The sequence below is a fragment of the Zingiber officinale genome, chromosome 1A, assembly GCF_018446385.1.
Source record: "Zingiber officinale cultivar Zhangliang chromosome 1A, Zo_v1.1, whole genome shotgun sequence".
Classification (NCBI taxonomy): Eukaryota; Viridiplantae; Streptophyta; class Magnoliopsida; order Zingiberales; family Zingiberaceae; genus Zingiber; species Zingiber officinale.
This window is the reverse complement of record NC_055987.1, coordinates 42,365,440-42,509,618: the sequence shown is the minus strand read 5'-3', so window position 1 is coordinate 42,509,618 and position 144,179 is coordinate 42,365,440. Positions and strand designations below refer to the sequence as shown.

Genomic DNA, 144,179 nt, shown 5'->3' with positions numbered 1-144,179 from the left:
TATCATCAACAACAACATTATCAGGATAAACTACAACATCATGATATAAAAAACTAGAAGAGCCCGGTAGAGTAGCAGAATTAAGGTCAGGATTATCACAAACTCTATAATCCATCTCCGCAAAAATTGATGTGGTATGTTAATCTGATAGCAACTATAACTGTGTTGATGGATGTGTCCTTTCCTAGAATTGTGTTTCTTGATATTGCCAGAATTGTTGCAACTACTCCTCAAGATTCTGCTCAGGTTGATAGTACAGAAAATAAGACTGATAATATTACGGCCCACTTAGAAATCCCTTGTTGTGTGTTCCTATACCGGAATCTTGACAATGAATTATACCTGTATTACTGATAGAGCTGATAATACTAAGAATCAGGCTGATGATACTAGATCCTGGTTAGAAATACATTAACAAAGGAATAAATATCTTTAGCAATCATCGGTCTAGTCTCAAACTGCTGATAATTTATAATCATAATCTCAATAAGTTCTCTAGTCTGAACAGATGTCTTGTTTGTTGGTGCAATCTTAGGTCAAGGTTGACCTGGTTGACCTGACTCGAGTTGACCTGACTCGAGTTGTGTTTTGATGTTTGACGATGTTTGACGAGAAGAGAATTGTATTCTTGATGTTTGACAAGAATAGGTGTTTGGGAGATTGTAGGTGCAACCTTAGGTCAAAGTTGACCTGGTTGACCGTGATTCGGGAAAAGTCCAAGCAGGGAGCTTGGCACGCGAAAAGTCCAAATACGGAGACTTGGCACGGGGAAAAGTCCAAGCAGGTAGCTTGGCACGCGGAAAGTCCAAGCAGGGAGCTTGGCACGAGGGAAAGTCCTAACTGGGATGTTAGGCAGTGTGGAAAGTCCTGGTGAGTGAAGCCAGGCAGTGGGAAAGTCCTAACTGGGATGTTAGGCAGTGTGGAAAGTCCTGGTGAGTGAAGCCAGGCAGTGGGAAAGTCCTAACTGGGATGTTAGGCAGTTGGAAAGTCCTGGTGAGTGAAGCCAGGCAGTGAAAAAGTCCTAACTGGGATGTTAGGCAGTGTGGAAATCCTGGTGAGTGAAGCCAGGTGAAAGTCCGGGTGAGTGAAGCCAGGCAAGGGAAAATCCTGATGGATCAGGGATGATCGGACATCTGGTGTTGAGGAAAGTCCAAGTAGGTCAAAGGGATTGACCGGACACTTGGCGGAGAATTCTAGCAGGTCAAGGGAGTGACCAGATGCTAGGAATGAAGTACCAACAAGTCAAGATTGACCGGATGTTGGTTTGGACTTGGTTTGGGCGAAACCATGAACTAGATCGATCCGTGATCGATCCAAAGGATACTGAATATTCTCGATCGGCCCGTGACCGATCAAGAATACATCAGAGCTCATCAGGATAACCGATCGGCCCGTGACCGATCGTGAGTCGATCGAAGCGAACAGAGCGAGGCGCAGAGGGCTGATCGGTCCGGGACCGATCAGATAAAGCCCGATCGGTCCCTGCATCGATCAGAGTCCCGATCGGCCGTGGACCGATCAGAGGTTCGATCGGTCCATGGACCGATCAGGACGGAAGTTTTCCCGATCGGTCCGCACCGATCAGATACTCGATCGGTCCACGCATCGATCAGGTTCTAGCTGCCAGACGCAACGGCTAGTTTCTTCACTGTTTCTTCTTCACAGGTATAAGGAGACGATTTCGGAGTATATACTCTCTCTTTTTTTTTTTCCTTCTTAGAACTTCTGTTCTTGAGCTCGATGAGCTTTGTTGAGCTCACTTCCGAAGCCCCGCGTGAGCTTCTTTCTACTGAGCTGCTTGTTGGCATTCGTCCGTGAAGTTGTTGCTTCCAGGACTTCAGTCGACGACAAGAAGGCAAGCTTGTATTGTTACATTCATTGTATTTACTTCTTGTATTCCTTGTATTCTATCTTGCTGCTGCGAGTTATTGTGGCGAGGTTTCTCCACCCACAAGGAGTATCTATTAGCCGGTTTTCCGGGGGCTCATCCACCGACGGATTGACTGGACTCGTCCACCTTACGGACACGCCGAGGAGTAGGAGCCCTAATCTCCGAACCTCGTTACATCCTTGTGTTAAGGTTTGGTTTTCTTCTCTTTCGTTTCTTTGTATTTTCCGCTGTGCTAACTCGATTTGTAGAAAGAAAGTGAATTTGGGGTCGGCTATTCACATCCCCCCTCTCTAGCCGAGTACGAAAGATCCCTACATTGTTAACTATAGCTCCTCCACTAGCTACATCAACCATACTCCTGTCTATGGGAAGTAATCCCTTATAGAAGTACTGAATTGATAGTTGATCACTAATCTAGTGTTGAGGGCAATTAGCAACAAGTCATTTAAATCTCTTTCAATATTCTTGTAATAGTTCTCCTGTGAATTGTTGAACTCCATAAATATACCTCCGAATAAATGTGGTGCTAAAAGCAAGGAAGAACCTAACCAAATATAATTTCTTCATCTCGAACCAGCTGGTGATAGAATTAGGTGGACGACAGTACAACCAATCTTTTACTGAACCCGCCGGTGAGAATAGAAATACTCGAAGGCTAACATCATCTTTTGATTATATAATGTGATTTCAATGTAGATCATACCATATGAAATTCTTATAAATGTCTATTGGAATCTTCACCAGAGAGTCCATGAAACTTCGGTAATAAATGAATAATTTGCCATAACTCGAAGTTTGCATCCAAATCAAAATAACGGATGCAGAATGACTCATCTAACAAGTCTGGTGCCCAAAGCTCTCCAAGAGTCTTTTTAGTATTGTCCTCTATGATGCTTATCAAATATGAGGTCATGATCACACTAAAACACTGGAACTGCTAATGACAAACAGAAATTTCCTAGTCTCACCTGAAACACTTATGTAAATAAAATCAAAAGACACAAAAAAATATACATGATAAAATACATGCATACATGAGATGAAATAATTAAGTCCTAACAATATCTTAAAATTTTGTGACCATCAAATAAATAGAAATAAGAGAGAATAAAATTTTAAAAAAAATGAAATGAAAACTATTAAAAAATTGAAAAGGTGGTCTAAATGATAAAACTTGGCCAAAATAAATCTTTATTCATTGTATAGCTGTGAGTATTACTCCTCTCACCCCTTTCCTTTAACCTGCAAAGTTCAAGAGCAAAAGGAGAAACTAACAATTACATCAAAAGAAAAATAAAATAACAAAGCAGAAAAATAAGAATAAGATAAAGATAAAACTAATCTACCGTCTAAAAATAAATGAACACCACTAAGCTCCCCGGTAACGTCGCGAAAATTTGATGAGATCTTAAGATTATCACAAGTGTAGCTCCCAAATTAATAATTTGTTTTCAACTATCTAACCAACAACGATGAACTTATAGCACAGTGCCACTCTACGCTACATGCATCACCTTCTATAGAATAAACATGCATAAATGAAACTAAAATTCTATCTAACTATCGAAGACAAACTTGCACGACATTGTCACCCTATGACATAAGAACATCTATCAAAGCATAACATAAAAATATAACAAATAGCACAAATATGTATAAGGGAAAAATAATAGTAAAACAAATGCAGTTGAACTAAACAAACTTAACAGCGATTGATCCTGTCCGAACCAGGGGTCAACGAACGCTGGGGATGCGGCGCTCCCTGCTAGATCCTCGAATGCTCCGGCGAACCTGCAACAAAACCGAGCCGGGAGGGGTGTCCCGGCGACGGCCCTCCGACGCTCAAGTCAGGCGAGGAATAACAAAGAGGTGGCTTAGAAACAGAAGACTCGTGTACCTCCGGTTGAAGAAGTGGAGGCCTTATATAGACTTCTAAGGAGGCTGATGTACATATACCGAGGCACACACACGTGTCCTCAACCCATACCCAGCATGGGCTTGTCAGAGGAGCTTGCCTGACTCCTTACTGCTACAGTACGAGCACGTCTTTGATGGGACAGTGAGCACGTCCTTGATGGGACAGTGAGCCCATGTCCTAAGATCCTGCATATCATCTGCTGTCAGAAGATGTTTCTATCCTTGCCTTTTCTTACTCCCCGTCGATCGTCCGACCGGCCAGCTTCGGCCCTACCGATCGGGTGTTCTCGATCCGCGGGAGCTTCTCGGTCATGTGCTCTGGACTGCTCGCAGCTGATGTTTTATTCCTTCGCCGAGCAGGCCCTCCGCCGCCTTTCCTACTGCTCATCATGAGGCTTAACCCGACTTCAAGGGTGTATTGCTTCCGCTCGGAAGCTTCAGCTGGTCGTCGCCCTCCTTATCCGCTCGGCCAAGGCCTTTGGCCCTCCTCGCGGCGTTGACTCTGCTAAATGGGGTCCCCCATTCTTACTGCCGGATCACTTGTCTCCTCTTCAAGTCTAGTCGAAGGAGGCAGTGAGTCCGACTGACTAGACTATGTGTCCGAACGGGCGGTCGTCGCCTTACCGCCACTTATGATATACCTAGAGCCGTTCGGCCCTCATAACTCATCATCCGCTCGGCTCTTCGTTCTGGATGTCTTGGCGTCTAGCGTGGATGTTTGCTTGTCTAAATCTTCTCTAAAATCGTGCAAATCCTTTCCATTAAGTCGAAGCATACGCGGTATGGGCGCATTAATCGCGCCTGGTGACAGAGCTCCACGTGGCTCTTCTTGTGTGGCGGTGATGATCCGTACGATGGGACGCGATTACTTTGAAATGGACGGTTAGATGATGACCTCGTCTCTCGTGACCTGCATCCGACGGACGAGGTCGACCAGCCTCGTTCGCATAAAGCCTTCGTCTCCGCCCTTACGCCGCATTTCTCTGTTTCATCGCTCATCCTTCGTCGAAGGTGCCCGCAGCTGCTTCATTCCGGTTGTCCTAGCTCTCGCCTCTCGGTGGTTTTCGGCTTTCTGGTGATCTTCTCCGTTCACCTTTCCTCAGTAAGCTTCTCCCTTCCTTTCGTTCGGCCTTTCCCTTTCGCGTGGAACTCCTTTCGTTCTCTTGCTTGCGAACTCTTATCTGTCCTCCGTTTCCGAGTTTCCTTCGGCTTCCTTCTTTCTTTTTCTTGATACTTCAGTCATGGCAAGCACTTCCGTACCCACTGTGGATGTTCATGGCCCTTGGTACATGACCATGGAGAGTCGGTTTGATGAAGAGGGCGCTCGTCGTCTTGTTCGGACGTATGGGATCCCTGATGACCATGAAATAGTTATAGCCGACCCGGCCGACCGGCCCCATAACCCGCCGATCGGTACCATTTGTTTTTTTCTGGACCAATTCCAGGGCGGCCTTAGATTTCCTACCCATCCCTTTATTTTGGAGGTTTGTAATTATTTCCGCATCCCGCTCGGCCAACTTGTGCCGAACTCTTTTAGGTTGCTGAGCGGGGTGGTTGTCCTCTTTAAGCTGCACAGTATCCCACTTGACCCCAAAATATTTCACTTCTTCTTCTACCCCAAACAATCCGAGTTGGGCACTTTTATTTTCCAAAGTAGAATAGGCTTCAAATTTTTTGATAATATGCCGACCTCCAATAAGCACTGGAAGGAGTTTTTCTTCTATATGCGACTTCCCGAGCGGCCAGCATTCAGAACCAAATGGCAGACCGCTGTGCCGACCCAGCCGGAGCTCGGCAAATTCAGAAGCAATCCGGCCTACCTTCATGCGGCGAACTGGTTGTCCGGTCAGCGGTACAAAATCGACCAGTTGCTTCTCAAAGGGGTGTTGTATATTTTCGGATTATCTCCCGTTCGGGCCAATCTCCCCTACCGCATGAGTATTTTTACTCTCTTCGCCTTTTTTGTCTAACTGATTTTAATTTCTTCCATTACAGCTGAAGTCATGTGGCGCTCCAAGGCCACCGATCATCTGAAGTTGAAGGCCGTGGAAATTGAGGCGGCGACTAAAAAAGAACTCGCCGAGCGGGGTCTTATCCCCAGCCGCCCGGCAGCTACAGGAGAGGGGGGTACGCAACGGAGGTTGAGGCGGATCCTGTTTCCTCTACTCCAGCAGAGCTGGGAGTCCCCCAGACCGGGGATTCACCACTGGAAGTTCGGCGGAAACGTCGAAGAGACCCCAGCCTTCCGCCGACCCAAGAGGGCGAACCACAGGCGCCGATCGACCTCGCTTCGCTAGATCGCACGCCGTCGAGGATCGGGACCCCAGTGGCCTCGCCCACTGCACAGCCCTCTGGCTCTCCCCCACGGACTCGCCGTCGCTTACGACGGTTGGGCGAAACTTCAACCATTGGAGAGTCCTCGGGCCAGGCGACTGCGGCTGAGGAAGTGCCGGCCGGCCACCCAACCATCAAGACTACCCTTCGATTCCCATCGGAGGAATATTTATTGTCTGCCGATCGGCCATCAAGCCCTGTTCATGAAATAACCTTGACGGGTCCGATCGCCAAACTCTTCGAGGACGCCCAGATTCAAGTGGCCCTCATGACGCCCAAGCAGCTCGGCGATAACAACATGCAGCAGGCCACTCAGGTAAATTCATTTTTCTTTCTGTGCCATGCTACTGTCCGGTTCCTCATTTTATTATTTCCCTTACAGCGCTGGGCTGAGCAAATCGCCACTAGCCATCGGCTAGCCGAGCTGGAGGATCTCTTGGAGAAACTCCAAGTGTCGGGGGGTCCATCGGCCGAGCGGGAGAAACAAACCCTCGAGGCTGAACAGAAGAAGTCCGCCGACCTGTCTACAGAGGTGGCTCGGCTAGAGGGCTGTCAAGAAGCGCAAGCGCGCTACTGCCCGGAAGAAGCGAGCGATAGCTGATCTGGACAAGATGAAAGTAGATGTCCGTGCGCTAGATCAGCGATCCAAGGATCTGGAGGCCCAGCTGAACGCCGAGCGGGAAGACCGTTCGGCAGAACGCACAAAGGCTGAAATGGACTTGAAGGCAGTCCAAGATTCCTTAACCGCTTCCCGGGCGGTACTCAAAAAATATAAGGAGGGAGAGCCGAGCCGCCTAGTAGCAGCGCGCCAAGACTACCTCCGCTCAGAACGGTTCGGCGCAAAATTCGGCGGCAACGTCTCATCAACTTTCGCTGAGGCGGTCAAGGTCACCATGGCGTACTTGAAGAAGGGTGGCCACCTTCCTGCGGGAATGCACATTCCAGCCTCCGACCTGGCGGCCATGATTGACGATATCCCGGACGCCTTTTTCAATTTTGAGGACCCGGAGTGAGGCGAATTCTTCCAAGTACTTCCTGTATTTCATCCGCTCGGCGGATGTAAAATTTTTGTACGTGCCGTTCGGCCTAATTGTATTCCTTTGCTTCTATTTTTGTCTGTCCTTCATTGCCCTCTTCTGTCTGTTTGGTGCTCATTTGTAGAGTCAGTTAAGCTATACGTGTCTCCCACTAGACAACCGATCAGGTTAATCAATTGACTCGTTTTCCTCGAAATCGTTTAGCGCTTGGCTATGCTGTTTGAATGCGAAGTATTGGCAAATTGATGGCCGATCGGACTTAATCAATTTAGTACTTGCGAACGCTCGCTATTTGGCGTCCTTAGTTTCGTCCAGTAAGCTCACAGCCGCGGGTTTGACTCTCGATCTTTAACGTCGGATCTCGACGGTGCGGTTATTTATAGCCGGTCGGCGCGGCTCTTGATTTTTAACGACAGGGCTCGTCGGTCTTCCGCTCGGACGTTTATAGGCGCGGCCCTCGATCTTTAACGCCGGTGCTCACGGCACGGTTATTTATAGCCGGTCGGCGCTCTCGATTTTAACGGGGCTCGTTGGTCCGCCGGACGGCGCGGCCCTCGATCTTTAACGCCGGTGCTCGACGCGATTATTTATAGCCGGTCAGCGGCTCTCGATCTTAACGACGGGCTCGCCGGTCTTCCGCCGGACGCTTATAGACGCCGCTCGCTCTCGATCTTTAACGCCGGTGCTCGACGGCTGTTATTTATAGCCTACGGCCTCGATTTTAACGACAGGCTCGCCGATCTTCCGCCGAACGCTTATAGACGCCGCTCTCGCCTCGATCTTTAACGCCGGTGCTCGACGGCGTTATTTATAGCGGTCGGCTCTTGATTTTAACGACGGGCTCGCCGGTCTCCGCCGGACGCTTATAGACGCCCGCCTCGCCTCGATCTTTAACGCTGGTGCTCGACGGCGCGGTTATTTATAGCCGGCGCGCCTCGATCTTTAACGGGGCTCGCCGATCTTCGCCGGACGCTTATAGACGCCTCGCCTCGATCTTTAACGCCGGTGCTCGACGGCGCTGTTATTTATAGCCGGCGCGGCTCGATCATTAAAGACGGGCTCGCGGTCTTCCGCCGAACGCTTATAGACGCCGCCTGCCTCGATCTTTAACGCCGGTGCTCGACGCGGTTATTTATAGCCGGCTCTTGATTTTAACGACGGGCTCGCGGTCTTCCGCCGGACGCTTATAGACGCCTGCTCTCTCGATCTTTAACGCCGGTGCTCGACGGTTTTGCCGGTCGGGCGGCTCTCGATCTTTAACGACGGGCTCGTCGGTCTTCCGCTCGACGATAGGCGCGGCCCTCGATCTTTAACGCCGGTGCTCGACGGCGCGGTTATTTATAGCCTGGCGGCTCTTGATTTTAACGACGGGTTCGCGGTCTTCCGCCGGACGCTTATAGACGCCGCCTCCTCGATCTTTAACGCCTGCTCGACGGCGCGGTTATTTATAGCCGGTCGGCGCGGCTCTACGGTTTAACGTCTGGGCTAGACGGCCTTTAAGGCTAACTCCTTACCAGGTCGAGCGACCTTGGCCTTCATAACTTATCTAGCGCTTGAACAGTCTTTGCGCCCGGCCGAATGGCACGGGTCATTTGCTTGCGAATCCAATCGGCTGGGAGGCCTTCACTATTCGGGCGCTTGGCTCGGATAATCCATATGCCCCTTTCACCCAGCTTGGAGAACGTACTCCTGGCCAAACGGCTCAGGGTCTGCTTCGTCGAGCATTTTGGCTCGGATAATTTACCTCCGTCCGGAAGGTACTGGGTCTTCGATCCTCGAGCGCTTGGCTCGACCCATTTACCTCCGGCCGAGCGGCTTGGGGCCTTCGTTTGGAAAATTACGATGAATTCTACGCCCGAAATAAACTATATCTGAAAAACTAACCTGCCGATCAGCATAAGATCTAACGCAATTTCTCAACTCCCGAATACCCGTGGAGTGAGGTGGATACAATGTACTTCGTCGAAATTTATCAAGGCCAGGAGGATGGAGAAACTTCCCGGTCGGTCCTCCATGGCCGCTCGGCCTACCAGAGGTGGAGGCGGCCTGCTGCTTTATCCTTTTACTTGAGCCTTCTGCTCCCATTGCTCCACGAGCCTTCGTCATCGAGCGCCTGGCTCGGATACTATACCTCCAGCCGAACGGCTCGAGGCCTTCTTCATCGAGCCAAGAGCGCTTGGCTCGTATCTTATACACCATGAAGATAGGCCGCTCGGCCAATAATTCCAATTGCGCACATTATAACATTTTGTCTTCTACATTTCAAATATACAACCAAACGGAAAATATACAGTACATATTCTATTGGTGCACCTCTCGCCCTGCCCCGGACAGGCTGGAGATAATTTGTGCTTCATGGTGGATCCAAATGCCAATCCCTCTTCATCCGCTCGGCGGCTCGTCCACCCAACTTCCTCGTATGCGGTCGATTCATCGCCTGACATCAAACTCCCTCTCTTGAGGTTCCAGAAGGAGGGGCTTGCTATAAGTCGAATTCGGGAGATGAAGTATCTGCTTTTGAGGGAAATGGAACTATGGCAGTCGGTGCTTCCGCTCGGGAGAAGCGTCCGCTCGGAGGGTTTTGCCTTTTCTGTTATCCCGTATTGGTATTTCATCTGACGAAGGTCCCCGATTGCGATTCACTGCTACAGCATCAGGAGGCATCCGGAATAGGGCCTGACGGAATAGGACGGTTGCCGGTGGTGTTCCCGCTCGACCACCAGACGCTGACGTTGCTTGCTTCTCCGGCCGCTCGGCTGTGGCTTTCTGTTTTTGCTCCACAAGCTTGGCGGCCCTTATCTCGATCAGAGCGTCGAGTTCCTCCGTCGAAAGCGTCACCGTGTGTTGTCGTCCAGCCTCGTCCATTGTTCCTGTTCGGATACAGGCGCGTTCCTACAGACGGCGCCAAATTGATCCTGTCCGAACCAGGGGTCAACGAACGCTGGGGATGCGGCGCTCCTTGCTAGATCCTCGAATGCTCCGGCGAACCTCCGGTTGAAGAAGTGGAGGCCTTATATAGACTTCTAAGGAGGCTGATGTACATATACCGAGGCACACACACGTGTCCTCAACCCATACCAGGGTGTCCTGGCGACGGCCCTCCGACGCTCAAGTCAGGCGAAGGAATAGATGAAAGTGGTTGCCGGATGAAGACTCGCGTACCTCCGGTTGAAGAAGTGGAGGCCTTATATAGACTTCTAAGGAGGCTGATGTACATATACCGAGGCACACACACGTGTCCTCAACCCATACCCAGTATGGGCTTGTCAGAGGAGCTTGCCTGACTCCTTACTGCTACAGTACGAGCACGTCTTTGATGGGACAGTGAGCACGTCCTTGATGGGACAGTGAGCCCATGTCCTAAGATCCTGCATATCATCTGCTGTCAGAAGATGTTTCTATCCTTGCCTTTTCTTACTCCCCGTCGATCGTCCGACCGGTCGGCAGTTTCCTCGCGTCCGGCCGATCGGGTGTTCTGATCCGCGCGGGAGCTTCCTGGTCATGTGCTCTCTGGACTGTTCGCAGCGTTGATGTTTTATTCCTTCTGCCGAGCAGGCCCTCTGCTCGGCCTTTCCTACTGTTCATCATGAGCGTCGGAACCCCGACTTCGGCGGGGTGTATTGCTTCCGCTCGGAAGCTTCAGCTGGTCGTCGCCCTCCTTATCCGCTCGGCCAAGGCCTTTGGCCCTCCTCGCGGCATTGACTCTGCTAAATGGGGTCCCCCATTCTTACTGCCGGATCAGCGATTAAACAAAATATAACTATGCATAATTAGTAAATCTACACCACATTGTCACCCTATGTTACAAGTTTAGCAATCATGCATAAATAAAACCAAACAAAGTTAACAAAACCTAACAAAGTGCAAGACTAAACAATCTAACATGGATAAGAACATAACACATAAATCAAACAAGAAAAGAAACTAAATTAACCAAACCTCTCTCCCACGATCAGCTCCAAGTTGACTACCCTCCGCTATCACATAAAGGACTCGAATTTGGAACCACCAACCGTGGTGGACACCAACACACACAATTGACCTCTGATAGACTGCTCCCAACAACACGAACCCCACTAAATAGAACAACTTAGATGAACAGTAAAAACCAATACAGAATTATAACATCAAGGGCACCAACTCATGATTCTAGCACAATGAAAACAACAAACTTGTTCAATCTCTACCGGAATTGATGAACAGAGGTTGAGCTTGCTGCTGGAATTGAGCACACACTGAATTCGTTGGATATACTTCTGTTTTGCAACCGCGTACACAAGAGTTGAAGTTGAACAGTGAGGTGGATGTAGCTTCTGTCGAAGATGGATTAAAGTAAAGCAATTGTTTGGGGCATTTCAACGAACACTTGGTGAGCATGGATTAAATTAAGCAAAGTGTGAGCAATTTAAACATGGGAGTTCAATTTGGTACAAGCATTCAATCCACAATCAATAATATAAAGTAAGAAACAACCCAACACATCAAAGACTTAAACCCAAGCTTGCAGACGAATCTTATTCCTTGATCTGAATGGATGACGATGGCTACAGATAGAGCTTCGGAAGCGGACTGATCGAAGCACGAATGAAGTGGACCTCTTCTCTTCTAACCCGAAGAGAAGAGGGATGTCGGAAGCTGAAGAAGGATTGCTGGGGACGATGATGAAGGCTTCCTCTCTTATAACCCAAAGGGGAGAAGGGATTCGGCTCCTCCTCTTCTAACGTAAAGAGTGTAGTCCAAGTAGACCAACTAAAGGTGGGTAAATAGCCCTGGAAAAAAAAGTTATAAAAATCTCTTGCTTAGACTTAATTAGCAAGGACACAATATTAATTAAGTATAATTAATTAACATTAAAAACAATAATATAAAATAAGTAAGATGACAAAAAGATTTACTTGGTTACAACCGGGATGGTTATTAATTTATGACAATGAAAAAACTCCACTAGAAAAGACTCCTTCGTTAAAAGTAGAGTAACCTATTACAGACTTTGAAAAGCTCAGGAATGGATAAGAAAGTAGTACATTGATTGTTATTTAATTCCTACCTTTAGGGTTTTTTTATATCCTCCTGAGAAAAAGTTACCGCTGGTTCACGTCGGTTGGAGGCACCTCTAAAGGGATCCAAGGTGTCTCTAAGAGGATAGAGATTATCTTCTTCTCAACATTAATCTAATGGCTACTGTTCATTGGAGGTGCCTCTATGGAAGCTTTAGGGTGCCTTTAAGAAAGGTGTGAGGATGCCTCCAACCTTCATCAAGGCACTTCCATCAAGAGGCACGAGGGCGCCTCCAACCTCCATCAGGGCACCTCTATCAAGAGGTGTGAGGGCGCCTCCAACTATCTTAGAGGTGCTTTCAACCATTTTGGAGTTGCCTTCAGCCGTCCAGTTAACCTCAATGGTTAACTTTTCCCGCGCTTCTTTGGGTGATGCTCCAACCGTTCAAAATTGAGCTCACTCGAACCTAACTCCGATGTTCTCCTTGAGCAAGCTTCCTCCCCGTCTTCTCGTCCCTTGAACGCTTCGCACATATTTTTCTCGTCCACTGGTGTACTCTTCCACAACTTTTCGTCCCTCAGATGCACCGAGCCAGTCAACTCGTTTCCCCTGCCATCCTTCTCACTCGCCGCATCTTTCGCTCGACTTTTTGTGTTCCTAAGTTCCTTCACACTTAGACACAAGACATCAAAAGGCACAAGACTTAACTTGACTCAGTTGATCACTTCAAAACCAACCTGGGATACGTATAATCTCCCCCTTTTTAACGTGCATCAATCCAAGTTAAGATTAGAGTTAAACAAACAAGTAAAAATCAATTATAACTTAAATATGACAATTAAACATATTTATTTTAATTGCAAATAAATATGGCAATTTAAAATAGAACCTTCTCCTAAACTTAATATCTAATTATTCTCCTTCTTTCATCATATAAAAAATTTGAAAAAAAATAGAAAATAGTAGTAGAAAAATACAAGAAAATTTTAAGGGTCTGGTTGTAAAATATCTAAACTCTTGTATTTTATCAAAATATTTTATCATAGAAAATAATTTTTAAGAAATATTGCTTATTTTTTATAAAAATAATTTTAAAAGTTTTTTTGATTAAAATTATTTTTAAAACTATTTTTGATAAAAATTATTTTTAAAATTATTTTTGATAAAAATTATTTTAAAATTTATTTTTCAGTTTTGAAAAATTATAAAAATTTTATCAACATTTTATAAAACTGTTTGGATCAGAATAAAAAATTTCAAAAAAATATTATTTTTTTTCATTGCCAGAATAAATATTTTAGAACTCAGATATGTATTTTTGAAACTTAATAATTAAGAATAGTTGTTGGCTTTGAAAAATCTTACTAATTTTTTTGAGCATATAAAATATAATTTTTATTTAATTTTTCAAAATAAATTTATGAGAATTTTTAATTATAAAAATATGATTTTTTGTAAAAAAATCATAATAATTAATATTATTTTATAATAATTAATATTATTTTATAATAATAGAAAACATAATGTCTTATCACATAAAAATTACAATTTTCAAATATTAATTTTAGAAATAATTTTAATTTTAAAAATATGATTTTGGTTAAAAAAAATTCATAAAAAATAATGTAGCTTTAAAAAAAATTTAAATTTTTTCTATTAATAAATAATATTTTTATTTTTAATAAAAAAATAGATAGAAAATATGAATAGAAGATCTACGAATTTCATTTTTCTAAAAGTGTTAATAAATTAAAATAATTTAAATTTCTAGCATACACAATAAATTAATTTAATAATCTAGTACAGATTTTGATATCCAAACTAAGTTCTTATCTACTTAATTTATCAAGTATTTTTTAGGAATATTATTTCTAGTAAATTTTGCAATTTAGCCTTTATAGTTTCCTAAATATCAATTAAATCCTTTATAATCTCTGAAATTTGAGGTTTGAAAAATACTAGAGCTTGAGCATACAAAATTCTTTACTTTCAATGTTTCCATTTCTTCTTTTAATTTTGTATTTTTAATTTTAATTTTGTTAAAATTTTCTAACAGACATGCATAGTCTTTTTTTATTTTAAATATTTATTCCTATTTTTGCAAAGAGATCTAGATAGCATTTTAATATCATTGTATAATTGCTCAGGAGATAAGAGATGTATCTCACTTACCATGTCGGACTCATAGTTCGACGCTCCCCATTCATCGTTACTCACAATACTCATGTCAGATAAGCTTTCTTTGTCTTTATCTTCTTAATGACTTATCGTAAGTGCAAGTTCGACATAGGTCTAGATCTCGGACTCTGACGACAACTCATCTCATGTGACTTTTAGATTCTTGTGCTTCGTCCATCTTGGCCCTATATTTTTTTCTTTCTCCCTTTTCTTCAGCTTCGGGTAGTTATTCTTGATGTATCCTTCTTCTTGACAGTTGTAGCAACAAACCTTCCTTTTGCTTCATAGTAGCTTTGTTGCCTACTTCTTATCAAAATTATTAGTTTTAAAAAAACTTACTAAACTTTCTTACCATGTAGGCTTCTTCATTTTCGTCCAACGATAATTCTGACTCCGGCTCGATCTTCTTGGCTTTGAGTGTCAGGTTCTGAGTTGACTTTTCTTCTTTATTTTTTAAACCGTCACATCTTGACTCATGTAATTCAAAAGTGGAAAATAGATTTTCTAAAGTACTTACCTCGAGGTCTTTGAATATGTAAAATGAGTCCACTATAGATATCTACTCGGAAGTTTTTAGAAAATCATTTAACGCATACCTTTCAAATCTCGATTTATTATCATTTCTTCAAGATTTGTGAGTCTGGTGACCAATTCCTTGATCTTGCATGTAGATGAGCTACTGTCTCTTCCTTTTCCATCCGGAGGTTGCTAAGTTGGTTCCGCACCATGTCCCATCTTACGAGTTTAGCCTTCGAGGCCCCTTCATGCAACTCTTGGAACTTTTCCCAAAGTTCTTTAGTTGAGTTGTAATTTTTGATCTGATTGACCTCTTGGGGTGGAAGAATGCTCAGTAGATGGAACTCTACTTTGTCGTTCGCTGTGATGTCATCCTACTCTTTTTTGCTCCAAAGATGTTCTTCTTTTTCCTCTCTGTGCTGATATCTGGAAGCTATAAAATCATATTTGATAGTAAGAAGAATTTCAAAGCCAATCTTGAAGAATACCTCCATACAGCGCTTTCAAAGTACGAACTCCCCCTTGAACTTTGACGGTGAATGCTTGATCCGATCATCGTCTTTTTTACTTTAGTCGGCAGCTAGTCCTTCTAGAGCTATTTGACTTTGATACCAATTGTAGGTCCAGGTAGGCCGGTTAGAGGGGGTGAATAGTCTTGAAAAGAAAGTTAGAAAAATCTCTTGCTTTGAACTTGGCAAGGACACAATATTAATTAAGCATAATTCATTAATTAATATTAAAAACAATAACATAAAATAAGTAAAAGGATAAAAGGATTTATTTAGTTACAATCGGATGGTTATTAATTCAAAACAATAAAAAAAAATCCAATAGAAAAGACTCATTTGTTGAAGGCAAAGTAGCCTCTTACAAACTTTGGAAAGCTCAGGAATGAATAAGAAAGTAGTACATTGATTGTTATTTAATTCTTAACTTCAGGGGATTTTTTATAGCCTCATGAGAAAAAGTTATCATTGGTTCACGTCGATTGGAGGCACCTCCAAAGGGATCCAGGGCGCCTCTAAGAGGATAGAGATTATCCTCTTCTCAATGGTAGCCTAACAACTACTATTGATTGGAGGCGTCTCTATGGAAGCTCCAGGACACCTCCAAGAGAGACACGAGGGTGCCTTCAGCCTTCATCAGGGCACCTTCATCAAGAGGCACGAGGGCCCCTCCAACCTCCGTCAAGGCGCCTCCATCAAAAGGCACGAGGGTACCTCCAACCAGCTTGGAGCTGCCTTCAGCCGTCCAATTAACCTCTAAATGGTTAACTCCTCGCGCTTCTTTGGGTGATGCTTCGGTTGTCCAAAATTGAGCTCACCTAAAACTAGCTTAGTGCTACTTTCACTCACAGCACACTCCTAATCGATCGGCTGATCAATTGGGCTCTGGTTCAATCGATCACTTGATCGATTGACCAACCCTAACTTGCCTAACTCAAGTCTAAGGTTCCCAAACCCAACATCCAGTCAACTTTAACCTGTTGGGACTCCTCATTACCTAACATCCGTTTAACCTTGACCTGCTGAGACTTCTTCACTAAGTGTCCGATCAATCCCTTAATCCACTTGGACTTTTCTCCTTGTGCTAAGTATCCAGTCGATCCTTTGACCTACTTAGACTTCCAATCACTAGATGTTCGGTCATCCTTGACCCACCTGGATTTCCATTGCTTGGCTTCACTCACCAAGATATTCTTACTGCCTAGCTTCACTCACTAGGGCTTTCACCTGTCTTTACTCACCAAGATTTCCATCTTCCTAGCTTCACTCACTAGGTCTTTCACTTGGCTTCACTCACCGGGATTTTCTCACTGCCTGGCTTCACTCACCAGGACTTTCCTTCTGCCTGGCTTTACTCACCAAGGTTTTTACCTAGCTTCACTCACTAGGATTTTCCTTCTGCCTAGCTTCACTCACCAGGACTTTTAACACCAAGTGTCAAGTCAACAATGATCCACTTGGATTTTCCTCTTCTACCAATCTTCCCGTTAGACTTATCCTTGCCTAACCTCCAATTAGAACTTTCCTAATCAAGTATCCGGTCAACCTTGACCTACTTGACTCTTCTTCTTGTCAATCTGGTCAACCTTGATCAATCTCTCAAACAGACAATTGCTCCTGCAATCTCCAAACATTGTCAAAATAATTTTAATATATTGTCAAATATCGAAACTCACATATTAAAACTCAAGTTTGAGCCAATTCAAGATTAGTCAACCTGGTCAACCTTGACCTAGGGGAATTGCACCAACAGTCCACCTGTGTACTCTTCCATAATTTTTCATTAGTCAATTGCACCGAGCCCTTTGACTCATTTCCTTTGCAATTATTCTCTCTCATCGCATCTTTCTCTCGACTTCTTGTATTTCTAAGTTTCTGTACACTTAAACACAAGACATCCAAGGACATAAGACCTAATTTAACTCAGTTAATCACCTCAAAACCAACCTAAGGTACTTACAAAGAGGAGGTGGTCTGATGGTGAGGGAGGGTTTGACGGAGGTGTAGATAGTGGCTAGATGAATGAAGAGGAAGGAAGAAGCTCTACTCCTCTTCTAACTCGAAGAGGAGATGAGGAGCTTCGGTGGTGTTGGCGATGGGTGGAAGAAGGAGAAGATGAAGGAGATGACTGTTGTGATAAGGAGATGAAGGGGCTTCTCCTCTTCTAACCCGAAGAGGAGAAGATGATGATAGATATGGAGTCCAGCTAGCGGTGGTGACAGTGGAGATGGTGCCCTCAACAGATGGTGGAGGAGGAAGGAGGTCGGACATTGGGTGCTTAGCATTGGGAGTGTGTCTGAGTGAGAAGAGGATGAGAGGATGGTCAGCCTAATGGGAGGAGATGGAGGAGTGAACTTCAGCCGACGATGATGGAGAGGATGGTCGGAGCTCTTGAGGATGAAGAGGGAGAAGGGGCGGTGTTAGGTCTTCAGATGGCATAGGGCAGCATCCCGTGCGTGAGGAAGAGGTGAGGGGAATGGAAGAGTTTCTTAACGGTTTAAGATTTTGGGTTTATGAGAGGAGTGAGAGGTTTATATCTGGATCCATATAAAATTGGGTTTAGGATTGGGCTCCTCTTTTCCTTGTATTCAAATTGAATTGGAGCTCCACTTCTTAAATGAACTCTTAGATGCCTTGATCTCGATCAACGATCTAAATTCTCCAAATTTGATCTCTTCCTTTTCCCCTTCAAATCAAGCCGAACTTGACTCGACTCAGATTCATGGCTCTTTAAATTTTCTACAAATCAAATTTAAAATATAAGAAATTATATCATAATTGTAGAAAAATTATAATAATTAAGTCTAAAATAAATTCCTGCTCACAAAACATAATATAAACACGAAATTAAGAATACGAAAAGGTAAAAATGCTATGTATAGAAGTCAAAATAATGCATCAAAATACTCAATATCAGTTAGATAGCAAGAGGTCCACCTCAAGTTATATTTTCATGCTAGGAGGGGCTATACAATGGAAAAATGTTAAATAGACGTTAATAGTCACTTCCACTATCAACGTAGACTTTATAACCTTGTTATGAAGTTTCCAACCACATGATATAGATATAGAATCTTATCACAAAATTACATATTATTAGCAGTATTGATAGACAATTGAGAATCAACTGTGATAATAAAGTCACAGAACTATATTCAAAGAATAATCGTAACTCGTCGAAGTTTAAACACATCGATAACAAGTTTCTAGTGGTCAAAGAAAAAGTTCAGAATGGTCAGATGTGAATAGAGTACATTAATACAAACTTTATGATTACAAATCCACTCACAAAGGGTTTGCAACCCAACGTATTTCATGTTCATATTGCACATATGTATGTGCTTCTATTGTGTGAAGTACCTATTTAGTGGGAGTCTATATTTATATTTATCATTTTGTCATTCTATATAATAAACACTTTTGTTATTATATATATATATATATATATATTCATTTTTCATGTACCGTTTCTTGTTTTGTTGCAATAGTAAGGATTTTAATTATCACTCTGAAATAAAGATATCATAATTTGTTAATATACTTTAGCATTTAGTATAGTAAATATGATATGAACTCTAGTTTGAGTCATAAATAATAGGTTATGATTTACACATACAATTTAGTATAAGGTAATTTGTAAACATGACTTGGACCCTTTGGGTCATTAAGAGGATCAATTGAGAATGTACATGTGCATATTACTTTTCATGCAATTTTCATGTTACATATCTACCTCCGATCTATATCATTAATGAAGTTGGTATTATAATTACTGTAAGACTTGCTACAGTTGTAGTAGATATGACTCCTTTAATCCTTGCTGATAAAATTAATGGATCGGATTATTTAAGAGAATATTTTTATCCATAAAGATTGACATTATTACATGTACTAAGGAATATATTGTGTATTATATTATCTTCACATATAGTTCAAATGAGAGATTGTTGAATATTTTATATATATCTAATAACTCATTAGCAGGCTTAAATTTATAACCCACTATTTTGTCACTTACGTTCAAACCTATTAAAGTGATCTAATTAATGTATTATTAGGTTTACTTTTGGATGTGAATATTATATGTGTAGACTCATTTATCTTAAATTCATCATCTGTTATCATTAATGGGTTGATAATAAATAGTGCGTATCAAACTATATATAGGATGTAATCCTAACAGATTAGGGATCGATCGAGAGTTTGTTCCATGCTTCCCATTCGATGAGGATATATGGAGTCGAAGTCCTAACTACTATGGAAGATCGTGCTACAACTTTGACTTTTTTGGGGATAGCATAAAGAAAATATCTCTAAACTTAGGTATGATTTAATTCTAATATAAAGTTTTCCGCGTCTTGTTGTATAATTTATCTAGTTTTTTAATATTTATATCGACAGAATGATCCTGCTAGAAGGTTTGTTCTATTGCACCATACACTCACTAATATCTCAATCATATATGACACTTTTATATTTGTCAAATGCACCTCTATTTTAAAATACCCCTTGGTCCCTACATATACTTGTCTAACTCACCCGAGCAATGAGAGCACATTTAAAATCTTAAAAAATAGACCTTGTTTTTATTTGATTTTGAAACTACTATTTTTCTTCTTGTAAAAAAAAAGTTAAAATGTTTTTAAAAATTCAAAGCAAGATAAATAGGGTGTGAATTAAAATTAAATGATATGGTTACATTGGTATTGAATCTAATAATCCTAGATTCATCAATAAATTTTAATCAAAATTCACTGTACCTACCTACATGATCTAAATCGAGATATTTTAAATATGGTCAAACTCACAAAAGTCTTACATCGTTGAATGAATATGATAAGTTTAACTCTATTAGTGACATTTTGATAACATTATATAAAATTGGATTTTTTTTTTTCTTTAAATGACAACAAACTAAATAGAGTGTGAAACTCAGAATTGGAAGGCATGCTTATTAGAGAACTTCTATGAATGCATTGTTCTTAGTTTGAAATAATCATGTCCTCCAATTTTGATTTCACACTCTTTAGTTTGCTATGATATATATATATATACACGGAAAGAATCCGATGATCGAATAAGTATTTTGATAATGACAAAGAATTCAAAGTTAAGGTTATGTTGTGATCTAACACTTTGAATGAGCTTACAGAAAAGTCTTAAGTATACTTAGGCAAAAGTCCTAACCAAGATTAGGCAGGTGGAAAACCCTAGGAGGTGGTAACCCTAGGTCATAGGGGGTGGTAACCCTATGCGGAAAGTCTTGGTTGGTCGAGAGCTTCAGGCAAAAGTCCTAGGGGGTGGTAACCCTAGGTGGAAAGTCCTGGTTTCGCGAACCAGGTGGAAGACTGGACGGGTTGGGGAGCAGGCGTCCAGCAGAAAGTCCGGAAGCATCGAGCACTGAGCAAAAGTTCAGTCGATCTGGAGGATCGCACTGGCAACAGGTAACTCTCCTGAGAGGAATAGGTGAGGACGCGTTCCCCGCAGAGGGAACAGTAGGCGTCGGGTCGACCTAGGGTTTCCGGTGGGAAATCCGAAGTCAGACCCGGACAGTCCAGAGACTGTCAAACACCTTCCTTATCATATTTATGTGTGTTGACCTTGTCTTGCAGGGTATATGTGTCTTTTGTGGACTAACACATTGTCAGGGACAAAAGAAAAGCATACTTGACCTTGGATGAACAGTGTCCGAGGCGCCTCCTTGGAGCTTAGAGGCGCCTCGGGTGCAAGCCGAAGCCAGCTGTGCAGAGTAGCTGGAGGCGCCTTCATGGGGACTGAAGGCACCTTGGACCGCAGCTTGGAGGTGCCTTGGAGTGGCGTTGAAGGCGCCTTCAGGTGGATATCGAGCAGCGGTCAAAGCCTAATCGACAGCGGTTGAGTCGGGATAAAATCTTGGGTTGGAGGCGCCTTGGAGCTTAATGAAGGCTCCTTGAACACCCTTTATAAGGATGTATCGAGCAGTAGTCAAGATTAACGAATTCTGAGCAACCCTTCTGTGACAAGCTACTAACGAGACGATCCCAAAGTGCTGCAATAATCTTCCGACAACCCGGAGCTTCGTTTATCATTTCTCTGTTGTCGGTATTAATTTAATTACTATTTTTCTCTATACTTAGATTGTAATAATTCTTGCGATTATAGGTGTTACCCAACGTAAACGCTCAACGAGCGTGGACCTTAAAGTAGGAGTCGACACAGGCTCCGAACCAAGTAAACGACCTGTGTTCTTCTGTGTTTGTTTTTTCCGCTGCGTTTTTACTCGACACGTTTTAAATTATAACGAAATAGCCACGAGCTCTATTCACCCCCCCCCCCTCTAGCGCTTCTCGATCCAACAATTGGTATCAGAGCGGAGTAGCGTTGATCTGGTGCAACCACTAATCACGCATTTCTTTCGTGGTATTTCTATTTTTCGGAGTCAATTGGAACTAGCATAATTGCTATTTTCTAATCAAGTTTTCTTTGTTCGAATCGATTTTTGCTCAAAGTTGGTGCAACACCACTCGAGCTCGTTATTTTAACTTTTCTTCGTTCGAATCAGTTTTCGCAAGCCCACACCCTGCGAAAACTGGGAACCAACTCTAATCAAGAAGGTGGAAGCCAATGCCAGAACCACCTGCACCCTCCAGTGTGGCCTGACCAAGGAGGAGCTCAACAGAGTTGGACCGTTCTCCAGCGCAAAAGAGCTATGGGAGAAGCTGATCGAACTCCACGAGGACACCTCCAACACCAAGGTAAGCAAAAGAGATATGTTATTCAATAAATTATATAATCTAAAAATGCAGGAAGGAGAGACAGCAAGTCAACTCTACGCACGGATTCAAGACATTCTCAACTCCCTCCACGCGATCGGGCAAAAGGTCGAGAATAGAGACATAATAAGGTACGCTCTCAACGCGTTTCCGAGGAGTACATTATGGGCATCAATGGTAGATGCTTACAAAGTCTCCAAGGACTTATCTTCCATTAGACTAGACGAGTTGTTTTTTGAATTCGAACTACATGAGCAGACTAATGCACAGCCAACCGAGAAGGGCATTGCTTTGATTGCGGGTACAAGAAGAACACGTGAACCAAGAACACGGCGAAAAACCGAACCAGAGTCGGAAGAAGAACCCAACTCAGACGATGAAGACGACAAACTAACATCAGAACTTGTGAACCTTGTGAAGAAACTGTACAACAAAAAGAAGGGCTTCAACAAGAGAGACCTAAAGAAGGCAGTACAATCCAAGGAGAGTCAACCAAGCTCAAAAGTCAAGTTCGAGGTAATTTGCTACGGGTGCAATCAGAAGGGGCACATTAAGGCCAACTACCCAAATCAAAAGGAAGCAAAGAAGCAGAAAAAGAAGAAGGTGCTGAAAGCAACTTTTGAGAAATCTTCAAAAGAAGATTTCGACAACGAGCTCAACCAGACGAGCCTTCTCGCACTGATGGCCCGGGATCGAATCAACGTGTCCGAGAGCGAATCAGAAGCTGAATCGGAAAGAAGCCACGGATCCATATCCGTTTCCTAAGGTTTTGACCCCACTGTAAGTATTCCTCGATTAAATAATTTAGTTAATTATTTATTATACAAATTAGCAAAATCAAACATTCGGGTCAAATCACTTCTAAAGGAGATAATGATCCTTAAAGAAGTGACTAACTCCAAAACCTTGTCTGACCCAGTTCAGACTGAAAATTCAACTCAAGTCCAAAAGCTTGAGAAAGAAAATTCTAGTCTGAAAACTCAGGTCAAGGATTTGGAGAAGACCTTGGAACGGTTTTCTTTGGGGTCCAAGAACCTTAACCTAATTCTTGGGACACAAAGAGTCGTTTACAATAGAACTGGACTAGGTTTCAAAACCAAGAAGAAATATCGATCCTATCTATCCTTAGTCAATAGACCAAATAATAAACTAGTCCAAGCATGGGTACCCAAGTCCAACTTGGTCAATCAAGTTGGGTTTGGTAAGTATTGGGTCCCCAAGGATCAAGTACATTACCTTGATAAACCTTATCGAGGCTATAATCCAAGGGGAGAAAAAAGAAAAACTATTTTAATTAATAAATAAGTAAATAAAAATTATCTTAACAAATAAATAATTAAATATTATCTTAACAAATAAATTTAAAGGAATATAATTCAAAATTAAAACTTTAAAAACAAGTTAAAAGAAAATTAATAATGGAGGCTCCAGAATAGCTGGCACCTCCAAAAAGGAATCTATCCGACAGGGTAACCAAATGCAACCTACCCGGCAGGGTAATTAGGGTAGAATAAAAAAGGGCTAAGTTTAACTTGACCCACGGTACTGGTGAAGTATTGGATGATAGTACGTTAGGGAAGCTTAGTCTATGCATGTCTAGGAAGATATGGCTTCGACCTGGTGCATTTGGCTAAGTGGAACTGACCGAAGTTACCTTTTATGGATCCTAACTAGTTAGACCAAGGTTTTGTACTAAATTCAATGGATGAGACTATTTGAAAAACTTCGAAAGCATGGTTACTTTAATGATGTCCAAGTGACTCACCATAGCCTAGAAATTTATCCAAAGAATGTCTATTTGTTGAGGCCAAAGCTAAATCTGAATCTAACACAAAGTTAAACTAAACCCTATAATAAAATTAATTCATCTCACAAAATTATAGGATCCCCTGATTGAAAAATCTAGATCGGGTGAGATGACTAAGGACAAAACTTAAATAATAATTAAAATTAAATAAATTTAAATAAAAATTGAATTAAATTAAATAATAATTTAAATTAAATTAAATTAAAAAATAAAATAAAATTAAAATTAAAATTAAAATTAAATTAAATTAAAATTAGATAAAAATAAAAATTAAATTAAATTAAATTAAATCAAAATTTAAATTAATATTTTTCAAAATTTAATTAACTTGACAAAAAAAAGGGAGGCCTATCTGAGGTGCCTCCCACACAAGGGAGGCGCCCCCGACAGCGGTGGGAAAACTCCCGCCACCTCTGTTTAAGGCGCCTCGGATCATCTCCAAGGCGCCTCGAAGAGCCTATTTAAGGCGCCTTCCCACGCATACAAGGCGCCTTAAACCCGAAGTCTTTGCCACGAACAGAAAGCCTTCTGTTCGTCTTCTGTCGAATTTTCCACAAGTTTCCTGTGTCGATTTTGCCTCTAATCCATCAGCCAAGGCACCTTCAAACCTTTTACACCTAGCAATGCCTCCTAGGTATACTCTAAACTATTCTTACCCATCTCTTACATGATTTTAGTGCTAGTTTTGCTATTTTTTCTGTATATTGTCAAAAATAGGAAATGTCGCAATGTTGATCCTACTCCGGCTAGAACCCCATCCACGGATCTCAGATTCCCCTCAGAACAATATAGGATTAACTTTGCTAGATACACATTTGAACCCATTAAACCTTGGTACCTAAGAAGGTCATTTTTTGATCAGTTTTATCACCCATCAATCCAGATGATAGAGTACTACCAACTGGGTAGACTGGTTTACTACAGTAATGCAGTAAATCATGATTTATGTGCATATTTCTATCACAACCTTGAGATGGTTGATGATAGTACCTATTCTACAAGAGTTGGTGGGACGGACATCCAGTTGACCCCATCACTCATCCGCACTAGTTTAGAGCTTAGGGCATCTACATATCCCTTTCTATGCTACCCTAGTAGGGATCTGCCATTTGGCAATCCCTACTCCCATATTACATTAGATACCATCTACATGTACTTTTTCGGGGAGGAGAGACCACTTGGCTTGACTGAGTTTAAGTCAATCTCTCTTAGGGTTCAGGACTATGTTATGTATAGAGTCCTGACAGCTTATATCTTTCCAATCTCATCTCGGGGCGTCCCGAAGATGCGACCCTGGTATTCATTCCTCTTGTATGCCTTGAGTCACCGTTTAGACATAGACATAGCGTTACATATGTTCCAGAACATTATTTATGCATCTAGTATAGTCACATCCCATGTAGTCCATATACCCTACTGCCATGTTTTGACCTACATCTTTTCGACCCTTAGGATAGACACAACCAGAGGGGCAGTTATCCCTCTTACCCTATATGACGAGTTTGGGCAACACAATCTTCGGTTAGCCTGTATAGAGGTCACCGCTGAGGGGATTCTAGCCTGGAGAGGTCGGCCACAGCCAGCTGCCGCTCCGATTGAGGCCGAGGCGGACGATGAGTTTCAGGCCTTCTTCGCTCCAGCCGAGGGAGAGGGCGTGTTAGAGTTCACAGCCGAAGACTTTCATGGACAGCCCTCCAGTTCGGCAGGGCCCTCGACCTCAACTCGACCATCCACCTCCTTATCTGTCGAGGACCGACTCACACGTCTCGAGGCTTACTCCGCTCAGACACGACGGCTTATGCTGGATGAGTTCCGCATGCTTCGCACAGACATAGCTTCCGGCTTTGCCTCTCTTCGTCAGGGACAGCCTGCTCCCGAACAGCCTCTTGCACCACCTCCAGCTGATGATCCTACCTATTGGCACTGTCTTCTCATGCGTTGTACTTATTGACACAGACACTTTTCATCTGCTACTATTATCTAGTTAAACTTTTGCCGATTAGAGTTTAGTTACACAACCTAACTTTCTACTTACTAGTTTTTTTTGTTTGTTCTGCACATTTAGTTAAACTCTTGCTTAGTTTCCTTTATAAAACTTCTAGGAAAAATGATTTCAAAAATCTCAATTTTATTAGACTTTCAAATTCTGGACTTAGCGTAGGATCTTCCCCTTAGATATCATGTTCTCCTAGTTTCAGCCAGAGCATCTCACAAACACACTAGGTATAACTTGTTTGTGTTTGAAAGAAACTTAGAATGGCGTGAGATGCATAGGGTATAGCCTGGACTCCATAATGCTTATTTCTGTGCATCATAGTGAGTCTGGGCATTAAAAACCAACATTACAGTAATCAAGTTAAGTTATCCAACCCTAATCAAATCTAGCTGGATTACTAACTTAACTTGACTAACCAAGTGAAAACTGTTGCCCTCTAGGTATTCAGCCAGTAGCTAAAGGTTAGACAGTTGGTTAAGGATATTAAATTTTCAAGTTGACTCATGCTTTCACCTTAGGGCTCTGATACTTCACTAAAGGAAATTGATTAATTTGAAAATCCATTTAACTTAACTCATGCTTGGACATTAGGTTCTTAAATTATTCCTCCTCCTTTGCCTTTAATTTAAACTTCCTTGTTCGTCTAAATATTTTATGACTTCTATAGCCATCTTCAAAATTAACTAAGTCAAATCAAAAGATTTTTTTATCTAATATTCCTTCCAACTTAACTAACTATTTTCTAAAATGTTCTGTTCAAGCATTTTACAAAAAGTCTGAGTTTATTTTTTTAAAAAGCTTTTAAAAAATTATTCGAAAAGCTTTTCGAAATTAATATTTTTTAAAGGGCTTCAAAAATTTTAAAACCAACTAGCTATGTCATTTTTTTTGCAACACTTAAACTTACTATTTTCAAAACTTGCCTATCGAAAATTGTTTGTTTTAATTTTTCAAAATTTAACCTCAATTTTCATAAATTTTGCTAAGTAAAAGGAGTTGTTCAAAACTAAAGAAATGTCAATTTAGCTATCTTCGGTTCAAAGAAAAATCTTTTGAGCTAAATTACTAAACTTTTCTTAAAACCAACTTCGTGTTTAAAATATTTCTTCTGCTTTAATTTGCTTACTTCAAAAACAAGTTTTTACTTAGCAAATTTCACTTTCAAGTTGTTTTAAAATGTTGCTTTTAAAAACTTAGTCCTTTCATCTTGTCTTTTCCCTACAAAAGTTTTTTGATATATGGCAAAAGGGGAAAGTAGGACAAATTCAAATTAAGGACAAATTCAAATTAAGGATAAGAAGAGGTAGAGCTCTTATTAAGGGGGAGCCTTAGACATTTAGCTTGCTTACGTTCTTACTTGAACTTTTTACTTAAAAAGTTTTCTTATGTTTGTTGATACATTCGTTTACTTATGCCTGTTTAACTTAACTTTGAATTTAAGTTGTCATAATCAAAAAGGGGGAGATTGTTGGTGTGGGAAGCATCCGACGATCGAACTAGTGTTTTGATAATGACAAAGGATTCAAAGTTAAGGTTATTTTGTGATCTAACAGTTTGAATGAGCTTGTAGGAAAGTTTTAAGTATACTTAGGCAAAAGTCCTAACCAAGGTTAGGCGGGTGGAAAACCATAGGGGGTAGTAACCCTAGGTTATAGGGAGTGGTAACCCTATGTGGAAAGTCTTGGTGGGTCGAGGGCTTCAGGCAAAAGTCCTAGGGGGTGGTAACCCTAGGTGGAAAGTCCTGGTGTCGCGAACAAAGTGGAAGACTGGACGGGTCGGGGAGCCGGCGTCCAACAGAAAGTCCGGAAGCATCGAGCACTGAGCAAAAGTCCAGTCGATCTGGAGGATCGCACTGGCAACAGGTAACTCTCCTGAGAGGAGTAGGTGAGGACGCGTTCCCCGCAGAAGGAACAGTAGGCGTCGGGTCGACCTAGGGTTTCCGGTGGGAAATCTGAAGTCAGACCCGGACAGTCCAAAGACTGTCAAACACCTTCCTTATCATATTTATGTGTGCTAACCTTGTCTTGCAGGGTATATGTGTCTTTTGTGGACTAACACATTATGCAGGGACAAAAGAAAAGCATACTTGACCTCGGATGAACAGTGTCCAAGGCGCCTCCATGGAGCTTAGAGGCGCCTCGGGTGCAAGCCGAAGCTAGCTGTGCAGAATAGCTGGAGGCGCCTTCATGGGGACTGAAGGCGCCTTGGACCGCAGCTTGGAGGCACCTTGGAGTGGCGTTGAAGGCGCCTTCAGGTGGATAACGAGCAACGGTCAAAGCATGATCGACAGCGGCTGAGTCAGGATAAAATCTTGGGTTGGAGGCTCCTTGGAGCTTAATGAAGGTGCCTTGAACACCCTTTATAAGGATGTCTCGAGCAGCAGTCAAGATTAACGAATTCTGAGCAACCCTTCTATGACAAGCTGCTAATGAGACGATCCCAAATGCTGCAACAACCTTCCGACAACCCGGAGCTTCGTTTATCATTTCTCTGTTGTCGGTATTAGTTTAATTACTATTTTTCTCTGTACTTAGATTGTAATAATTCTTGCGATTATAGGTGTTGTCCAACGTAAACACAAAACGAGCGTGGGCCTTGGAGTAGGAGTCGACACAGACTCTGAACCATGTAAACGACCTGTGTTCTTCTGTGTTTGTTTTTTCCACTGCGTTTTTACTCGACACATTTTAAATCGTAACGAATATATATATATATATATATATATATATATATATATATATATACAGAAAAACTACGCTACGGACCAAAACTTACGGACTGCTGCGAATCGCCTTCGTGGCAGTCCACATCACACCTTTTTTTTTATTTACTTCTCGCCACGAATGACCAAAACTCTCCTCCTCCTTCCCTTGCCCTAGCGATCCTCGCGATTCTCCTCCTCCTCCTTCCTTGTGCCCTAGAAAGATCCCCGCGATTCTCCTCCTCCTCCTTCCTTGTGCCCTAGCGATCCCCGCAATCCTCCTCCTCCCTCCCTCCCAGTGCCCTAGCTCTCTTCGCCATAGCAGTGCACTCATGATTCTCCTCGCTGTGCACTCCCTCACTGGTGGTCCTCCTGACGTCACCCAGACTAACGGTGACAAGATAACAGAGGCGCCTTTGTTATCTGACGATCCTCCCTTACTACAGCTGTCCTCACTCATTCGACTCCTCGCTGCAAAGACCCCCTCGCCGAGCAATCTCTCATAGGCGCGGCGAAGAGTGGAACCCCCTGCAGAAGTTCTTCAATCTGAAGCCCTATCCCTCACCTCACTCGCAATTCTCCTCGCTGTAGCCATCCTCACTCGCGAAACTCATCACCCCCTCGTCGAAACAAGCTCTCACAGGCACGAGAAGGAGTGGAACCCTTGCAGAATCTCTCCGATCTAAAGCCCTAACTCGTGATCCTCCTCTCCACAGCCGTCTTCACTAGCTTGCTGGACTCCTCTCTGTGTCAAGCTAGGTTTTCCACAGTCGTCCTCGTCCCTTCATTGCCGATAAAATCTTATTTTTATAAATTGATTTAGCATCTGTGTTATACCGACAGAATAAAGTCCGGATATTTGTTTCTGATTAATCAAGAAATGTATTTTTCCTCCTTCTATTTGGACCTGTGTAGTGATGAACAAGATAGATCTCAGTACAAAATTTCTTTTGTTGTTGATTGATAGATTTCTTTAGATATCAAAGGATGCTAAAATTCCCTCTCTCATTTCTTGATAAATTGCAAGATTTTGTTGAATGCCTATTAATTGTTCCCATGATTTGAATTCAGACCTCTTTTTTTCGCATTATCTACACTAATCCTAATTGTTTGCTCAAAAGCCAACTAAAACGACTGTTGGAGCTAATTTTGTGTAATTATTACTCAGTTTTAAAAATTAACTTACAATCAAATTTGTTTCTGTTTCTGTTTCTGTCACAAATTTCATCATATTGTTTACAATAGTGTTTACGATCAAATTTATTTTTGTTCTTTTTTTTTTTTTGCAAATTTCATCATATTATTTACAATAGTATTTACAATCAGATTTATTTCTATTTTTGTTGCAATTTTCATCATATTGTTACAATAGTTTTATTATTACAATATTGTTTCTGTTTTACATTATCTACAATAAGTTGTATGTTTTATTTATTTATCTAATTACCTATTGTCAATTATAATGTGAGGGTGTCTAGAAATGGAAGAAAATAGAGTTGATCATCAAGAATATATTCCCCAAGTTATAGATGATCGAAAGCCAAAAATTGGAATGGAATTCTCATCACTAAATGAGACATATTCATTCTATAACCAATATACACGAGAAGCTGGGTTTAGTTCAAGGATGCACATGAGCAAGAAAAATAAGATGACAAATGAAGTAACGTGAAAACAAATTGTATACTTTAAAAAAAGGTATATAAATCTAATGCGATGGAATAAACATACAAAAGTTGATTAACTGACAAAAGAAAGAGCACGTGGCACAGTTAGAACGGGTTGTAAATCAAATATTACATTTGTCAAGAAACAAACTGGACCTAATTGAGTTGTTAGTAACTTTATAGAAACTCATAATTATCCACTCTCGACTCCATCAAAAATGCATTTGCTATGCTTACATCGTAATGTTTCGGCAGCAAAGAAAACATTGACAAAATAGTTTTCACAGCCCAATGTACCAACTTGTCAACAAATGTGAATATTGGAGATAGAGTATGGAAGGTCTGAGAGGGTAGGCTATATAGAAAAAGATATTAGAAATATAAGATACCGTAAAATTAAATAATTAATATTATTGGACGAAAAATCTTATTAGATTTTTCGAGAATTTTTAGAAATTTTTCAGAATTTAAATGGAGTCCGTATGACCTATTTTGAAGGGATAGATTCGGGTATAGTGGAGACCTGTTTGGAATACCCAAATTAAGTTGGGAGTTGATTAAGAGTGGACTTAGGCTTTGATTAAGCTAACCTAACATTAAGCCACCATAACCTATCCATTTAACACCGAAATCCCCGATTCTTCTCCTTCGATTCCTTTCGTCCCGATCCTCACCTCTCCACCGGCGATCCTCTTCCTCTCTCGGTGTCGCCGGCGCAAAGCAACCACCAGAGCTTTGAGGAGGAAGTGAGTTGCTGATCCTTCCTTCTTCCTCTCCCTCTCGATTTCTCTCTCACGGACGATCCGATGCACCCGACGCCGACAGAGAGCGTTCTCCACCTGCGAGCTTGGTTTCCACGTGTCACCGGAGGAAAGTCGCCGGATCTTGAAGGTACTAAAGATGTCCAAGCCATCTCTGGAGGTGTGATCGTTTCCTCGGTTGGTTCTTTCCCCCGTCTAGGAGATCCGATTTAGGGTTCAATGAGGGGCATGGATCCGCGTCGTCTCAAGCCAATTGAACTTCTCATTCATTCTCTTCAATTCGTTTGCTGGAGAGTGATCGGTTGCTCTTCATCAACCGGATTGAAGTAGGTGACGCCACCTGGAAGAGACCGAATCAAGGTCAGCTTCATCCGAAATTGTGTGATTTTAAAGATCTTACCCCTTTGTGATGTTCTTCTTGATCTGGACTTAAGGTGATTCATAGGATCAAGGTATTAGTGGATTTCTCCTGCTGCCGATCACTGCTTCTCCACTTCTTGAAGCTGTGGAGGTCACAGGTGAAGTGATTGTTGGCTGTGGCGATTCTGGTGGGGTGGAGGATTGCTGCTAGGGTCCGTGGAGGCCATTAGCTCCTGCAGCAACCTTCTCCAGCAGTGAAACATCAATTGGGGTCATTTGGGTTGAAGCAAACTTCCTCCTTGCTCTGGTTACGGATTTTGGCAGTATGCCCTCTTCACCTTGATCCAAATTTGGGTAAGGGGTTGGAAGTTTAGATGTGATTAGGTGGATGATTTAATTAATAAGGTTGGGTTAATGCATGAGATAAATTATTAACTATGGTGGTAAATGATTGCTCATGTGTTAGGATATTTGTTTGCGGGCAGCAGCTCTACCTACCCTCGGCCACCAGTTCTGATAGCAAGATCTTTAGCCGTGAGTTAGCACGGGAGTAACCGTATCAAGGTAAGCTAAGTATGGAGCTTTGGTTGCATTTATGTGATAGATGGGTGAATAAGGATTTATATCATATTATGTTGGGAATAATTTGATGTTATGGGTGATTGGATTTGATTAGCGTATATTGATTTTAGAAGATGACCATGATTAAATTGATTAACTCATGAGTAGGATTGAAGTGAAGGATTGCGGATTTAGTCAAACCTAATTGGATTAAGGAATTAGGTTAATTATTTGATTAGAGTTGTTCTAATTAGATTGGGGAATTATTTAGCTATTTGCTACCTATATAATTAGTTAAATATATTATGTGATCGCAGGACTTTCGAGGCGAGCGTATCGACGTGAGGTTGGTTTATCTGACATGGTCGACAGATAAAGGCGGGTATTTCTTCCTTGGCTCTTTATAGTTTCTTTGAAACTTAATGCATGGTTATTATTGGATGAATTAGGTTGCTTTATCTTATATCATAATCGGTTGCTGTTTTTCCTGCATGATACTTATGCTTGACCCTTGTGATGATCTATTTAATTCATATACAGTCTCCACTCTTGATATCTATTCTGTTGTGATTACACGTGTAGAGTATGTCTTATAGGGATTGTCGGGTTGTTGGTATTACCATGCTGATTGGGTATATGATGTGGACTGTACATAGATGGGTATGTGTTATAGGAGTCATCTAGTTGACCGTACATTTGCATGTCGTATGTACACATGTATTGGTTATGTACTTTTGGAGGAGTTGTGTTGGTTGTAGGTTTGTTGTATATACACGTGTCTGATGTGTTTACCGGAGGCTACATGTTGATTGTACTTATATTCTGTGTACATGTGTCTTGTGGGGTTATTGGAGATCTTTGGTCGATTATACATGCGTAGTTGTGCGCATGTGGTTGGTGGTATATATGGAGGTATCATGACGATTATACTTATATTGTGGGGTACTCATGTGGTTTGGGGGTTGCATTGATGATGACAGTGTCGGTATCATGATTATATATGTATATATATCATGTCATCATTCATTGCATACTGACGACTATTGTCTCCCTTGTGGTGAGAGAGTCGTCGGTTGTTTATAGCTGCCCATTCGGCCACTGTTGGAGAGTGGTAGCTAGGAGTGGAGCTAGTCCTGTCGTGCTCATTCAGCCGCTCAGTGTTCTGTCAGCCTCGACCACTCTGGAGCAGTGGGTCTTGAGGGTACAGTAGTCAGAGGGCTTGAGTTGTGAGTGGTCAGGGACCCTTAGCTATGTAGTTATATAACTACTTAGCTGACCGTCCGCTTCGGCCGCCTATAGCGGTGCATGTACTGGAGGCTAGTATGGTTTGTCACGGACCCAAGCCTCTCGGCCATACAGGGGTCGTGGTGTCTAGAGAGGTGGCGGGGGTGACCATGGAGCATGCATACACATTTGCATTTGATGCGCGGTGCATCGTTGGAGATATATTTGCATACATGCCTAGTAGATACTAGTTGCATGTACTTGTGGTATGTTGCATTTGTTTGAGATATGATTATTGCATATGGTTGTCATGCTGCATACATGTCATTTATTTTACATGTATTTGCAGTCATACTTATATTGCACAGGTGTCACGAGTAGGTCTGTTGCAGATATGGTGAGTTTACTGACCATTGTACCAGGTGTTGATTCCAGATTGGGTATGTATCTATCATTATGTCGGTTGTGGTTTGTACAGTATGTATGTCAGGTTAGTAGGTCTGATATGTTCAGATGCATTGATTAGGATAGTAGGATCATATTCTTTGATTCCCTACTGAGACTGTATACCTTTGATCTCTATGTTTATGTATAGACCATGCACTATCTTTTCTATTACCCGCTGAGTTACCTATACTCACCACCGCATGTATATCTTTATGTTTTCAGGTAGATGGTTGGAGTGTCGCTCGGAGTATCCTGTCTGTCGGGTCCTACGTCACATCCGAAGGTCATTTTTGGTTTTGTATATGTTTTATTTGTATTTGTTGTATTTGGTGGGTTGTTGTATTTGTTGTTGTGGTTGTTGTATAAAGCCTAGCCGGCTAGCAGTGTATTGATTGTGTTGTATTGGACTTTCCATTTTCGTTTTTCCGCTGTGTTGGTTTTTAGTACAGCCGTGTGGGCTGTTTTATATATAACTGCGTGGTTGTGATTGTTTCATGCTAGCCGAGTGGGCTGTTATTATAACTGTGTGGTTGTGTATATAAATATTCCAGCTGCATGTGGATGATGTATTTTGCTTGTATTAATGCTTCAGATTGTCATCGGTACAGGGGGGATGCTGCCGGATTTTTGTCTAGCAGAAACTCCTTTGGGGGCGTGACAAGAATTTTTGAGAGAAATCTAAGAGATGAACAAAAGGGTATTGATGCTGAAACACTAATCGAGTTTTTTACATTTGAGCAAGAGAAGAATTTAACTTTGTTCTTTGATTATGAGACTGATTTAGATAATAGATTTAGTAGGTGTTTTTGGGATGATCATATATCTAGGTGGGTATATAGTGTATTTGGTGATATAGTTGTATTTGATACGACATATAACACCAATAAATATGACTTGATTTTGGCACCTTTTGTAGGAGTTAATCATCATCATCAGACAATTATTTTTGGTTGCGGGTTTCTAAGTGATGAGAAAACTGAATCTTTTGTTTGGTTGCTTAAGAAGTTCATAGAAGTCATGCCCAAAGGTCCACCAAATGTTATCATCACTGATCAGGATCTTGCTATGACAAAATCAATTGCACAAGTTTTCCTTCAAACAGTGCATCAATATTGTTTGTGGCACACACTGAACAAATTCCCAGAAAAATTAAACCCTTTGACTTTTTAAAACCACTATCAAAGCTTAAAAAATGTCATTGCAAATTCTACAACACCTGATGATTTTGAAAAGTCATGGGAAGAGGCTATCAAGTGTGCTAACTTAGAGAATAATGATTGGTTATCGTTGATATATGAATTGTGACACAAATGGGTGCTAGTATATTTTATTCATTTATTTTGTGCTGGAATGTCAAGTAATCAAAGATCTAAAGGTTCATATGCATTTTTCAAGAGATATGTCTCAAATAAGAACTCATTGATGGATTTTATCACTCGTTTTAATAGAGTACTGAGACACCAAAGATACAATGAGTTAGTTACAGACCATATTGATATGAATGAGCATTCCAAAATTAAGACAAACTGACCAATGAAAACTTAAATGGTTAAGTTGTACACACAAAAGAAATGGCTGAATTTTTAAAGTGAAATGAGTGAGAGTCATGGTTATTATGTGCAACAAGCATTTACAAGAGTTGACTCAGTGATTTACCATGTGATAAAATTTCAAAGTTCTTCTTTCTCCAAACCAAGGGTACTCACGCATGACAAATAAAGAGACTACATATCATGTAGTTGCATGAAATTTGAGTTTAAGGGCATTCCATGCAGACATATGTTAACTTTTTTTCGTATCAACCAAGTCTTTCATTTGCCTGATACATATATACTCAAACGATGGAGACAAGATGTAAAAGTTGGAGCAATATATGCTTTGGGGGAACAAAATTTCATCGATGATCCAGATCTAGAAAGGTGTTTGATGTCGAGACACTCAAGGTTATTATTGGTTGATCCTAGGAATATCGTACCGGTTCCACTGTACAAAAATTTTGTACAAGTATTGAACATTTTCTAACAACCTATTGTGTTCTTTAGAAATTAAATTCGGAATCGCAAATGGAACTTAACATTATTGATTCCAAATTTAACTTATCTGTTCTTAGTGGTTTAGACTTGGATCGCAAACGATGCTTAACATTATTGATCCAAATCCACCCATGTTACAAATTCAATTAAATATTAATTTCATAAATCGGCTTCTAGGTTAAACATGGAGAGGCACTAGGCCTTCTTGGATATGGGAGCAACCACCACTTCCTAGACAAAGCATTTCAATGAAATCTAATATTTAATTTCCTTATATAACCCTAGGTTTAACAAAAAAATAATCAAATCACAAATTCGAAAAATAAAAAAAAAACACAAACTCGAATCATAAATTTGAAACCTAGAATTATATGCCTCTTGTGTTTGGAATTCATACAAATAAAAACTAGTATGATGCGGAAAATAATTACTAGTTATACCTTTCTTTGTAAGCAACAACCTCTTGATCTTCTATCGTATTCCTCTTCTTATCTCAGACATTGTGTGGGCGACAATCTACCGAGATGAGAACCACCCAAGCCCTTCTTCTTCCTTCTTCCAAGTTTCGACCAAGCAACCTTCTCCAAGAGATTATAAGTCTCGACCACCAACCAAGCTCCAAGGAAAAACTAGGAAACAAAACCTCCTCCTTCTTCTTCTTCTCCAAGCTAGATCTGGCCACCAAAACAAGCTCCTAGAGGTTGAAGAGGTTCGACCACTAAGGAGGAAGAAAAGGAGGAGATGATATGGCCGGCCACCACCAAGGAAGAGAGGAGAGGAAAATAGAAGAGAGTTATTATAAGGTGAAGGCACCTCTACCCCCTCTTTTATATTCCTTGGTCTTGGCAAATAAGGAAATTTAATTATTATTAAAAATCCCTTATATTCTTTGCCTTTGGTTAATAAGGAAATTTTAATTAAAATTTCCTTTAACCCTTTATATGGCCGACCACCTTCAAGAGCTCCAAATAAGGAAAATTTTGTACACAAAATTAAACTTCCTTATTTGCTTCCAGAAATTTTTAAAATAAAAATTTCTCTAATAGTTTTTCCCTTCATAGTTGGTTATAAAAGGCTTGGTTGTTGTATAGTTGGTTATAAAAGGAAACTTTTATAAATTGAAATCTTTCTATTAAAATATGTGGATGATTTACAAAAAGAAAAGTTTTCTCTAGCTAAAATTAAAATCTTCCTTTCAATCTACAAATAAGGAAAGACATCAAATCTTTTCTTAATCTTTTGTAGAAACTATAAAAGGAAATATTTAATTTTAAAACTCTCTTTTAAAATCATGAGGATGGTTTCATAAAAGGAAAGTTTTATCAAAAATTAAAATCTTCCTTTTAACTACAAATAAGGAAAGATATCAAACTTTTCACTTAATCTTTTATAGAAAGTTATAAAAGGAAAGATTTATAATTTTTAAAACTCTCTTTTAAAATCATGAGGATGGTTACAAAAAAGAAAAGTTTTCTCAAAAATTAAAATCTTCCTTTTAACTACAAATAAGGAAAGATATCAAACCTTTCACTTAATCTCTTGTAGAAAACTATAAAAGGAAAGATTTAATTTTAAACTCTCTTTTAAAACCATGGCTTTCACATATGGAAAGATTTTAAATAAAATCCCTTTTATTCTTTACATGGCCAGCCACACCAAGCTTGGACTCCAAGCTAGGGTCGGCCACCTTGACTTGGCTCAACCTTTGGCTTGGCCAGTCCAAGCTTGGACTCCAAGCTTGCTTGGCCGGCCACCTAAGGTTGGGTAGGAAAGTGGGTATAGGTGGGTATCACACTTTATAAATAAGAGACTACGATAGGGATCGAGAGGAGGAATTTGTTTTGGTCTCCCGATGAAATTAAGCTTACCGTGTTCGCCCCGAACACCCAACTTAATTTCATTAATAATAATTCATTCCACTAAAGAATTATTATTGAACTATCGCACCAATCTCAAATTATATTTTGGGCTCCTTCTTATCATGAGTGTGTTAATCTCCCTGTGTTTAAGATGTCGGATGTCCATTAATTAATTGAGTTACTGACAACTCATTTTAATTAATATCTTAGTCCAAGAGTAGTACCACTCAACCTTATTGTCGTGTCGGACTAAGTTCACCTGCAGAGTTTAACATGACAATCCTTATGAGCTCCTCTTGGGGACATTATCAACCTAGATTACTAGGATACAGTTTCCTTCTATAATCAACAACACACACTATAAGTAATATCATTTCCCAACTTATCGGCCCTATTGATTTATCGAGCTAAATCTCACCCTTTGATAAGTCAAAGAAATAAATACTAAATATATGTGCTTGTTATTATATTAGGATTAAGAGAACACACTTCCATAATAATTAAGGTCTTATTCTTTTATTAAGTCAGTATAAAAAAAACTTACCTTAAATGGTCCTGCTCAATACACTCAGAGTGTACTAGTGTAATTTATCAGTAAAGATAAATTAATACTTAATTACACTAGGATTATTTCAATGGTTTGTTCCTTTCCATCTCAGTCGTGAGCTACTGTTTATAATTTATAAGGAATTGATAACATTATCTTCTGTGTATGACACCACACATTATGTTATCTACAATATAAATTAATTGAACAACTACACTTAACTTATAAATGTAGATATTTGACCAATATGATTCTTATTTCTAAGTAAATGTTTATACAAAAAACTAGGCTTTTAGTATACATTCCAACAATCTCCCACTTATACTAAAAGACTATGCTGCCATATACTCTGCCATATATCTGATTTCCAACCCTTCAACATGCCCATCAAAAGCTCTTGCCTTAAGGGCCTTAATGAAAGGATCTCCTAGGTTATCACCTGATGTAATCTAGGGGGCAACAACTTCTCCTCGTTATACGATGTCTCATATTGGGTGGTACTTGTGCTCTATTGTGTTTACTTGCCTTATAGACTTATGGTTTCTTCGAGTTTACTACTGCACCACTATTATTACAATAAATTGTAATAATTTTTGGGCAAGCCAGAAATCATGTCTAAGTCCATTATAAAGTTTCTGAGCCATATAACTTCTATGGCCGCCTCAGAGGCTGCCGCATACTCAGGTTCTATGGTGGAGTCCGGAAAAGCACCTATGCTTAATACTCCTCCATTGTTATGGCTTCACCTCCTAAAGTAAACACAAAACCCCGAGGTTGACTTACTATTGTCCCTATCTGATTGGATGTCTGAATTCGTGTAACCCACAGGGAGCAAATCATCTGCCTTGTAAACTAGCATATAATATCTAGTCCCTCTAAGGTACTTTAATATATGCTTTACGGCAGTCCAGTGTCCCGGTCTTGGATTACTTTGATATCTGCTAACCATGCCCACGGCAAAACAAATATCCTATCTCGTGCATAACATATATTAAGCTTCCTACAGTAGAAGCATAAGGAAACTGCCTTTATCTCTTCTATCTCTTTTGATGTCTTCGAAGACATCTCTTTAGATAAAGATACTCCATACCAAAAAGGTAGAAAAACCTTTCTTGGAGTCTTGCATTCTAAAACGAGTTAGGATAGTATCGATATATGAAGCTCGGGATAAGCACAACATTCTTTTCTTGTGATCCCTTATTACTTTGATCCCAAGAATATGTACGCATTCTCTTAAGTCCTTCATATCGAATTGCTTGGGCAACCATACCCTTACTTCCGACAATACTTTGATATTGTTTCCAGCTACCAAAAATGTCATCTACGTATAGTACAAGAAATACCACCATGTTTCCAAGACTCATCCGGACACTGAATAAATCCATAAGTATGGATTACTTCATTAATCCGGATGCTCCAAGACCTTGAAGCTTTATTCAGCCCATAAATAGACCGATTGAGCTTTCATACAAAATACTCTTTGCCCTTTTCAATGAACCCCTTTAGTTGCTTTATATGGATGCTTTCTTCAAGACTTCCATTAAGGAAAGCTGTCTTGACATCCACTTGCCAAATTTCATAATCCATATGAGCAGCAATAGATAAAAGAATTCGGATAGACCTAAGCATGGCTACCAGTAAAAGGTTTCCCTTTTTCAACAAGTCTTGCTTTGAAAGTTTCCACCTTCCCATCTGTCCCTCTTTTTCTATTGTAGACTTATTTTCACCCAATGACTTTTATACAATTTGGTGATTCTATAAGCTCCCAGACTCTATTAGAATACATAGATTCTATTTCAGTATTCATTGCTCTTTACCAAGATGCTGCATCTTTATCTTAGAGTGTTTCATCATATGTCCGGGGATCAGGTTCATGTTCACAAGGGTTCTAGTCCAAAGACTCTCCCAAAACATGAATCTTTCAGGTTGCCTTAACAACCCTCCCACTACAATGAGGCACTTTCTACAATTGTGTATTCATTTATGATACGTGTTACAGTTTCTTGCGATATTTCATCTTGTACAGTTGGTACTAGATTACACGTGTCCTTTATTATTTCCTTAAGAACAAATTTACTTATGAGTTTGTGGTTCATTACATAGTCCTCTTCTAAAAATCGGGCATTGGTGCTTACAATGATCTTCTGATTTTTAGGACTATAAACCTCCTTTCGTTTCTCTAGGATAACACACAAACAAGTGAACTCCTGTCCAACTTATCACTGTCTCCCTTCAGCACATGTGTTGGACTACCCCAAATCCGAATATGCTCTAGGCTTACGCCCATTCTACAATTCTATAGGAGTAGAGGGTTCTGATTTAGAAGGTACTATATTCTCTTCCGTTTCCAGAGTATATCCTCAAAACGAATTTGGTAATTTTGAATAACTCATCATCGATCTAATCATTTCCAAAAGAATCCTATACCTTCTTTCTGTCACACCATTCTGTTGGGGTGGACCAGGTGCAGTCAATTGGGATTGAATCCCGACTTGATAAGTGATTCCTAAACTCTCCTAAGAGATACTCGCCACTACGATATCACCGCAGTGTCTTGATACTTTTACCTTGACGTTTCTCCACATCAGCCCTGTATTCTTTAAACTTTATCAAAGTACTTAGACTTGCGGCGTATCAAGTAAATGTACCCGTATCTTGAATAGTCGTCTATAAAAGAGACGAAATATTCAAAACCACCTCTTTCCTAGATAGTCATAGGTGCACACAAATTAGAATGAACTAATTCCAACACGTCTTTGGCTCTATACCCCTTAGACTTAAAAGGCCTCTCGATCATTTTTCCTTCCAAGCAAGACTCGCAGGTTGGAAAGTTTTCCACCATCAATGAACCCAAAAGTTCATCGGCTATTATCCTTTGAATCCTACTCAAGTTAATATGACTTAACCTTAGATGCCAAAGATATGATTGGTTCATTTCCGAAGGTTGCTTTCTCTTATTAGAGTTAGAAGACATGTTATTAATTTCCATTTGTTGCATCGTGGGAATTATTGGATTTTAAATTGTCAACCAACGTACTAGAACAGATAACTTCCCTATTTTCTTGATAACAACTTTGTTATCAAAAGAGACAGAATTTCAAGTTCTTTGAATAGTTTAGAAACTAAAATCTAGCTCTTTCTAAACTTGATACGTAAAGACAATTTCTCAAAATCCATGTTTTATTCTTTTTAGAGAATAAACATCTCTCACTGCAACAGCTGCTACTTTTGTAGTAGTGCCCATGTAGACAGTGTTTTCCCTTTCATATAGTTGTTGAGTTTCCTAGAACCCTGCAATGAATTACAGACATGATCAATGGCTTCTGTATCTACACACTAGGTACCGGTAGATAACACCACTAAACATGTTTCAACAACTAATGAATAAAATACACATATATTGTTCTTAGTTCTGAGAGGAGAGTCTACCTTAGAGTCCAAGTTCTATTTCCAATCATTATAATTGGGACTACTAAGTCTATTCTATAGTATAATAGCTAGGGGATTGAAAAACATTTGAAATCCTAAGAATCACAAAAATATTTGGTCAAGACCAACACATCAAAATTCTTGTGATTTATCCAATAATTTTATTGTCTTGACAACCTAACTTTATGACAAATAAATTTAGGGGGCGTTTGGTTCTTTCCTAGGAATAGGAATCGGAATGGGAATCATTGTATTGTGGAATGGGAATGGGTATGAGCATGGATATCACTCTTAAAAGTAATGTTTGGTTAGTTGTATATTTTCTATCGGAATAAATCAAAATTTCCTTTTTTACCCTTAAAGGAAAATAAGAGAAAAAATTAGATGTGAGAGAAGATGAATATGAGAGAAAAATATGATGAGAGAGAATGATACGAGAGAAAGTACGATGAGAGAGAAAGTGTGATGACAAAAAATAAAGAGAGAGAAAGTGTGATGAGAGCAAATGAGAAAAGAGAGTGTGATAGGAGAGAGCATGATGAGAGAAGATGAGAGAGAAAATATGATGTGAGAGAAAGTATGATGGGAGAGGATGAGAGAGAGAAAATATAATGAGAAAAAATGAGGAGAGAGTGTGTGATGAGAGAGAAAGTATGGTGAGAGAGAAAGTATGATGAGAGAGAAAATGTGATGAGAAAAAAGAGAACAGTGAGTGTGATGGGAGAGATTGAGGGGAGAGAAAGTATGATGAGAGAGAAAGTGTGTTGAGGAAAAAAAGGAGGGAGTGTGACAAGATAGATTGAGGAGAGAGAAAGTGTGATGAGAAAAAAGAGATAAAAGAGAGGGGAGAGATTGATGAGAGAGAAAGTATGATGCAAGAGAAAGTATGATGAGAAAAAAGGAAGAAAGTGTGATGGAAGAAATTGAGGAGAGAGAAAATATGATGAGAGAGAAAGTGTAATGAGAAAAAAATAGGAAAGAGAGTGTGATAGGAGGGATTAAGGAGAGAGAAAGTGTGTGATAAAATGATGAGAGAGAAAATATGATGAGAGAGAACAAGGAGAGAGAAGTGATATGAAAGAAAAAATAAATAAATATATTTTGATATTTGATATTAAGGGAGAAAATTTTAACTTTAGGTCAAGGGTATTTTTGGAATAAGGGAATATTTTGATTGATGAAAATAGGGTAATGGCTCATTGAAGGGGAGGTACATGGGAATGAGTTATTATCCAATTTCAAGGATTCATTCCCTTATTTGTATTCCTATTCCTATAATCCAAACATTAACAATGGCAATCAATGATTCCCGTTCCTATTCCCCACTCCTATTCCCCTAAACCAAACACCCCCTTAATAGTTGGTCTGTCTTTGATCAAATATTTGATCAAAACTTTGAATTTAAAATAATATTGATTCCTCAAAATAATATCATTTAAATTCACCAACACCTCAAACACCGTGAATTTTGTATGTCACGTTAGTGTGGACGTATATAAATTCAAACATTTGTAAGAGGAGGGTCTTATCCATTAATTATCTTGTCAACCTTAAGTTACCTCAAACATCATGAATTTTGTATGCCACATTAGTGTGGACGTATACAAATTCATTTGTTTGTAAGAGGAGGTTTTACCCATTTTATTTTGTCAACCTAACTTTATGACAAAATTACCTCAAACACCGTGAATTTTGTATGCCACGTTAGTGTGGACGTATATAAATTCATACATTTGTAAGAGGGGGTTTCACCTAGCTTCATGACAAATTAATAGTTGGTATTCCTTTGGTCATGCAAAACAATAGCAGTGACTCCGTTGGGGAGGATACTATTGAATGCGTCTAAGTGTATACCATTACTTGATACTTAGTCCATTAAATAGGATTGTGCCCCTTCAGTTGGAGAAGATCACATGCTCCTAAATAATTTCCTATAACTATCCATAAAGGAAGTTTGATCTAGTGATCCGCAACAAACTCATCCGTTGTAGAGGGAGGCACTCAGAGCCAACACGCAAGCTTGTTGCATCACTTACAAACCAGTAATGGAGACCATGGAATTTATTTAAAAATCCCTCTCCCACTTAGTTATTTAAGATGAGGAATTTTAACCTAGCAAGCACACATTACATGCATCACAGTAAATAAAAGCAATAAATATGGAATTAATTTTCCAACTATTATCACCTTTTCCATCATTGTCCTTTGCGTGCTGCCAGCCCTAGGGTTCATGCCATCAGGTCCATCGAGCTTCCTTTTCCGCTACGCCTCTGGTCCTCCAATAGTACCATGCCTCGCAAGGATACGATCCATGACAAAATTAGAATTTTACATATATCAATCATATATTCTACAAAGGAATGTACATGTAATTTACATCGAAATAAAAATGTAAAATCCTAATAACTAATATAGCTCCTGCTATATTTAATATTATAATCATGCACACACCATAAAATGCCCTTGACATGTCCAAGGGTTCAATCACACACAATATCTATAAGTCATAATAGTTGGAGCCTGCAAGCACAAAATTAGCACATCCTACTATTATCCTGCCTAAATTATGTATGACATGTGCATAATTAAACTGAAAACCAAACACACAGAGGCAAACCCTAGCTCTGATACCAATTGTTGGTTGATCCTAGGAATATCATATCGGTTCCACTGTACAAAAATTTTGTACAAGTGTCGAACCTTTCCTAACAACCTATTGTGTTCTTTAGAAATTAAATTCGGAATCATAAACGGAACTTAACATTATTGATTCCAAATTTAACTTATCTGTTCTTAGTGGTTTAGACTTGAATCGCAAACGATGCTTAACATTATTGATCCAAATCCACCCATGTTACAAATTCAATTAAATATTAATTTCAGAAATCAACTTCCAGGTTAAACATGGTGAGGCACTAGGCCTTCATGGATATGGGAGCAACCACCACTTTCTAGACAAAGTCTTTCAATGAAATCTATATTTAATTTTCTTATATAACCCTAGGTTTAACAAAAAAAAACAATCGAATCACAAATTTGAAAAAAAAAAAAACACAAACTCGAATCATAAATTTGAAACCTAGAATTATATGTCTCTTGTGTTTGGAATTCATACAAATAAAAACTAGTATGATGCGGAAAATAATTACTAGTTATACCTTTCTTTGTAAGCAACAACCTCTTGATCTTCTACCGTATTCCTCTTCTTATCTCGGACGTCGTGTGGGCGACAATCTATCGAGATGAGAACCACCCAATCCCTTCTTCTTCCTTCTTCCAAGTTTCGGCCAAGCAACCTTCTCCAAGAGATTATAAGTCTCGGCCACCAACCAAGCTCCAAGGAAAAACTAGGAAACAAAACCTCCTCCTCCTTCTTCTCCAAGCTAGATCCAGCCACCAAAACAAGCTCCTAGAGGTTAAAGAGGTTCGGCCACTAAGGTGGAAGAAAAGGAGGAGATGAGGAGATGATATGTCCGGCCACCACCAAGGAAGAGAGGAGAGGAAAATAGAAGAGAGTTATTGTAAGGTGAAGACACCTCTACCCCCTCTTTTATATTCCTTGGTCTTGGCAAATAAGGAAATTTAATTATTATTAAAAAATCCCTTATATTCTTTGCCTTTGGTTAATAAGGAAATTTTAATTAAAATTTCCTTTAACCCTTTATATGACCGGCCACCTTCAAGAGCTCCAAATAAGGAAAATTTTGTACACAAAATTAAACTTCCTTATTTGCTTTCGAAAATTTTTAAAATAAAAATTTATCTAATAATTTTTCCCTTCATGGTTGGTTATAAAAGGAAACTTTTATAAATTAAAATCTCTCTATTAAAACATGTGGATGATTTACAAAAATGAAAGTTTTTTCTAAAATTAAAATTTTCCTTTCAATCTACAAATAAGGAAAGACATCAAATCTTTTCTTAATCTTTTGTAGAAACTATAAAAGGAAAGATTTAATTTTAAAACTCTCTTTTAAAATCATGAGGATGGTTTCATAAAAAAAAGTTTTATCAAAAATTAAAATCTTCCTTTTAACTACAAATAAGAAAAGATATCAAACCTTTCACTTAATCTTTTGTAGAAAGTTATAAAAGGAAAGATTTATAATTTTTAAAACTCTCTTTTAAAATCATGAGGATGGTTACAAAAAAAGAAAGTTTTCTCAAAAATTAAAATCTTCCTTTTAACTACAAATAAGGAAAGATATCAACCCTTTCACTTAATCTCTTGTAGAAAACTATAAAAGGAAAGATTTAATTTTAAACTCTCTTTTAAAACCATGGCTTCTACATATGGAAAATTTTAAATAAAATCTCTTTTATTCTTTACATGGCCGGCCACACCAAGCTTGGACTCCAAGCTACGGCCGGCCACCTTGACTTGGCTCAACCTTTGGCTTGGCCGGCCCAAGCTTAGACTCCGAGCTTGCTTGGCCAACCACCAAAGGTTGGGTAGGAAAGTGGGTATAGGTGGGTATCACACTTTATAAATAAGAGGCTACGATAGGGACCGAGAGGAGGAATTGATTTTGGTCTCCCGATGAAATTAAGCTTACCGTGTTCGCCCCGAACACCCTACTTAATTTCATCAATAATAATTCATTCCACTAAAGAATTATTATTGAACTACCGCACCAATACCAAATTACATTTTGGGCTTCTTCTTATCATGAGTGTGTTAATCTCCCTATGTTTAAGATGTCGGATGTCCATTAATTAATTGAGTTACTGACAACTCATTGTAATTAATATCTTAGTCCAAGAGTAGTACCACTCAACCTTATTGTCATGTCGGACTAAGTTCACCTGCAGAGTTTAACATGACAATCCTTATGAGCTACTCTTGGGATATTATCAACCTAGATTATTAGGACACAGTTTCCTTCTATAATCAATAACACACACTATAAGTAATATCATTTCCCAACTTATCGGCCCTATTGATTTATCGAGCTAAATCTCACCCTTTGATAAGTCCAAGAAATAAATACTAAATATATGTGCTTGTTATTATATTAAGATTAAGAGCATACACTTCCATAATAACTAAAGTCTTGTTCTTTTATTAAGTCAGTATAAAAAGAACTCACCTTAAATGGTCCTGCTCAATACACTCAGAGTGTACTAGTGTAATTTATCAGTCAAGATAAACTAATACCTAATTATACTACGACTATTCCAATGGTTTGTTCCTTTCCATCTCAGTCGTGAGCTACTGTTTATAATTTATAAGGAATTGATAACATTATCTTCTGTGTGTGACACCACACACTATGTTATCTACAATATAAATTAATTGAACAACTACATTTAGCTTATAAATGTAGATATTTGACCAATATGATTCTTATTTCTAAGTAAATATTTATACAAAAAACTAGACTTTTAGTATACATTCCAACAGTTATCATATAAGCTTCAATATTAATTGATAATGCATCTTTGACTAATGAGGGGACAACCTTTTTGGATGAACAATTTGATTGTATCTACAACAAAATTCAAGAGATGAATATTAGTAGACCATGCAATGATAGAAGTCAAAAGAAGAAATCTATGGATAAGGGCCTTGGTATTATTGATCCTTCTTCAGTAAGAACAAAGGGATGTGGGAAGAGATTGAAATTATCAAAGGAGAAATCAACCTCAAATTCCAGGTTATATCGTGAATGCAGACATCGAGGAGTGTCACATGACAAGCGCAATTGTCAAAATTTGCTGCAAGGGAAGTATGTATCAATTAATTATGCATTTTATTATAATTTTACTAGTAAACATAATTTATTTCATTACATTTTGTAATTATGACAATGTGTCAATTATCAGATCAACTGAAGATAATAATCATAACATTATTGACGACACATATGAACCAGATTTGACATCTATAGCTGGTATTATTAAAATTTTAATAGATTAATGGGTTAATAACTTTAATCCCCCCTGAATTTTATAGCAAGTTACATTTTGCCCCCCTCTATTTAAAAAACTACACTCAACCCTCCTTTGACATGAAGTAAAAAAGGGAAAAAAAAAAAGTAAATAACCAAAATAACCCTAACCTAAATCAGACTTCTAGAAAAAATTGAAAATAAAAATAAAAAAATCTCACAAAATCGTTGAAAGCTTAACCTTAACCCAACCTGATTTATATATAAGTCTAAAATTTCACTTGTTCCTAAAAAAATATCCTCAGAAAATTCATATATGCACTAGCATAAACAACAGAAAAACAATAACTCTGAATTCTAAATTAATAAATCAAAATTAAATGAAGATAGAACAAAATTTATCATTAAAAATTAAAATGAAAATCCTTTGACGATTTAGAAAAAAAAATCATCCTTTTAATTTTTGCCCAAAAGTAAATTTTCATTTCAAAACAGCACCCTCTTGAAACGAAAAGTATTTTTAGCTGTTTTGAAATGAAAATTTACTTTTAGACAAAAATTAAAAGGATGATTTTTTTTTCTAAATCGTCAAAGGGTTTTCATTTTAATTTTTAATGATAAATTTTGTTCCATCTTCATTTAATTTTGATTTATTAATTTAGAATTTTGACTTTTTTTATTTGATAAAATGAATTTTTGACTGATTATTCCTTTCAGAGTTGCTGTCTTTCTGTTATTTATACTGGTGCATATATGAATTTTGTGAGGATACTTTTTCTAGGAACAAGTAAAATTTTGGGCCTATATATAAATCAGATTTGGTTAAGGTTAAGCTTTCAACGGTCTCGTGGAATATTTTTTTTTAATTTTTTTCTAGAAGTCTAATTTAGATTAGGATGATCATTTACGTTTTTTTTCCTTTTTACTTCATGTCAAAGGAGGGTTGAGTGTAGTTTTTTAAATAAAGGGGAACAAAATGTAACTTGCTATAAAATTCAGGGGGCTTAAAGTTATTAACCCTAGATTAATTTATAGTGATTTATTGAGAAAATAAAATTAATAATTATATTTATTATTATAGATTCTAACAACATGCATTAGGATGTTTGTAATTATCTATGATTGATGTATTTAATTGGTTTAACGTATTTATTGTATTGAGGTATCTGCATATGATATGTTTCTTGTTATTTGATAGAAATTTTAATTTCACGTGTCAATCATGTTTTTATTTAATACTACTTCAGCTCCCATGTGGTAGTCACCTTTGTTTTTTTAGAAATCTAAGGTAGAATAAATTTCACATTTGTCTGTTATTTGTTATTTCTTAAACTGAAGTCTTCCCAAAAGTCTTCTTTTACTTCAACTACACTCTTTTTTTAAAATAATAATAAAAGAAGAAAATTCTGCCTCTTTCACAAAAGCTGCTGATTTCAAATAGATGGAACAAACATGGCGGCTGCTGCTAATGCTGTTGATCATTTCACTCGGAAAAAAATATAAAATTTTCTGAACTTGTTAATCCTTATGTCATAATTGGCATACGATGAATTCAGAAATTTAACATTTTTTATTATGCTCCTTATTTAGAAGAAAAATTTTTATAAATAGATCGTAGTTGGTGTTTGAACCGTGAATACCTGGATGATAATCTGAATATTCTACTATGACACCATGTCTTTGGGGGCGACGATCTATGTCAGAACAATATATGAGAAGACATTTTATTGAAATTGGTATTCCATCTATACTGATTTTAAATTCTATTTTAAAGGGTTGAGGAAATTCTTATGTCAACACCTAATAAATAAGTAAATTTATTTTTACAGGAAATCACTAGCTCATCTTTTATAGATTCATCTTTTATAGATTCGAACAGTAATCTCAGCTATGATGAGCAAATTGAACTTCTGAACCAGATTTTTTTTTTTTTTTTACCAATTCTTTGATATTTCTAGAATTTAGGTTAGTGTTTTTGCATTGAGATTATATTCATGGATTTTTTTTTAAAAAAAAAACAGGTGCTATAGGCCGAGGATGATTCTGGAGTAGGAGGATAGTGATATCAATCGACGCATTAAAATTTCAGAAAACTATTGTTCAAAATGAGAGAAGAGACTATTTACTTACAATGAATTTAGAATGGTCAGATTCAGTCCAAATTAGGATTAATATATTCTTAAAACGTTTTTTAATGTAACAATACTTTCAATTTAACTCGTTATGAATTTAAATGACTCGAGTAGATCGGACAAACGCATATACAAATAAAGTGATATTTTAAAAAAGAAGTGGATGGGTTAATAAATATAAAAATATAGTTTGAAATTCAAGAAAGTGAAGCATGAGATTTAGTAAAATATTATTTTTAGCTGTGAAAATAATTTCTATTGTAAGGGTAGAAATAGCATAGATAGGAGGTGAGTTTGAGCATTACCATGGTGCAAGGGCGAGGGAGACACCCTAGGCCTATCTGTCAACAAGCAATCAAGCACGATAAGGGCATCTTAATATTATATTATTCCATGAGAATAAAAAGTAAATACATTTATCCCTAACACCTTTCAACCTGTCCTCAGAACAATACGGAAAAGATAAATCATAAACGACTACTAACTTTTGAAATAATGACTAGCATATAAATCTTGTATTCTTTTTTTATTTTTAAGATATAAAATAAAAAATATATAAATTACTATATTTAAAATATTTTTTAAAATATAAAATAAAGAAATAATAAATATTTAGATGGTAAATAAACTCATTTACAAATTATTCACAAGTGTTATATATAAATATTAAAAATTTTATCGAATAAAAAACTGAACTTGTTTATAAACAAATATTTTTTTATTTACAGCACTAATTGTTAATAACAAAATTAGGGATCCAAAAAAACAAACTAAGGGTATCTTTAAAACGATAGAAAATGTATAGGTAACACAACAAAAATTTCTTATATGTAAAATAGATTAAGCAGATAATAGTGAATAAATAGATTAAGTTTACCACCAGGTTTACTATGAAGTGAGGAGTGAAAAGCCAAGTCACGTCAGAGCGCATAAAATTTTCCTGCCCAAGTTATATAGGTTCCACCACCATTACGCATCCAAAAAAACGTGTTTTCCGGGTTAACAGTTGTTAACGGTCTTTACTATCATTCACTGATTCAAAACATAAGACTAAGTTGTTTTCTAGTAGTCCTGTATACCGTGTTCTCCAGACGAACATATAGCTCCAAGAAAAACCTTTGAATCAAATGCCTCCTTCAAAATCCTGGCAAAATCCTGTAGATTCAGTAAGCTGGTCCTTTTTGTTTCGTCCCTGTGAATAAAGGGCTGTTTAGGATATGAAAGCGTGGGCAGGGATAAGGAAAGTTTTGCAGGAATAACTGTTGCGTTCTTGATAATTTTGGACGCATTAGTTATTCCTGCGCTAGAATGCAAATCCTCAACCCCAAGAATACTTTTTCTAGAATGTTGGAATTGTTATGCTAACCAATCTAAATTTCTGTTTATTTTATTCTCTAATGGTGTGTTTGTTTTGTAGGAATAATTATTATATCCCTTATGAATTTTCATGAAATAAACATTTGTGATTGATTACAAAATTGAATTTAAATACCAATTGCCATGGAATTATAATTACCTAATCAGGAGTGGTTATTTCCAAGTATGCTAGACAGGGCGGAAGAGCCAAGGCAATCTCACAAACTAGACCAGCAAGATATGTAAATTTAATAATTACTTGTAACATTCATATACAATTATAGAAATCCAAATCAAGTATTTCTATAAAGTAAACTCAGGAATTAATATTATTATTTGTCAATTCCATTCCATAAAATTTATCATGAGGGAATGGACATGTTCAGAGATGAGAATAAATTCTATTGTTAGAAGACAAGAATATGAGAGTGAAAAATGTGTAACAAGTACACAGGCAAAAAAAAAAAAAAAAAAAACACATTTGCCAATTTGTCAGTGGACTAAACAAAAAATTATAAGTTAAAATATTACTGAAAATATTGTCATATAGAGTTCAATGGAAAATTCACCAAAAATAATTGAGACAACCACAACTTGGTAGCGGTATGATGATGATGATGATAAAATAACTATTCTAGTTCTTGCCAATTTTATAGGCGAACCATTGCGGTTCACGTTATATACTTGTTTTCAAACAATATTATGATACAAAAGATAGGGGATCGAGTCTAACAGTATAAAAGGATTTATTAGTCAATCCCATTTAGTGGGATAAAAACTTGATTGTTGTTGTTTTAGTATTGGGAAATCTAAGATGAATGGAAAGTGAACTTACTGAGTCTTGTGTAAGATTTGAAAAGTGTCATGGAGAAAGAAAAAGTGGGAAATTAACGATTAATTTTTTCTAAGGTATAGAATTAGAGATAATGAGGCAAAAATAATTTGCTGTAATTTCTAACCGGCATTGAACATTCATATTCAGTCCTAGAAAAGCATGGATTACCCAACAAAAGGTTCTTGATTTGAAAAGTTTTGTGGAGAAAGAAAAGGTAGAAAATTAACTAACAAATTTTCTACACTATAGAATTAGAGACGAGGCAAAAAAAAATTGCAGTAATTTTCAAGTTATTGAACATTCCTATTCAGTCCTAGAAAAGCAAGGATTAACCAACAACTTCTTGATTTTCAATAGAGAGACAGGACAAAGTAGAATAAGTAATAAAAGGTTATTTTTATATGGCTTTTCAAGAGGAGACATACTGTGGCTCCTGGTGTCTCGGCAGAATCTGCTGCCACACCTACATCTGAATGCCTTGACTGGATGGCTATCATCATCAAAATCAATGCAATAATCCTGCAATTGAACATGTTTGCGAAATATCCATTTATCAAAGGGTAAACTAGTACTTAATTCTTTTATTTATTGGGGCAGACTGTATACATTTCAGTATCTAAACAGGAGTAGCATTAGCGACATTGTAAATTTCCAATAAATATTTAATATAATCAGACAGACTTTTTGTCTATTGAACATTTCAAAAACTAAAATATATATATATGTTTGTTTGTCAAAAAATACAGAGCAGAAGAAGTAGCAAATTGCAGCCATAAAAGGTTAAACTTGTTAAAACAAGAAAGAAACATTTTCAATCAAAATGAATTAAGACCTTAACGGAAACAATGTGAATAAAAGAGATTTTCTACAAATCTACCCAAAAAAATTTTAAATGTGTCAATGGATATAAGTAACTGTTACAGAATTTGCAATGGTGAAAACCAAAAATATATGATATTTCGATCTGTCTCTTGTTAACTATATTGATAAAAGAACAAATCTTATCCTTGAGAAGGAATAAGGCGCTCAGATGGTGAATAAGTTTTGCATGATTGTCAATTATAAAGCAATGGAGTTGAGTGAAAAGCTAGGATGTGGTCTTAAGCGTGATTTAAAAATAAACCAGTCTGTGTACGAGAGAATGATTCCAATATTGTCTTTCTAACATGGGTTACTAATCGAAATGGCAGCAAGAACCAAAGCTAACAATTATGACATACCAAACAAGAATGCCATGCCTCCCTATATCATGTAATAAAGTGTTATTATCAACCTTGATTTTTTATACTAACTCACCATGGAGATTAGATTAATTCCTGTAATCAAACACTCATACAGCACCTCGACTACCTTCTAAATAACTACAGCATGTAAGCATGAAAGAGGCAAAAAGGCTCCCACGGGTTGACGCAGTTGGTACCTACATGGGTGATTGCTCCAATAGGTCTTGGGGTCAATTCCCAATAGGTGCAAACTATCTCGCTAAGTACTTGACCTCCTTCATACGAAGGATCATTGCACTAGGACAAACGTCCACCATGATTTACCCCCTTCCAAAGAGTGTAGAGTCATCCTAAAAAGGCCCCTAAGGTGACGGCTTCACCTCTTGCTCCAATAAAAGAGGTAAAAAGGGAAATGATATCAAGAAGCTTTTATCTTATTAAAATAAACAAGCTCTCGGTTTTTTTTGGTGAGCACTAAACTTTTTTTTATTTATTAGTTCAGTCAAAACAATGCTTCTATTTTCTACATAATGCACCTTAAAGAGTATGTTGAGTATTTTTCCATTGTTACTTTATTTCATTTTTATTCATGTCCCTACTTTCAAGCCCTTTAGTTTTTTGTCCATTATTTGGCTACCACTTACTTTTTTTCATTCCAAAACCTTTATAAAAGCCTTCGATTATTTTACCTGCTATTTCCCCAGAGGCCTTAACGCTGCATATAGTTGAACTTAGAGAAACTAAAAGTAGCCTAAAGCCTAAACCCTAAACCCAGCCTTGGTGTATGCTCTAGCAAATTATAACCATAAGAACATTGATTGCAATATGCATTTTTCACAAGAATGGGGTGGTCAACTTCTTACCCATGTTAGTTCTTCATAAGCTTCTATTTTTCTTCTTGTGAAAAAAGCAAGCTGCAGACAATAGACAAATATGAGGCCAAAATGTAATAGACTGGTAGATTATGACAATTCAAAAGCTAAAACATTGATTATGGAAATTCGTACGTACATGATAGTAATGATGATCTGGTGTCTCAATTTCAACAGGAATTCCAATCAGATTTGCATCGAAGCATCTATAACCGCAAGATTAAAGGTGAATTCAATGCACTCTGCTTTAAACTATCAAAAATAGAGAGGAGAGAGAGAGTTCTTAAACTGTGAACAAGAACATTCATACCTATGGTTAATGAACCTGGCCACGTTACCATAAAAAGTTGCATCCAGACAAAGGGCTTCTTCATCTTTCAGTACACCTTCTGACCCCCAATCAGCATCCAATAGCACTGGATAAGTATGTCTTGCATTGCCAGTTGTCATGATTGTCCTATCATACAGCTCCATGTTTGTCAATATTTCTCCAACATATTCGCATACAAAAGCACCTCTTGGCAACTTGTCAAGAGTTCTTACTCCCCACCCTTTCTCTTTAGAAGTAAGAAATACCTGAAGCAGACACATATGGATCTATTAGAAAAGGAAGTTCATTTAATTGAGAAAACAGATAACTTGAGTGTTTAAATAAGGTAAACAAAAGGCCTGATTGTATAAAAGAAATTTTTGAATAGCAAGTTAATTCAAGAATGAACGGCAAATATTGCTTGGGAATTGCGACTAACCTGCAGATTGCACGTTATGCCTCTTTGTACCAAACGATTTCCACAATGCATGCTGCATCCACACTTGCTCCAGCATTCCTTGACAAACTTCCTCATTAAGTGTCCTTTACATGGCTCAGGTGAAATTGCATTCTTTATTCTTTCAATAGGGCATTCTTTACAGAAATAATGATGGTGTTTGTTTGGTTCATTAAGCATAGAGATGTATTCATCAAGAATTTCTCTTCTGATCAGCCCATCTGATGTATATGCAAACTCTCCTCCAGTCTCACGCGCGCAGGCACAAGGTAGTGGTGCAGCCAAGCAATCATCATAACAATCCGGACAACAATCTTCATCCCCAATTCGAGCAAGAGAAACATTGACGTATGCATTTTGGTAGACAATGTTTCTTGGTAGGTAGTTAAAATGTGGCGGGTAGATCTCATCACTGATTTCATTTATAACCGATATTCTTACTTTTTCTTCTCCTTTAGAAATGTCAGCTGCATTATATCGAACTGTTGCTACACTAAAAGAATTCTGCGACTGAACCATCATCAAGCTAAGTGATGTGTCACGTGCGCATACTGGAAGTTGAGGTTCCTTCAACTTCTGAACTCTTCTAACTTGACTGCTGCCTCCACTTTTTGTACTAGAAGGATCAGACATTAGAATCACACTTGAATCACTTGGTACTGCTGAAGCGGAATTATTCTTTGAGGAATCCACAGCTGGAACTGTCTGGATAGGATTTTCATGCTTATCATCAGTGGTTTTAGTGCCTAACTCCATAAAACATGAGCACATTTCTTTCATGAGATTCATGAGAGAAAAGCCCGGGTGTAGGATCCTATATGAATTCAAGCATCTATCCTCAACACATTTCAAGACAGACTCCAAGCTAGGCATGCGGAAATCTGGTTGCATGGAGCTACAACTAAATGAAAGTTTCACCTCTCCAAGCTCTGAAGAAGCTATGTCAACCGTACAAGAAGAACGATCATCAATTGATAAAGATTCTGGATTTCTCTGGTGTGCCTCGAGAGAGGATTTTTCTTTCCAACTCTTTCTCCCATCCAGTGTCATACCTTCAGAAGAAAGTATTGGATTTGAGGGAGGGATCATTGCAATGGGAGTTTCAAAAACTGGTGAATCGCTATCAAATGGCCGGTCCATTTCCCTGATTGGATTAGAAGAAAAGTTAGTGTTACGCATTCCAAAGTACTCAGTGCCAACCTTAACGTTTGGCCTTCCAACAAGGACAGGATTCCCCATTTTCCCTTGAAGTGCATTTTTATCTGTTTTACATGCAATCGGTAGACACCTCTGAACTGGTGCTAGAGAAGCAAATACATTTGCTTCGTTCAAGATTGTTGTTCCTTTGTAATTTACAGGAATTGAACTCTGTACAACTCTTTCAGAATTATAACCAACCTGAGGTGAAACCAAGCCTGTTGTCCTATTTTCAGAGAGTAACTGCGGTGAGCAGCTCCGAATTTCTACTTCCCTAGAGGAAGATTGAGGCAATATTGGCTCGACTACTTTGGTATTGCTGTTCCTAGAAGATGAAGTTGCCTCGCCTCTTTTATGACCAGATGATGATTTTTCCTCTTCAAGTCTTGCCCTTTTAGTTAACCTTCCACAAGCCAAATCAGAGCTTAATTTTGATGGTGTAACACGGATGTCACTTTCCCTACAAGACTCAAGTCCGTCACTAGAAGCTGCATCCTTCCCTTCGCCGTTTTCCTATACAATTATTCGTTGCTTAAAAATAATCAACAGATTCAAAGAAGAAAAAAAAACGAGGAAAGAATAACTATCAAACAAAACTACGAGAGGTTAACGTACATCGTCGTCCCCTATCTTCTTCCCACCGTCCTGAAACAATAAGAAAATTTTGAAAAAACAGTTATCATCAAAGAAAAATAAAATCATGAACGACCAATGACAAGCCCATATAAGAAAAATGGCGAACTCGCCTTCGGCTCTTGCATATCAAATATAGCATCGGCGAGAACCCGATAGTTCTCTGCTTCAATGTACTCCCAGTTATTATCGTATATTTTGAGAAGGTTCTTCAGCACGGGCTTGGTAGTGTTCATGGATATGCCGATGGTTCTCATCGCGTTCAGTGCGGCTGTGGCCTTTTGCTTCGTCGTTCCCGAACCCATATCACCTTAACCTTCTAATCATCAGAACAAAACCCATATCGAGAACGAAATGTTCAAAGCCCTAGATTTAAGCACCGAGTAGGCAGCGAAGAAAACTACAGTAATAACAAGAAAACAGCACTTTGAGATCATCGAGGATCACCTGGGGTTAATGAGAGGAGGCGATGCGGCGAACCCCCGGCGAACTTTGGAGAAAACCTTGGACGGAAAAGGAACACGTCGAAGTTTGGGGGGGCATGGAAGCGGAGAGGGAGGTTAGGTCATGACGGCACGGTTAGGGTTTTGGAGAGGCGAAAGGAGTCGCCATTTTTAGCTATGCAACGGGCAATATATGACGAGAACGCCTGCTTCCTTGCGTACGCTTTGAAGTAGTAGCAAGCGGAACGAGAGAGGTGAGTTCGCATGCGAGAACAGTTGGACGGATCCTATAGAACATCCCTTAAAAGAATTTCCGCGGAGGCATCTTTAACACCGTCCAATTCAGCCAGATAACGTTTAATAAAGAGAAACAATTAACGGAAGAGATTTTGGTACTTAAGAATCTACGGTTATGAATAGTCCTCGATGAGTAATTCAATGGCCGACTGCTTCACGGAATTCTCGCTCCTGAAACCGACCCGAATCAGGAAGGCTATGCTTTGAGATTCGCGCTCGATGGTTCGTCCACGTACGTTGGATGGTACCACTCCAACGTCACCCAGCCATTTTTTTTTCAAAGTCGTAAATATTAAAAAGGAAATGTCCGCATAATAAAAATATGAGTGAACTGAGCAAATTCATCCTTGTTCTTTTTAGGAAGAAACAAAAAATCAGAGGAATCGACACCTTCAGCCCGATTAATGACGGCCTACTCCTTAGTTCGCTCATCTATAAATTCAAAAACACAGCTATTCCCGATACGACAGCTCAGCTGTCTCACTAGTTCAAACGTTTCTGACCACGGGAGAATAATATTATGATTTTATTTTAATATTCGGAATGTCAAAAATTTTAAATTTCAAAAATTAACATCATCGTAATATTAATATTCATTTTAAAATGTATACAACACCAAAATAATATTATTTTTAAAAATAAAATTAATATCACTATAGTATTTTTCTTTTGAATTTGATATTATTTTTTGAATACAGCAATAGTAATTAATGAGAGGGATAAAATATAAATAAATATGCTAAATCTGAAAGTGTGTCTTAATTTTAAGTGTGGTTTGTCGAATTGTGTTTTTTTTTACTTTATAAATATTTTTTAATTTATTTTTAAAATCTTCAATATGAGTCGATCAAGCCGACCGGGGCCACGGAATGTTTATCCGGTCGCCTGGCCAAACGGGTCCGGATAACGCTTTATATATAAGACAGACTGACAATACGTCTTCGAGTTGCTTCTTCGATCCTAGAACCATTTCCTTCGACCTTTACTAGGGTTGCAAACTTCTCCGCCTACAACCGGAGAGGCGATGGTGGATGACTATGCTACAATGGATAACGACGAGGACGAGGATATCACGAGGAGGGTGCTTGGGCAGTCATCAGCACCTACTTCGAGGATAAGGGCCTTGTGCGCCAGCAGCTGGACTCCTTTGACGAGTTCATCCAGAACACTATGCAGGAGATGGTCGATGAGTCAGCGAACATCGAGATCCGCCATGAGTTCAGCATAATCCGGGTCGCCAATCCGACTTCGTCAAGGTCTGCCCTATTATTTTGGCTATCCGATTCCTTCTTAGCTCGTCCGAGAAGCCCATTTAACGGGAGAAGTGGGTTGGATTAAAAAGCTGGTTTTCTAGGAGCTTAATCGGATTTAACATGTTGCTTCCTAGATCAACACTCCGTTCCATAAAGTATGATACGACATATTACAATTTTGTAAATTTTCATTTTAGACTAAGTTGCACGGCATGCCAATTAGACGACTCAACAGTTTATACAATCTAGTTTTTGTCCTGTAATGAAATCTTCATTGATATTTCTTATCAAAAATGGGTGTAAGATATCTTGCACTTCTAAGAATCATGTTCATTCATCATATCTGATATGGGTTACAATGAGTGGATCTAGTAAATGACATGACGGTCAAAATCAAGTAACATGGCGATCAAAGTCAATGAAGGAGAATATCTCCCCATCTGGCTCTAATTGGCTGCCCAGCGCTAAGGCTCGCCGAATCGGCCTGGTCGGATTCCAAGCCGTGTGGAAAAAAATCGACCGGCCCTTAAGTCGGTGGAACATAAAGGGTTCAGTGCTTTACCCTTGAACTAAAGAGATAGTGTGCCCAGTCACCCAATACCCGATTGAGTTTAAGGATGGCCGCCTTTATAGGGTGGTCGGAATGATCGATCCAGCTCACATTCGACCAGCCATAGGCTTGATCGAAGGGAGGGCCAAACTCCTTACTCTGTATGAGCCTCTTTACATATGCCCGAATGATCTAATCACCGGTCAACCCTATGAGTATCCATTCAATAATAGAGTCAAACGAGTTTATATGGCTCCATACCAGCCTCGCATATGCATAAGTGTAAGATAGCTTTATAGATTCGGTCGGAACTCTAAGTGTGCTTTACCTACAAGTTATTATATACCGGTCAGACAAGGGGTCGACCGGGCCTAAGGCACTTTGGCTTAAAATACCGACCAAACCTCTCAGAGCATAGTTTTATTTCTCCAAAAGCCCATTACACACTCGGCCGGACAAAAGATCGACTAGCCTAAGACGCTTATCTTCATATTGATGCCCGGACGGATCTATAACATGCACGGGTTATTAGATGGATTTCCAGAACGCATATGTTATCATATTGCTTCCCAGATGGATTTCCAGTAAGTCCGGGGCACCATATTATTTCCCGAATGGATTTTACATAGCCTTCAATACATAGCAAAGCATCTTAGTATGAGGACATGCACATAAACAAAGAATCCTAATAATCTGTCAGAATAATAACTATATGTAAGGGAATATTCTTCCGAAAACTTCTTCAGGGACCATCGTGTCTCCCATCAGCAGATCATTTATAACAGCATATTTCTTCAACAACCTCACCAATAACAGAAGCTATAAACGATAAAAGAGGTATACATGTGGGTAAAGGATGTTAAGTAGGTGCCCCACAAAACCAACTGTTGGCTAGGATTTTATTGACTCTTGTGTAGGATCGAAAAGAATTTAAATATCTCCACAATGACATGATATTGTCCACTTTGGGCCTAGGCCCTCATGGCTTTGCTCTTGGGCTCTCCCCAGAAGGCCTTACGTCAATAGAGATATCTTTTCTCTTATAAATCCATGATCTTTCCCATATGTTTTCAATGTGAGACTATGTTTGCAACCTTGCAACCCTAACAATCCCCCCTCAAACAAAAGACCATAGGCTTCCCACGTCCGATCCTCGACCCACCAAGTCTTCCTGCCCCTCGTTCCACCCGACCTACTAGGACTTCATTGTCTAGCCGCAACTAGGATTTCCTGCCTGGTGTCTGGTCCTCTTGATCTGAACATGGGAGCCCCCACTTTCTTTGTTCGAGGTCAATATTGTACTCACATGACTCAATCAGACTATACCTCTTATGGACAGTCGGCAGTTAAACCTTTTGGCAGTCCGAGCTCTGATACCAATTGTAGGATTGAAAAGAATTTAGATATCTCCACGATGATATGATATTGTCCACTTTGGGCTTAAGCCCTCATAGTTTTGTTCTTGGGCTCTTCCCAAAAGGCCTCATGCCAATGGAGATATCTTTTCTCTTATAAATCCATGATCTTTCCCATGTGTTTTCAATGTAGGACTATGTTTGCAAGCTTACAACCCAAACATCTTGTAAATAAGCAACCTTTATTTTAATATAATTCAATTCAGTTGGCATTTACTTTATCTTTATACCCATGCTAGATGTATAGATAAAGTCCTTGAATATACTATAGTGAGATGTGATGGTACATATAATGGTCATCATGAAATACATCAATATTCACTTTATATTCTAAATTTGTTTCTAGTCAATTGGGTCGCCTAATAAATAAGGATAAAAGGCTGCTTGAGCTAGAGACTAGCATATGTGATATAGTGTACCATGTTTCATTGGTAAGGACAGAAAGATGTTTAAACATACAGTGCATCCCTCACACAGACTTTCCAAGTGGTTATCATTTATCTAGTGGATAAGTCTTTAGTTATGGTTATACACTAGTAGTCCTTATGACTCGGGACAACACTGAGACTCTATATGCTATGGCTGCACTTTGAATCATTTACCGACTCTATAAGGGTCATCAGGTGAGATTGGATGTAGTAACAAAACATATAGAAGTCAGTGCATTATAGTTGGGGATTCACCATACACCCACAGGTGTGGATATCTAATGTAATATATTATTTTATAGTGTATAAAGTCTCTGATCAGAGCTGTAAGATGTATTTTAGGAAAGGAGTTTCCTAGTTACACATGCGATATAACTATAAGATATGTCACATGGTTGTCTAATCAATATAGAATCCTTGACGTACCGATGGTTGTAGATTCGACCGGGATATATGAGATAAAGGGACTGTATATTAATCATAATCGACTGGTTCTTGCAAGCACTATTCAGTGATACTTAGGGAATCATGGGATGGTGCTGCTAGACGCTTTTACCATGATTCGTTGGGTGCTAATCATAATTAGTTTTGATGTTCTATAATTAAAGAGTTAATCATAGGATGAGGCTATTAAGGGTATACTCGAATAAAGGACTAGTATAGTCCTGAATCACAAAGAATTGTGAGGCTAGCTGTATCTTTGAACCATTGAGGGTCACATAAGTATTGATTTTCCTATTTCTCGTTGAGAAATTCAAATTCAAGTAGTTGAATTTGGCGAATAAAGTTTGATGTGATCAAACAGTGAATTGACAAATAAAGTTTGATATGATCAAATGTTAGAGTAATTTCTAATCAATAGAAATAAGGAGAGTGGAAGAGTTTCACACAAAGTCTATAAATTAGATTTATATTATTATAATAGTGAGCAAGTATATTTGTCGCGTTAACGATATTAGATCGTTAATATGATTACAATGGACTCGTATTATTGGGTTCTAGCAAAATTTTAAAAATCCAATAGATCAAGATGAAAGAAACAATGAACCTTGAAAGCTAAAGCCCAAGAGGAAATACAATCACATTAAATTTTGTGACATGAAAAAAATTTTAAAAAAAAGGAAAAAGGAAATTTCATTTTTAACGTGACTAGATCAAGAAAAGAAAAGAAAAATAATTAATTTTGATTTTTTTTTTCTTTTCCCCTTATCATCCACCTTCCCACCACGTTTTTTTTCCTTTTGGAGATGATGGAAGCCATTAACCCCACTTCCACCACTTCATCCATTTTCATCCATTTTGAAGAGAGTTGTGCTGCCAAGACTTTTTTGTTTTTTTGGATAATTTGAGAAAAACTTCTTTTTCTTCTTGCTTAAAAAAAAAAGATACGGCAGCCACACAACTTCTTGAGTTTTGAAGAATTTGGACATCAAGTTCTTCATCCTCTCCTTCGAGTTTAAGCAGCCACATCTTTACACTTCCTGGGAGAAATTCGGCATCCCCTTCCAAACAAAGAAGATAGAGATCTTCTCTCTCTCTTCCATCGAAAAGTCTGATCTCCTTGTTGTTGCTTCTCCTTTTTGAGAAGCATTGTTGCTGCCCACCTTCTTATAGAATTTTAGAAGGCGTAGCCCCTTGTTGAGGGCTATTAGACATCCTCTTGTGAAGGGATAATTGGGCAGCCCTTTCCTCATCTTCGAGGAAGACATTTCAATCGTCTCGACGAAAAATAACACTTCATCTCTAGTGCAATCAGGTGTTGGAAAGAGGACTCTGATCGTGAACCGAATTAGACGAAGTAAGTACGAGCTCATGAAAATAATCAACGAAGAGTTATTTTACTACAACCGAAATAGTTACAGATATCCTCAAACACAAGTTATTTGGAAGGTATGTTTATGCTTGTACTATGATTCATATTTATATTAATGCAAATAGTTTTATTTAGGTTATGCTTAAATGATCTAACATATTTATTTTAGATAGTTTAGCATGTCTAAATAAAATGATTAAATTAATATTATATGAATCAATCACATAATAGTTTATATTTGCTATGCTTATAGGATCATACTTAAACAGTTAGATTGTAATCCATGCTTTGATAAAGATCATGTTTATATTTGTTTAAAAAAATCCATACAAACATGCATTTGATTTAATTGTTAAATCATAAATAAAATTTTAAATTTTCGCTGCACATAGGAATAATTGTTAAATCATAAATAAAATTTTAAATTTTCGTTGCACATAGGAGTAATTGTTAAATCATAAATAAAATTTTAAATTTCTACTGCACATAAGAGAGTAGAAACATGATATCTGAATTTTGAATTCGATTCCAATAAACGGAAGATTCCTCGCATAATTATTGCATATCACCTAGGTTACTTAGGTTGTACACCTCTTTTTACCTAACAAACTTGACACACTTCGCCACCTCAGGATTGTGGAGGTTATGTGAGGTGGTATATAAAGGGGGAGTCCTCTCCGTAGTGGACGTATATTTTCTGAACATCTGTAACTTACTCTCGCGCGCACATTCTCTATTATTCTTCATTTACCTGCCCATACTTGTACTGACTTGGACGTCAGAGGACCTTTGCCAACGACTCCTCCTAGTTTCTAGGCGATGATGTTTTGTTGGCTCGTTTCCGTATGCGCAGGATCGAAAGGAGGCTTTGCCGTGGAGTAAAAGGTCTTTTACCAGTCAACCCTCAAATCACCGTGTCCAGCACGTCATCTCTGTAGTTTTCAGACAAAATCCATATCCATTTTAAATATTCTTTTCTTATCATTGGAAATACATTGCAATATTGCATATATATTCAGGTTTAGTTTATTTAATGTAAAACCTTTATTTTTAAAGCTTTTCTTACAATTCAAGCTTCAAATTTAATCTATTTACACCTTCGTCAAATAGCTGAATATCATGAGCCAATAACATACAACAGTGATGTTTATCTTGAATATGGTTGGGATTAGTATCTCAGTTTAAAATCATAGGCAATTAAATTTCTTTAAGCAAGCTGCAATTGGATTTTTCCCTTCTAGATTGTTATCTATGGTGTCTGGTCTGGGATAATTAAGCTTTCTCTTCAAATTACTGAAATTTTTAAGGCAGATTTCTTCGCTTTGCTGACCTATATTCCTATGCTATTTTGTAGACTATATATAAGATAAGTTTTGGGCAGATATATTTGAGCAGGCCTATGATGACAGAGTCTGATGGCGAAACTGTGACAGTATTCCCAAAAGCTGCAAGATTGAGGAATTTGACTTATCCACAACGATGTCGTTTGTCTTCTGTTGTTTCTCTGCGATTTCTGATTCATCTGATCTAACCATCTGCTGTAAGCTTTTTGAGTTACAGGTTGCAGGTGTCGTGCCAATGCTTAAATTCAAATTAAGCTCCATCAGAAGAATAAGACCAAGTGCTCTTTCTGTTGTGTTTCGCTGCAAATGGTGCAATTGGAGCGTCAATGTTCACTGGTTGCGATCAGTTGGCAACAGCTTAACTCTTGCTTATTGGTTCGAGCTCAGAGACACCAGTGAAGACCATGGATGGTATTGGTGTGAGTTCAGAGAACCAGATGAGAAGGAAGAGTGATTGGCGACGCCTGAGTTGGTCGCAGTGATTCGATACAGGTGACAGTGATTTGGCTCTGGCTGAAGACAGTGAGAAAGCAGAGCAATAAGAAGAAGGAAGAAGAGAGGTTTGCTAGTGGATTTTAAAAAAACTCTCTGTCGATCAAGCAAGTGTGCTATGTTTTTGAGCTCTTGGCTGAGGAACTTCTTCTGTCTTTGCGCTTTGCTTTCATCGTGGCTGTAAGTTTATTGTTCATTCCTTTTAGCCACTAAACTCTGTAAGTCTTGTGCTTTATTTCAAATCTTTTTTGAGACTTTGTGGAGAGGTTACTCCACCGAGAAGGAGAAATACTTAGCCGGAATCTGTCCGGGGTGTGATCTACCAAAAGATCAAGGGATCGTCCACCTTATGGATACGCCGAGAAGTATGGGCAAGTTATCCCCGAACCTCGTACATCCTTGTTGTGTTAGTGGTGGGTTGTTTCTTTTCCTTGTATCAGTTTTCCTTTTGCTTATTTCCGCTGTGCTAACAAACTTTTGTGAGGAGATTAATTGAGTTATTAGAGGAGGCTATTCACACCCCCCTCTCTAGCCATCCGAAGGTCCTAACAAGTGGTATCAGAGCAAGGCGCTCTTCATCCGGATTAACACCCTAAAGAGCAAGAAGATGGATATGAAGGAAGGTTTTAGCACCAATCGTCCACCCTACTTCGATGGAGCGGACTTCCAATATAGGAAGAGCCATATGGAGTATTATCTCAAGACCGACATCTCCATTGTTTGGATGTATACTAAAAGTCTAGCTTTTGGTATAAAACATTTATCTAGAAATAAGAATCACATTGGTCAAATGTCTACATTTGTGATAAATGTAGTTGTTCAATTAATTTATATTGTAGATAACATGGTGTGTGGTGTCACACACAAAAGATCATGTTATCAGTACCTTATAAATTATAAACAGTAGCTCACGACCATGATGGAAAGGAACAAACCATTGGAAGGTCGTAGTGTAATTAGGTGTTAGTTTATCTTCACTATATAATTACACTAGTACACTAAGAGTGTATTGAGTAGGACCATTAGAGGTCGTTTCTTTTATACTGACTTTATAAAGGAACAAAGACCTCAGTTATTATGGAAGTGTGTGCTCTTAATCCTAATATAATAACAAGCACATATATTTGATATTTATTTCTTTAATTTATCAATGGGTGAGATTTAGTTCGATGAATCAATAAGCCCGATAAGTTGGAAATGATATCACTTATAGTGTGTATTGTTGATTATAAAAGGAAACTGTGTCCTAGTAATCTAGGTTGAGAATGCCCCCAAGAGGAGCTCATAAAGATTGTCATGTTAAACCCTGCAGGTGGACTTAGTCCGACATGACGATAAAGTTGAGTGGTACTACTCTTGGCGCTAGATATTAATTAAGTGAGTTGTCAGTAACTTACTTAATTAGTGGACATTTGTTATCTTAAACACAGGGAGACTAACATACTCATGATAAGAAGGAGCCCAAAATGTAATTTGGAATTGGTGCGGTAGTTCAATAATAGTTCTCTAGTGGAATGAATTATTATTGATAAGATTAAGTTGTGTGTTCGGGGCGAGCTCGGGATGCTTAATTTTATCGGGAGACCAAAACCAATTCCTCCTCTCGGTCCCTATCGTAGCCTCTAGTATATAGAGATTTATACTCACTGCATACCCACCTTCTTACCCATCCAATGGGGCCGGCCAAGCTAGCTTGGAACCCAAGCTAGGGCCTACCAAGACCAAGTGGATGAGCCATGTAGGTGGCCGGCCAAAGCTTGGGTCCCAAGCTTAGGTGGCCGACCACTAGAATATTAAAAAGGATTTTTATTAAAATTATTTCTTATGTGGATATCATGATTTTAAAAGAGAGTTTAAAAATTAAAAATTTCCTTTTATAACTTTCTACAAAAGATTAAGAGAAGAGATTAATCTCTTTCCTTATTTGTAGTTTAAAAGGATGATTTTAATTTTTGGTAAAAACTTTCCTTATTTGTAAATCATCTACATGTTTAAAAGAGAGTTTAAAATTTGAAATATTTCCTTATTTGTTGATTAAAGGAGGATTTTAAATTTTAAGAAAACTTTCCTTTTTAACCATGTTCATGATTTAAAAGAGAGTTTAAAATTAAATATTCTCTTTTATAAGTTTCTACAAAAGATTAAGAAAAGATTTGATATCTTTCCTTATTTGTAGATTAAAAGAGATTTTAATTTATAGAGATAACTTTCTTTTTATCCACATGTTTAAAAGAAAGATTTTAATTTATTAAATTTCCTTTTTATAAACCAATCATGAAGGGATAAAATTATTGGAGAAATTTTTATAAATTTTCGGAAGCAAATAAGGATGTTTTAATTAGTGTTTAAAATTTTATTTGCTTGGAGATTTTATTTGTTATGGCCGGCCATTGTAATTTGAAAAGAGAAAATTGTTTTAATTAAATAAATTTTCCTTTTCAATGGCAAAAGAGTTAAGGAAGTTTTTATTAAATTTTCCTTATTTGCCAAGACCAAGGATTATAAAAGAGGGGGTAGAGGAGGCTTCAAGGCTAAGGGCTCTATTCTATTTTTCTCCCTCTTTTCCTTGGTGTGGTGGCCGACCCTTCCCTTTCTCTTCTCTCCTCTTGTTGTGGCTGAAATCTATCATCTCTTGGAGCTTGGAGGATGTGGCCGGATCAAGGAAGGAGAAGAAGGAGAGAAAGCATGCATCCCTTGGAGCTTGGTTGGTGGAAAATTCTTCATCCTTTGGAAGTTCTTGTGCTTGGCCGAAACTTGAAGGAAGAAGGAAGAAGGTGCCTAGGTGGTTCTCATCTCGGAAGATCGTTGCCCACACAACGTCCGAGGTTAAAAGAGGAATACGGTAGAAGATCAAGAGGTCTTTCTAAAAGGTATAACTAGTAATTTTTCTTTCCGCATCTTACTAGTTATTTTGGAAATAATACTAAATACAAGAGGCATACGATTCTAGTGTTTCGAATTTGTTTTCGATATAGTGTTCTTTTGTTTTTCTTTTCCTTGTGATTTGATTGTTCTTTTCGGTTGACCTAAAGTTATTTTAGGAAATTAAATATTAACTTTCCTTAAAAGGTTTTGTCTAGTCGGTGGTGGTTGCTCCCATATCCAAGAAGGTCATGTGCCTCGCCACGTCAGTACTGGGAACCAATTTTGGAAATTAATATTTAATGGAATTAAATAACTTAGGTGATTTGGATCAAACGTGTTAAGTTCCGCAGGAGATTCAAGTCAAAACCTAAAAGAACAAATAGATTAAGTTTTGGATCAAACGTGTTAAGTTCCGCAGGCGATCCAAAATTTAATTTAAAAGAACACATGGTAGCTAGGAAAAGGTTCAGACCTTTGTTCAAAATTTTTGTACAGTGGAACCTCTAGGTTTTCCGAGTAGCAACCAACAATTGGTATCAGAGCTCGGGTTTTGCCTCTGTGTATTTGGTATTAGTTTAATTATGCACATGTCATACATAATTTAGGCAGGTTAATAGTAGGATGCGCTAACTTTGTGGATGCAGGATCTAACTATTATGGCTTATAGTTATTATGTGTATGATTGGACCCTTGGACATGTCAAGGGCATTTTATTGTGTGTGCATGATTGTATTATAAAATACAGCAGGAGCTGTATTTAGTTTTATTAGGATTTTATTGTTCGATCTAGTTTACATGTACATTCCTTCGAGGAATATAGGATCGAAAAATGTAAAATTCTATTTATGTCGCGGATCGAATCTTGCAAGGCGTGGAACCTTTTGAGGACCAGAGGCGCAGTGGAACAAGGAGCAAGATGGATGTGACAACTAGACCCGGTGGCGGTGGCCAAAGATGGCAGCAGCTAGGGTTGGCGACACACGGAGGACAGCAATAGATAAAAGCCATAATAGTTGAAAATTAGTTTTTCTATTTATTGCTTTTTATGCTGTGTTGTGTGTGCTTGTTAGTATGCATGTTAGGTAGACTAGCATAGTCAAAATTCTTCACTTTAAATAACTAAGTGGGAGAGGGATTTATTTTAAATAAATTTCACGATCTCCATTACTGGTTTATAAGTGATGTAACAAGCTTGCACGTTGGCTCTGAGTGCCTTCCTCCATATCGGATGAGCTTGTTTGCAGATCACTAGATCAAACTTCCATTTTGGATGACTATAGGAAGTTAATTAAGAGCGTGTGATTTTCCCCATCGGAAAGGGCATAATCTTATTAATGGACTTAGTGTCAAGTAATGGTATACACTTAGGCACGTCTAATAGTATCCTCCCCATCGGAGTCACTGCTATTATTTGTGTGACCGAAGAAAACCAACTATTAATTTGTCAAAAAAATAGGTTGACAAGATAATAAAATTAAAAACCCCTCTTACGAATGTTTGATTTTGTATACGTCCACACTATCGTGGCATACAAAATTCACAGTGTTTGAGATAATTTTATTTGTCATAAAGATTTATTGACAAGGTAATTAATGGGTAAACCCCTCCTCTTACAAATGTTTAATTTTGTATACGTCCACACTATCATGGCATGCAAAATTCATGGTGTTTGAGGTGTTGGTGAATTTAAATAATATTGTTTGAGGAATCAATGTTATTTTAAATTCAAAAAGTTTTGACCAAATATTTGATCAAAGACAGATCAACTATTAATTTTATTCGTCATAAAGTAAAGTTGACGAGGTAATAAAATTAATGAATAAAATCTCCTCCTCAATTTTGTATACGTTCATACTATCGTGGCATACAAAATTCATGGGGATTTTAAGAAGGTGATCTTGATCAAATATTTTTGTGATTCTTAGGATTTAAAATGTTTGTCAATCCCATAGTAATCATACTATAGAAAAGACTTAGTAGTCCCAATTGTAATGATTAGAAATAGGACTTGGACATTAAGGTAGACTGTCTTCTTAGAACTAAGAACAATTTAGGTGTATTTAATTCATTAGTTGGAACATGTCTAGTGGTGTTATCTACCAGAACCTGGAGTGTAGATACAGATACCATTAATCATGTCTACAATTCATTGCAGGGTTTCAGGAAACCCGACAACTAAATGAAAATAAAAAACACCGTCCACATGGGCACTACTACAAAAGTAGCAGCTGTTGCAGTGGGAGAGGTTTATTCTCTAATAGGAATAAAATTTAGATTTTTGAGTAATTGTCTTTACGCACCAAGTTTAGAAAGAACTAGTTTTCAGTTTCTAAACTATTCAAAGAACTTGATATTTTATCTCTTTTAAATAACAAAGTTGTTATTAAGAAAAAGAGGGAAGTTATCTGTTCTGGTACGTTGGTTGACAATTTATAAATCCAATAACTCTCATGATGCAACAAATGGAAATTAGTAACACATCTTCTAACTTTAAGAGAAAGTAACCTTCGGAAATGAACCAATTATATCTTTGACATCTAAGGCTAGGTTATATTAACTTGAGTAGGATTCATTGGTAGCTGATGAACTTTTGGGTTCATTAGTAGTGAAAATCTTTCCAACCTGCGAGTCTTACTTGGAAGGAAAAATAACCAAGAAGCTTTTAAGTCTAAGGGGTATAGAGTCAAAGATATGTTGAAATTGGTTCATTCTGATTTGTATGATCCTATGACTATCCAGACAAGAGATAGTATTGAATATTTCGTCTATTTTATAGACAACTATTCAAGATACAAATAAATTTACTTAATGTACCGCAAGACTAAGTACTTTGATTAGTTCAAAGAGTACAAGGATGATGTAGAGAAATGTTAAAGTAAAAGCCACTATGGTAAGATTGTAGTGGAAAGTACCTCTTGGGAGAATTTAGGAGTCACTTATCAAAAGTAGGGATTCAATCCCAACTAACTGCACCTGGTACACCCCAATAGAATGATGTAGAAAAAGGAAGGTATAGGACTCTTATGGAAATAAGTAGATTGATGAGTTATTTAGAATATTACCAAAATCATTTTAAGGATATACTCTGGAAACGGAAGTGAATATAGTACCTTCCAAAGACAGAACTCTCTACTCATATAGAATTGCTGAATAGGCATAAGCCTATTTTTGAAGCATATTCGGATTCGGGTAGTCCAGCACATATGCAGAAGAGAGACAATGATAAGTTGGACAGGAATTCACTTGTTTGTAGGTTATCCTAGAGAAATGAAAGTAGGTTTATAGTCTTAAAAATCAGAAGGTCATTGTTAGCATTAATGACCAATTTTTAGAAAAGGACTATGTAATAAACCATGTGGCCATAAGAAAATTTTGTTCTTAAGGAAATAATAAAAGATATGTCTAATCTAGTACCAACTGTATAAGATGAGATACCACAAGGAAACTACAACACGTATCACAAATGATACACAATTGCAGAAAGTACCTTGTCGTAGTGGGAGGGTTGTTAGGCAACCTAAAAGGATTCATGTTTTGGGAGAGTTTTTGGACTCGATCCCTGGAGGACATGAACCTGATCTCCGGACATATGACGAAGCACTCCAAGATAAAGATACAACATCTTGGCAAAGAGTAATGAATAACAGAATTAGAATATATGTATTCTAATAAAATCTGGAAGCTTGTAGAAATACCAAATGGTGTAAAAGCCTTTGGGTGTAAAAAGGTCTATAATAGGAAAAGAGGGATAGACAGGAAGGTAGAAATTTTCAAAAGCAAGGCTAGATGAAAAAGGAAACTTTTTCACTGGTAGTCATGCTTAAGTCTATCCGGATTCTTTTATCTATTTGGCAAGTGGATGTCAAGACAGCATTCCTTAATGGAAGTCTTGAAGAAAGCATCCATATAAAGCAACCAGAAGGGTTCATTGTAAAGGGCTAAGAGCATCTTGTATGCAAGCTCAATCAGTCTATGGACTGAGGCAAAACTTCAAGGTCTTGGAACATCCAGTTTATCAAAGTAATCCAGACCTATAGATTTATTGAGTAAACGGATAAGTCTTGTGTATACAAAAGGTGTGATGGAAACGTGGTGGTGTTTCTTGTACTATACGTAGATAACATTTTTGGTAGTTAGAAACAATATCAAAATGTTGTCAGAAGTAAGGGTATGGTTGTCCAAATAATTCGATATAAAGGACTTGGGAGAATGTATATATTTTTGAGATCAAAGTAATAAGGGATCACAAGAAAATATATATATATATATATATATATATATATATATATATATATATATATATATATATATATATATTTTACTTATCCCAAGCTTAATACATCGGAAAAATCCTTGCTCGTTTTTAGCATGCAAAACTCCTAGAAAGGTTTCTTACTTTTTAAGCATGGAGTGTCTTTATCTAAAGAGATGTCTCCAATGACATCAAAGGAGATTGAGGACATGTAGGCAGTTCTTTATGCTTCGGCAGTAAGACAACCTAATGTATGCTATGCACGAGATCAAAAATCTATTTTGCCAAGGGCATAGTAAGCAGATATCAAAGTAACCCTAGACAAGGACATTGGACTGCAGTAAAGCATATATTAAAAGTACCTTAGAGGCACTAGAGATTATATGCTAGCTTACAAGGCAGTTAATTTGGTTCCTGTAGGTTGTACGGATTTTGACTTCCAATCGGATAAGGACAATAATAAGTCGACCTCGGGGTTTTGTGTTTACTTTAGGAGGAAAAGTCATAACTATGGAAGAGTGATAAGCATAGGTGTTTTTCTGGACTCCACCATAGAAGCTGAGTATATGGCAAGCCTCTAAGATAGCCATAAAAGCTGAATGACTTAATAACCTCAAGATAGACTTAGATATGATTTCTAGTTTGTCCAAAGATTATTACAATTTATTGTAATAATAATGGTGCAGTAGCAAACTCGAAGAAATCATGAGTCTATAAGGCAAGTAAACACAATAGAGCACAAGTACTACCCAATACGAGAAATTGTATAACGAGGAGAAGTTGTTGCCGCCTAGATTGCATCAGATGATAACCTAAGGTCCTTAAGGCAAAAGTTTTTTGAAAGGCATGGGAATCAGATTTATGGCAGCAGATATGGCAGCTTAGTCTTTTAGTATAAGTGGGAGATTGTTAGGATGTATACTAAAAGTCTAGCTTTTGGTATAAAACATTTATCTAGAAATAAGAATCACATTGGTCAAATGTCTACATTTGTGATAAATGTAGTTGTTCAATTAATTTATATTGTAGATAATATGGTGTGTGGTGTCACACACAGAAGATCATGTTATCAGTACCTTATAAATTATAAACAGTAGCTCACGACCATGATGGAAAGGAACAAACCATTGGAAGGTCGTAGTGTAATTAGGTGTTAGTTTATCTTACCTATATAATTACACTAGTACACTAAGAGTGTATTGAGTAGGACCATTAGAGGTCGTTTCTTTTATACTGACTTTATAAAGGAACAAAGACCTCAGTTATTATGGAAGTGTGTGCTCTTAATCCTAATATAATAACAAGCACATATATTTGATATTTATTTCTTTAATTTATCAATGGGTGAGATTTAGTTCGATGAATCAATAAGCCCGATAAGTTGGGAAATGATATCACTTATAGTGTGTGTTGTTGATTATAGAAGGAAAATGTGTCCTAGTAATCTAGATTGAGAATGTCCCCAAGAGGAGCTCATAAAGATTGTCATGCTAAACCCTGCAGGTGGACTTAGTCCGACATGACGATGAAGTTGAGTGGTACTACTCTTGGAGCTAGATATTAATTAAGTGAGTTGTCAGTAACTTACTTAATTAGTGGACATTTGTTATCTTAAACACAGGGAGACTAACATACTCATGATAAGAAGGAGCCTAAAATGTAATTTGGGATTGGTGCGGTAGTTCAATAATAGTTCTCTAGTGGAATGAATTATTAGTGATAAGATTAAGTTGTGTGTTCGGGGCGAGCACTGGATGCTTAATTTTATCAGGAGACCAAAACCAATTCCTCCTCTCGGTCCCTATCGTAGCCTCTAGTATATAGAGATTTATACCCACTGCATACCCACCTTCTTACCCATCCAATGGGGCCGGCCAAGCTAGCTTGGAACCCAAGCTAGGGCCGGCCAAGACCAAGTGGATGAGCCATGTAGGTGGCCGTCCAAAGCTTGGGTTCCAAGCTTAGGTGGCCGACCACTAGAATATTAAAAAGGATTTTTATTAAAATTATTTCTTATGTGGATATCATGATTTTAAAAGAGAGTTTAAAAATTAAAAATTTCCTTTTATAACTTTCTACAAAAGATTAAGAGAAGAGATTAATCTCTTTCCTTATTTGTAATTTAAAAGGATGGTTTTAATTTTTGGTAAAAACTTTCCTTATTTGTAAATCATCTACATGTTTAAAAGAGAGTTTAAAATTTGAAATATTTCCTTATTTGTTGATTAAAGGAGGATTTTAAATTTTAAGAAAACTTTCCTTTTTAACCATGTTCATGATTTAAAAGAGAGTTTAAAATTAAATATTCTCTTTTATAAGTTTCTACAAAAGATTAAGAACAGATTTGATATCTTTCCTTATTTGTAGATTAAAAGAGATTTTAATTTATAGAGATAACTTTCTTTTTATCCACATGTTTAAAAGAAAGATTTTAATTTATTAAATTTCCTTTTTATAAACCAATCATGAAGGGATAAAATTATTGGAGAAATTTTTATAAATTTCCGGAACCAAATAAGGAAGTTTTAATTGATGTTTAAAATTTTATTTGCTTGGAGATTTTATTTGTTATGGCCGGCCATTGTAATTTGAAAAGAGAAAATTGTTTTAATTAAATAAATTTTCCTTTTCAATGGCAAAAGAGTTAAGGAAGTTTTTATTAAATTTTCCTTATTTGCCAAGACCAAGGATTATAAAAGAGGGGGTAGAGGAGGCTTCAAGGCTAAGGGCTCTATTCTATTTTTCTCCCTCTTTTCCTTGGTGTGGTGGTCGACCCTTCCCTTTCTCTTCTCTCCTCTTGTTGTGGCCGAAATCTATCATCTCTTGGAGCTTGGAGGATGTGGCCGGATCAAGGAAGGAGAAGAAGGAGAGAAAGCATGCATCCCTTGGAGCTTGGTTGGTGGAAAATTCTTCATCCTTTGGAAGTTCTTGTGCTTGGCCGAAACTTGAAGGAAGAAGGAAGAAGGTGCCTAGGTGGTTCTCATCTCGGAAGATCGTTGCCCACACAACGTTCGAGGTTAAAAGAGGAATACGGTAGAAGATCAAGAGGTCTTTCTAAAAGGTATAACTAGTAATTTTTCTTTCCGCATCATACTAGTTATTTTTGGAAATAATACTAAATACAAGAGGCATACAATTCTAGTGTTTCGAATTTGTTTTCGATATAGTGTTCTTTTGTTTTTCTTTTCCTTGTGATTTGATTGTTCTTTTCGGTTGACCTAAAGTTATTTTAGGAAATTAAATATTAGCTTTCCTTAAAAGGTTTTGTCTAGTCGGTGGTGGTTGCTCCCATATCCAAGAAGGCCATGTGCCTCGCCACGTCAGTACTGGGAACTAATTTTGGAAATTAATATTTAATGGAATTAAATAACTTAGGTAATTTGGATCAAACGTGTTAAGTTCCGCAAGAGATTCAAGTCAAAACCTAAAAGAACAAATAGATTAAGTTTTAGATCAAACGTGTTAAGTTCCGCAGGCGATCCAAAATTTAATTTAAAAGAACACATGGTAGCTAGGAAAAGGTTCAGACCTTTGTACAAAATTTTTATACAGTGGAACATCTAGGTTTTCCGAGTAGCAACCAACATCCATGTGGTTCTCGGTCAAGGAAGGGTTCACACCTCCGAAGGACGAAGAAGGTAAGGAACTAGAGTCATCAAGGTGGTCCGCCGAGCAAACTCGCAAAGGATAAGCCGATGCCAAGGCGGTGGTCACTCTACAATGTGGGATAGCCAAAGATCAACTTGTCAAGGTAGGTCCATTTGTGAGTGCAAAAGATTTGTGGAACAAGCTCATCGAGCTCCAAGAAGGAACCCGAGACTCTCGGATCGCCAAGAGAGACTTGTTCCTAAACCAACTACAAAATCTCACCATAAAGGAGAACGAAACGGTAAGTGAACTACACGGAAGGTTCAAAGAGATCATCAATGGTCTTCATTCCGTAGATGAACGCGTAGAGAATCGCGATCTTGTAAGGTACGCTCTCGAAGCCTTTCCGAGGAATGCCTTGTGGTCATCTATGGTAGATGCCTACAAGGTCTCCAAGGACCTTTCAATTGTTAAATTAGATGAATTCTTTTGTGAAATGGAACTTCATGAACTTACTAACAAGGGTCAAAAAGAGAAAGGTATTGCCTTAGTTGCAGGAGAAAAGAGCAAGGATGGAAGAAGGAAGAAAGAAAAGAAGAAGGAGAAAGAGATTCCTACATCCTCATCCTCCTCCGAGTCCGATGATGAAGGTGGATCATCATCAAGCGAGATGGCCAACTTCGTAAGGAGAATCATGAGAAGGAGCCGGAGATACAAAGGGAAAGGTAAGTCTATTGATCAAAATGTTGATAAGACTAATGTTACGTGTTATGAGTGTAGCAAGAAAGGACACTATCAGAGCGAGTGTCCAAAACTCAAGAAGAAGGAGGAAAGGGCCAAGAAGAAGAAAGCTCTCAAAGCTACTTGGGATGAATCCTCCTCAAGCTCATCGGAGGAAGAGAAGAAGGAGAAAAGCACTCGTCAATTAGCGCTCATGGCAAGGGAGGAATCAGATTCCGGAAGTGATACATCAGCCGCGACTTCATCATCTTCGGATGATGAAGAGGTAACTTCTCCTCACTTAGAAAAATGCTATAAAACTATTGCACATTTATCTACTTTGCTTAAGAAATCAAAAACTGAAATCAAATCATTAAAAGATGAAGTAGAACACTTGAAGACTCTTAGGGAAGATGAGGTTGATGACTTACATCAAGAGCTTCTTGAGGATGAAAATAAAGCCTTAAAGAGTGAAGTTGAGAAACTCAAGAAAATGCTTGAGAAATTCTCAACTAGCTCTAAGACCTTAGATATGATTCTAAATGCCCAAAGGGCGGTCTACAACAAGGCTGGATTAGGATATCAACCTAAGGAGTCTAGTTTCATTTCCCTAGTGTCTAGAACCCAATTTCATAGATCATATGCTTCTAGGGTTCATGAGACTAGGAAGGGTGTGACCAAGGCATGGGTTCCTAGGTCTTTCATTGTAGATGCATTAGGTCCCAAGATTTGGGTACCTAAAACATCTATCTTTCGTGTCTTGTAGGCATTTGTCAAGGGGGAGCATCTATCAACTTGGTTTGTTGATAGTGGATGCTCCAAGCACATGACCGGGGACAAGTCACTCTTTACGACCCTTCAAAACAAAAATAGAGGTAATGTGTCCTTTGGTAATAATGGTAGCCTTAAGGTTATAGGAGTTGGAGATATTCATATATCCGAATGTCTCCAAATCAAAAATGTCCTTCTAGTCAAGGGGATGACCTTTAATCTCCTAAGTGTCAGCCAATTGTGTGATACGGGTTACACAATTGAGTTTCATTCAAGTCAATGTCTGGTCAAACACATTGACACACTTGACACGGTACTAGTAGGCACAAGGGTAGATAACATTTATCAAGTATTTTTTAAAAGTGCTACTAATGCCTTTGTTAAGTGTTTCATGTCAAAAGAAGAAGAATCATGGCTGTGGCATAGGAGGTTGGCCCACGTAAACATGAAGAATATTCGAAAGCTGGCCAACAAAGGATTAGTGCGAGACTTACCAAGCATCAAGTACCAAAAGACAAAATTATGTGATGCATGTCAAAAGGGTAAGAAAACAAAAGCGTCTCATAAAGGTAAAAGCGCTGTAAGTACATCTACTGCTTTAGATTTATTGCATATGGATTTGTTTGATTGCAGTAATATTATTTCATTGAATGGAAGTAGATATTGCTTAGTGATCATTGATGACTTTACTAGATATACATGGACTTTCTTTTTAAAAAATAAGGATCAAACCATAGATATTTTTGTTTCCTTTTGTAAAAGAACTGAAAATGAAAAATCAACAACAATTAAAACAATTAGAAGTGATCATGGTGGAGAATTTCAAAATCATAGATTTTTAGAATTTTGTCAAGAAAAAGGATATAGGCATGAGTTCTCTACTCCAAGGACCCCACAACAAAATGGGGTTGTGGAGAGAAAGAACCGAGTCTTGCAAGAGGCTGCACGAAGCATGCTCAATGAGTACTCACTACCGAGCTACTTATGAGCTGAAGTTGTAAATACCGCTTGCTATGTGCAAAATCGAGTCTTGATACATAGGTTTTTAGGAAAGACTCCCCATGAACTTTGGTTTGGGAGACCCCCTACAATTAAACATCTTAGGGTGTTTGGTTGTAAGGTGTTTATCTTGAACACCAAGGATCATCTTGGAAAGTTCACGGCTAAGGCTGACGAAGGGATTCTAGTCGGGTACTCTCTCATCAGCAAAGCCTATCGAGTCCACAACAATAGGACTAAATTGATTGAAGAGTCCTCGGATGTAGCATTTGAAGAAATTCCTAAATCAAATGATCAATCAAGGGATGTAGGAGAAATTCAATTTGAACTTAGAAATCTAAATTTAAATGATCAAAACATAGAAAGAGTCGAAATTGACTCCGATGATGATGAGCAAAGGCAAGAGAGGGCTCAGTCTGATTCTTTGCCTGATACTGAGCCCTTGCCTGTGTCTAGTGAGACCACTCATGAGGCACCGCCAACACCAAGGCAATCTAGGATAGCCTCTAGTTATCCCCAAGACCAGATTATGGGAGACATTCAACAAGGGGTTAGGACTAGATCATTCTTTAGAAATGAGTCTAATGAGGTCGCCTTGATCTCAGAAATCGAACCAAAATTAGTTGATGAGGCACTGCACGATCCTGATTGGATCATAGCTATGCAAGATGAGTTAGGTTAATTTGAAAGGAGTCAAGTGTGGGACTTAATTCCTAGACCTAAGAAGACCACCATTATTGGAACCAAATGGGTCTTCAAAAATAAGTTAAACCAAAAGGGAGAAGTCATAAGAAACAAGGCAAGACTTGTAGCCAAGGGCTATAGTCAAGTCGAAGGCCTCGATTATGATGAGACTTATGCTCCCGTGGCTCGATTAGAGTCCATTCGTTTAATGCTAGCTTTTGCTGCACATAGAGACTTCAAGCTCTATCAAATGGACGTTAAATCGGCCTTCTTAAATGGTTTCATTAAAGAAGAGGTCTATGTTGAACAACCACCGGGGTTTGTTAATACCGAAGCTCCAAACCACGTGTACAAGCTCAAGAAAGCTCTTTATGGGCTTAAACAAGCACCTCGAGCATGGTATGAAAGGTTGTCAACTTACTTACTAGAAAAGGGTTTTGTAAGAGGTCAAATAGACCCAACACTATTTCTGCGTAGAGATGGTGAAAACATATTTGTAGCCCAGGTGTATGTCGATGACATAATTTGTGGCTCAAATAATAAGGACTATTTAAATGAATTTATCACTCACATGGAAAGTGAGTTTGAGATGAGTCTGGTGGGAGAATTGACATTCTTCTTTGGACTTGAAATCAAACAAACTCGAGATGACATTTATGTCCATCAAACAAAATACACTCAAGAGATGCTCAAAAAATTCAAAATGAGTGACTCTAAGGAAGTATCCACTCCAATGGCGACGAACACTCGCCTTGACAATGATGAGAATGGAAAATCAGTTGATCTAACGCAATATAGAAGCATGATCGGTAGTCTTCTATATCTCACAGCTAGTCGACCGGACATACTTTTTGCTGTGGGCATGTGCGCTAGATATCAAGTATGTGCCAAGGAATCTCATTTAATTGCAGTTAAGAGAATTCTGAGATACCTTAAGGGCACAATTAGAGTAGGTCTCTGGTACCCTCGTACTAAGTCTTTTGATTTGATAGGTTATACCGACTCCGATTATGCTGGGTGCAAATTGGATCGGAAAAGCACTAGTGGGGGTTGCCAATTTTTAGGTTCATCATTGGTTAGTTGGTCAAGTCGGAAGCAACATTGCGTTGCTCTCTCCACAACCGAGGCTGAATACATTGCCATGGGAGAGAGTGTATCACAATTGTTGTGGATGATCCACACCCTAGAAGATTATGGGCTTTCATATAAGGGAGTGCAAGTGTTGTGTGATAACATCAGCACAATAAATCTAACAAAAAATCCAGTCCATCATTCAAGGACCAAACATATTGAAGTGCGTCATCACTTCATTAGAGATCACGTAGCTAGGGGAGACATTGCACTCACATATGTTGAGTCAAAGTCAAACCTAGCCGATATTTTTACCAAACCTCTTCCGAAAAATGAATTTAGTCATTTAAGGAGAGAATTGGGAATGTGTTTGGCTCAATAGGCCATTAGGACTTCATCATGATCGATAAGGACATTAAAACGACAAGAGGAATTGGGAAATTAACTTGGGCAACTTGGGGGCATCTCACACAAACTATAAGGTTTAACAAATTATTTTTGTTTGCTAGAAATGGGGTGAGATGCTAGGATCAGCCGAATTATTCAAAATGTATCATGCATCCCTTGAATAATTAGGTTGAAGAGACATAAATTGAGTATGGGGAAGACCATTACATAATTCATGTGTATTTGGTTCCTAGATCTTACTCATATATTCTAACCAAGGAAACTTGGTTGGACCTTTACCTAAAATTTATCTAATTTTGGTTAATGTGTTGATTGATATCTTTGATCGATACCTTTCATGTTTTTGATTGAAACTAGGACAAGTCCTTGAAATAATGATAGCAATTTGGTTATATTTTGACAAACTTGAAACTGAACATAACAAGGTCGAAAATTTCAATTTTCAAGCCTTGAGTTGTCTGTTTTTCTAAATGTCCGAAACTTTCGGGCTATAAACAATTTCAGACCATAATCTTTAGGAAATAGTTATGCTTGTAGATTCTTCAGGTTCTAGGTACTGAATTTGGAAGTTTTACTGGAGAAACTTCTACGAATTATCGAACACCTCTACGAATTTCAGTTACTGAAATTACGGGATAAACTTCAGTATCAGACACTGATCGGTCTACAGCCCGATCAGGAGAAGGTGGATCGGTCTGTCGACCGATCCAAAAATCTCTCCAGACCCTTCTATTTGTAATCTGATCGGTCCAGGGACCGATCAGGTTCGTTTTTTACGCCAGGAAGCCTATTGATCGGTCTACAGACCGATCAGGAGGTTCCCTGATCGGTCCAGAGACCGATCAGGAGGTTCCCTGATCGGACTGGTGACCGATCAGGAAGTTCCTGATATCTCCTGATCGGACAGCCGTCCGATCATTTCAACACCTGGACACCGATCTCTCTTAAATCTTCCCGATCTTTTCTCTTCTCCTTTCACGCTGAAGCCCTAGCCGACACTTTCCTACACCTCAACGCTTCTCTTCTCTTTGCACGCCGAAGCCCTAGCCAAAGCCCTAGCCAAAAGATACTTCAATGGCACCAAGATAACTTCATACTTCCCTAGAACTACTCACCTTGGCATTTCAGTTTCATTTCTCACCGTATCTGTGCATGTTGTTTTGGCTTTCGGTTATTGGTGGCTCCGGTGCTCACTTATTTGCCCCATTGTATCACATTGTTAAACCTTAGGAAGAAACAAGTTGGTGAGGGAACTTCTAAGTCATCAACTGAGAAGTCTAAATCTAAGGCTTCCTCCCGACCTCAACCATCTGTTTCGGGAAGATTTCCAAATCATCACTTTGAGCAAGCCTTTAAACAAAGAACCTTCAAATTGCTCCCTTGTAGGTCTGTGGATCGAAAATTCATGGACGAATTTTGTCCATCTGTGTCAGAAATCATTGCCTATTACAAACTTGATTCACTTGTCTATTTAGAACGAGATATCAATTATGACTTAGTATCTGAGTTTTATAACAATCTTCATCAAACTAATGATGTAAGTTTTAAAACAAAAGTTTCTAAGCAGACTCTTGATTTCAGTTTCTCAGCCTTCTTTGATTATCTAGCTTACCATAGGTGTTCAGGAAATGTCTTTTCCATATATCCTGACTTACCAGACCCCTTACTTTCACCCTTTGATATCTCATTTGACTCCATTTATGAATATTTCTTCAGACATCCTAGACCGGGTGGGCTAGATAAATTAGATGTTGATTTTCCTACTTTTGCAGCCTTGAGATTATCTGCCCCAGATTACATTCTCTTTAAGATTGTCACAAACTGTCTTCTGCCAATCACATCTAAACCCTTGTCTGAGATCCGACCATATCATTGTCTGATGCTTTATGGATTGCGTCAGCGTCTCGACTTTGACATCATGTCTAGCATCTATTCTTCGATCATCTCCTATAGTGAGCCAAACAGTTTCACTGTTTATATGCCTTATGGGCATATAATTACAGATTGGATCGAGACCCTTCAGATTGATGTCTCCAAGGGTAGAATAGTCAAGATGGTCAGGCAGGACTGCAGACTTGGGAAACGGGAATTTTCCAAGTCTGGCATCATAGGATAGAATGGGGAGGTTCGGTGGAAGGATGGGAGAGCACTAGGTGAGTTACCACGGGTACCTCCACGACAGGTTGCGGCTGCTCCTGTTGCTGCTCCTCCTACTGCTGCTGCTGACGATGGAGAGGCAGATCCTGATATGCGCTGGCAGATCGCTGAGCTGGAGAGTCGCATTGATCAGCACGATGAGCTGCTGGTTGCTGAGCTCCACGGGCTGCGCGTTCGGATTGACCAGCGCTACGATGATTTATGCAGTCAGCAGTTGGCGACACATCAGGCGATTATGGGATGGATGGCCAGATACCCACCTCCGCAATATTTCCCGGGCTATCCATCCTCGAGCAGCGGCATGCCACCTCAGGGACCCACTCCTCCAGCTGATGATACTGATGCTCCTTATGATGAGGAGGTTGATTGATACACATTGTTCTATGCTGTCAGTTTGATTATCTATGTTTTGGATGTTGTTTGTTGGATACTTATGTCTGACCTGGATACTTGCTGATTTCATATATTTATGCTGCTCATTTTCTTGTTTCTCTTTATGTTTCACTTCCTATTGGCTATTAATATGCTGTTCATATGTCATGTCTTGTATGTCTCTTATTTCTTTATTACTGTCTTATAATACACTTAGAGGACATTCTAGGTGGATTAAAAAAAAAGACAGTATGGGTTAAGGGGGAGTCCTTTAACGTTTTCTTACCTAATTCGCACCTTTTCGGTGTTTGACAAAGGGGGAGAAGATAACTAAGTTTAGAGATAAATGAAAGTTTGGCTTTAGGGGGAGGATCTTGATTCCCCTATCCTTACATTGTGCTGTATCTGTCTTAGGGGGAGGATCTTGATTCCCCTAAAATTAGGGAAATATGAACATTTTTGATCTAAACTTAAATCGTGTTGTCAAACAACAAAAAGGGGGAGATTGTTAATACAGTCTGACCTGACTGTTATTTTGATGTTGACACTGATTTAAGTTTGTATCAGATATTAATTAAACTCAGACTGATTAATGATCAAGGTTGATCATGTGGAGAGCAAAAGTACAAGTACGGATACTTGGCACGCGAAGTCGGAGAGGGCTCGGTAGCTCGTTCTCCGGACTAGGTCAGAGAGGGCTCGGTAGCTCGTTCTCTGACCCGGACGTGAAAGTCGGAGAGGGCTCGGTAGCTCGTTCTCTGGACTAGGTCAGAGAGGGCTTGGTAGCTCGTTCTCTGGACCGGACGAAGTCGGAGAGGGCTCGGCAGCTGGTTCTCTGGACTAGGTCAGAGAGGGCTCGGTAGCTCGTTCTCTGGACCGGACGAAGTCGAAGAAGGCTCGGCAGCTCGCTCTCCAAACTAGGTCAGAGAGGGCTCGGTAGCTAGTTCTCCAGACTAGGTCAGAGAGGGCTCGGTAGCTCGTTCTCTGGACCAGGAAGACGTTAGGGTTTAGGGCTGGGAAGCTCTAAAACCAACAGAGGCATTGGATCGGTCTGTTGACCGATCCAGTGATACTTTGGCTGTCTGGATCGGTCTGTCGACTGATCCAGTGATACCTTAGTTATCTGATCGGTCTCGTGACCGATCAGTAACCACACAGTAGCTTTCTGTGGGTTATTTGATCGGTCTGGTAACCGATCAGTAAGAAGCGATGTGATTCAGAACAACAGGACGATCAATAGGGGGATCGGTCTGTGGACCGATCTACCTATAGGCTGATCGGTCCACAGACCGATCAGCATCATCCCAGACCGATCAGGATGTGTCCTGATCGGTCCAGAGGGTTATGGATCGGTCTGTTGACCGATCCACAACGATGTCGTTTGTCTTCTGCTATTTCTCTGTGATTTTTGATTCATCTGATCTAACCATCTGCTGTAAGCTTTTTGAGTTACAGGTTGCAGGTGTCGTGCTAATGCTTAAATTCAAATTAAGCTCCATCAGAAGAATAAGACCAAGTGCTCTTTCTGCTGTGTTTCGCTGCAAATGGTGCAGTTAGAGCGTCAACGTTCACTGGTTGCGATCAGTTAGCAACAGCTTGACTCTTGCTTATTGGTTCGAGCTCAGAGACACCAGTGAAGACCATGGATGGTATTGGTGTGAGTTCAGAGAACCAGATGAGAAGGAAGAGTGATTGGCGACGCCTGAGTTGGTCGCAGTAAATCTTTTTTGAGACTTTGTAGAGAGGTTACTCCACCGAGAAGGAGAAATACTTAGCCGGAATCTGTCCGAGGTGTGATCTACCGAAAGATCAAGGGATCGTCCACCTTACGGATACGCCGAGGAGTAGGGGCAAGTTATCCCTGAACCTCGTACATCCTTGTTGTGTTAGTGGTGGGTTGTTTCTTTTCCTTGCATCAGTTTTCCTTTTGCTTATTTCCGCTGTGCTAACAAACTTTTGTGAGGAGATTAATTGAGTTTTTAGAGGAGGCTATTCACACCCCCCATCTCTTGCCATCCGACGGTCCTAACACACACAACGTCCGGGATTAGAAGAGGAATACGGTAGAAGACCTAGAGGTTTTTGTTTGTAAAAGAAAAGGTATATTAGTATTTAATTTCCGCATCATACTAGTTTTATTTCTTTGTAAAAATACCAAATACAAGAGGCATGCGATTCTAGTATTTCGAATTAGTTTTCGATGTTGTGTTCTTTTATTTTTCTTTTCCTTGTGATTTGATTGTTCCTTTTGGTTGACCTAAAGTTATTTAAGGAAATTAAATATTAACTTTCCTTAAAAGGCTTTGTCTAGGCGGTGGTGGTTGTTTCCATATCCAAGAAGGTCATGTGCCTCGCCATGCAGTCCTGCAAGCTAATTTTGGAAATTAATATTTAATGGAATTAATAACTTAGGTGATTTGGATCGAACGTGTTAAGCTCCGCAGGAGATCCAAGTCTAAACCTAAAAGAACAAATAAATTAAACTTTGGATCAAACGTGTTATGTTCCGCAGGCGATCCAAGTTTAATTTAAAAGAACACATGGTAGCTAGGAAAAGGTTCAGACCTTTGTACAAAATTTTTGTACAGTGGAACCATTAGGTATTTCGAGTAGCAACCAACAATTGGTATCAGAGCTAGGGTTTTGCCTCTGTGTATTTGGTATTAGTTTAATTATGCACATGTCATACATAATTTAGGCAGGTTAATAGTAGGATGCGCTAACTTTGTGGATGCAGGATCTAACTATTATGGCTTATAGTTATTATGTGTATGATTGGACCCTTGGACATGTCAAGGGCATTTTATTGTGTGTGCATGATTGTATTATAAAATACAGCAGGAGCTGTATTTAGTTTTATTAGGATTTTATTGTTCGATCTAGTTTACATGTACATTCCTTCGAGGAATATAGGATCGAAAAATGTAAAATTCTATTTATGTCGCGGATCGAATCTTGCAAGGCGTGGAACCTTTTGAGGACCAGAGGCGCAGTGGAACAAGGAGCAAGATGGATGCGACAACTAGATCCGGTGGCGGTGGCTAAAGATGGCAGCAGCTAGGGTTAGCGACACACGGAAGACAGCAATAGATAAAAGTCATAATAGTTGAAAATTAGTTTTTCTATTTTATTGCTTTTTATGTTGTGTTGTGTGTGCTTGTTAGTATGCATGCTAAGTAGGCTAGCATAGTCAAAATTCCTCACTTTAAATAACTAAGTGGGAGAGGGATTTATTTTTAAATAAATTTCACGGTCTCCATTACTGGTTTATAAGTGATGCAACAAGCTTGGGCGTTGGCTCTGAGTGCCTTCCTCCATATCGGATGAGCTTGCTTGCGGATCACTAGCTTAAACTTTCATTTTGGATGACTATAGGAAGTTAATTAAGAGCGTGTGGTCTTCTCCATCGGAAGGGGCACAATCTTATTAATGGACTTAGTGTCAAGTAATGGTATACACTTAGGCACGTCTAATAGTATCCTCCCCATCGGAGTCACTGCTATTATTTGTGTGACCGAAGAAAACCAACTATTAATTTGTCAAATAAATAGGTTGACAAGATAATAAAATTAAAAACTCCTCTTACAAATGTATGATTTCGTATACGTTCACACTATCGTGGCATACAAAATTCATGGTGTTTGAGGTAATTTTATTTTGTCATAAAGATTTATTGACAAGATAATTAATGGGTAAAACCCTCCTCTTACAAATGTTTAAATTTTGTATACGTCCACACTATCGTAGCATGTAAAATTCACGGTGTTTGAGGTGTTGGTGAGTTTAAATAATATTATTTGAGGAATCAATGTTATTTTAAATTCAAAAAGTTTTGACCAAATATTTGATCAAAGACAGATCAACTATTAATTTTATTCGTCATAAAGTAAAGTTGACGAGATAATAAAATTAATGGATAAAATCTCCTCTTTGATTTTATATACATCCACACTATCGTGGCATACAAAATTCATAGGGATTTTAAGGAATTGATCTTGACCAAATATTTTTGTGATTCTTAGAATTTAAAATGTTTGTCAATTCCCTAGTTGTTATACTATAGAAAAGACTTAGTAGTCCCAATTGTAATAATTGGAAATAGGACTTGGACATTAAGGTAGACTGTCTTCTTAGAACTAAGAACAATATAGGTGTATTTAATTCATTAGTTGAAACATGTTTAGTGGTGTTATCTATCAGAACCTGGAGTGTAGATACAGATGCCATTAATCATGTCCGTAATTCATTGCAGGGTTCCAGGAAACCCGACAACTAAATGAAAATAAAAACACCGTCCACATGGGCACTGCTGTAAAAGTGGTAGCTGTTGCAGTAGGAGATGTTTATCCTTTGATAAGAATAAAATATTGATTTTAAGTAATTGTCTTTACATACCAAGTTTAGAAAGAACTAGTTTTCAGTTTCTAAACTATTCAAAGAACTTGATATTCTACCTCTTTTAATAACAAAGTTGTTATTAAGAAAAAGGGGGAAGTTATCTGTTCTGGTACATTGGTTGGCAATTTATAAATCCAATTACTCCCACAGTGCAACAAATGGAAATTAGTAACACATCTTCTAACTTTAAGAGAAAGCAACCTTCGGAAATGAACCATTTATATCTTTGGAATCTAAGGCTAGGTTATATTAACTTGAGTAGGATTCATTGGTAGCTAATGAACTTTTGGGTTCATTAGTAGTGGAAATCTTTCCGACCTGCGAGTCTTACTTGGAGGAAAAATAACCAAGAAGCTTTTAAGTCTAAGGGGTATGGAGCCAAAGATATGTTGGAATTGGTTCATTCTGATTTGTGTGATCCTATGACTATCCAGACAAGAGGTAGTATCGAATATTTCGTCTATTTTATAGACAACTATTCAATATACAAATACATTTACTTAATGTGCCGCAAGACTAAGTGCTTTGATTAGTTCAAAGAGTACAAGGCTGATGCGGAGAAACGTTAAAGTAAAAGTATCAAGTCACTTTGGTAAGATCGTAGTGGCAAGTACCTCTTGGGACAATTTAGGAGTTACTTATCAAAAGTTGGGATTCACTCTCAACTAACTGCACCTGGTACACCCCAACAGAATGGTGTAGTGGAAAGAAGGTATATGACTCTTAATTAGATTGATGATGAGTTATTCAGAAAATTACCAAGTTCGATTTAAGGATATACTCTGAAAAAGAAAGTGAACATAGTACCTTCCAAAGTCAGAACTCTCTACTCATATAGAATTGTTGAATAGGCGTAAGCCTATTTGAAGCATATTCGGATTCGGGTAGTCCAGCACATATGCTGAAGAAAGACAATGATAAGTTGGATAGGAATTCACTTATTTGTGGGTTATCCTAAAGAAACGAAAGTAGGTTTATAGTCTTAAAAATCAGAAGGTCATTGTTAGCATCAATGACTGATTTTTAGAAGAGGACTATATAATGAATCACAAGCCCATAAGTAAATTTGTTCTTAATAAAGGACACGTCTAATCTAGAACCAACTGTACAAGATGAAATATCACAAGAAACTGCAACACGTATAACAATTGATACACAATTATAGACAGTGCCTAATCATAGTGGGAGGGTTGTCAAACAACCTAAAAGATTCATGTTTTGGGAGTCTTTTGGACTTGATCCCAAATGAACATGAGTCTGATCCCGGACATATGATGAAGCACTTCAAGATAAAGATGCAGCATCTTGGCAAAGTGCAATGAATACAGAATTAGAATATATGTATTCTAATAAAATCTGGAAGCTTATAGAACCACCAGATGGTGTAAAAGTCATTCAGTGAAAATAGGTCTACAATAGGAAAAAAATGGATAGACAGGAAGGTGGAAACTTTCAAAGCAAGACTTGATCAAAAAGGAAACTTTTTCACTGGTAGTCATGCTTAAGTCTATCCGGATTCTTTTATCTATTTGGCAAGTGGATGTCAAGACAGCATTCCTTAATGGAAGTCTTGAAGAAAGCATCCATATATAGCAACCAGAAGGGTTCATTACAAAGGGCAAAGAGCATCTTGTGTGCAAGTTCAACGGTCTATGGACTGAGGCAATGCTTCAAGGTCTTGGAACATCCGGTTTATCAAAGTAATCCAGACCTATGGATTTATTTAGTAACCGGATAAGTCTTGTATATACAAAAAGTGTGATGGAAATATGGTGGTATTTCTTGTACTATACGTAGATAACATTTTTGGTAGTTGGAAACAATATTAAAGTGTTGTCAGAAGTAAGGGTATGGTTGTCCAAACAATTTGATATGAAGGACTTGGGAGAATGTATATATTCTTGGGATCAAAGTAATAAGGGATCGTAAGAAAAGAATATTTTGCTTATCCCAAGCTTCATATATCAAAAAAATCCTTGCTCGCAAAACTCCAAGAAAGGTTTCTTACCTTTTAGGCATGGAGTATCTTTATCTAAAGAGATGTCTCCGAAGACATCAAAGGAGATAAAGGGCATAAAGGCAGTTCCTTATGCTTCGGTTGAAGGAAAGCCTAATGTATGCAATGCTGTATACGAGACTTGATATCTGTTTTGCCGTGGGCATGGTTAGCAGATATCAAAGTAACCTTAGACAAGTACATTGGACTGCAGTAAAGCATATATTAAAGTACCTTAGAGGCACTAGAGATTATATGCTAGCTTACAAGGCAGTTAATTTGGTCCTTGTGAGTTGCACGGATTTTGACTTCCAATCAGATAGGGACAATAGTAAGTCAACCTCGGGGTTTTGTGTTTACTTTAGGAGGTAAAGTCATAACTATGGAAGAGTTATAAGCATAGGTGTTTTTCTGGACTCCACCATAGAAGCTGAGTATATGGCAAGCCTCTTAGGTAGTCATAAAAGCTGAATGACTCAATACCCTCAAGATAGACTTAGATATGATTTCTGGTTTGTCCAAAGATTATTACAATTTATTTTAATAATAGTGGTGCAATAGCAAACTCGAAGAAACCATGAGTCTATAAGGCAAGTAAGCATAATAGAGCACAAGTACCACCCAATACGAGAAATCGTATAAACGAGGAGAAGTTGTTGCTGCCTAGATTGCATCAGATGATGACCTATAGATCTTTTCACTAAGGCCCTTAAGGCAAGAGCTTTTGAAAGGTTGGGAATCAGATGTATGGCAGCAGATATAGCAGCTTAGTCTTTTAGTATAAGTGGGAGATTATTAGAATGTATACTAAAAGCCTAGCTTTTGGTATAAACATTTATCTAGAAATAAGAATCACATTGGTCAAATGTCTACATTTATGATAAATGTAGTTGTTCAATTAATTTATATTGTAGATAACATGGTGTGTGGTGTCACACACAGAGGATCATGTTATCAATACCTTATAAATTATAAACAATAGCTCATGATCAAGATGGAAAGGAACAAACCATTGGAAGATCGTAGTGTAATTAGGTATTAGTTTGTCTTAACTATATAATTACACTAGTACACTTAGAGTGTATTGAGTAGGACCATTAGAGGTCGTCTCTTTTATACTGAGTTTATAAAGGGACAAAGACCTCAGTTATTATGGAAGTGTGTGCTCTTAATCCTAATATAATAACAAGCACATATATTTGATATTTATTTCTTTAATTTATCAATGGGTGAGATTTAGTTCGATAAATCAATAAGCCCGATAAGTTGGGAAATGATATCACTTATAGTGTGTGTTGTTGATTATAGAAGGAAACTGTATCCTAGTAATCTAGGTTGAGAATGTCCCCAAGAGGAGCTCATAAGGATTGTCATGTTAAACCCTGCAGATGGACTTAGTCCGACATGACGATAAAGTTGAGTGGTACTACTCTTGGACTAACATATTAATTAAGTGAGTTGTCAGTAACTCATTTAATTAGTGGACATTCATTATCTTAAACACAGGGAGACTAACACACTCATAATAAGAAGGAGCCCAAAATGTAATTTGGGATCAGTGCGGTAGTTCAATAATAGTTCTTTAGTGGAATAAATTATTATTGATGAAATTAAGTTGTGTGTTCGGGGCGAACACGGGAACCTTAATTTCATCGAGAGACCAAAACCAATTCCTCCTCTCGGTCCCTATCGTAGCCTCTTGTATATAGAAATTTATACCCACCACATACCCACCTTCTTACCTATCCAATGGGGCCGGCCAAGCTAGCTTGGAACCCAAGCTAGGGGTGCCCAAGACCAAGTGGATGAGCCAAGTTGGTGGTCGGCCAAAGCTTGGGTCCCAAGCTTAGGTGGCCGGCCACTAGAATATTAAAAAGAATTTTTATTAAAATTATTTCTTATGTGGATGGTTTTAAAAGAGAGTTTAAAAATTAAAAATTTCCTTTTATAGCTTTCTACAAAATATTAAGAGAAGAGATTAATCTCTTTCCTTATTTGTAGATTAAAAGGATGATTTTAATTTTTGGTAAAAACTTTCCTTATTTGTAAATCATCTACATGTTTAAAAGAGAGTTTAAAATTTGAAATCTTTCCTTATTTGTTGATTAAAAGGTGGATTTTAAATTTTAAGAAAACTTTCCTTTTTAACTATGTTCATGATTTAAAAGAGAGTTTAAAAATTAAATATTCTCTTTTATAAGTTTCTACAAGAGATTAAGAAAAGATTTGATATCTTTCCTTATTTGTAGATTAAAAGATATTTTAATTTTTAGAGATAACTTTCTTTTTATCCACATGTTTAAAAGAAAGATTTTAATTTATAAAATTTCCTTTTTACTAACCATGAAGGGATTAAAATTATTGGAAATTTTTTTATAAATTTATGGAGACAAATTAGGAAGTTTTAATTAATTAAAACTCTCCTTGTTTATAGCTTATGGCGGCCGGCCATTATAATTGATGAGAAGAAAATTGTTTTTAATTAAATAAATTTTCTTTTTCAATGGCAAAAGAATTAAGGAAGTTTTTATTAAATTTTCCTTATTTGCCAAGATCAAGGATTATAAAAGAGGGGGTAGAGGAGGCTTCATGGCTAACGACTCTATTCTATTTTCTCCCTCTTTTCTTCCTTGGTGTGGCCGACCCTTCTCCTTTTCTCTCTTCCTCTTGTGTGGCCGAAATCCTTTATCTCTTGGAGCTTGGAGGAGGTGGCCGGATCTAGCTTGAGGAAGAAGGAGAGAAAGCTTGCATCCCTTGGAGCTTGGTTGGTGAAAAAAAAGTTCTTCATCCTTTAGAAGATATGCTTGGCCGAAACTTGAAGGAAGGAAGAAGAAGGTCCCTTGGTGGTTCTCGTCTCGGAAGATCGTTGCCCATACAACGTCCGGGATTAGAAGAGGAATACGGTAGAAGACCTAGAGGTTTTTGTTTGCAAAAGAAAATGTATACTAGTATTTAATTTCTGCATCATACTAGTTTTATTTCTTTGTAAAAATACCAAATACAAGAGGCATGCGATTCTAGTATTTCGAATTAGTTTTCGATGTTATGTTTTTTTATTTTTCTTTTCCTTGTGATTTGATTGTTCTTTTTGGTTGACCTAAAGTTTTTTAAGGAAATTAAATATTAGCTTTCCTTAAAAAGCTTTGTCTAGGCGGTGGTGGTTGTTCCCATATCCAAGAAGACCATGTGCCTCGCCATGCAGTCCTGGAAGTCAATTTTGGAAATTAATATTTAATGGAATTAATAATCTAGGTGATTTGGATCGAACGTGTTAAGTTCCGCAGGAGATCCAAGTCTAAACCTAAAAGAACAAATAAATTAAACTTTGGATCAAACGTGTTAAGTTCCGCAGGCGATCCAAGTTTAATTTAAAAGAACACATGGTAGCTAGGAAAAGGTTCAGACCTTTGTACAAAAGTTTTGTACAGTGAAACCATTAGATTTTCCGAATAGCAACCAACAATTATACTTTGTATCAGATCTCAGAGAAGGATCTCACAGAACTTGGGGAGTGCCCTGATGATCAAGGAGGATATTTTATCATCAATGGAAGTGAGAAGGTGTTAATTGCGCAGGAAAAGATGAGTACAATCATGTATATGTATTTAAGAAAAGGCAGCCAAACAAGTATGCTTATGTAGCTGAAGTTAGGTCTATGGCTGAGAATCAAAATAGGCCAGCCAGCAAGCAGCATGTTTGTCCGCATGCTCTCTTGTGCATGTGCAAAAGGGGTAACCTTTTACATGTATTTTCCTCTTGTTTTCCGTAATTTGTTTTTGGACATTTACCTCTTAGTTATGCTTATCGTTAAGATAGCTAAGTTCACAATTTTTTTGCCCAACAGGGTTTGATCCGGTAATAAGGATGAGGGACCCTCGGTAGTGGGGAGGGGGGGTCAATGACACGTGGAGGTCAAAGGTCAAGAGGGTCAACACCAAGGTCGCACCGAGCGGACTGACGGACCATCCCCGGACATCCGGCTGATCGGGCACCCGACCCGAGTCTCCCAGGCGACCGGACGAAAGACAACCCGACCATGAGGCAGGTTTCCGATGCTCAAGGTAAAAGAGTCTCTAAGCCGAGCGGTCGAGTCACAGGGCAAAAAGGCGCAATCCCATCCGAGCACACGAGCAGGGCTTTCCCGCCCAGTCTAAGGTACCGGAGCATTCTCAAAGGCTATGAGCGCCGAGCGGCTAGTCCGCTCGGCCCGGAGATAAGTAAGGGCGCAAAGAGACAAAAATGACAACTGGTAACTTCGTACTCGAGACACCTACCGCCGACAAACAGCATGGTTGGCGGCAGGAGTGGACAGAGTATCGTACGGTGGAAGCTTCCACCGTCACATCCGGGATATGCTCGGACGATTGCGGAATAGCGTCAGACATGCTTTTCTGACACGACCTACTGAGGTATGTTTGAGGAAGCATGCACGCATCGAGAAGTGTGCCTGCGCCTCCCCGGGGTCCTATATAAGGACCCCCAGACTTCGACGGAGGTATGCAATCTTGATCACTGTAGCCACAGTAACGTTACTATGCTTCTTCGTTGCCTGACTTGAGCGTCGGAGGGTCGTCACCGGGAAACCCCTCCCGGCTCGATTTCTTTGCAGGTTCACCAGAGGTCCACCTCGACACCGAATGACAGCGGAGAGCGACACGTCCCCAGCGTCCGTCGACTCAGAGCTCGGGCATGATCAAATTGGCGCCGTCTGTGGGAACGCACCTAAATCCGAACAAAGATGATGGAAAAAGCTGGACGCCAACTCATGGTGACGCTCTCCCCCGAAGAATTAGACATGCTCATCCAAGCGCGGGCGACCAAGATAGTCGAGCAGCAGCAAAAGGCTCAAGTCGATCAGCTTGAGCAACAGGCAACGTCGGCATCAGGCAGTCGGGCGGCACAAGACGACCGGCCAGAGCAGCTCTCAATATGGGGCCAGAACAAAGGTCCGACCGGCACTCAGGTGGAAGCTCCGCCCGTCCCGATACCGTTCCATCGGGCTTTATTCCAAACGCTGTCAGAGGTCGCGCAGGCCAACCTCGACCGAGGATCTTCATCAGACGAAGCCCCCGCGCGGGATAATAGAAAAGGCAAGGCGCCAAGGACAGACTCGTCCCCCCGAGCGGATCAATAGGCAATTCTCCGAGGCCATCCTACGCGACCCACTACCGAGGCACTACATGCCCCCGGCGATCGGGCAATACAACGGGACCACTGACCCAGACGACCATCTGGGTAAGTTCGACAACACCGCCACTTTACATCAATATAAAGATGGGGTGAAGTGCCGAGTGTTCCTCACCACCCTTTCTGGGTCGGCACAACGGTGGTTCCGGAGGCTGCCAGACGGATCGATCACAAGTTTCAAAGAGTTCCGCACGGCGTTCCTCCATCACTTCGCGAGCAGCAGACGCTACCAAAAGACCAGCATCAGTCTGTTCGCCATCAAGCAAGGCGCGAAGGAATCGCTCCGAGCTTACATCCAACGCGTCAACCAGGTGGCTATGGACATCCCAACGGTCACCTCGGAAACTATGATGAACGCATTCACACAGGGGCTCGTGGACAGTGAATTCTTCCGATCGCTTATCTGAAAGCCGCCCCGCAGCTACGACCACATGCTGAACAAAGCCAACGAGTACATCAACGTGGAAGAAGCTCAGATGGCAAGGAAAAAGGAAGCACCAGCCGAGCCACCAGTCCATGCCGAGCGGAAGCCGCCTTCCAATTATCAACCACCGAGAGGACCCCGCGCAGAGATAGCTCGTCCTCATTAGCAAGCAAGGCCGCACACCGTCCAACAAGTAGTGGCCGATCGGCCTAAGCCAAAGGGGAAGGTATGGACTCCCATGTTTTGCTCGTTCCACCAATCCACCACACACAACACCTGAGATTGTCGGAGTCTCCCTCCAATCGCTCATCCCGTTCCCAAGAGTTATCGCCGCCGATCCCCCTCACCGGAGAGGCAACATCGGCACCAAGAGACCGGGCGGCGGGCAGCCAGAGAATCACCCGAGCGGCATCATCACCAGCCGCACAGAGCTAATCCCCGGGCGTCGTATGAACGACCTAGGCCGACCGCTCGGGAGGAGGAGAACAGAGGAAATGCCTCTAGGGGCGAGATCAACATCATCGCCGGAGGGCCGACTGGAGGTGACTCCAACAGGGCAAGGAAGGCGCACGCCAGGCAACTGACGATCCATGCGGTGGGCTGCAGCCAGGAACGGGCCCGAGATCAACTTTGGGCCAAGGGACCTCGAGGGAGTCGAAGTCCCGCATGATGACGCCCTCATCATCCGAGCGGTAATAGCTAACTATACTATTCACCGTATCTTTATTGATACAAGCAGCTCGGTCAACATAATCTTCCGAAAGGCCTTCGACTAATTGCAAATTGACCGAGCCGAGTTGCTGCCGATGACCACCCCCCTATACGGGTTCACTGGTAATGAAGTTTTGCCAGTCGGACAGGTCTGGCTGGCTATCTCGCTGGGAGAGGAGCCACTCAGAAGAACACGGACCATCAACTTCATCGTGGTCGATGCTCCCTCGGCGTACAATGTTATCCTGGGGTGACCGACTCTCAACGAGTTCCGAGCGGTCGTCTCAACCTTCTGCCAGAAGATCAAATTCCCGGTGGAAGATCAAGTTGGGAAGGTCCGAGGAGATCATCTTGCTGCTCGGCGATGCTATGTAGAGATGGTCCGAGCCGAGGCTAAATCCGCTCGGAAAGTGCCATGAGTCGAGGTAAACGCTATAGCCGAAAAGCCGCCTTCTCTAGTTTATGAAGAAAAGGAGGAGGTACGGATCCACCCTGCCCGACCAGAGGCCACTACTTTCATAGCGTTCGACCTGGAATCAAGCCAGAAAGAGAAGCTGATCAGATGTCTCCAAAAAAACTGCGACGTTTTCGCTTGGTCGACCCACGAGTTGCCAAGAGTTTCGCCAAGCATAGCGCAGCACGAGCTTCACGTCCGACCGGATGCTCGGCCTGTAAAGCAAAGGAAGAGGGACTTCAGTGCCGAACAGAATATCATCATCCGAGTGGAGGTGGAGAAGCTTTTGGAGGCCAACCATATAAGGTAGGTGCAGTTCCCGAGCTGGCTCGCAAACGTGTTGCTAGTCTCCAAGCCAGGGAACAAATGGAGAGTCTACATTGACTTCCAGGATTTGAACAAGGCTTGCCCGAAGGATTTTTACCCTCTGCCCCGGATCGATCAGCTGGTAGACTCTACCTCAGGGTGCGAGCTGATATGCATGTTGGATGCATATCAGGGTTACCACCAAGTGCCGCTCGCTCGGGAGGATCAGGACAAAGTGAGCTTCGTTACTGCGGACGGCATCTACTGCTACAATGTGATGCCGTTCGGACTCAAGAACGCCGGGGCTACCTACCAACGACTGATGAATAAAGTATTCCGGGAGCAGATCGGGTGCAACCTGGAAGTCTACGTAGATGATATACTAATCAAGTCACTCCGAGCGGCCGACCTTTTCACAGATATAGAGGAAACCTTCCAAACACTGAGGAGGTATGGAGTTAAATTGAACCCCTAAAAATGTCTGTTCGGAACAAAAGGCGGGCGCTTCCTGGGATATATTGTGACCGAGCAGGGCATAGAGGCGAACCCTGGCAAGGTGAAAGCGCTACAAGACATGCCGCCCCCCAGGAATCTGAGGGAAGTGCAACGCCTCACCAGCCGGATAACAGCATTGTCAAGATTCATCTCCAAGACAGCTGACCGGAGCTTGCCGTTTTTCAAGATCCTACGCCGAGCCACCAAATTTCAGTGGGATCAGGAGTGCGACCGGGCATTCGAAGAGCTAAAAGCCTATCTCAACTCACTACCTGTACTGGATAAACCAAACGTAGGCGAGCCGCTCCGCATATACCTGTCATCAACCGAGCATGCTGTCGACTCGGCACTGGTAAAGGGAGGCGGAGAAGAGCAGCCAGTGTATTTCTTGAGTCATATCTTAAAAGATGCTGAGTTCCGCTATACTGGTCTCGAGAAACTCACGTTCGCCCTAGTCCTGGCCGTACGGAGGCTCCGTCCTTATTTTTTGGCGCATACAATCATCGTAATGACGAACAGCCCGCTAGGAAGGGTGCTCCTGAATCCAGAAGCGTCCGGGCGGCTCATCAAGTGAACAACGGAGCTGAGTGAGTTCGACATTCAGTATCAACCCCGCTCGGCGATTAAGGCACAGTCCTTAGCAAATTTTGTGAACGAAGTGCAAAATCTCGAGCCTGAAGCTATGTGGAAAGTATTTGTGGACGGATCGTCCACTCGGCTCGGAAGCGGAATTGGCGTCCTGCTGCTCTCCCCTCAAGAAGAGCGGATGCACCTGTCCATCCGGTTGGACTACCGAGCAACCAATAATGAAGCGGAGTATGAGGCCCTCATAGCCGGCCTGTAGGCCGCGCGGCACGTGGGAGCTAGCCGGGTGACACTATTTTTAGATTCCAAGTTGGCTGCTCAGCAACTCTCAGGGACCTTCGAGATAAACAGCGCGAGGCTTAGGCTCTACACGGAGGCCTTTGAAAAGCTCAAGACCAGCTTCGTCGAGGTTGTCATACAGAAGATCCCCCGAGCTGAGAACCAGTCTACAGACGAGCTAGCCAAACTCGCCAGTTCAATTTCGCCGATCGTCCTCCAGCAACCAATCGAGCAAGTGTCCCTAGTGGCGCACGTCGACCGGATGGAAAGCCTCACATTCCCAAGCGATTGGAGAACATCTATAATAGAATTTTTGCGATCAGAGGCCACGCCGTCCGATCGGGAGGAAGCCCAGCTATTGAGGATGAGAGTCGGCCGGTTCACGCTCATCGGGGATCAACTCTACAAGAAGGTGTTCTCCCGGCCGCTGCTAAAGTGCGTCAGCTCGGAGGACGCAGAGTACATTTTCCAAGAGGTGCACCAAGGATCCTGTGGAGGTCATCCGGGCGGCAGGTCTTTGGCTAGGAAGATCCTATTGGCCAGTTACTTCTGGCCATCTCTACAGGAAGACGCCGCTCAGACAGTCGCTACTTGCCTTTCTTGTCAGAAGTACCACAATTTCTCCCATGGGCCTACGATAGAAATGAAGGCGTCCACAGTATCCTGCCCGTTCGACCAATGGGGCATGGATATCGTAGGGCTGTCACGCCCCCGGAGGAGTCCTTGTCCGAAGAAATTTAAGTAGCATCTCCCCTGTACGGCGGACAATCTGAAACTTTCTACACCACCATATACCTCAGCCACATGTGGCTGAAATAATAACAATAATAAAATACATCACACAACCATCCACGCAGTTAAATAGATAACAAACTAGAACAGGGATAATATGACTCAAAAACAACCCTACTCAACTACACTCATAAAGCTCAAATCATAACGAACTTACCTCTTCTGCCCTCTAGGCAGACATGTAGTAAAAACAAATCCGAATAAAAGTCATCCACAAGTAAAACAATCCATACAAGATCCAAAGTATCCAAAATGGAACAAGTCAGAACATAGTCTAGAAAAGAACACCAAAAGACAAATAACTATCCTCGTGGACTGCAGGGGACTAGCGACTGGAACTCCTCCGGACAGCATCAACCTGAAAATAGCAACGGAGGAGGGTGTGAGTCCAACACTCAGCAGGTACAACTGATATACATAGTAAGGAAATAACAACTAACACTAATCATGCATACAGTCTCCTGACGTAATGAAGGTAAATGCAAACTGAAATAACCAGGAGAATATTGTACTAACCAGGACCTGGTACAAGGATAAACAGTCTGAGAGGTATAGAAATCCTGTATGCATATCAAGCATGGGCATCCAACCAATATGCAGCAAATAAATGCAGCAAACACAATCACAAGAAATAAATGCATCAATGTGTATGATGCCAATGCAGTCATGGTCACCCCTGACGCCAGTCAGCTATCTCACACCCAATGGTGGGACCGAGTGGGTAGGGCTGTGACAACCATGCACTCTGCATCACTACTCCTGATGAGTGACTGAGTGGACGGGATGCTGTCGAAGTACACACATACTCCTACCCCAAATCATAAATGGGGGAGCGCAATGCTCTCATCTCCCGGTACACGATGACGGGGAGGGATCTCGACGTGCTACCACGCTGCAATCACACTACCCATGAGCGAACCAACGGAGCACCGAACGAGCAAACTAACGTGCTACCACGCTGCGTCACGCTACCCATGAGCATCACAACGGAGCACCGAACAGTGATGAAACTGGCGATGTGCTTGACAATAATGGAGCAATCTATCACACAATATGCAATCATGCGAATGGTGCATGACACTAAGCATGGTAATATACTGAACCAATCTATATACATATATGATGTGCACCATAATCAATAAATCATATCTAGGGTACACAGATCATATAAGGTATCACACCTAGGTTCTGAACATGGTGAAGCATGGTTATATCACTACCCCTATAAGCATGTATAATCAGGTAAGTAATAACATGAGATGCAAAACAAGCAATCAACCAAGCATATAACAGGTATCGGGTAGTGACTAACCGAAGCAAATAAGAAACATAATTATTGCTATTTGTTAACTTCACTACTATGCATATCAAAGACATAAAGTCAAAAGTACCCGCCTCCAATAAGAAAGTCCAATCTGATCCAAATCTGACGTCGAGATAATCGTCTCACGTCACAGTCCTGTGTTACCAATTTAAATATATTTTATTTAGCTATAATTCTAATAAATAGCTAAATAAAATCTCTAACCCTAATTAGGGTAAAACTTTAAATCAACACATACACATAAACCTAATTCACACATCAATTATTAAAGTCAATAAGGATCTTTACCTAATTTTCCTCTTTTCAACGATGGCAGCAGATCCGATCAAATGCTGGGTAGTGACATTAGGTCAAGTTGCTGCCCAACAGATCAACATTCCTAAAATCAGGCACCTAGCATAGTTTAAATGCCTAAATTCATAGTGAATTCCTCAACTAAATAAGACTAAATCAATGTTTACCCTAAACTTGTGCCGGTAGCTTTCTTCCTGTTGGCATCTGATGACGAAGAAGGATGACCCAATAGAGAGGTCTAAGGCACGACTTAGAGGGCTTCGACAGATCTAGGGCAGATCAGAAGGGGGCTCTGCCCGACAGTAAAGAACTAGGGCAGTGGTAGCCGCGGCGGCGCTGGGATCTCCACGGCAAGGGGTGGCGGGCGCCTGTGACTAGCTAGGCACGAGCACAGAGGAAGAAAACGGTGACCGGCGCTAGGGTTGAGGAGGAGCGGCGGTGGTGGCGTCGGCTAGGGCAAAGGCTGCAAATTGGTAGTGGCTTGCCCCGATCACTGGCATCAATGGCTTCAAGCGTTGGCAGCCGGCTATCCGCTGAGAGGGGCTAGGGCACGGTGGAAGCTCGGCCGAGGAGTCTCAGTAGCGGGCACAGAGGAGATCGGAGAGGGCGTCGGCGGCGTCGGCACCTAGGGCTCAGGTCGACGCTGCTTGGCACGAGGAAATGCACGAATCAGAGGGGAAAATGGCGTAAGGTTTCCTTGGCCATGGCTTTGTACACGAGGAAGAAGAAACCGCTCGATTGCGGTTAGGGTAGATCGGCGTCGGGCGCGCGGAGAAGAAGAATCGGGCACGCGGGGTTCGGCGCGGAAAAGAAACGGAGAAATAAAAGAAAAGTAAAGAAATAAAATAAATAAATAAACAATTCCTCGCTTAAATAGGGTAGCCTAAACAGGCTCTCCCGGGCCCCGTTTTTATCCCCGTTAACTCGTCCATACGAGCTCCGAAAAATTTCCAAAAATTTCGGAAAATTCCCTTATTAATATTCGCCTATTTTCAGTATTTTACATTCTCCCCCACTAATAAAAATTTAGTCCCCAAATTTCGTTATCTACCATCAGCAAATACTAACAACAGGTAAAGAGTATAAATGCTGAACGGTAAATTAAATCACATACCTCAAGTGAAAAGATGGGGATATCGAGCTCGGATAGTATCCTCGAGCTCCCAAGTAGCCTCCACATCCGAATGATGCTGCCATCCGACTTTAACCAGCCGGATAGTCTTGTTCCGCTACTGACGCTCTTTCCGGTCCAGAATCCGTACCGAAATCTCCTCATAAGTGACGTCAGACTAAACTGGAACTAAGATATCTGTCAGCACATGCGTCGGGTCGGGTACGTATCTCCTCAGCATAGATACGTGGAATACATAGTGCACGCCTGCCAAGGACAGTGGTAGTGCCAGCCGGTAAGCTACTGCTCCAATCCTCTCCAGAAGGTAAAACCAAAATCGGGGTCGACACAAATCTCTGCTTCAGCTCCTAAAAGCTGGTCTCGCAATCCTCGGACCACGTGAACTTCACGTCTTTCCTGGTCAGGCGTGTCAGTGACATAACTATGCGGGAGAAACCCTCGATCAAAGGTCTGTAATATCCTGCCAGTCTCAAGGACTGCAGATCTCCTGCACTGATTTTGGCTGCTCCCAACGGTAACAACCTCTATCTCCTGTGGAACCACGGTATACTCCTACTGGTGACCGTGTGTCCCAAACATCTCACATAAGACAATCCAAATACGCACTACTGATCTTCACATATAGATGTTCTCGTCGAAATATCTCTAGAACTATGCAAAGATGTGTACGTGATTCACCCCAGATCCGAAATAGACCAGATCTGAAATAGACCACAACATCATCAACAAAGACAATGGAAACCAATCCAAACATCCTAGAAATACCAGAAATCATCGAGTCCCTGAAAACATCTAAAGCTTCGCAAGCTCTAATGGTAAAATCAAGAACTCACAATGTCCATACTAAAGACACTCCTAACCATAAGACCTCTGACAATAAATCTGAAATCCAATCACCAATAATATAAATCACCAAAGAATAAATCCACCAATGTGAGAGCTACGCTCCATCACAGAAAATACCACATATGTGGGAGCAACGCTCTACCACAAGAAATCCTCAATATGTGGGAGCAACGCTCCACCACAACCAAATCCGTAATATGTATCTACAATATATACATAGGGGCAATACTCCACTACAAGCAATCCACAATAGGTGAGAGCAACACTCCACCACAAACATCCCACAAGTGACCAAGACACCTGACTATCCAACTAGAGACTGCACGAGATCACTCTACCCCATATTATTGTGGGCAGCCAAGGGTATAACAACCTAGAAAGAATATCAAATCCCTTGTCAACTCTCTCCACATCATAGTGGGTCACTCATTAGTAGAAGAAGTAGTTGACAAGGTGTACAACCAAAGACATAATGATAAACACTCAACATAGGTAGAATCATCATGAGACTACCAATAATGCACCTGACACACGTGCACACACAACTAGGGTATGATCAACATGATCCTCTAATTAGTACACACCCAACACACTCATAACACAGGTATAAATCAGTGTGATACTTCCAACAACTCATAATAGACACGAGTGTACACACAGAACAAACATAATCAACAAGATACCTCGAATATTACACTGAACACATCTGCATATATCACAACTCAGATTAAATCGATAAAATACCTCCAATAAAACACTCAAACACATGTGCACATTTCACAACATAGATTTAATCGACGAAATACCTCCAATAAACAATCAGACATGTATACCTAACCACTCCGGTATAATCTACTAGAAACCCACAATAATCATAACTGGACAAGTATACACCCACTACGTGCAATTTAAACCGTCTATCAAGAACTCCTACAATACATAATAATCATATGTACACACCTCATAGATATGCAAAAATCAACATACTTAATCCAATCAACCTGACATTCCTTATTTTACCTTCTATGTTATCCAAATCCGACACAATACTCAACCATTTTCATTCAGCCTTGACATTTATGAAAAATTGGTTACATTTAACACTTCAATAAAATTTATATCCTCAATATCTGAAACCATTACTAATCATTCATAGGGAGTTATATGATCAAAAATTTTTGCCAGGATTCACAAACCAATCCAATCATAATCAACCGGATATCATGTTCCATACATGTATCCATTATAATTGTAATACTTGAAAGAAATCCATGTAAATTCGAAACCATCTTATACTAAATATAGGTTTAGTACATCTTTAGAATACTGCTCAGTTTTCCCGACTCATACACTGTTTAGAGACATTTTGCTTCATGGAAATTTTAATAAGATTATATATATTTGAGAAGAGAAATGAATTTCTTGTATAAACAAACACAACGGTCAACGTATCCACTCAGCAGACCCAGAAAAATTTTCAACTATGACAACCAAAGGCAGCACAACAAAAATCCTACCAGTTCATTGATCCATAATCCATATAGAACTATCCGAAGGAATCCATCTTTATAGACACCAGAGCAAGTAACAACTTGACCCCCAAATAAATTGTCAAATAACTAAATCAGTTCATGGGTCAATTCAACACTAATTACATCAACTCAAACTAGAAAATGTCAACCCACATAATATCATATGTATAAATGTGTACGACCCAAAAGAAAAAGTCAGAATTCAAGAACATCAAGACACTCTCATTTTTATCCTCAAAAATATTAGCCCACATAGTATCAGATGAATAAGTCTCTACTCCCCATGAGAGCAAGTTAGCATTCAAAACATCAAATCATTATTTATCCACATATTCCAATATCAGAGGAAGCAAATATCAATTTTATCATCCTGTTAACTAACCACAACTAACCAGATTTATTAAAATCTCATAGGCACACTCAACCGTAAACTCTCTAGCACCCGATTTATAATCTGATCACCAACTATAATCATCAAACCTGTGAATATCATACATGACACTCACTATGTCACCATCAACAACAACCCAAATAATAGATCATCAAAATAGTTATCCACCAATAGATCATCAAAACAAATATCTAGTAATAGATCATCAGACAACCACTTAACATTTACTCTCATAAATCATTAGAAATCAACATATCACAATATCTGATCTCACAATATCCCTCAACCTCAAACAATTCTCAACAATGACCAAACATGATAACTCCCCAATGACCAATTTTCATCGTATCGGGTACCCTAATATCCAAAAGATATGAGTATAAAAACTCTACTGGCTAAGTCAACAAGAATATGTAGGTATCATCCATTACCCAACTAACAATAGCAGAGGCTGGTATGTGCCTCCATCTCCTACTAGTAGTAACAGAAGCTAAAACTACTGATGGTATGATATGAAAATCACCAGAGACTATAATCCTTGATCTCTATTAAGGTCAACCATGCTCAATGGCTAACCCATCACATGTAATATGTGTTACAACAACCAGACAGGTACTAAATAAAGAATGTTAATATATGTCACAAACTATAAAATTAAACATCATACCTATATGCCGTATGGAGATGTTCCATCGCTGTCCAGTCCCCAACTTCTGACCTCAAAATTTCGAACATGAAAATCACCGGAAATTCATATAAATCTGAAACGAAAATCCATAACATATACATAATGGAAAATCCGTGCAATCCCAAAATAACTACCCAGTTTGACTCGCAAACTTGGGCTAACCCAAATATCCAAAACACCAAAAGCAGGTAACATAACCCGCTCTGATACCAATAAATTGGTATCAGTTAAATCTCAAAAATCTGTAACACGAAAAACAACAAGTATCGCCAAACTTGGCGCTCTGATACCAAATAAATTGGTATCAGGTTATCCCAAATATCCAAAATATGAAAACAAAGGATCGTAAAACTGCGCTCTGATACCACTAAATTGTCACGCCCCGGAGGAGTCCCTATCCGAAGAAATTTCGGCAGCATCTCCCCTGTACGGCAGACAATCTGAAACTTTCTACACCACCATTTACCTCAGCCACATGCGGCTAGAATAATAACAATAATAAAATAAACCACACAGCCATCCACGCAGTTAAATAGATAACAAACTAGAACAGGGATAATATGACTCAAAAACAACCCTACTCAACTACACTCATAAAGCTCAAATCACAACGAACTTACCTCTTCTGCCCTCTAGGCAGGCATGTAGTAAAAACAAATCCGAATAAAAGTCATCCACAAGTAAAACAATCCATACAAGATCTAAAGTATCCAAAATGGAACAAGTCCGAACATAGTCTAGAAAAGAACACCAAAAGACAAATAACCATCCTCGTGGATTACAGGGGACTAGCGACTCGAACTCCTCCGGACAGCATCAACCTGAAAATAGCAACGGAGGAGGGTGTGAGTGTCACGCCCCAGAGGAGTCCCTGTCCGAGAAAAATTCGGCAACATCTCCCCTGTACGGTGGACAATCTGAAACTTTTCTACAAGCACTAAATACCTCAGCCACATGCGGCTGGAATAATAACAACAAAATAAACCATCACCACGCAATTTATATAAGTAAACAGAAAGATAATACCCTGACTCGAAATCAACCCTACTCCACTACACTTGTAAAGCTCAAATCCGAAGAACTCACCTCTTCTGCCTTCCAGGCAGGCATGTAGTAGAATAAATCCAAATCCAAATCCAAATCCATCGACATAATAAAATCCATACAATGTCCATAAGTAAAATAATCCAAAACATAACAAGTTCAAAACAGTCTAGAACAGAAAAGAAACCAAACGAAAACCAATCATATCCTCGCGGTCTGCAGGGACCAGCAACTGGAACTCTCTCCTGACAGCATCAACCTGAAAATATATCAACAATGGAGGCGGGGTGAGTCCAACACTCAGCAGGTACAATTGATATGCAAAGTAAAGAAATAACACCTAGCACTAATCATGCGTACAGTCTCCTGATAAAAATAAAGATAAATGCAAACCGAAGTAGACAGGAGAGAATCTGTACTAACCAGGACCCGGTATAAGGACAAACAGTCCGAAAGGTATAGAAGACCTGTATGCATGTCAAACATAGGTATCCAAACAATATGCAGCATATAAATGCAGCAAACACAATCACAAACAATAAATGCATCATGCATATGATGCCAATGTCATGGTCACCCCTGACGCCAGTCAGCCAACTCATAACAAAAGTGGGACCGAGTGGGTAGAGCTGTGACAACCGTGCACTCTGCATCACTACCCCTGATGAGTGACCGAGTGGACGGGATGCTGTCGGAGTACATACGTACTCCTACCCCAAATCATAAATGGGGGAGCGCAATGCTCTCATCTCCCGGTACGCTATGACGGGGAGGGATCTCTAACGTGCTACACGCTGCGTCACACTACCCATGAGCGGATCAACGGAGCACCGGAAGAGCCAAACTGACGTGCTACCACGCTGTGTCACGCTACCCATGAGCGTCACAACGGAGCACCGAACAGTGATGAAACTGGCAATGTGCTCAACAATAATGGAGCAATCTATCGCACAGCATGCGATCATGCAAATGGTGCATGTCACTAAGCATGGTAATATACTAAACCAACCTCTGGACATATAACAATGGGCACCATAGTGAATAAATCATATCAAGATATACTGATCAATAAGGTATCAAACCTAGGTCCTGAACATGTGAAACATGGTTATATCACTACCCATGAGCATGAAAAATCAGGTACGAGATCAATACGAGATGCAAACAAACAACCAATCAAACAGGTAACATGTATTGGGCAGTGATTAACCGAAACAAATAAGAAACACAATTAATGCAACATGTTAATTTCATTACTAAGCATATCAAAGACAATAAGTCAAAAGTACCCGTCTCCGAAAATAGAAAGGTCCAATCTGACTCCGAGATACTCGTCTCGCGTCAAAGTCCTGTGTTAAATCGCACAGTTTAGCTAATTTAATTATAAACAAATAGCTAAACTAATTTCTAATCCACTGACCAGTTAGGGTTAGTTTCATTAACCCCAACTACACCGTTATACAACTTCTAAACCTAAATCAATAATTATTGCTAACACAACTAGCAATAATCTAACACAAAGATCAAAACCATAAACCTTACCTCAATTCAACCGCTGATGGAAGTCACAAAGTTGTTGCCCAATTAGGATTGTTTACAGCCAGCAAAGATAAATTACTGCTGGAACAAAACGAACAAACCAAAACAGTAATTAATCCACATTCTTAAACATACAGAATTTCCAACCAAGCTACACCTCACCGTGGATATGACCAAGGCAGAGAGCACTAGGGCAGTGGCGTCGGCTAGCACAGAAGTAGTGGCAACCGGCTCTAGGGCAGAAGCGATCGGGAAACTACGACTTGGCTTTACTAGCTTCATGCGGAAAGTAGGAACTCGGCCGGCGGCAGATTAGGGCAGAGAGGAGTACACTGAGTGAGAACCAAAGGAAGCAACAAACTCGCACTCGGAAGTGGCACACCAAGGAAGAATTCAGCACCTAGGTCTCGTCTAGGGCTACACTGGCGATAACAAGAAGAAGAACTGAGAAAGAAGGCACAATCTAGGGCACCAATCATAGATCAGAAAAGAGGAAGGATCGGTAGCTTACCCTCGGAGTCCTAATTGTCCCTTCCACGCCGGCGATCTAGGGCACAGCAAGAACAGCAACACCCCTACTCCGGCGTCAGCACTGCTCCGTGCGGGGGAAGAGGGCGATCGGCGCGAAGTTCAGAGGGGAAGGAAGGTAGAGGCTTCCGGTGGTCGGCGCTAGGGCTCATTGGACCGGCGGCGCTGGGTCGGAGTGGCGACGACGCGGCTAGGGCTCGGCGGCGGGCCGACGCTAGGGAATAAAGGCAGTCGCTGGAGCTCTTGTGGCCGATGCTCGGCGTCGGCTATGGTGGCGGCAGAGGTGAGGAGAAGAGGAGAGAACCGCCGAGTGGCCGGCGGTTAGGGCTCCTTTTGACGTCGGGTTCGGGAGTGAGGGAGAAGAGAGGCGCGCGGGGATTTTTCGGCGAGAAAGAACAAATAAAGAAATTAAGAAAAAGAAAATGTAATTATAAACATTTCCTCGCTTAAATGGATAGCCTAAACAGGCTTTTCCGGACCCCGTTTTTATCCCCGTCAACTCGTCCATACGAGCTCCGAAAAATTCCCGAAAAATTTCCAAAAATTCCGGAAAATTCCCTTATTAATATTCGCCTATTTTCCGGTATTTTACATTCTCCCCCACTAATAAAAATTTGGTCCCCAAATTTCATTATCTACCATCAGCAAGTACCAACAACAGATATAAAGCATAAATGCTGAACGGTAAACAAATCACATACCTCAAGTGAAAAGATGGGGATATCGAGCTCGGATAGTATCCTCGAGCTCCCAAGTAGCCTCCTCGTCCGAGATACCACCATCCGACCTTAACAAGCCGGATAGTCTTGTTCCACAACTGACTCTCCTTCCGGTCTAAAATCCGTACCGGAATCTCCTCTTAAGTGACGCCAGGCTGTACTGAAACTGAGATATCTGTCAGCACATGTGTCAGTTCGGGTACGTATCTCCTCAGCATAGATACGTGGAATACATCGTGCACTCCTGCCAAGGACGGTGGTAGTGCCAACCGGTAAGCTACCGCTCCAATCCTTTCCGAGATCTAGAAAGGTCCAATGTATCGTGGAGCTAGCTTACCTCTGAAGCCAAATCTCTTCACCCCTTTCGCGGGTGAAACTCGTAGAAATACATGGTCGCAAATAGAGAACTCTAAGAGTCTCCGACACCGGTCAGCATAACTCTTCTGGCAGTCTTATCCCTCTGACATCCTCTATCTGATAGTACGGACCAACTCTGCCTCATGCTGAGCTCTATGAGGTCCCAACAACTGGGCCTCCCCAACCTCATCCCAGAGGGTGGGTGTCCGACAAGGCCTACCATACAACGCTTCAAACGGTATCATCTGGATAGCCAAATGCAAACCGTTGTTGTAGGCGAACACTACCAATGGCAAATGGTCCTCCCAACTGCCTCTAAAAATCCAACATACATGACCTCAACAAATCCTCTAGAATCTGTATGGTCCGCACTGACTGTCCATCTGTCTGCGGATGGAAAGTTGTACTGAAACAGAGCTGCGTTCGCAAGGCCTGCTGCAGGCTCTGCCAGACACGAGACGTGAACCGGGGTCTCTATCCGAAATACTAGTCAAAGGGACACCATGTAATCTGATAATCTCCCGGCAATACAGATCTGTCAATCGAACCAGGAAATCAGTCTTCCGGATCGCTAACGAGTGCACGGATTTGGTTAATCGATCAACGATTACCCAAATCGCGTCATGGCCTCGTCGTGTCCTCGGCAAACCCACCACCAGGTCCATAGTAATATGTTCTAATTTCCACTCAGGAATAGGAATCCGCTGAAATAATCCTGCAGGTCTCTGGTGCTCAACCTTCACCTGCTAACAAACAAAACCTCTCGCTACAAATTACGCGATGTCTTTCTTTATACCATTCTACCAATAGAAACGCCTCAAATCTTGGTACATACGGGTACCGCCTGGGTGGACAGCAAATCATGAGCGATGAGCCTCCGAAAGTAACTCCTATAAGACCGGATGAGACTGAAGTACGCATAATCTACCTCGGAAGTGTATAACACCCTCCTCGTCTCGTGTGAACTCGATCTACTGCCGGAAGCTATCTGGCTGCAAATAAATTGCAAATACTGATCAGCAGCCTAGGGCTCTCGTATCCTCGTCCTGATCAACGACTGAGCAACCATGGTAACCAGAGTACCCTGCTCTGTCTGTCCTTACCCCTCAAGACCCAAATCGGAGAAACCTTAAATCAAGTCTATGACCACAACTCGGTGGCAAGCTAAAGTCCCTCCGGACTTCCTGCTAAGCGTATCGGCAACATATTAGTTTTTCCCGGGTGATAGTCAATCGTACAGTCACAATCCTTCAGGAACTCCATCCATCTCCTCTGTCGGAGATTAAATTCCTTCTGGGTAAAAATATATATTTGAGACTCTTATGATCAGTGAAAATCTCAAATGTAATACCGAACAGATGTTGCCGCCAAATCTTCAAGGCAAAATAATGGCAGCCAGCCACAAGTCATGTACTGGGTAGTTCTCCTCATGCTCCTTCAACTACCGAGAAGTAGGAGACTACCCTGCCGTGCTGCATTAAAACAGCGCACAAACCCTGTAGAGATGCGTCAGTATAGAGCTCGAATCCGTCCTCTTCAGAAGGTAAAAACCAAAAATCAGAGCTGACACTAGTCTCCACTTCAGCTCCTGGAAGCTGATCTCATAATCCTCAGTTCAAGTGAACTTCACGCCTTTCCTGGTCAAGCGTGTAAGTGACATAGCAAACCGAGAGAAACCCTCAACGTATCTCCGGAAATATCGAGCCAAACCAAGGAAGTTGCGAGCCTCTTCTATAGACTCCGTCTACTCCCAACGGTAACAACCTCGTTCTCCTGTGGAACCGCGGTATACTCCTACTGGTGACCGTGTGTCTCAAACATCTCACAAAAGACCACCAAAATACGCATTACTGATCTTCACATATAGACGTTTTAATCGAAACATCTTTAGAACTATGCGAAGATAGTGTACGTGATACACCTCAGATTAGGAATAAAACACCACGTCGTCAATAACGATAACGAATTCTGATCCAATATCCTAGGGATACCCAATCATCGAGTCCATGAAAACATCTAAGGCTCTGCAAGCCCTAATGGTAAAACCAAGACACATAATGTCCGTATCACAGACATTCCTAACCATAAGATCTCTGATAATAAATCTGAAATCCAATCACCAATAATATAAATCACCAAGAATAAATCCACCAATGTGAGAGCTACGCTCCATCACAGAAAATACCACATATGTGGGAGCAACGCTCTACCACAAGAAATCCTCAATATGTGGGAGCAACGCTCCACCACAACCAAATCCGTAATATGTATCTACAATATATACATAGGGGCAATACTCCACTACAAGCAATCCACAATAGGTGAGAGCAACACTCCACCACAAACATCCCACAAGTGACCAAGACACCTGACTATCCAACTAGAGATTGCACGAGATCACTCTACCCCATATTATTGTGGGCAGCCAAGGGTATAACAACCTAGAAAGAATATCAAATCCCTTGTCAACTCTCTCCACGTCATAGTGGGTCACTCATTAGTAGAAGAAGTAGTTGACAAGGTGTACAACCAAAGACATAATGATAAACACTCAACATAGGTAGAATCATCATGAGACTACCAATAATGCACCTGACACACGTGCACACACAACTAGGGTATGATCAACATGATCCTCTAATTAGTACACACCCAACACACTCATAACACAGGTATAAATCAGTGTGATACTTCCAACAACTCATAATAGACACGAGTGTACACACAGAACAAACATAATCAACAAGATACCTCGAATATTACACTGAACACATCTGCACATATCACAACTCAGATTAAATCGATAAAATACCTCCAATAAAACACTCAAACACATGTGCACATTTCACAACATAGATTTAATCGACGAAATACCTCCAATAAACAATCAGACATGTATACCTAACCACTCCGGTATAATCTACTAGAAACCCACAATAATCATAACTGGACAAGTATACACCCACTACGTGCAATTTAAACCGTCTATCAAGAACTCCTACAATACATAATAATCATATGTACACACCTCATAGATATGCAAAAATCAACATACTTAATCCAATCAACCTGACATTCCTTATTTTACCTTCTATGTTATCCAAATCCGACACAATACTCAACCATTTTCATCCAGCCTTGACATTTATGAAAAATTGGTTACATTTAATACTTCAATAAAATTTATATCCTCAATATCTGAAACCATTACTAATCATTCATAGGGAGTTATATGATCAAAAATTTTTGCCAGGATTCATAAACCAATCCAATCATAATCAACCGGATATCATGTTCCATACATGTATCCATTATAATTGTAATACTTGAAAGAAATCCATGTAAATTCGAAACCATCTTATACTAAATATAGGTTTAGTACATCTTTAGAATACTGCTCAGTTTTCCCGACTTATACACTGTTTAGAGACATTTTGCTTCATGGAAATTTTAATAAGATTATATATATTTGAGAAGAGAAATGAATTTCTTGTATAAACAAACACAACGGTCAACGTATCCACTCAGCAGACCCAGAAAAATTTTCAACTATGACAACCAAAGGCAGCACAACAAAAATCCTACTAGTTCATTGATCCATAATCCATATAGAACTATCCGAAGGAATCCATCTTTATAGACACCAGAGCAAATAACAACTTGACCCCCAAATAAATTGTCAAATAACTAAATCAGTTCATGGGTCAATTCAACACTAATTACATCAACTCAAACTAGAAAATGTCAACCCACATAATATCATATGTATAAATGTGTACGACCCAAAAGAAAAAGTCATAATTCAAGAACATCAAGACACTCTCATTTTTATCCTCAAAAATATTAGCCCACATAATATCAGATGAATAAGTCTCTACTCCCCATGAGAGCAAGTTAGCATTCAAAACATCAAATCATTATTTATCCACATAGTCCAATATCAGAGGAAGTAAACATCAATTTTATCATTCTGTTAACTAACCACAACTAACCAGATTTATTTAAAATCTCATAGGCACTCTATACCATAAACTCTCTAGCACCCGATTTATAATCTGATCACCAACTATAAACATCAAACCTGTGAATATCATACATGACACTCACTATGTCACCATCAACAACAACCCAAATAATAGATCATCAAAATAGTTATCCACTAATAGATCATCAAACAACCACACAACATTACTCTCATAAATCATTAGAAATCAACACATCACAATATCTGATATCCCAATATCCCTCAACCTCAAATCATTCTCAACAATGATCAAACATAATAACTCGCCAATAACCAATTTTCATCGTATCGGATACCCTAATATCCAAAAGATACGAGTATAAAAATTCTACTGGCTAAGTCCACAGGAATATATAGGTATCATCCATTACCCAGCTAACAATAGCAGAGGCTGATATGTGCCTCCATCTCCTAATAGTAGTAACAGAAGCTAAAACTACTGATGGTATGATATGAAAAATTACCAGAGATTATAATCCTTAATCTCTATTAGGGACGACCATGATCAGTGGCTAACCCATCACATGTAATATGGCTACAACAACCAGACAGGTAATAAAGATAAAGTGCTAATAGATGTCCTAACTATCATAAAATAAACATCATACCTATTTGCCGTCTGGAGATGTTCCATCGCTGTCCAGTCCCCAACTTCTGACCTAAAAATTCCGAACGAGAAAATTGCCGAAAATCCATATAATCCGAAACGGAAGTCCGAAACATAACCATAACGAAAATCCGTACAAACCGAAATAGACATCCAAAAATCCAGAACACCAAAAGCAGGTATCCATAACCTGCTCTGATACCAATAAATTGGTATCAGATAAATCTCGAAAAACCAAAACACGGAAATCCAACAAGCGTCGCCGAACTCTGGCGCTCTGATACCAAGTAAATAAATTCGTATCAGGTTATCCCAAACATCAAAAATACGAAAACAAAAGATCGTATACCTGTGCTCTGATACCACTAAATTGTCACGCCCCAGAGGAGTCCCTGTCCGAGAAAATTTCGGCAGCATCTCCCCTGTACGGTGGACAATCTGAAACTTTTCTACAAGCACTAAATACCTCAGCCACATGCGGCTGGAATAATAACAACAAAATAAACCATCACCACGCAATTTATATAAGTAAACAGAAAGATAATACCCTGACTCGAAATCAACCCTACTCCACTACACTCGTAAAGCTCAAATCCGAAGAACTCACCTCTTCTGCCGTCCAGGCAGGCATGTAGTAGAATAAATCCAAATCCAAATCCATCGACATAATAAAATCCATACAATGTCCATAAGTAAAATAATCCAAAACATAACAAGTTCAAAACAGTCTAGAACAGAAAAGAAACCAAACGAAAACCAATCATATCCTCGAGGTCTGCAGGGACCAGCAACTGGAACTCTCTCCTGACAGCATCAACCTGAAAATATATCAACAATGGAGGTGGGGTGAGTCCAACACTCAGCAGGTACAATTGATATGCAAAGTAAAGAAATAACACCTAGCACTAATCATGCGTACAGGCTCCTGATAAAAATAAAGATAAATGCAAACCGAAGTAGACAGGAGAGAATCTGTACTAACCAGGACCCGGTATAAGGACAAACAGTCCGAAAGGTATAGAAGACCTGTGTGCATGTCAAACATAGGTATCCAAACAATATGCAGCATATAAATGCAGCAAACACAATCACAAACAATAAATGCATCATGCATATGATGCCAATGTCATGGTCACCCCTGACGCAGTCAGCCAACTCATAACAAAAGTGGGACCGAGTGGGTAGAGCTGTGATAACCGTGCACTCTGCATCACTACCCCTGATGAGTGACCGAGTGGACGGGATGCTGTCGGAGTACATACGTACTCCTACCCCAAATCATAAATGGGGGAGCGCAATGCTCTCATCTCCCGGTACGCTATGACGGGGAGGGATCTCTAACGTGCTACACGCTGCGTCACACTACCCATGAGCGGATCAACGGAGCACCGGAAGAGCCAAACTGACGTGCTACCACGCTGTGTCACGCTATCCATGAGCGTCACAACGGAGCACCGAACAGTGATGAAACTGGCAATGTGCTCAACAATAATGGAGCAATCTATCGCACAGCATGCGATCATGCAAATGGTGCATGTCACTAAGCATGGTAATATACTAAACCAACCTCTGGACATATAACAATGGGCACCATAGTGAATAAATCATATCAAGATATACTGATCAATAATATATCAAACTTAGGTCCTGAACATGTGAAACATGGTTATATCACTACCCATGAGCATGAAAAATCAGGTACGAGATCAATACGAGATGCAAACAAACAACCAATCAAACAGGTAACATGTATTGGGTAGTGATTAACCGAAACAAATAAGAAACACAATTAATGCAACATGTTAATTTCATTACTAAGCATATCAAAGACAATAAGTCAAAAGTACCCGCCTCCGAAAATAGAAAGGTCCAATCTGACTCCGAGATACTCGTCTCGCGTCAAAGTCCTGTGTTAAATCGCACAGTTTAGCTAATTTAATTATAAACAAATAGCTAAACTAATTTCTAATCCACTGACCAGTTAGGGTTAGTTTCATTAACCCCAACTACACCGTTATACAATTTTTAAACCTAAATCAATAATTATTGCTAACACAACTAGCAATAATCTAACACAAAGATCAAAACCATAAACCTTACCTCAATTCAACCGCTGCTGGAAGTCACAAAGTTGTTGCCCAATTAGGATTGTTTACAGCCAACAAAGATAAATTGCTATTGGAACAAAACGAACAAACCAAAACAGTAATTAATCCACATTCTTAAACATACAGAATTTCCAACCAAGCTACACCTCACCGTGGATATGACCAAGGCAGAGAGCACTAGGGCAGTGGCGTCGGCTGGCACAGAAGTAGTGGCAACCGACTCTAGGGCAGAAGCAATCGGGAAACTAGGGCTTGGCTTTACTAGCTTCGTGCGGAAAGTAGGAACTCTGCCGGCGGCAGATTAGGGCAGAGAGGAGTACACTGAGTGAGAACCAAAGGAAGCAACAAACTCGCACTCGGAAGTGGCACACCAAGGAAGAATTCAGCACCTAGGTCTCGGCTAGGGCTACACTGGCGATAACAAGAAGAAGAACTGAGAAAGAAGGCACAATCTAGGGCACCAATCATAGATCAGAAAAGAGGAAGGATCGGTAGCTTACCCTCGGAGTCCTAATTGTCCCTTCCACGCCGGCGATCTAGGGCACAGCAAGAACAGCAACACCCCTACTCCGGCGTCAGCACTGCTCCGTACGGGGGAAGAGGGCGATCGGCGCAAAGATCAGAGGGGAAGGAAGGTAGAGGCTTCCGGTGGTCGACGCTAGGGCTCTTTGGACCGGCGGCGCTGGGTCGGAGTGGCGACGATGCGGCTAGGGCTCGGCGGCGGGCCAACGCTAGGGCACAAAGGCAGTCGCTGGAGCTCTTGTGGCCGATGCTCGGCGTCGGCTGTGGTGGCGGCAGAGGAGAGGAGAAGAGGAGAGAACCGCCGAGTGGCCGGCGGTTAGGGCTCCTTTTGACGTCGGGTTCGGGAGTGAGGGAGAAGAGAGGCACGCGGGGATTTTTCGGCGAGAAAGAACAAATAAAGAAATTAAGAAAAAGAAAATGTAATTATGGATAGCCTAAACAGGCTTTTCCGGACCCCGTTTTTATCCCCGTCAACTCGTCCATACGAGCTCCGAAAAATTCCCGAAAAATTTTCAAAAATTCCGGAAAATTCCCTTATTAATATTCGTCTATTTTCCGGTATTTTACAGTGAGTCCAACACTCAGCAGGTACAACTGATATACATAGTAAGGAAATAACAACTAACACTAATCATGCGTACAGTCTCCTGACGTAATGAAGGTAAATGCAAACTGAAATAACCAGGAGAATATTGTACTAACCAGGACCTGGTACAAGGATAAACAGTCCGAGAGGTATAGAAATCCTGTATGCATGTCAAGCATGGGCATCCAACCAATATCCAGCAAATAAATGCAGCAAACACAATCACAAGAAATAAATGCATCAATGCGTATGATGTCAATGCAGTCATGGTCACCCCTGACGCCAGTCAGCCATCTCACATCCAATGGTGGGACCGAGTGGGTAGGGTTGTGACAACCGAGCACTCTGCATCACTACTCTTGATGAGTGACCGAGTGGACGGGATGCTGTCGAAGTACACATATACTCCTACCCCAAATCATAAATGGGGGAGTGCAATGCTCTCATCTCCCGGTACACGATGACGGGAAAGGATCTCGACGAGCTACCACACTGCAATTACACTACCCATGAGCGAACCAACGGAGCACCGAACGAGCAAACTGACATGCTACCACGCTGCGTCATGCTACCCATGAGCATCACAACGGAGCACCGAACAGTGATGAAACTGGCGATGTGCTCAACAATAATGGAGCAATCTATCACACAGCATGCAATCATGCGAATGGTGCATGACACTAAGCATGGTAATATACTGAACCAATCTATATACATATATGATGTGAACCATAGTCAATAAATCATATCTAGAGTACACAAATCAGATAAGGTATCACACCTAGGTTCTGAACATGGTGAAGCATGGTTATATCATTACCCCTATAAGCATGTATAATCAAGTAAGTAATAACATGAGATGCAAAACAAGCAATCAACCAAGCATATAACAGGTATCGGGTAGTGACTAACCGAAGCAAATAAGAAACATAATTATTGCTATTTGTTAACTTCACTACTATGCATATCAAAGACATAAAGTCAAAAGTACCCGCCTCCAATAAGAAAGTCCAATCTGATCCAAATCTGACGTTGAGATAATCGTCTCGCGTCACAGTCCTGTGTTACCAATTTAAATATATTTTATGTAGCTATAATTCTCATAAATAGCTAAATAAAATCTCTAACCCTAATTAGGATAAAACTTTAAATCAACACATACACATAAACCTAATTCACACATCAATTATTAAAGTCAACAAGGATCTTTACCTAATTTTCCTCTTTTCAATGATGGCAGCAGATCCGATCAAATGGTGGGTAGTGACATTAGGTCAAGTTGCTGCCCAACAGATCAACATTCCTAAAATCAGGCACCTAGCATAGTTTAAATGCCTAAATTCACAGTGAATTCCTCAACTAAATAAGACTAAATCAATGTTTACCCTAAACTTGTGTCGGTAGCTTTCTTCCTGTCGGCATCTGATGACGAAGAAGGATGACCCGATAGAGAGGTCTAAGGCACGGCTTGGAGGGCTTCGACAGATCTAGGGCAGATCAGAAGGGGGCTCTGCACGGCAGTAAAGAACTAGGGCAGTGGTAGCCGCGGCGGTGCTGGGATCTCCACGGCAAGGGGTGACAGGCGCCTGTGACTAGCTAGGCACAAGCACAGAGGAAGAAAACGGTGACCGGCACTAGGGTTGAGGAGGAGCGGCGGTGGTGGCGTCGGCTAGGGCAAAGGCTGCAAATTGGCAGTGGCTTGCCCTCGATCACTGGCATCAATGGCTTCGAGCGTTGGCAGCCGGCTATCCGCTGAGAGGGGCTAGGGCACGGTGGAAGCTCGGCCAGGAGTCTCAGTAGCGGGCACAGAGGAGATCGGAGAGGGCGTCGGCGGCGTCGGCACCTAGGGCTCAGGTCGACGCTGCTTGGCACGAGGAAATGCACGAATCAGAGGGAAACATGGCATAAGGTTTCCTTGGCCACGGCTTTGTACACGAGGAAGAAGAAACCGCTCGATTGCGGTTAGGGCAGATCGGCGTCGGGCGCGCGGAGAAGAAGAATCGGGCATGGCGGGGTGTCGGGCACGCGGGGTTCGGCGCGGAAAAGAAACGGAGAAATAAAAGAAAAGTAAAGAAATAAAATAAATAAATAAACAATTCCTCGCTTAAATAGGGTAGCCTAAATAGGCTCTCCCGGGCCCCGTTTTTATCCCCGTTAACTCATCCATACGAGCTCCGAAAAATTCCCGAAAAATTTCCAAAAAATCCAGAAAATTCCCTTATTAATATTTGCCTATTTTTGATATTTTACAAGGGCCTTTCCCCATGGAAACCGGTCAGCGGAGATTTCTACTAGTGGCAGTCGACTTCTCCAAATGGGTCGAAGCCGAACCACTAGCCAAGATAACCGAGCAGATGGTCAAAAAGTTCATCTGGCAGCATATAATCTGTCGGTTCAGCATCTCTCGTCGACTCATCTCGAATAACGGCCGACAATTCGTTGGTCAGGAGCTAGGAGAATAGTGCAAAGGATACGACATCGAACAACACTTCACTTCCGTGGCGTATCCTCAGAGCAACGGTCAAGCCGAAGTGGCCAATCGGGAGATCCTGCGAATACTTCGGGTTCGGCTCGACCACATAGGAGGAAGCTGGGTGGACGAGCTGCCCGGCGTACTATGGGCCATCCGCACAACCCCAAAGGAGGGAATGGGAGTAACACCGTTCCACTTGGTGTATGGCGGCGAAGCGGTTGTCCCAATCGAGGTCGGAGTGGAGTCCGATCGGATCCAAAGCTATGATGAGGACAATGCCGAGCGGAGGCAGCTGGAGTTGGACCTAGTGGACGAAGCAAGAGCTAAAGCAGCCATCCGGCTGATGGCGTACAGGTAGAGAATGAAGCAGAATTACAACAGGCGTGTAATTCCCAGAGCATTCCAGGTAGGTGATCTTGTATAGAAGAAGGTGAAGCCGGTCGGCGATGTGAGCAAAATGGTAGCTCCCTGGACGGGGCCCTTTAAAGTCGTCGAGAAGCTCCGATCGGGTGCCTACTACTTGGAAGATGAAGGCAGACGGCGGCTAGATCGACCATGGAGCGCAAACCACCTCCAGCCGTACCGTGCTGGATAAAAGGTGCACCAGTGTAATTCATTTCATGTACGTTCCGTTCGTATGTATCCTTTGGCTGCAGGATTGAAGATAAGAAAAATTGTTCACCGAATGGCAACCTACATGAAGACTGTCGAGCGACGACGTTAAACTCTAGAGTCGGACCGGCGACTATAAACCCCCCGGCTTGAAGACCGTCGAGCGGCGACGTTAAACTCTAGAGTCGGATCGGCGACTATAAACCCCTCGGCTTGAAGACCGTCGAGCGGCGACGTTAAACTCTAGAGTCGGACCGGCGACTATAAACTCCCCGGCTTGAAGACCGTCGAGCGGCGACATTAAACTCTAAAATCGGACTGGCGACTAAAAACCCCCCAGACGAGGCAGCGTCGCGTTGAAGCACTTCAGCGAGACACTAGTAGAAAGTCCATGTAAAATGGAAAGTCATTTGACCGATCGACGCAGTAAAGAAAAACACTACAGCGAAAAACTCATAGAAGTCCCAGGCAGAGTGGTAGGTCGTTTGACCGATCGACAAAGTTAAGAAATTCCCTGCGGGAAAAAGGTCGAGAGACCGGTCGACACAGTTACAAGGAACACCCAAAATGGAAGGCTAACGCAGCAAAAGTTGGCATTCATTTAAAAATTGCTTTTAAAAGTCCGCCGACCGGGGATAAAGTTACAGATGCCACTCATTAAAATTAAAGTCTAGCCGATCGGTAGAATTACAGAAAATACTTCATTCAAGGTAGTTGAAAATATGTTTCGGGTGGTAGTGAGAAGCGCCGCATGCTCTGTAGCAGGGATGACCACGGAGTCGGGGAGCTGACCTTTGGACTTCAGATAGTCCGCAGTGGCGGTGATGGCCAACTCGAAGGCGATGACCAGCCGGTCGCAAACCTTCTCCACAAACTCCACCGAGCGGATGTATTTTTGCCTCAGAGTTGCGACGCGGCCTGGCTCCGCTTCTTGGTACTCCTTGAAGGTGGCACGGGAAGCATCCAGAGCCTCCTGCAGGGCCTTCACATTGTCTTTGAGTTTGGTCACCTCCTCCGAGTGGCCTTTCTGCTCTCCTTCTAGCAGCTCGGCCCGCTCTTTCACACGCTGCTCCAGCGCTCGGGCTTCCACATTCTTCTTATCCAGATCGGCGATGGCGGTGTTCTTCCGAGTGGTGGCGAGCTTGATCTTGTGGTCATAAGTCTTGACCTGCTTGTTGAGCTAGTCCAGCATGTATGCCTGATCGGCCGTCTTCTTCCGCTCGGCTTCTAACAGGTCCTTGGTTTTTTCGAGCTCCTTCTGCAGCTCAGCATAAGAAGGGCCTCGAGAAGAAGACGGGCTGCCCGGACTCTTCAGTCTTTTCAGCTCCTCCTCCACCATTGCCAAGCGGTTGGCAACAACAATTTCTTCCACCCATCTATGTTATACAAAGGCATGTTAAAAGGTCGACCGGGAAGGCTACATAAAAGGGCAGAAAGGAACCTTACCCCTGTGGACTGCTGCATATGACTGTTAGCCAGCTTGTCGAGCGGTATCATGGCTACTCGGGCCCGGGCGTCCGCCCACATCTCAGCGAGGGGCCCCTTGATGGTGATCATATGTTCAGGAGTTGTCGGCCGATCGGACTCGGCCATAAACGCCTCAGTGGGGAGGTGCAGTGTGACCCTAATAGTGCGGCGCCGGCCTGGAGTCGTGTGAGCGGACGCCGAGAGATTGGAAGCCGGGCTGGACATTATAGATAGGATGCCCGAGCGGCGAACTCGGCGGGGTACAAGAGGAAGAGAGCTGACCGGTACCGCTTCGATGGCGGCCACAGGCGCATCCAGTTGAGAGGGGGTCCGGTTGGAGGAGAGCGCCTCGACCGATGGCGCTTTGCTGCATTGAGATGCGGTGCCCGTCCGATCGGACACTTGCACTGCAGAAGTGGCCAAGCGAAGAGGCTTCTCAACACGCTTTCTTTTCCTGTCGAGCGGGAGCTCGTCCTCCAGTTCGGAGTCCTCCTCCCGAACGGTTGGTTCTTTGCCAGAAGTCGCACCACCAGTCGCCTCCGCAGGCGAAGCCTGAGTGGCCGACTCCCCTGCATTTGTCTCGCTCTCACCCTCGTGAGAGCCGACTGGAGCAATACCCAGTTGCTCCATTTCCTTTGCCGCTGTTGCTTCGAGCACGGTCGCTTTATTTTTCAAGATCCCGAACAGCACAGACTCCATTACGATGTTCGCTGCAAGGAAAGGAGAAAGAAATCAGTTAGAACTCAAGGCAAATGTACAAGTGAAGTTCTTACCAAAGCTGCTCGGGAGCGGGGTCCGGCTCGGACTCAAACCGAATATATACATTACTCCTTCAGGTAGAAGCTTGTTGATGTCGAGCTTCAAACCGGCTAGCAGATTCGCTGCTTGAAGGTAGTCCGGTCGGGTCTTATATTTCTTCAACTCGGGGGAGATGGGTGGTCCGACCTGCCATTTCGTACGGAAGGGGAGCCGCCCGGGAATACGAAGGTAGAAAAAGTTCTCTTTCCAATGTTTGTTGGAAGAGGACAGCTTATTAAAAAAGACTAAGCCGGGCCGAGCTTGAAACAGATAAGTGCTCGGCTCGGACTGCTTGGGATAATGAAAATAATAGAAGACCTCCGGGCGGAGGGGAATGTTGTGTATCTTAAATAAGACCACAACTCCGCACAGGAGGCGAAAAGTGTTGGGAACCAATTGGGCGAGTGGAATGCCAAAAGAGTTGCAAACTTCAACGATGAAGGGGTGGAGGGGAAACCGCAGACGGACTACGAATTGGTCGCGGAAAAGACAAAAGGCGCTGCTCGGAGGTTTGTGCGGCCGAGCGGAAGGTGAAGGTAAAATCAGTTCAAAATCGGAAGGGATATCAAAAGCATTCATCAGGCTCTCGGCATCACGCCGATCGAATCGCGACTCCATGGTGGTATACCATGGGCCGAGAGCGAGGTCTGCGGGTTGAGAGGAACTTGCCATCGCCAGAGTAATGGAGGAAGCAGAAAGAGAAAGAGAAAGCAAAGGCGCGAGCGAGAAGATGAGCAAAGCAGTAACCAAAAGACGAAACGCGGCCAAGAGCGCGAAGAAAACACAGGAATCAAAGAAAGAAAGGCAAAAGAACCTTACAGACAAGAAGATCGAAGGAAGAAGACGAGGGTTCGCCGGAGGGCCGATGGATGAGGTCACCGAGGAGAGTAACGTAGTGAGAACGTTGCAAACAAGAAAGCGGAGGTGCGGCGAAGGAGAAAGGCGAAGGCTTTATAGGGGTATGCCCGATCGTCCTAAGCCGTCAGATGCAGGTCATAGGGACCGAGGCCCACATCACACCGTTCATTTCAAACTAACGGACGTCGCTTCGAGAGTAAGGCGGCGGCCGTACAATGACATCACCTGTGCCACGTGGCACTTAGTCAGAGGAGGGCATTTAATGAGCCCCATCACGAGGCAGAACCCGCGTGCTCAACCATAATGGCGGAGATTTACACGCATTCCAAGAAGATCCCCGGATACAATCACAAGCCGATTGGACAGTCCTCGGCTTTCAGCCGACCGGTGCGATTCGACCCCATAGTGGTTGAGCGGAGGCACACGCTCGGCCAAACTCATAGTCCAGTCAGTCGGACTCGGCGCCTCCTTCGACTAGACTTGAGAGGGAGGCATGTGATCCGGTAATAAGGATGAGGGACCCTCTGTAGTAGGGGGTCAATGACACGTGGAGGTCAAAGGTCAAGAGGGTCAACACCAAGGTCACGCCGAGCGGACTGGCGGACCATCCCCGGACATCTGGTTGACCGGGCACCCGGCCTGGGTCTCCCAGGCGGCCGGACGAAAGACAGCCCGACCATGGGGCGGGTTTCCGATGCTCAAGGTAAAAGAGTCTCTAAGCCGAGCGGCCAGGCCGAGCTGCCGAGTCACAGGGCAAGAAGGCGCAATCCCATCCGAGCACATGAGCAGGGCTTTCCCGCCCAGTCTAAGGTACCGGAGCATTCCCAAAGGCTATGAGCGCCAAGCGGCTGGTCCGCTCGGCCCGGAGATAAGTAAGGGCACAAAGAGACAAAAATGACAACTGGTAACTTCGTTCTCGAGACACTTGCCGCTGACAAACAGCATGGTTGGCGGCAGGAGTGGACAGAGTATCGTACGGTGGAAGCTTCCACCGTCACATCCGGGATATGCTCGGACGATTGTGGAATGGCGTCACACATGCTTTTCTGACACGACCTACTGAGGTATGTTTGAGGAAGCGTGCACGCATCGAGAAGCGTGCCCGCGCCTCCCCGGGGTCCTATATAAAGACCCCTAGACTTCGGCGGAGGTATGTAATCTTGATCACTGTAGCCACAGTAACGTTACTCTGCTTCTTCGTTGCCTGACTTGAGCGTCGGAGGGTCGTCGCCGGGAAACCCCTCCCGGCTCGGCTTCTTTGCAGGTTCGCCGGAGGTCAACCTCGACACCGAAGGACAACGGAGAGCGCCACGTCCCCAGCGTCTGTCGACTCAGAGCTCGGACAAGATCAAGGTTCATCTGGACAATATATTCGAGCTACACTCCCATACATTTGAGCTGATATCCCTATAATAATTATTTTCCGAGCTATAGGTTTTGTTGCTGACAAAGATATACTTGAACATATATGCTATGACTTCTCTGATTCACAAATGATGGAATTGTTGAGACCATCTCTTGAGGAAGCATTTGTTATTCAGAACCAACAGGTAGTTTGTCAAATACAATACCAGTTTCTTTTTGTTCGTTCCAGTAATTTTTATGTTGCATTCTATTAGATTAGTGTTAGGTCTTGCATGGTTATTCTGAATTTTGGTATTTGTCAACAGATGAAGGGCTCAGTGAACTCGGAAGGATACCTTTATTTCTCTTCCTGGCATCATACTCTTCTTGTCTAATAAGGATACCTTTATTTCTCTTTCTGGCTTCATACTCTTGTCTAATAGCTTCAATTATACTGGATAATGTTTTTCCTCCACTGTGACTTTTCTGGTGGAAGGAAAATGGTCATATATTATTTTATCAAATATATTCACCAACAAACAAATTCTGGACTTTATTTATAGACAATGCTTTGAATTGTTTATTGTTTTCTTACCTAGAAATTAAAAATTGGATCTCCCTTAGCTGAACCAAACAGGTTGATATGTTTGTACCATTATCAGGCTGGTGTGCAAACTGGCAAAGTTACCTTGTATTTTGCAAGTTTGGTATCATTCTTAAGTAGATCTTTGTTTGTTTTACTTTAATAATGTAGGGTGAAACATAAAATTTTCTCATCCTGTGTATAGGCAGAGCAACAAATTCTTTGTTTGTTTTGCTTGTATAATGCATCGTCTGTAGGGAGAAACCTAAAAGTTTCACATCATTTGTGTAGGTGGCACTAGACTATATATAGGTTACAAGGGACAAGCGAATCAAGTAATATATAGGTTACCTTTTTTTTTTTTTTTTTTTTTTTTTTTTTTTGCATTTCACTAAATATCTGATTCTGGTGTTGTTCTCTTAAAGGTATGCCAAAGAAATTCTTCAAAAAGAAATGTTGCCTCTTGTTGGTGTTGGTGAATACTGCGAAACAAAAAAAACTTATTACTTTGGGTAGGATTTCTGATTTCACACCTGTTTCTTCTTAGCAACTGTGATAAAATGAGAATATTGATACTTTCTCTTTCTTATAGATATATCATTCATCGTCTATTATTGTGTGCCCTTGGACGAAGACCAGAAGATGATAGAGATCACTATGGAAACAAAAGGCTGGATCTTGCTGGTCCGCTACTTGGTGGCTTGTTCTGCATGGTTGTCTCAGTTTATTCTAGATAAATAGATTTTTTCATTGATTGAAAGGTTTGATTGATTCTTTGTTTCCATGTATAGCTCTTTAGAAAATTGACAAGGGATATCAGGTCTTATGTTCAGAAGGTTCTAATCTTCTATTAATTAATGCCTACTCATCCTGAAATCTGCTATGATTATCTGGTTTCTGGATTAATTGTGTTTTTTTTTTGTCTTAGTGTGTCGACAATGGAAAGGATGTGAACTTGCAATTAAAGCTAAGATTATTACTGTCATGCCCCAGAGGAGTCTCTGTCCGAAAAAATTTCGACAACATCTCCCCTGTACGGCGGACAATCTGAAACTTTTCTACAAGCACTATATACCTCAGCCACATGCGGCTGGAATAATAACAATAAAAGAAAACAAACACCACGCAGTTAATATCAAATTCAGCCTCTGGCTGACTCAACCACGCAGTTAAAAATAAAGCAGCTCACTCGGCTGTACCAAAACCAAAATACAAAACTGCTAGCCGGCTAGGCTTACACAACCAATAACAAATACAAAACACCACATAACAACATCAACCCTCCAAAAATAAAACCAGAGTACAGAGCTAAACAAACTGATACATAAAACAAGCAAAACATACGTGAAACCGATAAGTCTTCTGATGTGACGTGGGGACCAGCAGACAGGATATTCCAAGCGACACCAAAACCAACCTGGTACCTGAAAAAGATAGTATCAACGGGGGTGAGTTCAACAACTCAGCGAATACCAATGGACATGAGTAGTAAGATATATCTAACAGCAACAAACATGGAATACAGCTTCCTAATCATATATAGGGAATACGCAAAACTGAAAGGTAACTGAGGAAGTTGTACTCACCAGGAACTCCTATCCAGACAAAAGGGTCGTCAAACCGAAAGTGTCAATAATCCTGTATGCAGGTCAAAAGTATGTATCCAACCAAAATGCAGCAACCAAATGCAGCAAACACAATCATAAAAATATAAATGCATCAATGCATATGATGCTAATGATGCGTCCTGGTCACCGACGCCAGTCACCATCTCACACACAAATGGTGAGACCAAGTGGGTAGTGACAATGCACTCTGTCGTCATCGCTCACGATGGTGACCGAGTGGACGGATCTTGTCGGAGTACTCTGTCCCCGTGACCCCAAATCATAAATGGGGAGCTCAACGCTCTCGAACTCGCATACGACGGGAGGTATCTCTGGCTACCACTGAGTCACCGACCAACGGAGCAAACAGAGTCCACCGTCTGCCGGCTACTACGCTGCTACACTAAATGCCGGAGCCAAACAGAAGCGGCTGTCTGCACGGCTACTACCGAGTCCTCGCACCAACGGAGCTAAGCAAAGTAACCGCCACACACCGCCTCGATATACCACTAATCCACGAGTGGTGGTGTGTGCAGTACATGTAATGGCGATAGGCTCAACCATAGTGGAGCCGATAATCGCACAGATGCAATCGTGATGCATGTCACTACGCATAACAAAACCGATCAACATAACCATATCAATATATACAAAATGGGTACTGTAAAAGCGATGGTCACATACGAAATCTATAGTACACAGGTCGATAGAATATCAAAACCTATGTCCTGAACATAATAAGTATGGAATATCCTGATCAGCATAGAAAAAAATCCATATATACATAATATGGGTACCACAGTATCAGTAGGTCAATCCACGGATCTAGGGCATACAGGTCCTCTATGGTATAGCAACCTAAATCCTAAACATATCTCCTTCCATAACATATGTACCAACAATATGCACATATCAAGAATCAAGGTCTAGGTACACGAATCATATATGATATACAAATAGAGGTACACAAGCCAGTCATGGCATAAAACCTAAGTATCAGATAATCTCGATACACATGACTGAAACCAAAAGTCCAGAACCTAGTCCTAACCTCAGTAAAACATGGTATGTCACTAATTCTAGAAACTAAGATACTCATGGTAATACAGTACTCATGGCAATAAATCACATGATATAAGCACGGATACGTCACAGGCGATAAACCTAACATGCTATGGATATCAAACAGTGACATACCAAAGACAAACATGTTCATTGCTTGTAGTTATAAAATACTATGCATATCCAAAGACATTATCATAAAAGATAAGTCAAGAGGTACCCGCCTCAAATATCGCGCGTGCCAAAAGAAATCCCACGTGAGGTAACTCGTCGCAAATCAGGATCCTGTAATACATAATATCCAAATTTAGCTAATTATATATAAATAAATTAGCTAAATTAAATCCTCGAGAAGCTAATATAAATCCAGATCCAATTATAGACCCTAATTGAATCATTTAACTCCTCAATCGTTTCTAATCCATTCGAATCAGGACTTGCAATAAATATGGTTAATCATAACATCTTATCCGATTTAGTCCTAATTCAACACATATATCAACTAATCAAATAATCCAAATTCATTATGATCTACCTCCAAAACCAATTACCTACTCCTTACCTCCATTCACAACCAAGTGACAGATGGTGGAATACGACCCGAGGCGTCACCGTCGAAGCTAGATCATCGGAACTGGGAATCACCCGAAATCAGTACTGTCCGAAGCTAAAATGATCAAACAAGCATGAAATATGATACGAATCGTACACACCCAAATCTGTCGTATCTACAATGGTGCCAATCATTTTCCCTCAACCGCTGATCACTGATCCCTTATCAAAATACCCAAAAATCACCACTTGCCGTGTCACTACAGCCTTGGTTTGGATCCGGCAACAAGAGGAAACCCGGGGCACAACAAAAATCTTGGCTGCTTGTTGCGAGAAGTGGCTCTACACTGTGGCTCACGGCTAATCGGGAAAAAGAGGTAGTCTCCAGCGATGGTCAGCAGAGGGACGGTCGTCTGCCGTCGCTAGGGCAGAGGAAAGGAGAGTCGGCTTGATCGGCATTGCTCGGGTCTTGGCCGGCGGTGTGCAACAGTGAAGAGGCTAGGGCAACACCAATACTCTAGCGTCAACCCCCATCAATCCGAGGGTGGCTTCCCGCAGTAGGTGGCGATGGATTTGCGCCGGCGACGAAGATGAATCGGGGGGCACGGCGCTGCTCCGAGCGGGAAGCCGGAGACCAAGAATTAGAGCACACTGTGTTGGTGTCGGCGCGCAGAGGAGAAGAGAACGACGGCGTCGGCGCTAGGGCAGAGGCTAGGAGGAAGAGACAAAGGAGAGAAACCGCCGGGTGAGAAGAGATGGAAGAGCGCGAGTAGATTAGGGCACGACCACGGGAGGAAAGAAACGACGATGGGAAGAGAGGAAAAGGAGAAAAAGAAAGAAAATAAAAGAAAAAATAAAAATAAAAATTCAATTTTTCCTCATTAAAATGGGATAGCCTAAACAGGTTTTCCCGGACCCTATTTTTATCCCCGTTAACTCGTCCGTACGAGCTTCGAAAAATTCCCGGAAAATTTCCTAAAATTCCAAAAAAAATCCCTTATTAATATCCGCCTATTTTCGGTATTTTACAATTACTAGTGGTCTAAAGCACTGCCTTGCAACTGGAAATTGGGGACAAGCTAATCAAGCTGGTACTAGGACAGGGGTTTCACAGGTCCCATCTCTCCAGACTTTCACTGCATTTTGGTATTAACTTTACATCAATTTTTTGATGTAATGATATTTTATGAATGTTTCAACTATCAGGTGTTGAATCGATTGACTTATGCATCCACACACTCTCACTTGCGGAGGTTAAATTCTCCCATAGGACGTGAAGGTGATTACAATTGCAATTCTCTAACTTCAGAATCCTCCAGAGCTATTTTACTTGCCTCTTTTTTATGCTATATTTATATTTATACTGATATTTTTTATTATCAGGAAAACTAGCAAAGCCCCGTCAGTTACATAATTCTCACTGGGCATGATGTGTCCTGCTGAAACACCTGAAGGACAGGTTGTTGTTTAGATAACTTGTCCCATGGTTAAATGGAAAAATATCTAATCAAGAGAGACCTTCTCTGTAGTTTTTTTTTGGGTCTGAATGTCCTCCTCTGTAATTTATGTACATGATTTGTCCTATACCATCTTGTGAATGATTATCTTATGTAATTGTGACACTTTTTTTTCAACATATTTATTCTGGTTGTCACAGGTTTGTGGCCTTGTCAAGAATCTAGCATTGATGATTTATATTACAGTAGGATCTGCTGTAGACCCGATACTGGAATTTTTGGATGAGTGGAGTACTGAGAACTTCGAGGTAAATTATACTTGTTGCAAAGACTATGTAGATTTTTTTTTATCATTTCGTTCTAGCATTCTGAGGGATGCTATGATAGAAAAATTCACTCTTTAATTTTTTGTATTTCTCTTGCATGCAGGAAGATTTCACCTGCTGTTATTCTACAATCTACAAAATTTTTTGTCAACGACTGTTGGGTCGGGATTCACAGAAACCCAGAGATGTTGGTTAAGACCTTAAGACAATTGAAAAGACAGGTTTGATAGCTTTGTCTTTTTCCAGCCATTTCATAGATCATTAGCTTATGCATATAAAACTTAATTCTATAGCTGTTGATGTTGGTCAACTGTGGTTCTTTTAACAATGTGTGTGTGTGTGTGATGTTTGTAATGTTTTCACTATATCATTAATCAGCAACTCTTTGGTTGGGATTCACGGAAACCCAGAGATGTTGGTTAAGTCCTTGAGACAATTGAGAGGACAGGTTCAATAGCTTTGTCTTTTTCCAGCTATGTCATAGATAACTTGTTTATGCATATAAAAATTCTATAGTTGATGTCGGTCAGCTGTGGTTCTTTTAACAATTTTTTTCCGTTGTTGTTGTTTGTAGTGTTTTCACTATATTATTAGTCTAATGACATTTCTACTTGAGTGGATTTAGCGAAGGAGGGAATGTAAGGAATAATAGTGAGGGAGGAGGTGAAGGAAGGAAGAGGAGAGGGGTTTCCTTCTTTTGATCTATCTGAAAAAAGAGAGAAATTAATAGAAAATGAGAAGGAAAAAGAAAATCTGGCTCTTTGATTTTGTCATTCCCCAGACATGCAGGATTAAACAGTCATTTTTTTCCAATTTCCCCCTGTATTTCTAATCTTTTGCATACTTGTAAATGCAACAATATGTCGATAAAAGAGTTCCAAATTTGTTCCCTTTTGTTTTTTCTTCATCTATCCAAGTAGACAAGGGTATCTGTATCTCTTCCCTCTTCTTTCCTCTACTCTGGCTTCTTAATTTCCTCTCAAGTAGACACATAAAGTCTCTATCCCTTTTTGTTGGAATCTTCTAATTATTTTAGTCAAACATAATGATTACATGCAAGTTACTTTAAGTTTCATCTTTTATTCCATCCTGTGTATAGGCGTTCTTTTTATAAAGTTGAAACCCTTTAATAGGGCCCATTCTCACAGGCTGATGTTAACAATGAGGTGGGGGTTATACGGGATATTCCTCTCAAAGAATTGTGTCTTTACACTGACTATGGTCGCTTCAGTCGTCCACTTTTTATTGTTGAAAAGCAAAGGCTTTTGATCAAGGAAAAGGACATTCAAGCACTGCAATAGAGGGTAATATTGTTTTTAAGAGTAAAAGAATATCAAGTAAACCTTTTTAGTTTGGATTCATTCCATTAACTTTTGTATGCATCTGTGTCACTTTATAGGAAACTCCTGAGGAAGGTTGGCATCATCTTGTTGCTAAAGGATTCATTGAATACATAGATACCGAGGAAGAAGAAACTACCATGATTTCAATGACAATTAATAGTATCTAGATTGTTTGTTAACATGTCTTTTGATGATATATTTGTTGTTGTTGTTGTGCTGAAGAGTTAATCTTAGCTTATATTAATTGGTAACAGTGCACCACCTTTTCTCATGCACAAAAACTCTTTAAGAAACTGGTTTCCTTTTAAGTTGTAATTTTTATACTCTCTAGATGATTCTTAATTGTTCTGTTTAAACATGCTGATGATAGTTATATGAATATCTCGATAAAAAATTGCATTTAATTTCTCAACCTGCTAAAGTGCTTCTAAAGTTGTACATGCTTGTGGGTGTTTCAATTATGAACTGGTATTGCTGTTACTTCAGGATCTTGTGAATGCAAGGAAGAATCCTGAGGAGGCTTATTGTGATACTTATACACATTGTGAGATGCATCCATCTTTGATATTGGGTGTTTGTGCATCTATCATTCCTTTTCCCGACCACAACCAGGTCAGTTATCTGTATTGCTTGGTAATATAACATATCTTATTTATAATGCTGTTGTAATTGTTTCAGTCTCCCCGTATCAATCAGCCATGGGTAAGCAGGCGATGGGAATTTATGTCACGAATTATCAATTAAGAATGGTCTGTATATTTCCATTATTGTACTTGTCTCTAGATTGTAGAATTGTCTAGGTGCATATCATAATTTGTTGGGTTTTGCGTGCAGGATACATTAGCTTATGTTCTGTACTACCCTCAGAAGCCACTTGTTACAACTCGTGCTATGGAGCATTTGCATTTTAGGCAACTCCCAGCTGGCATTGTAAGAATTAATGAATTTTTTTGAAAGAGGCATGCTGCTTATTATTTTGAGTGTTGATTTCATGTTTGCCATCTTTGTTTAAAATGCAATTGTCGCTATTGCTTGTTATTCTGGGTATAACCAAGAAGATTCTGTTATCATGAACCAATCTTCAATTGATCGTGGGTTCTTCAAATCTTTATTTTTCCGTTCCTACAGGTCTATTATATTTAATCTTTATGGGTTGAACTTGAATTGTTTACTATGTACAACAGTATTAATTGTGTTGATGATCATTTCACTGTAACAGGGATGAGGAAAAAAAATGGGAACTCTCATTAAGGAGGATTTTGGACGGCCAAATAGGGAAAACACTATGGTTAGTACTTTAGATTTTCCTTGCCATAGTCAAGAATTCCCATTTGAAATGGAGTTCTTGTCTTGATTTCAGGGTATGCGTCACGGTTCCTATGAGAAATTGGATGACGATGGTCTTGCACCTCCTATGTGTTGGTTTGACTTACACACCTTGAAGGCATTACTCTTGACATTATCATAAACCCACATGCTATACCTTCTCGAATGACCATTGGTCAGCTGATTGAATGTATCATGGGTACAGTTACTGCTCATATGGGAAAGGAGGGTGATGTGACACCATTTATTGATGTCACAGAAAGTGAAAATATCGTCATGCTCCTAGAAATATGAAGACTTACCTGTTGTTCCTTTTGTTCCTCTTATTATATACTGGCCTTTTAGGTTTATTCTATTTACCCTTGGACTTTTATTATTTCTTTGAAATCCCTTTTCAACTTTACCATTGCCGTTTTATTCTAACTTCCATAGGTATTGTCGGTTCTTCCCTATGCCTTTGGTAGAAATGTCACAATGAATTCACCTTCCGTTTCTGTTAACGGTAGAGATGTTCTATGAAAATATGAAATAAAATGACAATAGTGAAATTATAGGGTAGATTGAAAAAAAAACATCTAGGGCGAAGTAGGAGCAGAATCATTATTTTTTTATTAGGCAAGATTTCTTTTTGCTCCTCAAAGCTGACCTCTTCGGAGTTTCAAAATAGTTAAAAATTTCACCTCAAGTCGTTTTCACTGTTATCATTTCACCTCTTATCATTTACATTGTTACTTTATGATAACATGTGGTAAAAAAGGTGATTCGTTCGCCCCAGTGCCCCCACCAATTCGTCCCTAGGTCAATACGGAGGAGGTAAATCACGGATGACTACTAGTCATTAGTGCAAATGGCCAAAACATGAGGAAGGTTATGCTCAGTCACGCCGAATTTCGATCCCAAGACTTCATGTGGCAACACCCCATGTTTTAATCATCGCACCGTCCCGAAGGAACTACTTTATGATAGCATGATGTGTATACATGGCATATTTTGGTCCATTTTGAAAAGGAGGTAAATTTTAGAGGCAAATGAAAATTTCTCTTTTTATTATATCATTTTTTTCCTATGTTTCTTCAGCATTATTGGACTATGAGTAGTTTCTGAATCATTTCCCTTAACATGAAAGATCATATTATCTCATGCTGTTTTTGTAAACAATAAACATCATTTGGTAAAATTAAGGGTGATACATTTTGATCTTCTGTCAACATATAGGTACACATACCATACACATGCAAGCTTCTATCCCAAGAACTGATGGCCATGGCCATTGCACCGAGGATGCTCACCAAGAAACAGATGCCCATCAAAGATCAAAAGAAGAAATGAAATCATTCGGTGCTCTTATTCTTTTCAGCTAAAGAAACTCCATCCTTGGATAATCCAGCTTCTCTGTGTGATTGCCGAGCCCTACAGCTCCCTTTGCGGATGATCAGTTATAATTCGTACTGTGGAATAATAGGGACCTCTACGACTCTGGGCGTTATATATTGAGCTGGCTGTGGAAGGAGAAAACAGGTATAGGGAAGATGTTCGCGTTCTTGGACAACAGTTTAGGATTGTTTTTAAAAAAGGAAATGGTTCTATTAAAACTGATTATTTTTGTCAATTTTAGTTAAACTTCTATATAAAATATATGTGAATTGACTCAGTAGATATTAAAACTAAATTATGTTTTGGGTTAGTTTTGAAGTTTTACAAATGAATTAAAATTGTCTTAGTTCGGTTAAAGCATGAATATTCTCCTATCATAGTACCACATCTAAAACTGTAAAAAATAAATTAAAAAGTCAAATTTTTAATTAATACAGATAAATAAATGTCAATGAAAATACATATTTCTTAATAAATCGGATGATCCAAGACCCGCAGTTTTTTTTTTAACAGGATAAGAATTTAAGATTTAAAAAAAAACGGAAAAAAAAATGTTTCGTAACACTGATTACCCACGAACAATTGATTTATAAAATGAAAATTAAGTTCGGAATTAACTTTTAAATGCGAATCAAGCCTTGAACGAAATACTAAAAAAGATTTAATTAACTTTAAAAATTATTCATGATGGTCACAGGATTCCATTCCGCATTCTCCATACGATTCACAGTGAGTTCAATACACTGAATATGACAACTGAATAGACTCGTAATTAAAGGAAAACCCCACAAGAAACAAACTGCTGAAGGATTCCATGGCTTCTCTACGATGCTTGCAGCAGGGTCACAAAGAGCTGAGGCACCACAATAATATTGACAGCAATAACCAAGAGCAGAAGAATCAGATCCTGATCATAAAATGCCAACTGAAAATAAAGCACAATCTACGCATTATCTCTCTATGATCATATTCATTTATGGTTAAAACAATTTTGATATAAAGAAATACAGATTTCAATTTGTACCATCATCAACAATTGCAAAGATTGTGCACAGCAAAATTCAAGAAAGTAAAGACAAAAGCATTCGAACGATCTACTTCTATTACGAAAAAGAAAAGACAGGGAAAAAGAACTCTTATCATGGTTCTAAAAAAAAAACCCCACTGGAGCCTCATAAACAGACGCCTAGGCAAAATTTTGAAGGGGACTGTATAACAGACACATATCTCATAAATGTACATATGTAGTTAAAATTCTTACTTGGTTCATTGTTGGCTGAGTGTTACCTCAAATAGTTATCTTGCAAGTGGTATCAATACAATTTCGATGTCATTTTTTAATATTTTGATATCGAGCATATATGCTCTCAAATACTGCATATGTGCATTGCAGTAGGTTGACATATGTGTTTTTTGAAATGTTACATTTTACAATATCAATATATACTTCTACAAGACCCAACTCTAATATACCTTACAGGTATATAATTACATTGCATAGACGTAAACCTAATAGTATCGATTATCAGACTTATAGGATCTCCTAGTATTGTGCCTCACAATAGACGCGTCAGGCGTAAGGGGAGCTTGGGCAGACATGAATATGTTTCTCCCCTTCTTTCTTCAATCAAAAAAATAAACTATCTGCAAGGAAATACACATCTACGTAGTTTTCCTTCACAATACAAGGTGCATAAACCGTTATTACAATATCTCAAGTATCTCCCTCCCTCCCTCCAAAGGTTTATATAATTTTCTCTCCCAGTTGTGTTGTGTGTGTGGTTTGCTCAGTCCTAGACATAGGAATCCAAAGAAAACTAGTTGTATCAATCCAATAGTCATAGCAGAACAATATTAATAGGAAGGTCATTAGGCTCAAAAGATTCTTTCTCTTTTTCAAAATTAGCAAATGTCTGATTTTCGTATAAATGTATTGAATGCAGAAAAAGTGATTTGATATACGTGTGCAGAACGAGCCCAAGACTGGTTTAAGCAAATGAAGTCCTTACGCTACTCCTTTAACTCTTTCTCCTGGAAGAGAAAAATCAACTGAGGGGCATCAGCTTTACAGGATCCTGTGTCTAAATATAAAATTAGTGCTCCCAAACAAGAGATTAATAATGAAGTCCCACTCGGATGGGCAATAGGACAAGGACCAAGTGCAGCAAGGGCACCTTATAAAGATGAAATGAATCTCTACCATGGGTAAAAGATTTTTTTTATTGTCATTTGTATCTCCCGAGTCAGTAAACCAAGGCAGCTAGCGTTTCATAAGCTGAATACCCAGTCTTCATATAAGTGGCAAAAAATTCAATCCTACCAAACCTATACAGTAAAGATGTTTTCTGAATCATGCAATGAGAGTGCATCATCATCACTAGATAGACAAAAACTTCAAACTTTCCTGCTCATTAGGGGAAAACCATAAATAATCTAGCAAACATATTCCTGTGGCACAATTGTATGTTTGCAATCATGCAACAAGATCGCATCAACTACCACTCCAAATGAAAGAAATTCAAATTTCATAGCAAAATAAACTCCCAATACAAATTTCATTTCCATGCACAATGACAACAATATCAACAGATATCCGTGAAGCACGTATATGTTCATTGGTCATGAGATAGGAAGAGAACATCTTCTCAACATTAAATCGAAAACAAGCCAAAATTTCATCACTACTATGTTCGTTTCACAACATGCTTACTAACTTCCACAAAAACATAAACAGCTAGGCGATCAGATCTTCCGTGCAGCAATTACATGTAAGAAATTATGCAATTCCAAAAGGAACTAGAATTTCCACACTAAAAGATAGGTGGATATGATTTCTAACACCCACAAAGCCTAAAAAGCCAAACAAATATGAGCAATGATCCTCATTTTGAGAAGTACACAAGGAATCCAAATTTTACTATTCAGTCTCATATGAATGCTTGCTTTTGCTAACCCAAACACCCAGACACCCAAACACCCAAACAAAAGTTCCCTATGAAGTAATTAAATGCTCGCAATCATGAATTAAGATTCACCGAGAATAATAAAAACAGAGAAAAAAAATTAGAAATTCACGCAGCGCATCAAATCCCATAGCATAATTATTAGCTCCATAAACCCTACCAAGCAGACAAACAAGTTTCGAAATCGAGAAACAGGAAGGCGGTACCGAGGGAGCCAGAGGAAGAGCGAGGGGTAACGCGGTCAGGCGAGGTCCTGATCGTCGAAGTCGTCCTCGAAGGAGTTGAAGAAGTCGGCGTCGACGGGTTGCTGCTGGCGATCGAAGCCAGCGAGGATGTCGATGGGTTCGGAGTCGTCGACCTCCATGCCGATGGTGATGCCCGCCGCCTCCTCGATCTCCTCGTCCTGCTCTTCCTGCCGGTGGTACAGAAACGATGACGCCGGGGGCTGCTTCATCGCTTCTTCTTCCTCCGCATACACTTCACCCAAACGTCGGTTAGAGGCTTTAGTTTTTATAATCGTACCATCCTATTAATTTTTTTTTTTAAAATTATAATAATAATTAAAAAACATCTAAAAATATTGAGATTATACTCAAGAAAAAAAATTCAAAGATAGACACATAAAATCATGATCCATCATGTGTCTATCATTAAACTTTTCTTCGAACATATCATTTTTCAAAAATATTATTTATTCAACACCTAATAATATTTATATTTTTATATTATAAAATAAAAGAGTAAAAAATATCTATTAATAATTATAATAATAATGTTATTTAATCTTAAGAATGTCTATTGATTTATAAGATGACCATTTAAAACTCAACCAAGTAGTTAATATAATAAAAGTTATTAAATCCTTTATTTTAAATATAAATGTCAAAAATAATCTCATATAGAGTATTCCGTAAAATACCACTTTAAAAAACATCATTTGAGGAAAAGAAAATAGTAAAATATTATTGATTAAAAATTAACTAAAAATAATAATCACATTTTGAATCTGGCACATGTCGTATTTGTGAAAGGTTGACTCACTACAAACAATATTCATCTTACTCGAGAGCTCATGAGAAACTATATAGAAAGTAGCTATCACCTGGATGTATCCTGAAAGTAGATCTACAAAAGACTGTTACTCTATAAATTAAGATTTCTTGAGAGAGGTGCTCATAGGACTTCAGTTCCATATCGAATTCATCTCTTGGATTATGGAATGCATTACCATTATATCATCTCCTTGGAAATTAATGGAGTCATGGAGACATGTAAGGATATTTCAATAGAGCTCGAGATTACAGCAAAAAGATCTTTTATCACCTTATTCGACATATGGGTTGAGGTTCTTAGCTGACAGTTACACTCACACATCTTAGCTCAAATTTCAAGTTTCATTATAAATGCGGTCATCAAAAGCTCACACATTTGGCCTATGCAAATGACTTACTCTTATTTGCCAAAGGAGAAATATCATCAGTGATGACGCTGACTATGTGCTTGTAGGAATTTGGAGATATGATCGACCTTCAAGTGAATCAACTGAAATCCAATTTGTATATGACAAGAATTGATAAGCGAACACGACAGAAACTATTACCTTCACAAGGTACCAAGATGGTACTATGTCTTCAGTTATCTTGGAATTCCTTTGAGTTAAGAGAAGCTTCGGATCTATAATTACAGTCCACTATCGGACTCTCTAATCAGGATGATTAAATCATAGCCACAAAAGACACTGTCCTATGTTGGGAAGACAAAGCTTATCACCTCTTTACTTTAGGGTATGGAGTGTTTCTGACTTTCCATCTTGTCAATATCACATGGTGTTATTGACTATATTTATAGCATATGTCGAGCCTTTATGTGAACGTCAAAGCACCCTCTGATGTCATGGATTGAGATGTGCAGGTCGAAGGATAAAAGAGATTTGAGATTTAGATATTTTAAGGCATGAAATTTAGCTTTGCTAGCTAAAGTCTTGTGGTGGATACAGGATAAACACGACGCACTTTAGATTAAGTGGATTCATCATGCCTACCTAAGCAAATTTTGACCTTTGAACACAACGTGCTAAGCATGTGGACTCTCCTCTAATCAAAAAGCTCTCGCAAATACAAGAGGATACTACTGGGACTACAGAGGGTGCGCAACAGTCGTAAAGCAAGTTGGTTTAGTCAAAGGGATAGTCGAGTGGCTAAGGTGTATGAGTACGGATCCTCTGTCGCAAATATCTTGTCTCCGGGTTTCCTTGTTGTTCGGATGGGTAAAATCATATTTCAAGAATGCAGTACATATCATGAGGATATCACCCACATCTCGAGGATGTCATGACCGTCTGATCGAGAAGGAGACACGGGGACACGAGATGTTTGGGAGAGAGGATCCGAACTAAAGATGTATGACCTTTTCAAAAGATCGAGTCTCAAAAAGTCATGGGTTAATATAGTGTGGAAGAGTTATCTACAACCGAGCCATACGTTTACACTATAGATATCAACCCATCGGAGATTACCTACGAGAGACCATCCTTATCTTGGTGACGATACATGTTTCATATGCGAACAAGGGGGTAGACGTAGGAGCACATATTTTTCAATTGCAAAGTTGTGCTACAACTATGGAGGAGAATCAAAACATGACTTTACATGCATTCCAATTATGGGAGGATGCTCAAAGTCTAGGAGGGGCATTATAAAGGAAGTCATAGCTTAGTAAAGGCTCAACATCTTGCAATTTCATCCCTGATTCATCATGTGTGGGTTGTGGGTGGCCAAGAATAATTGCTTGTGATCCTGTCCGAACGCTGAGTCGATGGACGCTGGGCACGTGGTGCTCTTCCAGGTGATGATGTGGATCTCCGACCGACCGTATGGAGCTCCGACGAACCTGCAAGGAAGTCGGGTCGGGAAGGGTTTCCTGGCGACGACTCTCCGATGCTCAAGTCAGGCAAGAGGAAAATGATGAAGTGGCTTCAAAGCTCATGGATTGCGTCGATTGCGTACCTCCGCCGAAGTCTGAGGGCTCTTATATAGAGCTGTGGGGAGACTCAGACACACCTAACGAGGCGTATACGTGTCCTTTGCCCATACCTTAGCATGGGCTTACCAGAGGAGCATGCTTAACATCATACTGCTACAATCCGAGAACCTCTCTGATGGGACAGCAGAACCTTCTGTCGTAAGATTTTGCGTATGGTTTGATCGTTGAACATGCCTATTGTCAGAAGATGTTCCCCAATGTCCCCTTGTCCTTGTCCTCTTTTACCCGCGCCGAGCGCCCATCCGCTCGGCAAGCACATTATCGATTCGACCGGGAGGACTCCCGGTCGCATGCTCGGCTAGGCCGAGACTGTTCACAGCCTTGTTGTTTTTATGCATTGGCCGAGCGGGCGGCCCCCGCTCGGCCGTCACCATGAGCTTCGGAGACCCGACTTCCCGTCGGGTTGTCTTTGATTCTGTTCTGACCCATTCGGCCGGTCGACCCTACTCCTCTCCGATCGGCCATTTGACTTTTGACCTCCAAGTGGCGACCCTACTCCTCTCCGCTCGGCCATTTGACTTTTGACCTCCACGTGGCGTTGACTCCCCTCCAAGGTGGTCCCCTGTCCTTACCGCCGGATCACTTAACTGATTGGACCGCTAGTCACGCCGAGCGGCAACCCGATGGAACTATCCTCCGCTCGGACCCCACGGGGGTAGCTATAACGTCAGTCAATGCCAACATTCCTCGGATCTCTTCGAAGTCTGCGCCAATCTTCGACGTTAAGGCCGGGCACGCACTCATTAAATGCACCCAGTGGCTGGCTGCCACATGTCACTGTTGCCGTCATCGTACGGCGGCGGCGTCGCAGGTGACGAGATCGAGGCGGTTTAAAATGGACGGCCCGATGCGTGCTCCGGTTCCCGTGACCTACATCCGACGGTGGAGGCCGCTCGGGTTCAGCCCTATAAAGCCTTCGGCTTCTCCGCCTTCTCGCCGCATTTGCGTCTTTGCGTGTCCCGTAGCCTCCTTTGGCGTTTCAGTGCTCCGGTGATCTCGTTGCTACTTCTTCCGGCGACTCCGTGTTCCTCGTCGATCTCTATGCTTCTCTGTAAGGCTCTTCTTCTTTTCTATCTTTGGTTTTCTTTACGTTTCTTTCCCGAGTTTTGGTCCTCTCGGCGCTGTCTCGTTTGTCGTCCTCTTCTCTCTACCATCTGCCTTTTGTGGTTTCGTCTGTTCGGACCATGGTTAGCTCCTCTCAGCCTCAAGACCAAGCCCTCGGCCCGTGGTATACTACCATGGAGTCGCGCTTCGATCGGCGCGACCCCGATATTCTGATGGACACCTTTGAAATCCCGTCTGATTTTGAAAATATCCTACCTTCCCCCTCCGCTCGGCCACACAAGCCGCCACGCGGAGCTTTCTGTGTTTTCCACGACCAGTTCGTAGCCGGTTTGCGCTTTCCAATCCACCCCTTCATCGTAGAAGTTTGCAATTTTTTCGGCATTCCGCTCGGAAGCCTAGTCCCTAACACTTTCCGCCTTCTATGCGGCGTCGTCGTCTTGTTCAAAATCCACAACATCCCCCTCCGACCGGAGGTTTTCTATTATTTCTATTACCCTAAACAATCCGAGCTAGGCACGTACATGTTCCAGGCTCGGCCCGGTTTAGTTTTCTTCAATAAACTGTCCTCTTCCAATAAACATTGGAAAGAGTTCTACTTCTATCTCCGTCTCCCCGAGCGGGCCTCTTTCCGAACCCACTGGCAGTTCGGACCACCAATCTCCCCAGAGCTCAAAAGGTTCAAGACCCGACCGGATTATCTTCACGCTGCCAACATGCTAGCCGGTCTGAAGTTTGACATCAATAAGTTCTTGCCTGAAGGGGTGATATACATATTCGTCTTGAGTCCGATCAGGACCCCCCTTCCGAGCGGCTTCGGTAAGAATTTTACTTGTGCATTTGCTTTGATTGCTAACTGATTTTCTCCTTTTTCCTTTGCAGCGGACATCGTCATGGAGTCCGTGATGGCCGACATTTTGAAGAGGAAAGTGGCGGCGCTTGAGGCCGCAGCTGCCAAGGAGATGGAGGCGCTTGGCATTGAGCCGGTCGGCTCACACGAAGAAGAGAGCGACACGAATGCGGGGGAATCGACCGCCCAAGCTTCTCTCCCAGAGGCGGCGGTTGGCATAACTTCCAGCCGAGGGCCTTCCGCCCGGGACGAAGGCTCCGCTCAGGAGGAGGAGCTCCCTCTTCGACAAAAGAGGTGTCGAGCGGAGACACCCCTTCGATCGGCGACTTCCGCTGTCCAGCCGTCCGAGCGGACCACCGCCGATTCTCGCGGCAAAGCCCCAGCGGTGGAGGCAATCTCGTCCGATCGGACTCCGTTGCATCTGGAAGCGCCCGCGGACCCCCTCGAGGTCGTGCCTGTCAGCATCCTTCCGCCTTCTCCCTGCCGAGTCCAACGCTCGGCCATTTTATCCCAGATGTCTGCACCGGCCTCCGATCCTTCCCCAGCTTCCGCCCAAACGACTCCCGGTCGGCACCGCACCATCAGGGTCTCCCTGCATCTACCCACCGAAGAGCTGATGCCCGAATCTGATCGGCCAACTGCACCCGAGCACATGATCACCATGAAGGGGCCCTTAGCTGAGATGTGGGCCGACGCTCGGGCGCGCGTCGCGATGATTCCTCTCAGCAATCTGGCCAACAGCCACATGCAGCAGGCGACTGGGGTAAGTGTGTTTTCTCAAGTCCTTTTTGCATTCTTTCTGATCGGCTATTAACAACCTTGCTTATGTCAGAGATGGGTGGAGGAGATCGCCGTCTCCAATCGTCTCGCCATGGTGGACGAGGAGCTAAAAAGATTAAGGAGTTCGGGCGGCGCACCTTCTCAGGGTCCTTCCTACGCCGAGCTGCAGAAAGAGCTCAAGAAGACCCAAGCTCTGCTGGCGGCGGAGCAAAAGAAAACGGCCGACCAGGCTCACACTCTGGCCGAACTCGATCGCCGGAACAAATCACTGGATCGTAAAATAAGCCTGGCCACTGAGCGGAAGAAGACGACCATTGCCGACCTGGAGAAGAAGAATGTCGAGGCTCGGGCCTAGAGCAAAAAGTTAAGGAGCTGATTGATCAGTTGGTCGGCGAGAAGGCGGCCCGATCGGACGTGGTGACGAAGCTGGAGGCTGCCCTGCAAGAACACCAGGCCGCCGCCGACGCCTCCCGAGCGGCCCTCAAAGAATACCAGGAGGCTGAGCCAGGCCGGGTCGCCGCCTTGAGGCAAAATTACATCCGTTCGGTCAAATTCTCCGAAAATTCTACGAACGGATGTACACTGCCTTCGAGCTTGCTATGAATGCCACCACAACCTACTTGAAGTCCAAGGGTCAGCTTCCCGACTCCGTCATCATCCCGGCCCAGGACCAAGCAATGCTCCTCAGCACCATCCCCAAGGACATTTATGATTTCCTTGAGTAGAAGCTTTTATGTAATTCTGCCGCTCGGCCAAAACTATCATTTTTGTAATTCGGTCGCTCGGCCTTAATTCCTCTGTTTTCAATGAAAAATTTATCTGTGTTTTGCAACTTCGTTTTCTACTTTGCATGCTTGTGGGTGATTAGTCGGAGTCTATGACACACAACTTGGCCAAGTAGGCTTCCCGAGCGGGCGTAGGTGACACTCGACTTGTCACCCTTGCCGCTTATCTTCAAACGTCTTTCATTCCGGCCGGAGGGCTTAAAGTCGTCGGTACGACTCTCGATTTTTAACGTCGGAGTTCGACAGTCATCCGGCCGGAGGGTTTATAGTCGCCGGCACGACTCTCGATTTTTAACGTCGGAGCTTGACGGTTTTCCGACCGGAGGGTTTATAGTCGCCGGTGCGACTCTCGATATTTAACGTCGGAGCTCGACGGTCTTCCGACCGGAGGGTTTATAGTCGCCGGTGCGACTCTCGATATTTAACGTCGGAGCTCGACGGTCTTCCGACCGGAGGGTTTATAGTCGCCGGTGCGACTCTCGATATTTAACGTCGGAGCTCGACGGTCTTCCGGCCGGAGGGTTTATAGTCGCCGGTGCGACTCTCGATTTTTAACGTCGGAGCTCGACGGTCTTCCGGCCGGAGGGTTTATAGTCGCCGGTGTGACTCTCGATATTTAACGTCAGAGCTCGATGGTCTTCCGGCCGGAAGGTTTATAGTCGCCGGTGTGACTCTCGATTTTTAACGTCGAAGTTCGACGGTTCTTCCGACCGGAGGGTTTATAGTCGCCGGTGCGACTTTCGATATTTAACGTCGGAGCTCGACGGTCTTTCGGCCGGAGGGTTTATAGTCGCCGGCGCGACTCTCGATTTTTAACGTCGGAGCTCGACGGTCTTCCGGCCGGAGGGTTTATAGTCGTCGGCGCGACTCTCGATTTTTAACGTCGGAGCTCGACGGTCTTCCGGCCGGAGGGTTTATAGTCGCCGGTGCGACTCTCGATATTTAACGTCGGAGCTCGATGGTCTTCCGACCGGAGGGTTTATAGTCGCTGGCGCGACTCTCGATTTTTAACGTCGGAGCTCGACGGTTCTTCCGACCGGAGGGTTTATAGTCGCCGATGCGACTCTCGATATTTAACGTCGGAGCTCGACGGTCTTCCGCCCGGAGGGTTTATAGTCGCCGGTACGACTCTCGATATTTAACGTCGAAGCTCGACGGGCTTCCGGCCGGAGGGTTTATAGTCGCCGGTCTGACTCTCGATATTTAACGTCGAAGCTCGACGGTCTTCCGATCGGAGGGTTTATAGTCGCCGGCACGACTCTCGAATTTTAACGTCGGAGCTCGACGGTCTTCCGCCCG

At 40.5% G+C, this 144,179-nt stretch overlaps 1 protein-coding gene, 2 long non-coding RNA genes and 1 pseudogene across 3 annotated transcripts; 1 reads left to right on the top strand and 3 right to left on the bottom strand.

The window, feature by feature from the left end:
• Positions 1-50,492: 50,492 nt before the first annotated feature.
• Positions 50,493-55,835, bottom strand: LOC122023821 (histone-lysine N-methyltransferase SUVR4-like). The gene is made up of 6 exons (XM_042582193.1): positions 54,580-55,835; positions 54,141-54,406; positions 53,970-54,036; positions 53,822-53,872; positions 52,161-52,254; positions 50,493-50,736 (listed from the first exon to the last, which is right to left on the bottom strand). The coding sequence occupies exons 1-6, from the start codon at positions 55,774-55,776 to the stop codon at positions 50,708-50,710; spliced, it is 1,704 nt and encodes a 567-aa protein (XP_042438127.1). The 5' UTR covers positions 55,777-55,835; the 3' UTR covers positions 50,493-50,707.
• A 2,356-nt stretch (positions 55,836-58,191) lies between these two features.
• LOC121997705 lies at positions 58,192-132,543 on the top strand (annotated as a pseudogene).
• Positions 127,152-128,391, bottom strand: LOC122023826. The gene is made up of 3 exons (XR_006123241.1): positions 127,734-128,391; positions 127,583-127,654; positions 127,152-127,305 (listed from the first exon to the last, which is right to left on the bottom strand). It is a non-coding gene; the product is annotated as an uncharacterized LOC122023826 (long non-coding RNA).
• A 1,500-nt stretch (positions 132,544-134,043) lies between the features above and the next one.
• LOC122023816 lies at positions 134,044-136,849 on the bottom strand. The gene is made up of 2 exons (XR_006123240.1): positions 136,568-136,849; positions 134,044-134,323 (listed from the first exon to the last, which is right to left on the bottom strand). It is a non-coding gene; the product is annotated as an uncharacterized LOC122023816 (long non-coding RNA).
• Between the last annotated feature and the right edge of the window lie 7,330 nt (positions 136,850-144,179).

Coding starts and splice junctions, on each gene's coding strand:
- LOC122023821 (XM_042582193.1), bottom strand. CDS start 55,776: ATGCGTAACACTAACTTTTCTTCTAATCCAATCAGGGAAATGGACCGG. Junction 53,873..53,969: donor CAGATCATCATTACTATCAT/GTACGTACGAAT, acceptor TATTGTCTGCAG/CTTGCTTTTTTCACAAGAAG. Junction 50,737..52,160: donor CCGAGACACCAGGAGCCACA/GTATGTCTCCTC, acceptor CTTTATTCACAG/GGACGAAACAAAAAGGACCA.